This window comes from Diadema antillarum, unplaced genomic scaffold (assembly GCF_040938485.1).
Source record: "Diadema antillarum isolate AM-2024a unplaced genomic scaffold, OU_Dant_1.0 seq00000570_RagTag, whole genome shotgun sequence".
Taxonomy (NCBI): domain Eukaryota; kingdom Metazoa; phylum Echinodermata; class Echinoidea; order Diadematoida; family Diadematidae; genus Diadema; species Diadema antillarum.
The window spans coordinates 41,081-185,259 of NW_027271508.1; the positions used below are offsets into that span (position 1 = coordinate 41,081).

Sequence of the window (144,179 nt, forward strand, 5' to 3'; positions counted from 1 at the left end):
CGTTTGCTTGTACAAAATTATACTTTAGAAATCTTATTTGGTTGCATAAACCATGACAAGTAGACAGTATATTGTAAGCAAATCGTTCTTTGTGATTTCACGCAAAATAAAGACAATAAAAAGATTTATGTACGGGTCTAAGGGAAACTTGGTGTGAGCTTATGAACTCATCACCCCTCCCAATTTAGATAACTGCATTTGGTTATAATTGCGACTTATCATTGTTTCCTATAAAATGATAACGAGACTTTAAATTTCCGTAACTTTCTTATTTTAATCGGATATAGAGTATGCAGTCTTGAAATAAGAAATTTCATCTGCAAAAAAAAAAATAGTCATAACGTGAAATGCACTGTATAAAAAAAAAAACTGTAAAAGATGAAAACGGTAAAGCGAAAAAAAAAATGTCCTAGAGGAGCCAAAGGCATAGACGTACTCGAAGTTAAGCAGTGTGAAGCTTTATGATTGTCTAGAATGAGCCAACTCAAATTGATGAAATTCACATCGGCTTTGAGGTAATCCTTTGGTCTGATATCAAAGTGAGCCTGAGGCAAGCTAATGCAAAGACAGAAAGAAGTATTAGTTTGTCGCACGAGAGAGAGGATGATCGACAGAGAACACGTTTAATGCTTTTGATACCAATATTTCCAACAGTAACTTGACATAAAAATATACAAGCTTAGAGTATCATACATACTATAGATGCTGTACAAACATTTTACTTAGGAATCAGAGTAATAGAATGACATTGAATCAGAATCGATTATACCAATAATGAAATAAAGCAATGTTAAACCGATTATATGGATCTACTTCCATTTATATTAGAAAAAAGAAGAAATGCCTGATAGGAACTAACACGATGTTCCGATCTTCGACATTACATTTAAATAACTTACTGCGTACAATCAACTGTAATCTATAAAGTACTTCCCTTTAATGATTATACTGTACGTTCTCTCCAACAAGGGCGAGCAATATAACAGTTTAGCCATGTTGTTGCCTTTATCATGGCTGAACTGTTATATTGAATGTATATGCTTAGTTTAGAATGAATGATTTGCAATTTTGATTTGACTCTGAGACAAAGCATGAATGTTACACCTCTACAATAAAAGATTGTCAAATCACGGAGGAAAATTCACAAAAAGAAAATTCGTATTAATTATTTTTTGTGTGTATTTCTCAGCGAAAGCAGAGAAGATAGAAGTTCATAAGGTCATAGATAGACAAAAATATTTCGAATTATCATATAATGCACATTTTCGTCATCAACTATAACCCTTGCGACTATTATCTATATGTACACCACCATAATATCAGAAAAGTCACTAAATTACACAAGTTACAGCTATTGAGATTACATACCTGACAGTTTGCAAGGACATCGTGTTATATGCATTACAAATTTTACTATAGGTCTAATACACGACTTTGCTGTGAATGACTGCATGCAAAGCGCTTCCATACAAGCGATAGAGAAACAAACGATAATGCTGGGGCGAAATCGTGACGTATATATATACCCTATAGTCAATATTGGGCCATGCTAATGCTACTGACCTCCTGACTTTCTCATAAAGGTGCAAATACTTTTTTTTTCGAATCTTGTTTTTTATTCTTCTTCTTCTTGTTCTTTTCCATCTTCTCCTTCTCCCCCTCGTCCTCTTCTTTGTCTTCTTCATCTTTCTATTCTACTTTACAGAGTTTTTTGTTATCATCATCCTAAAGATCAGCTTAACATTTCCTGCAAGGAATAGATCAGACAATCGGACCGTCAAGTTTTCAGACAGGAGTGCATTTTTCAAGGTAATGAATAATATGAGCAGCACGACACACACGACACGCACAAAACAAAATAATGCTCACATAAATACATTCGTTTGACACATCAAAGAAAAAAAAGAAGAAAAACTGTCATTAAATCGAAATTAATAGTCAAAGCCTCAATGTCACGAGGAAAATTATGCGGAGGCTGCGGCTTGTGGCGCTTCTGTTGATGAAGTTGCTGGCACCAGCACTGACATCTGCCCATTTTCTGCCTGTGTTGTTTGTGATTTGCTCGACTCAAACCACGACCCTGTAGTGCGGCGTGATCGGTCACGATAGGGTTGCAGCCCCATGGCAGGCACGGACCTTGATCCCATTCGACCTGTGGAAAAGGGTGCTTGCCAGCCGTTACGCCTTTCTGGGTAAGCCTGGAATCGTGGCGGCCTGGGATCGAAGTGACCACGCCCAGGGTGGATAGCAGCGGGCCCTTTGGCAAAGCCGCGCTCCCTCAGAAGATCTTCAACTCGACCCATCTCGTGAAAGTACTGCCTCAGCATTACTTCCGTCTCCTTTTTGAAAGGCTGTGAGAATTGAATAGGAGGTGGAGGAGGAGACTTCGGAAATGGATGAGAGTGGGGCGGCGGACAGGAACGACTCCACAGAGGACGGGGTGGGCCACGGAAATGTCCATGCCAACGCCAGTTACCATGGTAACCCCCTCGCCATGGGCGCTGAGCGTAGGGGGTGCGTCTCCCGAATGGGTGGCGGTTACTACGTCTCCGAGGAGGGTGAGGTTGCGGGAAGTCCCTGCGCCGGCCTGGAGGACCCCACCATCGAGATGTGTGACTGGAACCTCTGGAACGTTGGGAGGTGAACGGCACTTCAAGAGATGAAGCGGAGCCGGAGTTATGCCTCATCCATCGAGGTTGCGGCCCTACCTCCGTAGGCTCTTCATACGTGCTGCTCTCGTCCTGCTGCAAGATGTCGCTGCTACCTTTATGTAAATTAAGAATCATATCAGTTATTAATATTGGTCATAGATAAATTAATTGGATATGATGTTAATGTACTCAGAAATAACATACTAGTTTCTGGATTGACCAATTCGCTGAGAAGTCTCAACTATACTACTACTTATTCGAGGGCATGTACTTGCTATAATATGTACTTGCTTCAGCCGATGCCAACTCGGGTTCCATAAACAAAGTTGCCAGCTGGATTGTCTTGGAGCGGATTGTCTTGGAGCGGATTGTCCAGCTGGATTGTCTTGTGTTGCCAGCTGGTTTTCTTGGAGTCTCCATCTCAACTATATATCAGAGATTTGATCTTTGTAACACCCTCTCAGTATTCAAATTTCAACGGCAGTTTCTCGGCAGCTGGTATCGCGATAATGTTATTCATCTCAATGTGATAAATACAGAGAATCCAACCCCAAGCACCTTCTGATCTGGAGATTCTCCCGCCTGAAACCCCCAGCAAACGGGAGACTCCAACTTGATGTGCACGAAGCGCACATCACGAGCGCGAAGTTCCTTGCGGCACGGGGTCCAGGGCCCGCTAAAGGGCCCTGGAAGCTCTAGGGTTCTAGATGCTCTCTCGTGCTATCTTAATAAGGCTTATTTTTCAAAATACGATGGCAATAAGCAAGTAATCCTTTCCAACGGGACAGACACAGAGCAAGGGCGGGAGAAATTAAATTTGAAGCGGAAGAACGGGAGATTTTGCAAAAATGGGCTTTCGGCGGGAGATCTCCCGTCGAAAGTAGGAGAGTTGGAGTCTCTGTTAAAATGATGTGAAAATGCTCCACTTTTATTCTATTTGCATTGAGATAGCAGTTATTGCCTTCCGCGCGTTAATGAAATCCATAGAAATACTGTCACAGCCTTCACGTCCTAAACGGCGGACCCTACTATTAGTATAAAACGGCAAAAAAACATCGTCATTGACTTTTCAGCCAAGGGCAAACGATGATATACCAGCATATTTTTGTTTTGTTTACTAAACCTGAAGTAAACACTGGTAAACTTAACAGATCTCTTTTTGTTTTTGCCCCATAATATACTTCACGACTTCACTAAGTTTCATCTGATTGAGTCATTATTTTAACAATGCAAGCAATGAGAAATGCGTTGGTGACTGCAAGTATTTACAAGACAGTGAACTCTTTAAATAGGGGACTTCAGAACAATTAATAAAACTGTGGAGTATTATTACTATATAATATGTCTTTCAATGAAAGCAGTCTTATGGTCTCACTCTTTCGAAACAGCCGTTCGCTGTCGCGCTCTGCCGCTTCCTTCGCCCGTCGCTCGTCGGTGAGGGCTTGCTGCAGCTGCTGCTGACGGGTCTGCAGTTCGACAAGTTCCTGAGTCAGACTCGAGGTATTATGCTGCAGTCCAGCAAACGTCTGCTCCAACTGCCTCGTCTGACCTCTCAGAGCCTGTTCCTAGAACAGTAGAATGTAGATCACACTTTCTTGAAAATGAATCGTAATTCATATAAAAAGAGGGCGATATTTGTGGTTGAATATATTTCTGTTTGTTCGAAGTTTTATTCCGTTATGGAGAACTATCTATCATGCTTGTGGAAACGCCCAATTCCTGCAATTGTCTACCAGTCCTTTTCCCATTGTTCAGGCATGTGGTGATATCTACAAATGAAGGTCGCTATCATAGCCTTGATACCCAAGGGATGGTGGAAGAACCGGCTCGCACTTGTCGAGAACAATGATATTTTAGATGACCATTAGGCAGCCGAACTTCTGTATACCTGAAGAGGAGGCCGGCTTTTGGGCCAAGTATATTGTGATATCACGTTTTAAAGTCTTACATTTCCAATAACTATAGGCTACGCTTCTGCGTCAACTACTGCATCATCATAAATGAAATGTTAATTATTGTTTAGAAATATTATGACACTATATAGATCTTAATACAATTTTGTGAGCTCGTCGCTAAGGTGTATGACCAAGTTGTCAAACATTTTTCTTTATTCTTTCTACTAAACTGAAATTAAGCAGCAATACCTGGGAGCTGTATAAAGGATACATTGCATAATTTTTATTATACAAGTTGGTTTCCCAACGCAGAAATGGAAAACTTCTGTTATTCTTGGTCCAATTTATGCATGACTATTATGTTTACACTACTCTATTACATTCTTCGCACCGTTGTTATCAAAATTATAGCTTCTCCTGATACTATTTTAGATCTTGAATTACATCATAATCATCTTGATGTGAAACCCAGGTGGTCAAACATGGACCAAACAGCTAAACAACAACCTATCATACTTGCAGCGTGGCGTGTGTCACGGCGGTCCTCATGTCTTCGTTGGCTCCACTGAAGTTCCGTATTTGGTCTTGGTAGATTTCCTTCTGGATTTGAGCCAGTGGTTTGTCCATCATAGACTTCTCGCCAGACCCATCAGGAGTCTCTGTGGGAGAAGGCAGAGCAAGTCCAACGGAACTCTTTGTTCAGACAAATTTATCAGTGTTTATATAGAACGTTTAGAGTGCAGAGAGTTTATAGTTTAAAGGGATGATACAACTTTTTTTTAATAATCTTTTTTATAATGAGAAAGCTCTTATGAAATATGAAAGAGCATTATAACTCTATGAGGAATTGAAAGTTTATTTGATGAAAATCTGTTTTGAAATGGCTGAGATATCCGGAACAAAACGATTCTTATTAAGTTGTTAATGGGGCCCACCTTTTATTAGGATCGCTTTGTTTTACTTTGAATTGCTTTTGGATAGCTCGGCCATTTTAAAGCCGATTTTCATCAAATAAACTTTAGATTCCTCGTAAAATTGTATGCTCTTAAACATTTTATATAGTAGTGTTCAAGTGCCACGCAAAAAGTTAGAAGCTGACTCCTCACCTCAACGTATATCATCCCTTTAAGCAAGATGAATTCTATCCATCGAATTCAAACAATGATAGTATACAACGTTATACCTTCCTGTGGGTTAGAGCTGTATCTTTCCATTCATATGATTGTCGCTATAAATCTATATCAGTATTTTGGAAACACAGAGTGAATTTATCACGTAGTTGAGCCACTCGTTGTTCATAAATGTACAATTACTTGTCTTGGCTGCAGTATGGATGAATAAACGGGTTCCTAATCTTTCTCCAGTATATTAGATATGCATGATACGCAGTAAAATTCAGAGGTGCCAATAATGATGACAACGTGATAACGATACATCTTGCAGTAAAGTCCAGGATTTGATGGGCTTAATACAACACTGTCATTTCAATTCGCAAAATAAGCAATTGTTGTCATAAATTTTGCGAAACAACTATTAACAGAAAGGAACCGGACGATTAGTTTTTTTTTTTTCACTCTACTAAATAAAAAGAAAGAAAACATCCAAAAACACAAAAAGGAAATGGTGCAATCAACATCTTCATGATTGAGGATCATTAAGACGGGTGTAATGGTAGACTTTGTAAAATGCATATAATCCCATATAAACTACAAGGCTTGTCTCGCTTCAGTTTGTTTTTAAAATCATCTTGCTGAGATTTCATGACTTTCTATTACGGCTTTTCTTATGCTTGATATTTACCGATCGACGTATATTCTTTAAGAATGCCTTTCGCCTTTTCCCACGCTCGAAGGAGATGGCCTGTCCTGGACTTTCGAAGCTGGTCTTTGAGAAACACCTGCAAATGAAAACACGATACCAAAATCCAAAGCATACTAGAAACTGTATCTGCCACATTCTTTCAGAAGATACTAACTTAGGTTATGGTGTAAAATAGACAATTTTATTTCGTTGTGACTATTTCCCTGTAAATCAACGTAAATGGTACTTCAGTGTGTCCTGCCATGTCCATAAAGGTTTGTACCTTGATTTGGTAACGAAATACAATGTTTTCTGAATGAATACATTTTGATAAATTTTCCTCGTTTCATTTCCATCTGAGAAGATGGCTGGATAGCCAATCCATTCAGCTGCACCAACAGTTCTAGCGAGAATTCCGTGAGGTCCATTTGGATTTGATCAGGCCAGGGAGGTGAGAGTCTCACCTCCCTGACCAGGCGGACCACTTCACCAGCTTACGCATCCTTTTGCGATGAATGATTGAAGTGGAATCCTTCACCATGCACGAGTTGCGACTCTCTCACACATGGGACCTCAATTTTATTATATCCTGTAAGAGGGATAGAGGGTTTTGCCTCTTACTATAGGGAACAGCACATAACAACACACAACGTACATTGCTCAGCTAGATTCGGGAATCGAACCCAGGTCATTTGGATTAGGAGGCAGACGGGCTACCGACTGACACCCCCCCCCCCCCCCCCCCCCACCCGAAGAAAGAAGATAAATATAATTCGAGAAAATCGCGAAGTTAGCCTCTTCATAAAACACACACACAAGTCAAAAGATCCTTCATAACAGTTGATGTTATGAAGAGAAATAAACGAATCTTTGGAAATGTTCGTACCACACTTCCATCTGGCATGACTGCCTCATTCAGCGACATCCGATCAAGGGTCACCTCCAAACAGTTCAAACTATTCTCCAGGAAATCCGCCTGTGCCTCCAACTGGTTTCTCCCGATCTCTGCTTCTTGGCACGCCACCTCGATTCCGGATGTGGCGGGAACATTGTGATAGGTTAGTTCCCGCGCTTCAGGCAGAATGATGACGATATCTGGAAGGGTTAGTCGGATGTTAGATCTCGATATGGGATTACCCCGTCAGTTAGAAGAAGCGTATTGATACATGTATTACAGCGTGAACACAAACATCCATTATTGGTCACACAAGAGATCGTTAGACGGAAAAAGAGGATTGTTGTCTTTTCGATTCTCCAGCACGTACGCCCCTATAAAAGGTAATTATCATTTCAAACTCTTTAAAAAAATGCGAAGAAGGGGAACATGGAGGGTAGAAGTGGCAGGAATGTATATCCTGTCATGAAAAAGGAACCGCGGAAAATATGTTTTGGTTTAATGCAATGTATAATTTATTATCTTCATCCTTTCTTTAAAAATGGGAAACTAACAAGCACAATATGGATTATCCCTGTGATACATGGAAAGAACACAGTGTCCTATAATATAAAACACGGCCGTGTGTATAACGGTTAACACAATGCGCAACAAAATGTGAAATACATTACTAGTACCGTCTGCACTGTCCTCGAGGTCATCTTTGTCAGCCGTCTTCAATGACATCATCATCACACTGTCACTCTTGTCACGTGGTCCATTCGTTTCTTCCTCCAAAAGCTTCGATTCTATGATAAAGACAGCATATTGATAAATAATAAATGTTAACTTCGAGAATCGATAGAGCAATGGAATGATGCAGGAAGTCTACGTGATTTTCAACAGTTGTTCTGTTGTTGTTGTTGTTGTTGTTGTTGATTAGGCCTATAATGCCTATAATGTATGGTTTCCAGAGGGTTTTTTTATATATTTATGCGCTGTGGTGGAGCCATAATGATAGTCAGTGTATATAGTATTTCCATTTTAGTATTGATTTCCCAATAAGCGGTTTTGTTTGATGCTGCGACCCAAAATGATGATGATTATTCCAATTTTAGTATTGCATGGTCCATTTATGTGTGACATAATTTTCTCAAGCAACTTTAACCAAGGTACATTATAGTTATCATTTTGTAGAGTATTATAAACATGATTAACGTCAGAATAAATCTAGTAAGACATACATAATGCGATGGGCATACTAAGATACATTCAGCAACATCAAGACGCCTACCATAATCGAGTTCTTCAAGGGCTGCGTCCAGAGCTGCTGACGACAATGCCTTGGAAAGCTCAGTGGCATAATCATTCTCACAGTCACCCAAGGCGATATCGACCATGTTTGTCGCATCTCCAGCCCCGCAATCGACGTCGTTGTCCTGATCGTCTTCGATACCCACGGACCAGTTTTGCAGATACTCGCGCACGTCGCATTCCTCGACCACCGGACTGAGGGTCGGACGCCTCGATCCACTCTTCTTCGAATTCAAAGGAGGAGGTGTCGAGATCTCGCCGACAGACCCCGCTTCTTGGTCGCTTGTGAGAGAGTCGTCACTGTCCCCTTTGTTTGCAGCCATCTCTTGAATTTCTAAAAGCACAACCAAGCGAGCGGTGTAGATCCCATTTCATAAAAAGTTGCTATGATAGCAACTCTTATTGCTGGAATGACAACTTCATGGTAACGATAAGAATCCAGAGGTAAGTTGCCATTCCAGCAAGAGTTGCTATTCTAACATCTTCTTCTTCTTCTTCTTCTTCTTCTTGAAATGGGGCCCTATAGTATATCATGCAGTACGCTGTACTTTAAAAGATATAATCATCGGTTCAGCATTTGAAGGGAATAATAATGAATGTGGTGGTTATCTCTTTTATTTCAGTCTCCTCGCTGACATGATAAGCAGTGTTTTCGACGGTTGCGACTGCCGTGTCATTATCAACAGCAATTTATAATGTTCGTGTTAACCGTAACAGGATGAACTGCCTCTAGGGAAATTTCTATTAAAGAAGCGTTTTCCCCATGCAGTCGCCCTTTTACTTATTAATATATTCCAAAGTAATGACGACGCTGGTGATAGTGACTAAGTAAACATTTGCCAAAGAAGGATGACGACAAAGAAAGAACCATGCATTATCGGATAGTATAATCATGCACGTGATTGGATGGAATGATATTATTCGAGATTTGTCATTATCATGTATTTCAATGAAAAACATTGTCGATGAATAGAGTAATGGCTGTAGATTTTGGGCAGAATCAGCGTTTCGATAATACATTTTGAGCAATATTACGGACAAAAATGACATGATTTTTTTTTCGCGGACAAAAATCACATGATATTAATTAGCCCAGCATCGAACAGTCTATATGCACCATACATTGTAGCTATAATTTGCATCCTTTCACATTTTCAATATAGCTAGGCCCCTACCTAGATCACGTCAGAGGACGGAATTCATTTTGAGGACAAACAAAAAATAACAATAATGGTTTCGAACGCTGAATTCAGCTGTCATACCTTTTTTGCCAACAAGAAATGAACAAGTCTCTGAGGCGTCAGTACTTATGGCGGTGACATCGCGGGGTGGAGTATGAAGTCTCACACGCTGCCCGACCACCACCAATTTCGACGGATCCTCACAAACGTAGTCCCCGGGGCCTGTATCCCCTCCGCAGTTTCCGATGACATTGTCATCGTTGTCAGCATAGTCGACATTTTCACTTTCTTCATCAACTGTCTGGCCATCTAATGATGATAATAATAATGATGATGATAATGATAATAATAATAATCATCATCATCATCACCACCACCACCACCACCATCATCATCATCATCATCATGCCAAACCAAAGAACATGCCTTTATTCAATAATATTAGATTCTACTGTGCACTATTGGTTTACATAGAGTCTAGAGTTAGACACTATAGTATAATAAAGCCCAAAAACCTGTTATGACAACCTTATGAATTATCATAATTATATTATCATTATCATAATTATAATCATTATAATTACAATTATTATATTACTTTGATGAACATCACTTCCAATTATCACTTCCTCTCTGTGACTTACCAGCGTCAAACTTTTCGGGTTCGTCCTTTGGGTCACTGGCGGCAAGCCATGAAAATATATCGCTCGACCGAACGACACATTCAGATCCGATTTCAAGCGCGTCCGATAGGTCTGGGACTTTCCTAGTAACAGCGATATCGATATCTGCGATTGTAGGAATATCTTGAGCTGCTTTGAGTTGGTCCCCAGCTGCAGTGGGTTCAGATGGATCTAGAGTGCTGTCTCCAAGGGCTGGTATTTCCAACGGGTCTTCTGCCACACTGGCCGACAGTGCATCGTCGGTGACCGATGCTCCATTCCCACAAGCCGCTGTAATCGCTGCTTCAATTTTGACGGCCTCATCGGACATGGTATATTCACAAAGATAATTGGACTTTGCAAATATTTGGATTTTTACAGTTTCCAAATGAAATGAATTCCCCGAAATGCGTCTATCTTACAATGTCAATGCCATTCATATCATGAATAGCGCTAATGCTAAACGGATAGGTTCTGAATAGAACAAAAAATGCAAAGAAATGTTTTGAAGCGCGCGCAAACTGTGAGTAGGCAAAGCGCATGCGCGCATAGTCCTGCGCGTTTGTTTATTGCTGGGTCGACGGTCACTGCTGCCCCCTCCACCCATCCCCGGCGTGTTTTTTTTCGACGGCGCAGATTGGGGACCCTAAAAATCTATTGGGGACCCTATCCCTAAACCTAACCCTAATCCTAATCCTAACTCTAACCATCAAACCCTAACCCTAACCCTAACCCTAACCCTAACCCTAACCCTAACCCTAACCCTAACCCCAACCCCAACCCTAACCCTAACCCTAACCCTAACCAAAAACCCTAACCCAACGTTTTTCCCATAGGTTTAACACGCGCCATTCCCCAATCTGTGCCGTCTTAAAAAAAGCCCCCCGCCCCCCCCCCCCCCGCCCCGCCCCCCGCCAGCTGGCTCTCCTATGAACGAATGTTTGATGTGACAAAATCATAATTTTGATGTGACGTTGATTGATGATCATCAAAATCGAGTGTGCCCATTGTGATTGTCCCTGGAAAATTGGCGGAAATGGTATTTTTTCATCAAAGAAGAAAAAAACAAACTCACATCTTTTATAATCACTATCATTAGAATTGTGGAATCAATAACCTATTCAGTTAAGGCAACTGTTATCTACAGAAACATTCAAATCCAAACTTAAAACGTATATCTGTTCCTCTCACACTGAGGACTATAATCTTGATAATTGCTGTTTATAATTTTCGGAAAATTGTATTCTTTATCTGCAATGTGTTTGTTTGTTGTTTGCCATTTTCGTCTCTGTTGTCATGTTTGAACACATGGATAATCATCTATCTTTTCATTTTTGAAATGCCATGCATGAGCACTAAAAGGTGGACCTGTGCGCTATACAAGTAGCCACTATCATTATTATCATTATTATTATTATCATTATTATTATTATTATTGTTATGAAAATAGCCAAAGTTAGTCCTATTCATAAAAAAAGATGATCCTTATGAAATTAGCAATTATCGTCCCATTTTTTGTTGCCTAGTATATCCAAAATTTTAGAAAAAGTTGTTTATGATATGATATAGACTTCTTGAATTTATCAATAAGTATGATATACTTATTCCAAATCAATATGGTTTCAGATAGAATTATTCTACTGACTTAGCATTAATACAAATTTATGATAAAATTACGAGTGCTTTTGCGAATAAAGAACATTTTGTAGGTATATTTTGTGATTTGAGTAAGGCATTCGACACTCTTGACCATTCTATGCTATACTCTCCAAACTTAGTCATTATGGTATTCGGGGTCAAGCACTTTTATGGTTTAAAGGTTTAAAGTTCTAACTAATAGAAGACAATATGTTACTTTTAATGCTTTTGAATGTTATCCCCTTTTGATTAAAATAATGTGGCGTTCTTCATGCTCAATTCTGGGCCCACTATTATTCCTCCTTTATGTCAATGATATCATTAATACATCCTCTCCTCTCTCTTTTATTCTCATAAAGATCTTAAGATTTAAAATTAGTAAAGTATCAAATTGGTTTAAGTCTAATAAACTTTCTTTGAATATATTGAAGACTCATTGCATATTCTAAACTTCATTCTCATATGAAATGCAGATACACTGATACACAACATTGATGATAACCCATTAGAAAAGAAAACAAAATCTAAATTTCTGGGAGTATACATAGATGAAATTTTGACTTGGAATGAGCATTGCATCATGTTACAACGTGTATTTATAAAAATATAGGGATCATTTCCAAGTTGAAGTTCTTTCTTCCTCGTTCAACTTTATCTTTATTATATAATTCCTTAATCCTCCCATATATAAGTTATTGTAATGTTGTATGGGGATCTTGCGGCTCTACCAAAATAAATTCTATTTTCAAATTACAAAAGAGAGTTATACATATTTGTACTGGATCGCATTTCCTGGCTCATACTGATTCTTTATTTCATGAACTTAAAACATTGAAGGTTTTTTATTTGAATATTATTCAAGTAGCAGTAATTATGTGTAGATATATTAATGATCAACTTCGATCATCGTTTAATAACATGTTTAGGTTTAATAATTCCGTCCATTCCTACCCTATTCGTATTATGTAGAAATTTCCATCTTTTGAATCCCAAATTATTATAGTGACACATAAATCTATAAGACATTCGGGTCCGGACATTATTTTTTTGAATAATCTCCCGGACAATATAAAGTCTTGCTCAAGTATTTATTCTTTGAAAGTTTCACTAAAACGATATTTGATACAATCATATTCTCCCCACTCATCAAGATAACAAATATTTATGGTAAATGATTGGTTTGTTTTTTTCAATCTCTATTTTCTTCCTTCAAATGCATCTTGCACTCACACCTGCAACTGCACTGCACCCACCTGATCACTTTCCTCCAAGAGAGTTGTGTCGTTGGATAGTCCTTTTATGAGGCCCCCGTCTATTTCAAGCTTAATCGCTTACGATGGTGGTCTGCTGCATTCAATGATCTCTGTTATTTACTGAAAAATACTGTATATTTTATTTTATGTTTTTATGTATGTACACTGCTCAATGCAATCACCTATGTGTATTTATTTGTGTACTGTTATCGATTTATTTCACTGCACTTGCTATTCTTTGTCTTTGTACTTTTGAAATTTGTATTTAAATTGTATCTGATTGAATGCAGAAATAAAACAAATCAAATCAAAATCAAATCAATTATTACAATGTATTGTCATTATCAATTTGCGACTCAACTGCCTGATCGCCGATGACCGGTGCGGACGCACGACGACGGTTCCCCCTACGCAAGAGACATTCACGCACGGAAGCTGCGACAGCACTATAATTTTTTTTTTTTTAATATTCTGGATGATAAAGAAAAGAATGCAAGAAAGGGAGAGGAACACCATTGTTCTCGAATAAAGTAGTATATAGGATTGAGTCGTTCAACTTTAACCAATCGAGCAAGACGTTACATTAGGTCCTATAATGATATCGAAAGTTGGCATGCATGATCTCATTCGATCACCGAACTAAACTGTATAGGTTCCTATGTCATCATCTTCATTTCCAGGTTTCGGTGGTTTCTTTTAAATATGGAGAATACGGTGCATTGGGTAAAGTCCTTGAAATATGTTTGTTTGTTTGTTTGGGTTTTTTTTTACATTACGACCTTTCGGTTCAATTAGGAAATGTGTTCCTGTTGCAGAGATAATACAACTCTAAAGACAAATCGAAAATGTTTCATAATTCACTTTATAATGTTTGTAGATTTCAAGGTTTGCATAACAAAGAAGTTTAAAATCGAGTCCATGTCCGACGCAGGCCAAAATTTAATCCCGTTTAGGTGGAATAACAGAAAGAATAAAACAAATGGAATAGAAATCTGAATAGCAAACATCTAAGAGACATAGTGAACGGCGTGTGCAGCACGAATCTTTGTTTTTTTATTATTATCATTATTTTATACAGGCAACTCGGGTTTTGAATTTTGCAGAAATGCTGCACATTATAGCAGAGACTTATAGAAAAAAATTCTTGATGAGGCAAGGCTAGTTGGCGGCATTATATAGACCCTATCGTTAGAATGCAAACATGGCAACTTATAGGATCTAAATACCAAAGAATACAAATCTTTCCACACAATTTAAAGGGGCACCAAGAGGCTTGCTAACAGATTAACTATAGTACTGTATCTTCTCTTACATGGAATGTAAAATACGAGCACAAAGATGGCGCTGTTAACGAAAATGTCACTGATTTCCAAGTTTTCAGTCGTCGATATATCAATGTATATTATATATAAACTGCACTGTAATGATTAGATTTTCGAAATGTCTTACAGGTTTTCAACTTCACCGTTAGTTACACTCTTCCCTAGGAATACAGAATTATACTTTCATAGAAAAGAAAAGAATACAAAAACAATATGGAAAAATGCAATTATCACGTCATTAACACGTTTCAGACGTTGAATATAGAAAATGTATAATACGAAGATTTCATCTATAATTCTATCATGCATATATACCTTATACTCTATTTTCTTTGCGTTTTCCTCTCTCTTTTATCTCCCCCCTCTCTCCCTCTCTCCCATTTGAATACCGCCGTGGGTATAGGATGAGACTAGATGTTTATGCACTTATCACTGTTGCGGATGATCTGCTGGAAAGTCATATTGATAGCACCGGCAATTTCTGTCTGTTCCGTCCCTGCATTTCTTCTTGTCCTTGTCATAGTCTTTTTTTTTTTTTGATTTTCTGATTACTCCGCCTGACATCAGGATATAAAAATTTTGTATATCGTATGGAGTCCTTGACAGATTTTGAGATGCCCTCACCTTCTCGAGTAAATCACAAATTTTACAGGCTATGATGCTTTTCTTGTGAATTCCTCTTTTCCATGTAGAGTTATAAATTAGGATTGTATTGCTTACTTGTTTATTTATCCAAACCAGAGTTGATATCATTACAATAGTTGTATTCATGTTTTGTTGAAACTTACGGTATTATCTTCTCATGCAAGCGTTATGTATATTACTTTGTATTACTTTATGTGGAAATAAAATCATTTTGAATTGAATTGAATTGAATTGAAGTTACTTGAGAGTTGATACTCTACGATTTATAGAGGGATGGTATAGTTTTGATTGAGATAGGGATTCGGATTTGAACATTTTTTTTTTTGCGAGATATAGTTAGAAACCATTTATGAAATATCAAGGAGCATACGATTTTTAGATGTATTCAAGATTTGGTGAAAATTGGTTTTGAAATGGCTGAGACCGGAGGACCCGAGAACGAAGTAAAAACAAAGCGTTCCTAGAGGCGTTTCCCACTTTTTACTATAGGACATCTTTGTTTCTGGCTATCTCGGGGGGGGGGGGGGGTCCGCGGAACCCCCAGAACCCCCCCCCCCTCCCCGTTTGCCAGCAGTCAAAAAACAAACTGATGAAATAAAATAAATAAAAAGAAAAAAAATGAGTCGCGGAACCTCCCCCCCCCCCCCCCCCGTTGCTTGTCAGCCGATGAAACCAGGAAGTGGCAAGAGAAACGAAAAAAAAAAATGCACGGGGAGCCTTTTTTTTTTCTTCTTGTCAGCTGATTAAACCCGGAAGTTGTCCACTTTTTCTAATTCTGAACTCCCCCCCCCATAAAAAGAGTTCTCATTATTTACATCTCACAATGAAGTGCGAAACCTAAAGCCCCATCTAAATCAGAATAAGACCTACATCCATTTAATCCATGAAGAGATTTTACCTCAACACAATGCGACCATCAACACTATCTGATTGTAATCATTGTATCAATATTCTGCAGGGCCAAACGCGCAGGAACACTTGGTTGGGGGCAAAATCTCGACGGGGGCACATCATTATTGTGACGGTGTGACATCCTCAGCGAGGGAGCGAAGCGACCGAGCGGATATATAGTAGGAACTTGAATTACATGTTAAGAGTATTAAATTAATCAAAAATTCAGACCAATACTATAAGAATCAATTTGGTTGATCGATTAGCTGATTAGTTGATCTGTTTGAATATGTCTTTCAAGTTACATTTTACTTGCTATAAATAGCTGATGAAACCTGGACGTGGCACCAGGAATATAAAGTGCATGTCTCCCCCCCCCCCCCCACTTTTAATTGGTGCAAGGAATATCACCATCCAACAACTTTATGTAAAGAAAACTTTCAAAACTTGTACGTTACATTGTAAACTACTATTGCATAGCAAAGTCATGGGTTTTGTTGTGATTTTTTTTGTTTTCATTATCGTGATTTCCGTCACCAATACTTCATTCATTACCATTCATTTCGTCTGTGCTGGTGTGAACTTTCCACCTGCCATGCACCTAGTCTTTGCAGCAAACATTGAAGACGTATGATGAGCATAAACCATGATTTTCCCCGATGATGATGATGATGATGATTATTATTATAATTATTATTATTATTACATATTGTTATTATTATAATAATAATAATTATTATTATTATTATTATTATTATTATTATCATTATCATCATTATCATTATAATTATTATCATTATCATTATTTTTATTATTATTATTGTTGTTATTATTGCAAAGACAGCCAAACGCGGCAGCCCCCACTGTCTCTCCCCCCCCCCCCCCCCCCCCCCCCCCCCACGTGGTATGCCGTAGGTTACTGTACGAAGTATACTCACATTATACCCGCACGCTCGTGGATTTGTTTACGTTTCGTCGCCGTATCGCGAATGACCAAGAAGCTCATAAATTTTGTACCCGACAGAGTCTACACCACTGGAAGTGCCGAAGTGGAACAGACCTAACGTTGTTAGTCGTATACTTCTGTGAAAATACTGGTGAGTCCTTGTTGCATTTAATTGCGAAACACTTTCATGACAAATTCACGATAATACCGAAATGAGTCCTGAAATCTTCAGCGGGATCCTCTATGTTTTTTTAGCCCTGCCTGGATACCGATACCGTGTAGGGTAGCCCCACATGTTTACCATGCCGTTGTGTACGTTACGGCAGTACGGTCACGTCAGTTGCTGGCTGCTAATCCCCCACAACCTCCGCGTGACGGGCGTGACATGTGGCTGAGCTGAGTGCCTCACGTCACCCGCGGTGCTACAGCACCGAGCTTCACGGTTAGATGTTTCGTTATGCATGTGGTATACCAGGCTTTGAGGATCAGGAGGCGCCGAGGCGGGACTTCTACAGCATAGTCATATTATATAATATTAATACCATAAAAAATCTTTTATATAGGTTAAAACCCTAAATTGTAGAGCTAGTAAGATGGTAACCCCACCCCAAGCCCTCAGCCCGCCCCGCCGGCGCAGGGCGCTGTAACCGACTCGGGGCTTGGTACGGGTTGGGGTCGCTGGTGCGGTTTATAGGTTGGGTGCAGTTTCAAGTTTCTGGGTATGGCAGACCCTAGACAGAAAGATCCGTCTGTCCGGAGGACTCTTTTATATTTTGCCATTAACGCTGTCCTCCGTAGACAGACGGAAGGTTGCAGTACCCATTGCTGTGTGGATGTTCTTAACCACTGTCTCTATGGAAAATTGGGTGAGGTAATTTAAGCTTGTATGGTGAAATTATTTTTTTAAGAATACGTTACACTCACCAGATTAATGAATAATCCAACATTTTAGTAGAATTTTCAACGTAAAACACAGCCTGTCGCGTCGTCACATTCAAACTGCAGAAACATACACTATGAATCTATAAGCCAATCACATGCGAGGTAGTTTCTACGTGTTTGTTTTACTAAAACAGGTACCTCGCATGTGATTGGCTTAGCAATTGTTACAGATTCAAAATGGCGACTTACTGCTCGCGAACGGCGATGTTGCGATATCGATCAAATTTCTGCATTATAACCGAGGTTATGTGAGTATTTCGATTGCACAATGTGAGAAATTTATCCCAAATATTGCTGCATAATGTGTCATGTCATGTCATACTTGTTTGAAGGTAAAAAAGCTGTCTGAAATTTGGTTTATCGTAACGTTTGATCTGTGCGCGACTGCTCCACACAGGAGCCGCAATCATTGACTTCGGTCTGTATACGGAGGGCAGACCCAGGCATGGCCCCCTTGGGGCATGGACCAAATTTGGTACTAGTTTTCACATTTTGATCTTTATTTAATTGAAAACTAATCGTCAGATTTTTCTATAAACTTGGCAGGCACAGTGTATTATTGTCAGTGTGATATGATTTTTAAATCTACATCATACCCCTGAAGGTCCCCCATAAAGCCCCCTCCCAAAGTTTGCCATGCTCTCTTTAGGACATAGCTAGGTGCTTATCTCTAGAGAAGAATGCTTCAAAGTTGACTTGCAATAGTGAATACTGAGGCAAGTACTAGGCCCACTGAGTTTCTTGGTTTAGATTTTGTTTTGTTTAAAGGGGCATAGTCCCGGTAGTGTAGATGGCGCTGTTGATGCTACTGCCGATCACCGTTAGCATTGATAGTAGTACATACGAAGATTGCCGAAATCGAGCTGTCATCAAGGGTAAAGCGCGTAGGTGTTGCTAAGTAACGTTGCCTTCGTTGTCTTCTCTGCGCATCACGCAGTCTGTAGCAATGTCAGGATGCGTGCATATGTGCTTCTTATTATGACATCACAAAAGAAATTTGCTAAAGCTGTCATCCCCCTGAGCCGAATCATGAGCCGAACTGTGATCGGACCACTGACACAGTGGATCGGACTTCTTCGGACTCGGGAAAGTGGGCCAAAGTGTAAGCGCCCAAGAGAAGTCGATAGCATAGGTCTCTATAGGAAACTTGCGCCGTGCGCCCGCGTACGCATTTGACTAAAACACCGGGACCATGCACCTTTAAACATCTGGGGTGGTATTCTGAGGCCGTAATTAAGTATGTGATTAACTTCGTAATTAAGTCGAGAAGTTAGTAGGCCCTTAATCATGGGCAGAATCGGTATTCTGAGGACGTAATTCAGGTATGATTAAGTCCCTTATAATCATCTTAGGTTCCTCCCATCTAATTGTTATTCCATCCAATCAGACGCGTTGTAAGAAGCCAAAATGATCATTACACGTGCAAATATGCCCTCAATGCGCGCTCCTCCACGCCCCCTGTAATTACAACCCAAGTGCTCCGTGCGCACACTCCGGTATTTGATTACACCCCTCACCTACGCATGCGAAGATCCCAACCTCTTTGCTCACATAAAATGACAAAATTCATTGAAGATTGGTTATATATCTTTTTTCTCTGAATTATACGGATACCATGATAACAAGATTCAACCGCTCCTCGGTTTACCGAAGACGGTAAGCATCGTTGTGGCAGAGAAAACACGCTGTAATGCGTGGTATCGGAGTAGTTAATGACACTCTTTGGTATCATTAAGTTTTCCATTAACTTTCATACTTAATTACACCCTCAGAATACCGATTTGTAATTAACTCTGTGATTATATAGTCCTTTCAGAGGTGCACGCGCATTGATACGCGCAAACGCATAAGTCTTTCATGCCAAAACGTTTATTACTTTGGTAGTTAATATACCCCCTATTTAATCATGCTCTCAGAATACCAATTCGGTAATTAAGTGCTAATCAGACACTTAATAAGCCCTCAGAATACGGCCCCTGTTTGTGTATTTGTGTGTATGAACATCAGCGATTAGGGCCTATAGCCTATATCAGTGTGAGAGTCTGTTAGTGAAAGTGTGAGGATTTGGTAAAATGCATGAGCCTCATGCTCAGTGATTTGGCAACCCTGATGTGAATTCCAAATGTCTTTGTCATAATTACATTATCATGACCTCTCTGTTTAGGCAAACTCTTCCATGTTACCCAGATACAGTTCAAGTACAATGTACAATGGACATCCGATGTGTGGGGAAGTGCACACGTGAAAGCATGAAAAGATCTCACTGTGTTTTTCAGGAAGTGTTCAAGCAAAGTAGACTGTTCACTCCTGTTGTGACTTGTAACTGGATCATGAGTGATCTCTTGTAATTTAACATGAATCAGGTGACTGTAATGCCAAGTGATGTAGTTTAATTATCAGTCATAAGAAGCTATCACACTGTAAAAAGAGAGCAAAATTTGTCACAAAAGTCTTATGTGCTTGGAGACTAGGTGGTGACCTGGTGAAAACTTGAGTCTCACTGGTGCGGAGATGTCTGTATGACGTCTCCTGGAAACTAGCCTGGTATCCGGGGAGTCGCAAGAGAATCAAACATGTTTAACTTTTTCAGAGACTTTTCCTGGTCTCTCTCAACAATGTCTGCGTAGTTGAGTCATGTCGCAGAAACTGATTTTGTCTTCGATGTTTCTGAGATTTCTCCATGACCTTGCGGAGACCCATGGCAACTTAGCGGCAATGACAAAGAGATGTCGCAAAGACGTCTCCTCAACTAAGAAGACATCGCTGAGATATAGCGGCGACGTCCCATATACAGCAGTAGCAACTTCTGGATGAATACCTTGTTACCTTATTTGGAAACGTCTCAGGTGTCAGCCTGGAGTGGCACTTCTTGGTGAAAGCACAAGCCATTTTTTGTTCTTTTGAGTTCCATAAGTTGTGGCAACTGATCAGTCATGGCAGTCACAGAGACATCTCCTCCAGTGAGATAGGCCCTCTAGGCACTAGATAATAAAGTCTGTACACATATAACAGAATTGTAACATTGTGACATTCACCTGCAATAGTTCCAGCTATGAGTGATAAGTTTCATGCACTTTAACCTTGGGGTAACCACCAATCCTGACCTTATTCTTTGGTCTTGTGAGTACTGTTTTTTTTTGTTTTTTTTTTATTATTATGTAAAGAAAAATCACAGAAACTTTGTTATTTTGACAAAGAAAAAATATTTTAAAAATGAAAGGTCTAGCCATACCTGACTAACATTAAAGTTTTGGGCATTTCAGGGAGGTATGAGAGAACCAAGAATTGTGCTGTTAATGTTTTGCCACTCTGGAAATTTCATTTGATTTCTCTTGTGAAAACAATATTTTCGTATGATTGACTTGAATAGTTGTTGGGTTTTTTGTAAGTAGTCACTGACTGTAAAACTTCCTACAATTCTCATTGTGAGTATGTGAAATTTGTTCTATTGCATTTTCAAGCACAAAATTGCTCATTTTAGATCTGTTTAGAACCTGGACAAGTAAGTCATCCTTTCAAGTACCAAACTATTGTCAAGTTGAATAGCAGCACAATATAACATTATTGAGGGGCTGTTCAAAGGTTTCCAAGTTAGGTACTGGATGAATCATGGACATCTGTCAATCTTCTTTTCTTTTCTTTCTTTCTTTTTTTTTTGGGGGGGGGGGGTTATTGTGAGAAACTTTGTCTGTATAAATACTGGACAAGCTCACTGGCAAATTGACCTGAATTGATGTGAGGGGGAAAACAGTAAACAACATTGCAATGACTAATGCAAAAATGTATTATCGATGCGTTGCATGATGCCCAGATTTGACCTCTAAAGGCATTGTTTACCATTTGCAGGTAAAACAAAAACCCAGCTTTAGTGCTTCAAAAGAGTTCTAATGTGTGAGGTAGGGATAGAAACAACCAGTGTATAAATTTGAATCAGTATGATTAATGTTAAGTACTGTTAAATATCAAAATGTGGACAATAGTTATGGTAAAAATATCTCTAGACTTAACCATCTACAGTTATGGTTTAATGGGAGAAATTGTGATTCATCTCCTTTTATTTTAGGCTTTATTGTGACATTTTTACATAGGATGTTTTGTGATAACTGACCTATGATGCATCAAAAGTGATATCTTGAACATATTTGAAATCACTGCTCCTTATGGTAAACAGTACCTTTAACTCCTGTCTTACTCCCATCTTGTGATTCACCAGGCAGAAACAAAATCAACCTCTGTACGCACTTCAGGGACTAAAAATGGTGGATTCCGTGCCAGTGATTGACTTTACGGCCTACAGTCTGGAGCGGGACTCTCCTGACCCGGAGCGGATCCAGCGGCTCGTGGACGATGTCCACACTGCCCTAACGACGATTGGATTCATGTATCTGAAGAATTTTGGAATTTCTCAGCAGAAGGTAACTTTGTTTTTGTCTGGAATATAAAACTTATGATGTAACGAAAGTAGTTCATTTCCAAAGCAGTCCTCTCTGCAGTTGCAGCTAATATCATGTGTAAACAATAATTGTTTTGTCTTTTAAAATGTATCTTAAAATGTATATAAAATCTCAAATGGAAGCCCAGCCATAGAAAGGCCAATGGCCTCTGCTGGATACTCCATATTATTCTCTCCCAGAGTTCCATTTTTAGCTCACCTGAGCCAAAGGCTCAAGTGAGCTATTGCGATCGCCCTTCGTGCGTCGTGCGTCGTCCGTCGTCCGTCGTCCGTCGTGCGTCGTCCGTCGTCCGTCGTGCGTCGTGCGTAAACTTTTTACATTTTCATCTTCTTCTTGAAAACCCCAAGACCGATTTTCATCAAACTTGGCAGGTAGCATCCCTAGGGGGTTAGGAACTCAATTTATTAAAATGGGCACCATGCCCCACCCAGGGGGCCCCCAGGGGGGCCCAAACCCCCCAAAATTAAGGAATCTGTAAAAATCTTCTTCTCTAGAACCAGAAGTGATAGAGCTAAGTTAATACTATGAGTTAGTACATTGATGACTGTAGTTTCAAGTTTGTTCATGGCAGAATCAGGGGTGCCCCCCTTGGGACCCAGGGGAGGGGGGTGGGGAAGGGTTCTAATGGGGCCTAAATTGTACATTTTCATCTTCTTCTTGAGAACCCCATGACCCATTTTCACCAAACTTGGCAGGTAGCATCCCTAGGGGGTTAGGAACTCAATTTGTTAAAATGGGCACCATGCCCCACCTAGGGGGCCCCCAGGGGGCCCAAACCCCCCAAAATTAAGGAATCCGCAAAAATCTTCTTCTCTAGAACCAGAAGTGATAGAGCTAAGTTAATACTATGAGTTAGTACATTGATGACTGTAGTTTCAAGTTTGTTCATGGCAGAATCAGGGGTGCCCCCCTTGGGACCCAGGGGAGGGGGTGAGGAGGGGTCCTAATGGGGCCTAAATTGTACATTTTTATCTTATTCTTGAAAACCCCATGACCCATTTTCACCAAACTTGGCAGGTAGCATCCCTAGGGGGTTAGGATCTCAATTTGTTAAAATGGGCACCATGCCCAACCCAGGGGGCCCCCAGGGGTCCCAAACCCCCCAAATGAAGGAATCTTTATAAATCTTCTCTAGAATCAGAAGTTATAGAGCTGAGATAATATTATGAGTGAGTACATTAATGACTGTAGTTTGAAGTTTGTTCATAGGAGATCCAGGGGTGCCCCTCTTGGGTGGGGGGGGGGGGGTGGTTGGAAGGGTCCAAATGGGGGCCTGAATTGTACATTTTCATCTTCTTCCTGAAAACCTCATGATGGATTTTTGTCAAACTTGGCAGGTAGCATCCCTAGGGGGTCAGGATCTCAATTTATCAAAATGGGCACCATGCCCCACCCAGAGGGCCCCAGGGGGCCCCAATCCCCCCAAATTAAGGAATCTTTAAAAAATTGGGCCCTTATTGTACATTTTCATCTTCTACTTGAGAATGCCTGGTCAAATTTTAATTTAGATTAGTGACTGCGTGAAAGGTGAACTTGCGATACTCAGGTGAGCGCTAGACCCGCGGGTCTCTTGTTTTTTTCTCTCTCTCTCTCGATTTGTAGTATCTCTTTTCTTTTCTGTTCTTTTTTTTTTGTATATTGTAAGCCATTGTAATATGTTCTCACCATTGTTCTTTGAATTCTAAAGGGAATTTGGAAATAAATGAAATGAGAATGAAATTAATTGTGTGAAAAAGGTCCCAACAAAATCAAAGAAAAAAAAGCAGGTAAAAGGCACAAGATATGGATAGTCAGTGTAATAAACACTGACAAGGCAAAGTCCATGTACTAATAATGACACTTTGACCAATATGGGAGATGGTGAGGTGCACATTATTAGATTTTATAATTCTTTCTTTTCTGTCAAAATCACTAATATGGTTGTTGGCATCATTACATTTGAATAGACATTGTGTGAGCTCTATGTGCCCAGGCAATTACCGTACAACTATAGCTTAAAGGGATGGTATAGTATTAGTCTAGATGAGGATTGGGCTTACAACTTTTTGCGAGATACCAAGAGATCACTAAGTTATTACAAAGCATACCATTGTAAGAGGAATTCAAAGTGTTTTAGATGAAAATGAGTTTTTGAATGGCTGAAACGTCCAAAAACAAAGTAAAACAAAGCGATCCTAATAAAAGGTGGGTCCCACCTTTTATTAGGATTGCTCTGTTTTGGATGTCCCGGCCATTTCAAAACCAATTTTCATCAAATAAACGATGAATCCCTCTTGAAATTAAATGCTCTTTCATATTTCATATGTTTCATATATTTCATTATCTCACGAAAAAAGTTAGAAACCTGAATTTATCTCTCAACCAAAACTATACGATCCCATTAACTTGCCAAGCTTTTTCCGCAGCATTCAGTAAACCCAGATAAACATGACCTACAAATGTAGTTGTAGATAAATATGCATACTTAAGCGAAGCAATATGCGTCAGTCCAACAGGAAGGCCATCGGAAAAAGTGGGATAATATAATCTCTTAGTCATTGACAATATGTGACCGTGCATCACAAATCCAACAAAAAGTCACATGCCCTGATTTCACGTGAGGACTCAATACCTGTAGGTAAAATAGGTCAACCTTGGTCCTGTTTCATAAAACATGTTATCAGTGAGTAACAACTCAGTCAGGTCAGGTCAGTCTTGAGTTCTCCATATACTTCCTGAAAAAGCTTCTTTTTTTTCTACATTACTAAATTTTGGATCATAAAATGAATGGGAAATGGTGTTTTTGGCAGTTAATTCTAGACCACTTCTTTGTAGAATAGTGTGATTTGGTACTGTATATCTCAAAGACCCCTTCTCATTTCTTGAAAACCCTTTACACACTCTTCAATTTCAACTCTGATAAAATTGGAAAGGATGATGCTACTGCTTTGAGAGTTTGCATTAGTCATGAATAGAATGTGTGTACTTGGCATGCCTAATTTCAATATAATATGATCATCCCTTCATTGTTGTTGCTATGGAATTTTACATCCTGTTTTTTGTCCCATTCATTGCACCGAGCACATTTTGGTATGATTAAGTGCGTGAATAGATCCTATACATTAGAACCTGTTTCGCAGAACACATTTTTTCCAGAGTGTGTGTGTGTTTGTTGTTTATATTTACATAGATTAGGAGAGTCCAATGGAATTGAGTTATACATCATTTTAAAGATTAAAGTCTGCTCTTTCAGAATCTGCCCTTAACTAAAAATCTATTGAGGCATTATGGTGTCTTTTTGTTGGTTTTGTGGTGCAGGGTCACGTATAGTTTCCAGACATCTGCCATTGAGAGTGCTCTTCAGTCACACTGTTGCTGTGCTTTTTTATTTTTGTTTTTTTACTCAAGAAAAGCAGAATATGATTACTGTCACTGTGGCCCTGTACAGAAGGAACCAATCTGTTACTGGTGTTAATATTCCACAATGAACAGTCACAACATCTTTGTCTTCCATCTCTACCAATCAGATCAAGGATGCCTTCAGCTACTCCAAAAAATTCTTTGTCTTGACTGTCAAGGAGAAGCTCCAATATGCCAAGCCTGATGATGAGAATCATGGCTACTTTCAAATGGAGAGGGAAGGGTAAGACTTTCATGTGTTGGCTTCTGCTTTGAGCGAAGAACTGAGAAGAAACCTCTTTTAACATAGATGATGATGCAATTTGTCAGCCTTGCAGTAGTTGTAGAGTAGTTCTAAGCTCACATTTGCATTGGGATTTTATTGTAAAATTGGTGATAAACTTTTGATCTCAATACACACTATTAACAATGTACCTCCAGAATTTTCAGCTGTCAGTGCTACAGCCTTCATCAGCAGAGTGACCTGTGTAAACCATGATCATTGATTGATAGGAGGGTCAAAGGCTTTCAGAAGTTTGTAGTGCCCCTCATCTTTGTTGAGAAGGGTGATAGGCCCTGATTTGAATGGCTTCTCTAGTTCCCATTTGGAAGCATCAAGATTCCCAGTCCAAGGCCCCGTTTTATCAAAAGACATAATCAATTATAAATTTCCTTACCAGACAGGCTGCCATACACTTCTGATAGAAATCAACTATATAATCCAATAATAACTATTCATAAAACGTGGCCCAGAACTTCACCTCATCGCAGGTCCACATAGTGGCCTTGAGATTAATGTGGATATGCTGGGAAATTTCAGAGGGGGTGGAGTTGGGACAGCTGTGTTCCAGGAATCTGGTTGTAAGTGTGCATTCCGTTCCTCCAATGTGTTATATGATTCCTGGCAAGCAATTTTAAATCACAAATTTGTTTGTTTTGTTTTCTTTTTTACCAGTTTGAATCCAGACAGGCCATTCAAAGATCTGAAAGAAGGGTTCAACTATGCCCCCTCAGCATTCAATAAGGTAAAAGCCAGCTTGTATTAATTTTAGTATTTTTTTTTATACAAAGCACATATTTCTGTCGATACTTATTGAGATGAAGGTATGGTGATTATGATGTTGGGAGTTCATCCATTTATGACCCGTAGCCATCTTACTTTAATTTAATAGGAAATCTGTTTGAAATACATGTAAAAGAACTCTCCTTTTGTTCAAAAGCCTAAGATTAGATGTCTTGAGTACCTTATTTTGATAACCATCCTCCTATGGTATTTTGAGATGTGCACTTTGTTTTCATATCTAAATGCATAATCTCATTTAATATTTTATAACATTAAAACTTCTAAGAGCTTATTTTCTCAAATCCGTATGTTACAAAATTAGTTTCTGGTGACTTTATCTAGTATTTGGGGGTTACATATTCACATGTAGACTTGCATTGTGTTATGTAGTGAGATGAAAGCATCTTTAGACTTCTCCACGGTCTTGTTGCATAAAGAGACGCTATCAAACATAAGTCAGAAAGTCAAACTCAAGTCAGTTATCAGCCAATCAGCATTGAATATTTGTAGTGACTTATGCTTGATCTCAACTTTTATGCAACAGGACCCAGTTGTCTTGCACAATAATGTATGTGATGCATATTCTGATCTTCAAGGAAAATGAGTCTCAAGAAGTTGATACAATGGTTATTGATGGGTTCACTTTATGTTTAGGTATGTGTGTGCATGTGTGTGTGTGTGTGTGTTTGTATGTGCATATATATTTGTAATTCTTGCCTGTTGTGCTAGACAATTGAAAACAACAAGACTAGATCTCGTGATGAAAATTGTACTGGTATTGAAAGAACAATTGACTTCAGAGAACAATTATTAAGGTCACAAGCTCTGGGACACATCTTCACAAACACTTTTTATGACTGCCATATAGGTCAGAGTCTTATCATAGGAGATGAAGGCTTTCAGATAATGACTCTCATCAGGTGGCAGTAATTCCCTATTGCCCCTCCTACAGCATGACTCCCACAAATTAAATAGCAGTGTCAAAAGTTCATCCTTGTTAAATCCTGCTGGTGTTTTTACTGATTATCCCCTCCAGACTGATTTGTGTGTGTGTGTGTGTTATCCATTCTAGACTTGAGTAGTTACAGAAATGTAGAAATACGCTTTCTTTCTTTCTTTCTTTCTTTCTTTCTTTCTTTTTTTTTGGGGGGATGGACTTGCACCTGACTTGACCCCAACTTTGCCCAAACCAAGTGTGTCATGATAGTAACTCTATGATCGATAGCAATATCTCAAAGACAACAAGTTATTGAAACTCAACATTTGTGATAATGACATGTGTGTACTCTGCTGGTTAGTAATCAGAAGAATATTTCTTGGTCCCAGGGTTTTGGTTACTTTGCTGTTCTCTGAAACTAGTTATAAAAAAAAAAGTACACACACACACAACAGACATCAACTTAAACTGATGAAACTGATTAGACAAATATCTTTCATCTGTTCAAGATAAGAGAAAATGCATCATAGATCATGTAAATGAAGGTTACATTTACACAAACAATGATTATACTGATTGAAGGGATGAAAGATGTTTACTGTACATTATGTAACAGACATGGGGGGGGGGGGGCAGCACTTGAGCACTAAGATTTTGAGCTCAACTGTTGGCCAGACATAGGAAGCATGAGAGTCGGGTCGAATTGTTGTAGAGTATGAAGGAATTAGTAGCATTTAACACGTTTCATGCTGAATTCTAAAATCCCCATACACTTAATACACAGGCTGCCAGGTTCCTGTAGTGAATGGGTTAACATATGATCCCTATGGTATGATATGTCAAAGGGCACATGATATAAAGTGGAGAAAAGGCATGACACAAGTTGACTGTGTGGAATGGAAGATGAAGCATAAGAAGATGTCAAAGGGGAAAAAGTTGTAGTTGTACATGTAGATCCTTGGAGAGAAGAAGCAGCGTAGTTACAGGGATCAAGTCAAGGAAATTATGGGCTTGCAAGACATGGAAGATTGAGAAGTGTCACATGATAACATAGAGAGGGCAATCACTACAATCAAGCTATGATATGAAACTTAGATTTCACAATTCACATGGCAGTATCTCTAGTATTGTTCATTAACTCTTAACGTGCCATGGTCGCCAAACGGCGACCTTAGTCCTGACGTGCCATGGTCACCGATCGGCGACTAAGAAGAGCAAGAAAAGCATTGATCATTTATGTTCTTGTTGTACCGTAATGTGTTACACCAAGCAACTGCCAATGATATGTTCTGGTAGCTGATTAGTATAGCCATCGTTTCCATCAAAAATATGAACATGCTTACATTGGAAAATTTTGGGTAAATACACGATTTTTTAGCTAAATGTATTTTTTTCGCGTCGGGGAAAATCCGCAGCGGGCGCACCCTCTGCGAGATGTGTATGGATCAAAAGTCTCATAGGTACAGTACCGCTCAGCCCCGAGTGTTTACACGTTTACCTGTTTGGGTTGTATTCACGCATATCCGGCTTCTGAAACGTGTAGAATAGAATCTACACGCAAGCGCGGTTACCCGGCCATGACCCAATGAAACGTGTAAATCGGAGATGCCACTCTTCGGAAACAATCGAAGTCTCCGAAGTATTGAAACGTGTAAACGTGTAAATGGACAGTATGCCAATGTCTGTGCGCGCGCGAGCGACGGGAGCACTCACGCATGCAGCGTGCACGCGCACATAGTTCCCCCATGCCCACCTCCCTTGCTTGGTTGGGGCCGTGATTGTCACGACTTCCGTGCAAGTGCCGTCAACACACACAACGCACACATTTGTCATGCAGCATGCAGCAGCATGCACGACTGTGTGCACCGCGCATATCATGGAACACGAAGTGAACGGTTCACCGTAAAACACGCTCGCTCCACGCTGTGCCGAGTACCACACCAACTTGTTCAGGACAAGTTCGTAATGCAAATACGGTCCATGTACTTGTATGTTCCGTTCGCATTGGCCCCGGCTGCCACCATGGGCAAGAAAATGCGCTGATCGAAATTGCACTATCGTTTTCATTCAAAGCACAGCTGACTTCATGTAGTAATGCACACTTACCGTTCGCTTCGCCGTTTGTCTGTGCAGCTGTTGAAGATGCTAAATTGAACCATATCAGAGAGTTTTCATGGAATTAGAAAGCCCAAAAGGGAAGAAAATGTGAAATCGGAGTTTTAATGAGAAGTACGTCGGTCGTGAACATACACGTACTACATTACATGTGTAGTAAATACTAAAATACTATCACTATAGTGTAGCTTCTATACTCATTCATAAATACTGTCGTGCATTGAAATGGCAGAGAACGATGTCGACGATTTAATCGATTCTGATAGTCGCTAATTAGCCGCTCACCGGTACTAACAATATTGAACACAACTCGTGCAATGCGTGTAGCCCCTACTTTCTTTTTCGTATTTTTTCCGTTTTCATTGACACTACCATGATTATCACTATTTAAAATATTGATACAAATTGTTCATTCCAGGATTTAGACATCCTGTCTTTAAAATTGTGGCAAGTATTTAAGTTGTCATGATTTGATAATTTAATTTGAATAGTTTTGAAGGGAATATAATGAGGTTGAAGGAAAAGTGGAAGAAAAAGGTAAGGCTATTAGAAGGAGGGAGAGAGAAAGAGGAAGAAAAGAAAATGAGAAGGAAGTTGAAGTCTACGTAGATTTGTTTCTTGTAATATAATACATATAGTTCTAATAATGATAACTGAATGATAATAGCGTTAGAAAAAGTGTACAATCATGTATTAATATAATGGACTTCTTTATAGAAAGTGTTCATTCTACCTAAAAAGATACTCATGGCACTGTGGAAACATGTTTGATTTCATAGTACGTGTACAAATAATTTGTACTAGTACTACATTGTAGTATTTATATTTGATTTCATTTTTTTTTCATTGTGTATACACATAAAAGAACTGCAACCCCAATATTTGCTTCTGTTTTGTAGTAAAGGTCCATTTTTGTGCAGGATTAATGATGGATACTTCTTTTTTTTTTTCGTAAACAACTTTTACTGTTTTCTACACATAGGCCTATTATCCTTCCATCATTTAGTCAGCAAAAAAAAAATGTGTTGACAGATATACAGTCACACGTAAAAGAAAATAAGTAAAATGATAAAAAACAGACGCATCAAGATCAGTTTCTTTCTTCCATTTTTTACTGTCGAGCTGACGTAATTACTTTTGTCAAACACCAAACAAGCGGTAACACATTAATATTTTCATAACCTCCCCTCCCCAAAGAAAACAATAACAAAGAAACATACGTCTATATACAATGAGTTCGCCGCGTCCTCCAGTTTTATGTGTAAACATCGCTAATTAATCTCTTAACTCCCATTCACAACTTTGCACAGATTAAGATTTTTAAGTCGTAAACCCTTTTGTTCCAACCCATAATAGAATGTCATATAATGATAATTGTCATTCTATCTTTCTCTTCAGTATGTTTCTTGCCACTGTAATCAATGCTTTCGCTTTTTTAGTATCTCAATTTGGATTTTTTTTTTCACTGTAAACGTTTTCGTTTTCTAATCATTTGTGTTGATTATGATTAAATGTTTTGTTTATCGAAAACAATACTAAAATATGCCTGGTCCGTGTAACTCCATCCACCTTGCATGCCTGTAGTTAATACTTTATTCTCTTCAGTATGTTGCTTGTCACTGTTATAATATTTTTCTGTTTCATTTTTTAATGTGCTTTTGATTATCTTCATGTATTGTCTTTTTATTATTATTATTTTTTTTTTTGGTCACTGTAAGTGTTTTAATATGATTTTGATTATCGGTCATTGTTTGCATCGAATACATTTGTAGATGTCTGCTCCCGTCTACCTCCATCCACAATGCACGCAAACACACAAACACACACACACACACACAATCACACACACAATGGCATACACAATTACACATTGATTTATCATAGTACTCACACTCACAATAAGTTTGCGTTTAACTGAAGGAAAAAGAAAAGTTGAGGCGAAAGAAATACGCTTTTGCTAAGTTGTCGAATATCATTCTCATTTAATTTTTGTAACATAAAGTAAATTTTGCAAGTATAAGATCGACAACAATGTAATATGAATATACATATTTACAAGTAACATAAGAAGAATACAAATAAAGTAATTGGACTATTGTACGTGAAATGCTGTTGAACGCTATAAACTTTGCAGTTCGTGAAATGAAGAGGAATAATGAATAGTAAACTTGATCATGAAGATCAGAAAATACATTCGCATTTCGATTACAGAATAGCGTTGGAAGACAGTAAATGTGCATGTAACAATCTTCAGTCTCGTTCCGTCGTCTAGAATCCTGTTGCTCTCCCCTCGCACTCGATGACCTTGGGCAAAGCTTTGCCGAGGTTCCTGATGTATGTGCAGCACTTCTCCGGCGTCATTCGCTCGCTCCAGAACAGCTTAATCCCTGCAACAAGTTCTGCTTTCGTCCTGGGCTTGTGTACCTGCAAGAAAAAATGAATGAATGAAAAAAAAAAATTGACATTAGTTGGTCATGTAAGTTTCATCCAAATAGCTACAAGAATTTCAATTTCAATTTTGAAATTAATTTTGCTAATTTATACAACTTCATTCAAAATCAACGAAAAATGCTGTTACTCTTTCTTTTTGTTTGTATTTTTTACAAGGCCTGGCAGGGGCTTCAAAACTTCTACAAAGAAATGTGATAGTATTCATAACAGTATATTATGCAATGTTTGCGAATTTGTCCTTAATGAATAAGAAAAAACAACTTATCTAATTTGCAGCTGATAACGATTTTATGTAGCTCACCAAAGCCAACGGCGCGAGTGAGCTTATCGCAACCGCATTTTGATCTGCTTGTATATACATTCGCACTTTCGGTGGGGATTGACGCACTGAGTATAAGTTATTAACTAACCGCTTATGCTTGTTTGTTTGTTTTCTCCTTTGTATCATCAACAGAAAGCATCAATGATCGGCGCGGAGCGGCCGCTTCTTCAAGGAACCGCTGAAGGCCCAATCACGTACGCACTCCCATCATCTCTAGACGATGTGATGGAGAAGGCAAGGCAAAGTCTTCGGGACCTTCGGTCTTCTCTCCCTCCACCAGCGGCATCCGCTCTGCCACCAGCTACCGCGACTCCTCCTCCTCTGGCCCCACTCCCTCCTCAACTAGCGTCCGCCACTCCAGCCCCATCGACCCCACCAGCCCCGCCGACACCACCAGCCCCACCGACCCCACCAGCCCCATCGACTCCTCCTCTGGCCCCACTCCCTCCTCAACTAGCGTCCGCCACTCCAGCTCCATCGACCCCACCAGCCCCGCCGACACCACCAGCCCCACCGACCCCACCAGCCCCATCGACTCCTCCTCGTCTGGCCCCACTCCCTCCTCAACTAGCGCCTGCCACTCCAGCACCACCGACCCCACCAGCCCCGCCGACACCACCAGCCCCACCGACCCCACCAGCCCCGCCGACTCCACCGACCCCTGACATGGTAACAGTTCTTGCGCGACTCGATGCGCTCGAGCGAGAAGTGAGAGAGCTTCGTGCATGGAAAGAGACGGAACTGAAGAGGAGGGAGAACAAGATGAAGAGAGCGAAGTCGAGAGCAGAGATCGGAAGTCGTCTGGAGCACGTCACTGTGGCAGGAGAGCGAGTGTTGAAAGTTCAACAGCACGTCGTGGACAGCATGCTGCCATTCGCTCCCTGCCACAGAGATGTGGCCAGACGACTAACGAACATGCTGTTTCTCGACGAGGAGCGTGTGGGGAGTAACGTCTCTGGGAGAAAGAACCCCGCTATGGACAGGGAGCGCATCAACGCGATCAAGGCAGCCGTCTTCGCCATCTGTCCGACAGCCGGCGAAACAGAGGAGGACGTGTGGAAAAGATGCGTGAAGGCTATCGACACTCAGAATCGCAACCTGAGACGCAAGTAAAACACTGTATTAGTGCAATGAGCCCGAAGTTCCACCGTGTGACACCCCCTATCATTAGTATCAAGATTGTTTACACTTGCATAAAGCCTTCCACAAAAAGTACAAAATTTACCAGTACATTTTTTTTTTTTGCGATTTTGCGATTTTGAGTCGATCGCCTTCACCCGTTTCATCTACATCCTTATGTTACTTTCGTAGATTTCTGTTAAGCTGGACATACGGTGTATTAGTTCGCAAAGTTTTGCAGAAAATATCAAGCTTTGCTATGTATATTGTATGGAAAATCTAAGGTTATATCTTTTTGATTTTGCGAATGTGTGAGTCAATTGCCTTCACACGTTCCACCTATACATGCGAACGTGCACAGAGTTCGTTCCACTGCCTGTGACTGACAGGTTCAAAGTCACTGTTTATTTGTTTTATACTTTGTACTTTCTATGTTCTAGTTGGATGTTCTTATGTACTGTCAAAGTCACTGTTTATTTGTTTTACTTTGTACTTTCTATGTATGTGCTTATGTAAAATGTACTTTCTATTTTGCGAATTTGTGAGTCAATTGCTTTCACACGTTCCATCTATACATGCGAACGTGCACAGAGTTCGTTCCACCAGCATGTGACTGACAGGTTTAAAGTCACTGTTTATTTGTTTTACTTTGTACTTTCTATGTTCCGTTTTGTTTTATTTGATTAAAATTATTGATTTCTTGTATTTTGTTAAAGTGCAAATGGCATATTATGTACACATTTTATATAGGCAACTGTCAATAAAAAGGCGGTTTTTTTTTTTTATTTGCTGAAGAATAAAATAACAACGTTGTTATACATGAACACGAATGTTTCGACAGTGTCTTTTATTTTTAGTCTTGTATGAAATGGTATGTTTGTTACTAACTTTGGTGTGGCGATGTTACAAGCATTTTTGATCTATTGAAATGTTAATCCTTCCCCCCCCCCCCCATCAAAAAAACAAAAACAAAACAAAAACATGGTGTTGACGATATTAAAGATTAAGGTTACATGTATTTGGATTTGAAGACGGTATCATAAAAGTTTCATTCTATTGCTGCAACACACATACACTCACACACATACATACAAGGTATACACGATAAATTCGTTGGATTGAAAAATAATCTAATAGACCATGAGGGACAAATCCAAATAAGATTATTAATTTCAAATCTAATTGATTTCATTTCTAAATCAATTAGACTAAAAATTGTAATCTTATTTGGATTTGTCCATCCTCATGGTTTTATTAGATTACTTTTAAATCCAACGATTTTAGAGTGCACTCACACTGTAAAAAGTCCGGTGTTAAATATGAAACACCAAGCTAGTGTTCAATTTTTGGTGCTCGAACACCTCCGGGTGTCATTTCAAAATGTTTACTCTTTTAATACACGTAAATCACCGAACAGAAAAAAAAAAAAGCTTGTCAACGTAATTTACTCATGCGACGTAACCCGTCTCCAGGACATCGAAATAAAATGTACAATGCTGTAACACTGACTGTACTTGCGGAAACTATTAACTCGCAAGCCGGGTTTAATATTAGCCCGGTAAGACTGTTCCAAAAAGGCATCCTCGATAAAGCAGAGGCTCCGTCAAAACGTTAGTTACGAGAGGGGATTGTTGCAAAAGTTTGAAATATACTTAGTTTAGATGAACATAAAAGCAATTTACGAGTAAGTATTTTTTTTTTTTTTTGGTCGAGAAGAAGCGAGCAAGAAAGAAAGAAAAGAAAGTTGCTACTGTAAACAGTCTATTTAGCCCGATCGCCAATATTTAGGCCTACACCTTAACAACACAGCATGAACGAATATACTACATGTACAAATGTATTGTGCATACACGTACGTATCTAAAATGGACAGTCTTTCTGAACATTTATGGCACCAGCCACGAGCCAGGACCCTTTTGCTTGGATTAAATCTTCCTTCGAACGTACGGTACTACTACTAGTACACGCTGTAATTCCCAAATAACTGTAGTCAAACGTAGTATTAAGTATAGGCCCTGATGCATGTTATGATGTACTATTACCGATACTGTATAGACTCCGCTGGTTTTTTAACAGAGCACCGAGTGTGAAGATCATGAGCGCATTAAAAAACAACAACGAACCAAAAAACAGTAGCCTAGCTAGAATGCTGGGCGCTAGTGTACTTTCGCACCTGTTTGTCAAATACTTGCATCTGAGTGAGATTCAAGTCCAGCAGAAATGGATTTTTCACCATTTTGTCACTTATGTTACTCGTTATAATCTCGATCACAGCTAACAATGTTACTCGCGCGCTCGGCGCTAATGCATTTGCACAGCTAGCTGTCTAGTCTGTACGTACGTGTAGGATGAACGGACAGTTCTTCTATGGTGTCCTTAAAAAGAAAATACTTTTTCCACCTTTCTCTTGTTTTCTACCGAGTCGCGGTATACAACCTATTGTGGCGATTTCAGTATTGGGGTTGGTCATACAGTGTATTTTGTGTGTGTTTGTTTGTGTGTTTTGTTTTATAGGGCCTATACAAAATTCTTGATTTACGTTAGTTTACCGTAATGTTGAATCAAGGTAAGTCAAGAATTGTGTACTTGATATTGACAAATGTAGAATATGTTGCTATAATTAAAAAATTGTGTTATTTTGCAATGAATTAATTTGTTTGTTTCTATGAAGAAGAAAGAAAAATAAAAGATTGACAAAGACAAAAAAGTGTGTGTGTGTGTGTTAATTGGTGTGAATGAAAGAGGATTGTGCAAACGTGGTGATAAGACAAGGGTGAAGAATATAAGGAAAGGGCTTGGAAAAGGGGGAAAGGAAATAAAAGGTACACTGTATCAAAAAAATTAAACCCTCAAAAAAAGTAAACAAAAGGTTAATGAAATAGAGAGTTCACTAAAAAATGATGGAAAGAAAGAAAGAAGAGAAACTTGCATCATAAAGGAAAGCAAGGGAGAGATGGATAAGTTTGAAAGAAAAGAGGAATGCAAAGAATTTATGAACAAAAAAGATGAATCAAACCTGGATGAAAGCAAAGATGAATGTGAAGGTAAGAAAGAATTAAATACAGATTGAATGAGAAATAAAGGGAAAAAGAGTGGAAAATCATTAGAATGACATGTAAGAAAACTATATTGGAGAGGATAGAAAAAACCCTTGTGATTGGAGGGAAAAACAACCCATGGCTGAAACAAAAAGTAGGCAGAAAGTAGATCTACGGTTAAAAAGGAACACCTTCGAGAAAGAGAGAAGTCTAGGAGTAGGAAAATCACAAAGAAATGATTGCTAGGAAGGAAGGGGAATAGATTCTACCTGAAAATAAAAGAAGAAAGAAAAGAAAGAGAAAGATATAAGTGGCAGCCAGCATACACTCGCTCACACGTTAAACCGCTGCCATGAAGCTACAACCGCTAACGGAAAACTTGGCCGAGGGCAAGGAAAAAACAATTTTTAGCCTTTCAACGACACCATAGAAAAAGCCGCTGTATCGCTACTTGCTACATTTATTCAGACCAATTTGTAACTGTGCTTGCTCTCAGAGCAGCAATACCAGCGAATAGCGATCAAGATTTTCCAACGATTTTCAGACACTTGTTAACGCTAAAAAAGTGTAAAAATTTCGGCCAAAATTTCACTTATATTCGACTTTGGAGACTCAGATGGAAGTATTTTTGGTTACTAAATAAACAGGGTGAGTTTGTGCTTGTTTGGAGGTCGTTGGACAAACAGGTGCGAAAGTACAACTGTACACTAACTAACGTTAGCGCCTAAGAGGCTACGGGGTACGGTATACAGGGGAAGAAGGTACTGTACAGTGTACAAGCCTCGTGAGGACCGTTATAAAATGTCATAACAATATTAATACCGATGCATGTATGTAACGATATCTAACATTAGTAGGGCCCAGACTAGTAGTACATGTAGTAGCACATGAGACAGTGCTGACAGTAGGCGTACATGTACAAGGGAGTACTCAGTACATGTACTAACGTTTCGGAGCTACAAACAGAAACATCGGGCTTCACTTCCCTGTATATCAACCGCTGCATTACGGTGCGTGTGTTTTGTGTACACGTTTACTCGTTTGGACCTCCACTACGAATGCACCACTTCGTACTGTATCGCCGCATTTACGGCGCGTGTGATTTGTATACACGTTTACTCGTTTACTGCCGCCACGGTACGGTACCCGCAGTTACGTGTGTGGTGGTGATTATCTAGATCTCCGCTCGCTCGCTCGCGCTTGAGTGACTTTGCACTACAAACATGCAAAAAAGAGATGTGAGTGCTCGTTCGACGCGCGCGTCGCACATTACGGCGCGTGTGATTTGTGTACACGTTTACACGTTTACACGCAGTAGTGCCGACAACTCCGCTTCCCTTCGGGGACACTCGAAACGTGTAAGAGGAAGAAAACGCGGTTCTCCTTGAGCGCACAGAGTCTGAGCGCCGGCTGAATAAGGGAACTGAGAGAATTACACGTTTCGCTCCGACCATTCAATGAAACAATGAAACAGGTAAACGTGTAAACACTCAGGGCCGAGCGGTACTGTAAACCACGCGTGTGTATGCTCTTGAATCTGCGTGTATTGTCTATGCGGTTCCACTCGCATTGTTCCACTTGGATAATGTCCTGCGGGAAGCTGCTTTGATTTTGTCCCTCAAAGAGGGTCAGCTTTCGTTCGTCGGTCAAGTCTTTCATCCTTTTGTTTTGGTGAACGTCACTAATCGTCCCCACACTAGCATAGGAATTGCGTGTGGACAAAGGCCTGCCGATTTCAATAGAGTACGCCCGCCCGCAGTCCGCTCAGACAAAAGGAGGATTAGCAGGTTCTTCCTTCTCAGGTGGACAAAAGACACTATTCCAGGGCCCGGGACAATTACTTTAGTTTCAAATACAGGATCTGGGACTAAAGGACTCAGATCTGGGAATGAATTACTGAGGCAGAAAGAGAAATTGCCAAGACAAAATAAACTGCTAGTATCTTTGGAATCGTATAATTCTAGAAGGCAATTTTGTTATCATTTGAAAGAGGAGATGTTGCTCTAAAACTTTCTCACAGAGTCAAAGGAGCGTTCCATTGAAGAAAAAACACGACTGACTCTTTTTTTCCATACTACACAAAAAATTCTGATAATTTTTTTGATGTATCAATTATTTCTGCAATATTTCAGGTTCAGATAGATATTGTGGCAAACTGACTGCATGACACGAAAGAACAAATATTTCTTGATATATGTTGTTTAGAACTCAATTCAGAACAGTCAATAGTTTCAGAGATATGACAGTTTTAAATTTCATTGTCAGTCCAGTTTCGAAACGCTCTGGCGTTAGGTAAAAACCTCTGGCACGTTAGGGGTTTTGGGCCTGGCACATTAAGAGTTAAAGCCCGAACACAGTTCTTGTGTGCTTGCATAACTGTTGATTTTTGCTCTAATCTATACACATACTGTATGTATACTGGTAAGAAATCTGTAAAAGAACGCTATGAGTGCTATTGGGTAATGATGAAAAAATGGGAAATTTTAACCAAAGAGGTTTAACTACAAGTGTACAATTTTAGAGCTTACCTCATCACGGTTGCTACGGAATGTTTTACATTCGATACCATCAACTACAATATATCAGGCCATTGCGGTATCCATCACTCGCAAGAGAGTGAGTTGCATGCAGTTTGTTCTATGTGCAATTCAATATACATTGTACTACTGCTAGGACAGGATTCAATCATACGAGCAGCGTTTTACACACTCACAACTGAAGGGGGGGGCAGTTCTGGAATAAAAGTAGGTATACGAACTTTTATCATTTCATACTCTTTGGTCTAAAAACACTACAAAACAACTTGATATCCTGGCATATCATCCCAGCCAGACAAGGTTCTTAGTAGGTCCTTCCGATATATTGCAAGCAAATTCCAAGTGATGGAAGATGAATTGTAAGGTCCTGCCGAGTACAATGTTTTAGCTTTAAAGGGTACACGTACAATCATATTCAGAGACAAGTACAGCTGTAGATCTGATTTGTCATGTACATTTGTATTCATTTTTGCTGAGCATAAATCATGACCACTGTCTTCCAGATAGGTTTCATGGAATTCTATTTTGAAAGAATGTGGCATGCCCATCTGTTACCCTTGCACCAGGAAATAATCACCACTTAACATTGAGCAAGACACTTGAGATGCCCTTTTCACCAGAGGTGACAATGGTGTCGTACACTATTACAGGTATGATTTATAATCCCGAGTGAGGAGTACAGTATTAAGTCTGCATGTTACTTTTTTCTTCTTTTGTTTTGTATGGGCAAACCTTCTCTCTACTGCATGTACTTTAGTTGGGGTTGTCAAGCTCTGAATTTCAAATGAAAATATTTTGGTGCAAAAGATATCTTATCTTGTTTGGTGCCTCTTTGAGGATTTTTTAGTGCAGGGTCCACCTCTATAGATACAGGCAGCAGGGTCTGCAGAACATCTTTTAACTCTTAATGTGCCAGGCCCAAAACCCCTAACGTGCCAGAGGTTTTTACCTAACGCCAGAATGTTTCGATACTGCACTGACAATGCAATTTAAAACCGCCATATCTCTGAAACTATTGACTGTTTTGAATTGAGTTCTACACAATATATATCAAGAAATGTTTGTTCTTTCGTGTCATGTAGTCAGTTTGGCATGATATCTATCTGAACCTGAAATATTGCAGAAATAATTGATACATCAGAAAAATTATTAGAAATTTATGTGTAGTATGGAAAAAAAGAGTCAGTCATGTTTTTTCTTCAATAGAACGCTCCCTTGACTCTGTGAGAAAGTTTTAGAGCAACATCTCCTCTTTCAAATGATAACAAAATTGCGTTCTAGAAGTGTATGATTCCAAAGATACTAGCAGTTTATTTTGTCTTAGCAATTTCTCTTTCTGCCTCAGTAATTCATTCCCAAATCTGAGTCCTTTAGTCCCAGATCCTGTATTTGAAACTAAAGTGATTGTCCCGGGCCCAGGAAGAGTGTCTTTTGTCCACTTGAGAAGGAAGAGCCTACTAATCCTTCTTTTGTCTAAGCGGACCACTGGAGCGGGTACTCTATTGAAATCGGCAGGTCTTTGTCCGCGCGCAATTCCTATGCTAGCTTGGGGACAATTAGAGACGTTCACCAAAACAAAAGGATGAAAGACTTGACCGACGACCCTCTTTGAGGGACAAAATCAAAAGAGCTTCCCGCAGGACAGCATCCAAGCGGAACAATGCGACTGGAACCGCATAGACAATACACGCAGAATCATACACACATGTGGTTTACCAATGAGACTTTTGATCCATACACATCTCGCAGAGGGTGCGCTCGCTGCGGATTTTCCCGATGCGAAAAAAATACATATAGCTGAAAAATCGTGTAATTACTCAAATTTTTTTAATGTAAGCATGCTCACATTTTTATTGGAAACGATGGCTATGCTAATCAGCTACCACTACATATCATGGCAGTTTCTTGGTGTAACGCATTACGGTACCAGAAGAACATAAATGATCAATGCTTTTCTCGCTCTTCTTAGTTGCCGATCGGCGACCATGGCACGTCAGGACTAAGGTCGCCGTTCGGCGACCATGGCACGTTAAGAGTTAAAGTGGGTGGTGGGGGGGGGGGGGAGGAGGTTGTGCTGCAGGATTGGGCAGGAGGTCAAGGGTCAATGGTACCCCCCCCCCCCCCCTTAGTTGATGAGTTGGGTCTATACTCATCACAGTACTTGCTGGACATGTACTGAGAAACTACATTGTATGCCAGCCAGTTTGCCCATCAGCAAGCAAACCCCATTAAGGGTCAAGGCAGAAATATTTACGTATCTCCAAACTTTTTTGTTTTCATAGATGTTCCCCGACAAGGACGTGCCTGAGTTCCGTCGTGCCGTCACTGACCTTTTTGAGGCTGTGATTCCCTTGCACCAAAGGATTCTTGAAGTCATGGCCATGGGGCTTGGATTGGTAAGCCATTTCTTGCATATAATTCTGTGTTTTCTCGTGCTTTCACTAACTTTCTGAAGAGTAGATACAGATGTATAAGCCTTTATTGGTCGTACCTTTTTAGCTCACCTGAGCCGAAGGCTCAAGTGAGCTATTGCGATTGCTCTTCGTCCGGCGTCCGTCATCCGTGGTGCATTGTCCGTGGTGCGTAAACTCTTTACATTTTCATCTTCTTCTTGAGAACCCCTTGACCGATTTTTACCAAACTTGGCAGGTAGCATCCCTAGGGGTATAGGATCTTAATTTGTTCAAGTGGGCACCATACCCCACCTGGGGGGGGGGGGGGGGGCCCAGAGGGGCCCAAACCCCCAAACTTAAGGAATCTTCAAAAATCTTCTTCTCTAGAACCAGAAGTGATAGAGCTAAGTTAATACTATGAATTAGTACATTGATTACTGTAGTTTCAAGTGTGTTCATGGTGAATTCAGGGGTGCCCCCCTTGGGACCCAGGGGAGGGGGTGGGGAGGGGTCCTAATGGGGCCCAAATTGTACATTTTCATCTTTTTCTTGAAAATGCCAATATGAATTTTCACCAAAGTTGGCAGGTAGCATCCCTTGGGGGAAAGAATCTCATTCCCATCGAATGGGCACCATGCCCCACCTGGGGGGTCCCAGGGGGCCTAAATTTGGACGGAAATCGTAAATTTTCATCTTTTTCTTGAACACCCTATCACAATTTTTTACTAAACTTGGCAGGTAGCATCCCTAGGAGGATAGAATCTCAATTACATCAAATGGGCACCATGCCCCACCCCCACCCCTCTCCTGTAAGGAATATTTACAGATTTTCTCTGGAACCAGAAGTGATTGAGCTAAGTTGATACAATGAGTCAGTATATTGATGACTGTTGTTTCAAGTTTGTTCATGGGAAAATCAGGGGTGCCCTCCCCCCCCCCCCCCCCCCAACCCCTTGGAACCCAAGGAAGCGGGATGGGATGGGGGTCCAAACGGGGGCCTAAATTTTCATCTTCTTGCCGAAAACAACATAATGGATTTTCACCAAACTTGGCAAGTAGCATTCCCATGGGGATAAGATCTCAAAGTGTTTGAATGGGCACCATGCTTTCCTTGGGGGCCCCAGGGGGTCCAAGCCTACTAAATTAATGAATATTCAATAATATCTTTCTCTAGTTCTAATCAAAAGTGATAGGGCTTTAAGTCCTTTTTTCCCCCCAAGCTGCATAATCCAACATTCTAAAAGTACAGTGTACTTGGCAGGTATTTTTACCAGTGTGATGGAATATGTAAATGGACTCCATGCCCCCACTCTCAAAGCTACCCCCACCATAAGTTTCCATTGTTCTCAGGTAAGAGTCTGCAAGAATGCATGGAAGGTGAACTTGCGATACTCAGGTGAGCACGTGACCCCCGGTTCTCTTGTCTCTTTCCTGTTATAGCTTATGCAGTGATTAACTCTTTATGTGCCATGGTGGAAACCCCCTGTGTGCCACGTTATTCTAAGACACGAAGGTAGTCATGCTTTGAGAAAGAATTCTGTATTTCCAATTTGTATAACTTCTACAAATTTCTGTTAAGATGGGCATAATAGTAGGCAAAGTTAAAGAGGAATGCCAAGCTTTGTTTCGATATAAATTGTATGACGACTCTATTTTCAAATTTTCTTTTGAATGACCAGTTGCTACATTACTGTAAAGGCATGACTTTTGCACATAAAACCGTGACAGAAACTTAGAATGTACGAGCAAATCTAGTTAGGAACATCGCTTGATAGTCGATCACCACATAGAATGCAAGCCGTATATGAGAGGAACAAAAGCTCGAGAAACGATTTCATTGTGCCGCGGGATTAGCAGTAATTAGCGGTTTATCGATCGGTCTTGGCGGCTTTGTTTGTTGAGCAGAATATGCGAAGTTGGCATGCCGTCGACTGAGTAGGAAGTGCAAACATGGCACATAAAGAGTTAATTAGCCACCCTTAATAAAGAAAGCGATGAAGCAAAGTTCACATTTGTTGTGAAAGCCTTTTCAATCAATTATAAATAGACGATGTATGACAAGTCTTTTGGCGGAAATGGTATTTGGCCAATGGTATCATCCAATTTGAAGAGAATTCTAATATTAACAAGGTCTGTTGCTTCACAGAAACTTTTAGTCGTTGTCTTTGGACAATCATTAAGCTTTCCATGTTTATACATTGATAAAAATCTGACAAAGATCTGCTCACTTCAGTTTAAAAAAAAACAACACACACTTGAGAGGTTACACATCTATTCAAGGTTACTTAAAGTATATAGACATAGTCTACTCGCAGCCATGATCTACTTTTTAGCCTCTTAGCAGGCAGAGAGATTCAATTAAAGGTAGAATATCCTCATGATTCTTTTTTTTTCTGGGGGGGGGGGGGATTGAGGTCTCAAACTGAAATAAACATTTTGCATCTAACCCTTCATCCAATGCAGCATTGTATGAAAAATCTCAACAAAATTTAATCACCTTTGAGATAATAATTATCATGACTTGTGAGGTACAATGTATTTTAGAATAATGAGCAGGATATGAGTTTTATGATTGACAGTCTTACTGCCTGTGACATCCCTTGCAGTTGGACTACTACTCATGTGCTTTTGCACATATTGACACCTCCCTGCCCCCATAAAGTGTCTGAGTTGCAGAATTATTAAAGGAAGGAGAATTTTGGGACCTAAATGTGAAAATAGTATGCCAAAGCTATACAGCTGTGTACCTTTCCCCCTCATTTCTTGTGGAAAAAAAGTCCAAAAGAGGAGGGAAAAATCTACAATAATGATGTTACCACTATGTGCGTGTTCCTTCCCTTCCACGAAAAAAAAAAGGATCGCCATTACCTCACCGAACGACATAAATACATGGGAACTGCTAAGAATACAGCCACACTGCGCACGCTCTACTATCCGCCCTTGACCAACGTAGAGGTCAAGAAAGACCAGGTGCGATGCGGAGAGCACTCTGACTACGGCGGCATCACTCTTCTCTTCCAGGACACTCAGGCAGGCTTAGAGGTGACATTTTTTTTTTTTTTTTTTTTTTTACCAGAACCATTGCTCTATTTGATACTGAGTTGAATTACCCACCAAACTCTTGTTATGGTTTGACTTGCCTGGTGTAATTAATTCTAATTAGATATTTGCTAATTGAAAAAAAAAAACAGATATGAGTGTCACTCCAATGATTAACCTTGCTGCATTTGAGTTTCACTATCACAGAGTATTAGAGCTGATGCAGTTTGTTGGTAAGCTATACATGCATACAGTAGAGATGCTACCATGAAGAAATTAAAAACTGGAGGTTGTTTTGGGTTGTGTTTTTTTTTTCTTCTTTTTTTTTTTGTCATGGCACATTTATGATTGTACATAGTTTGCTTTCAGATAATTTCCAGAAGTTTGAGCTTGTGGTCACACTACAAACAACAGTGCATGGGTACACCACACAACACAGTGCAAAGTTTTATTAGAAGTGAGGAACTTCCCGAACGCATACAGGAACATTTGCTTGTTATTTCAAGCTTGCCATCACACTGCGCTAACTACATGACACAAGCTTTTGGGTAGTGAAACAGTTTCACATGATGTGACCAAGCTAACGTTTCATATTACCATGCTGTACTTTTAAAGGTGAGGAACATCCACGACAAGTGGATCCCTGCCGATCCAGTAGAGGGCACTGTTGTCGTCAACATTGGAGATCTTATGCAGAGATGGACATCTGACAAGCTCATAGCCTCTGTGAGTGAGAGAGTGTCTTTTGCTATCCTATCCTGTTATGTAGGATGTTAGCAAAGTTGGTTTCTGTTTACCACTCGAGTATGATGTCAAAGCCGTCCATTGCTGTGGAAACTGGTTTAAAACAATCTCAACAAAAAAGAATAATGATAAAATCTGATAATTGGAGACAGGGCTATAACCTTTGATCTTCCAAACCATACTGCCAATTTTAGGATTTAGTTTGAATGTAGCAAATCAGATGCTATTAATAATTCTGCAGCCAAACTAAACAATGGCACATCATAAAAATAGGGCTCAAATTAAAGCTAACCTTTTTTTTAATGCTACTTTGTGAAACATAAGTTGTGAATACTTGAAAGGCATTATTACCATTTCAGATGATGCAAAACCCCAGGTTTAGTGCTTCAAAATAGTTCTAAAATGTGAGTTAGGGATAGAAACAACCAATGTGAAAATTTGAATTGATATAATCAATGTTAAGTATTGTTCAACAATCTACAGTAATGGTACATTGAGAAAAATAGTGATATCTCGTTATATATTAGGCTTTATTGTCGAATTTTTTATATGGTAGGATGTGTTATGATACAACTGACCTGCCAATATCAAATGTGATATCTCGAACGTTTTTTAAATCACTGCTCCCAAAGGTAAACAGTACCTTTGAGATTAGCGTGAACAGATACAGCAATAAACTGCACAAATTTTGGTCAATGGAAGGGTTAGATTAAAAAAGAGAACCACTGACATTTGGCTTTGGAGGATTTTGATTCCAATTGTTTGTTGTTGTTTTTCTGCCCATTATTGTGATAACAGAAACATCGTGTGATGCTTCCGGTTGAGCAGATTCAGCTGCAGAAGGAGCGTCAGTCCATCGCATTCTTTGGCCACCCCGACAACGGGGTCATCATCGAGTGCATCGACAAGTCCAACAAGTACCCACCCATTGAGAGCGTGGCCTACCTGGATGAGAGGTTCAGTGTGACGTATGCAAGCAGCTCAAAGTTGAAGACGTATTGAGAAGGTTGCTGAAACACACTCCAAAGAAGGCCTTGCACCACTGAGACTGGTGTAAATCTATATCGGTGCCTGCCTGGCAGAAGGGCAAGAGCATGACATTCCAACCATTAAAATTTGATATCGGTTTTTTGACATAATTTGACAGAGTCTTGGGGGCTCTTTTGTATGATGTAACTATCATTCTTTTTTTTTCAATTTTGTTGAGCCCACAAGCTGTAGGGCCCTTCTACCAGGCAGGAGACATGCATTATTTGTGTCGTTCTGTACATTCCTGCCGCCTGTTCTTTACTCCCCCCCCCCCCCCCCCCCATTCATTTCTAATTTCTGATTTCACTGTTTTTAGATGAGGAGGGTCTGTTTGAAGGCTTTGGACCAGCGTGTGGTAAAGCGTCTTTTGTCCTATTAAGAGAACTGGATATGTACCTCTGCATTAAAGGTTACTGCCAGGCAATTACTTTGTCTGTGCTATATGGCAGATGCACCACTCATAAGCATGTATCTCAAGTAACGGTATTTGCATCTCATAAATTCCTACTGATTGCACAAAAGGACAGCATTTGTGCCATCTTTTGCTGTATCTTGTAATGATACATCACTTAATGCAAGTGATAAAACTTTGAGCAATATGTTATTGGCCCTAGCATGCATCCTGTTGCAACCACCATGCAGGCATGCATGATAACATAGCTAGTCTATTCCTACTGTATGTGTATGCATGTGGCCAATGCTTCAATACTTTTATTGATACAGTGGACTGGATAATTCAGAAGCAATAAGCACTGAACGCACATATATCATAAAGATGCACAAACATAAAATGGTTGCACATTGATTGTATACTCCATTAAGTCCATAAATGCATAGACTACTGCATGATTTTTTTTTCTTCTCATAACTGGCAGCCATACGATGTTTTATTGGTGTGTGCTTTTAAAGCGAAACAAATAAGCAAAAGTATTCATTATCCCTTCAAGTACAGTCTGAACATTGATGAATCTTAATATTACAATCAGCGTCCATAATATTGACCAAAAAATATGTCACTGATTCAATTACTAAACTTAGGGTATACTTTTTTCACTGTTAATGACCATGTTTATGTAATCATGAAAGAAAAATGGAGGCCTGGAATGATTTGTGTTTGAGTTTCACAGTAGGAACAATTCTCTGCGTAAGGAATGATTATCCTTACAAGCAAGCAACAACTCAGAGTTCTCTCTGAAGGACCAGGCAAAGAAACTTTGTAAATGTCTTGTTTAGGGGTGCTACTGTCACTGCCATGAGACTTGAACTGATAACCTCTTGACACTGCATCTGGATTCAAACCCACTGAGCCACTAAAGGTCCTCAAATGAGAAGGTATGTGTGTGGACTTTTATAGATAGATAGGTAGATGTTCTCATATTTTCTTGGAAACTTCAGTGTTTTGAAGTAGGCTTTAACAAGGCTTGATTCCTTCTTCGAATGATGATAATAAGAAAATGTGCTAAGTGGGGTACCAGGCATACTACGTTCCAGAGATTTTTGTGCCAAGAGTCTGGTATTATGTTATTTTATTCATATCATTTTACCTGCGTGTAAAATGTGTGGCTCTTATAAATTTCTTGCCAATCATGAATTGTCTGTAATCATAGCTCAGTCTTTATCTGTCATAAGTTTTACTCTAGTGATGGTGTGTATCTTGCCATTATGAAATTTTCTTACGCAGAAAAGAAATAATTAAAAGTCATTGTATTGTAATCATTTGTTGAACTGAAATGGCAATCAATTGTGACCAAATATTTACGAGTACAGTATAGTGTATAAGTTTGAATATGATATTGCTTGTACATACAGTAGTGACTATGGGGTAGTTTCTGATAAAATAAAAAACTAAAACTAAAAACAAAAACAAAACAGACAAACCTTCTGTTCCTTCATCATTTACAAGAGGCTAGCTGCTTGGTCAGTGTACTCCTATTATAATGAACACAGATATAACAAAGCTGTTGTCTTTGATGAAATAAAGAAATCAGGTCCCACAATTATGTCTACTTATTTTTATATACACATGTAATTCATTATTCAGCCATGACAAAATTTCTGTACGTCATGAAAGAAAACTGCCAGATCGGAGGACTTCGTAATAACTGGAGTTGCCTGCATACAGTACATTGTGTGCATTACAAAATATGCCACAATGAGAGAAGTTGGTTTTGGTCAGCTGCTCTGTCCTATGTATGCACATGTTTCTGGAGGGCAGCATATTGTCATAATTATTGTTTAACACCAAGTACCTGTTGAAGCTGATGAGAGTTGGAAATTGAGTCATCAAGAGTAAAGCGCGTAGGTGTTGCTGTAACGTTGCCTTCGTTGTCTTCTCTGCGAAAAAAAAAATAGAGAGAGTCACACCATACCCATGATGTTCATCTATTAAAGAACAATAGTAAAATTCCCCTTTGTTTTTGTGGGGAAAGGTCTTTCTATTCCCATTTGGTGCTAGTTTGATAGGAAAGAAGCAGAATGTGTAGGGATGGAGGGTATCCCTATTAGAGGAGAGAGAGAGAGAGAGAGAGAGAGGGAGAGGGAGTGGACAGAGGATAGAGAGGGATAGTCTCCCTGCCAGTTGTTACTACACTGTATTTCGACTTGCCTACCTTCTATTGTATAGTGTTCACGCTTTAGATACTCCACGCTTTCAAGGTAGTTGGTCCAAACAATCTCTAATAAAGAAATTGTCACCTGCTATTCAGTGTCGAGTAGTGTGGAACATTCTTATCTATTGACTAATATCTGGGTACTATTTACAGTTCATCTATCACATTTGGTGTACTTCATCGTTATTGTACAATACTCAAATACCGTGTCTTTGTCTAAAATTATCCTAATTAACTTAATTGTAAGTAAACCATAACCCACGGAACCATGATTATTTCATGTTACTCCTATTCATAATCATTGTTTTAAGCTCCATCTTTTTTATCATTGTTTTATATATGTATATATATGCACATGTATGCAATGTATTATGTACCTTTAAAACAATGCTCAAAGGACAAGGTGACCGAAAATTTGTGATTCCAAAATAAACCTTTTTTGGCATAAAAAATGAACAGTTTTCAAGAGTAAGTCCTTTTTATGTTCTCCTGCTCTTAGTATTGTCGTGATTGTTAAAAATATGCATTAAATATACATATATATATATATATATACTTAAAGAAATTAGACTGAGGCGGACGTTGCTCTCGATCTTGAGTCTCCCTTTTTTTGTCAAGCTTTTGGCCAGTCATATCAGGCCTTCCTCAGGATCTACCAACAGAATAGTTATTATATGAATGTGTCATATAATATGTCATGCAATTTCGTATATTACCAATCTTCTAAACATTTCCTTTATATACACAAATCAATCATTCAATTCAATACAAATATCCAATCTAACCTCATCTCATTATCAAAATAACATCATATATCCAGAAAAATATATAAGAAGATTCTTATGTCATAATGCTGCCATATAATAATCATATTTTCTCATAATTCTTAGCATAATAATCAAAAAAAGAATCATATACATATATAATGTTCATATGTCTGTTTGCATTGCGTATATGTATACATACACATACACACACACATGTATATGTTTTTCTGGATATATGATGTTATTTTGATGATGAGATGAGGTTAGATTGGATATTTGTATTGAATTGAATGATTGATTTGTGTATATAAAGGAAATGATTTGGAAGATAGGTAATATATGAAATTGCATTACATAATATGACACATCAGGTTATTCATATAATAACTATTCTGTTGATAGATCCTGAGGAAGGCCTGATGACTGGCCGAAAGCTTGACAAATAAAGGGAGACTCAAGGTCGAGAGCAACGTCCTCCTCAGTCTAATTTCTTTCAGTATACAATGTATATGCAACCAACAATGAGGCACCGCGCACGTTTGGGACCCAGGGAACTATCTCTCGCACTATATATATATATATATATATATATATATATATATATATATATATATATATATATATATATTTATATATATATATGTGTGTGTGTGTGTGTGTATGTGTGTGTGATATATATTACATCATGTTACAGTAGTATTCGTGATGACCGTTTAAATGATAGACGACATGAAATCTCTTGTGATTTTACAACCCTTCGAATACAAGCGAAGTCAGGATATTTTATCATGGAGTGGGCTTTAATTTACTTGAACCTGTTACATTTTCAAAGCAAGCTGTAAAATAATGATATTGCATACACAAATAGTCCGAAGTACATGAAGTGCGTCTCTTGTCAGTTTATATCGCTTTTGTCTGCATACTCAAATGAAATGTATAAGAGGGGCAATATTGCCATATAGATGATTCAAAGTAGCGATCCAAACAATTAGGAGCCCTGTAAAACACGTATCTCCCATAATTGTTGTACAATTATATCAAAATGATTGTCTTATGACAAGATGTCAAATGTGACTGAATTACAGTTGTATTTCCAAGCGGAGCAAGTGCAGAGATTGTGCTGATCTTTCCATGTCTTGGCCAGAGGTTACATGAAACATGTAATTTAATTTTAAGCATTTTGACGCATACATCAGAGAATCAGGCATGTTTAACATCAGCTAGAATACCCTCTATAGACGTAAAGGAATATCAAAATAAAAGGAGAAAACTAGATGACGTTGGCATAGCCTTGACCGTTGGCGTCCAGGGCAACCTATCACAGTGCCCTCCATACGAACCAATGCCAGAGACGTTAATATATGGCGGGTATAGTGTACACCCTACTTCGAAGTTTGAGGACACCAGTTCAGTTCGGTGAACACTGAATTGTATTCATAGAGGGCAAGGTTATATTTCCTCGAGTCGGTGTTCCTTAAATATAGACTGTGTCAACAATCACAAGTTTGTCGGAGGTTGAAATCACACCGCGCCGATTCGTGCTGTATTTTACGTGTAGTCAAATTCCCCTCTGGAATTGAGTTGATCGAACAGATGCATTGTTCGATGTGCAGACGGTGTGAAATTGTGTTGTAGCATAATTATAGCGAGAATGGAGGAATCGGTGCCGGTGGTCGATTTTTCCGCCTACAGCCTTGAGAAATATTCTCCAGACCCAGAACGCATCCATCGCCTAGTGGACGATGTCTTCACTGCCCTGACGACGATTGGATTCATGTATTTGAAAAATCATGGGATATCGCAGGAAAAGGTGAGAGACCGCTTTGATTTTATGTAGAAGAATTAAGCTGTATAATTTTGTTTACTCAGAGACAGTTATTCGGTTGTTTGTTACTTATGAATTACACAATATTTGGCGGGTGCTTGATGATTTTGTACATTTGTAAGTTCGCTGTTGTTGATCTTGACATCTTGATATTTGAACTCGTGAAATTGTTATTTTATGACTGCCGGAAGTGTTGGGTTATCAAAAGTAATGTTTTGATCCCTTGAAATTATTCCCGGCCTCAAGGAAGCATAACTCCCTGCCGGAATATGCGATAGTGATATGCTTGCTTCTTTGTATGGCGTTATTTCTGTGCATAGCTTTTGTGACATTTTAAGAGAGTATAGAATAGTCGAATCTCTCTTTTCAGATAAGCGGTCTGAAGAATCCGTTATCGGTGAAATGATAATCACAGGGGTTTTTCAAAAGTACTAAGACTGCTTATTGGCTCGTCTCTATATATGGTCACTTGTAATAACTGGTCTAGTTCTCAGATGTACTGATCATTGACGCATTGCACTTAACTATTCTTCCCTTACAATTGCCTTAACATATCGCTTTGAACAGGTCAACGATGTCTTTAAGTATTCCGGGCAGTTATTTTCTCTGCCGAATGATGTCAAGCTAAAATGTGGCAAGTCTAAGGAAGGATATTTTGGATACCTGCCCATCGAGCACCACAAGTGAGTTCTTTGGTTTCCTCTATTTTGTTGCATTGATTTTATTCAAACTCTCTTACTCTGTTGATGATGAATACGATAACTAGTCAAGTGAATGTGGGACAAAGGTTAAACACTTGCACTCTAGTCATCAAGCCAGTTCGTAGTTAGCTCATGTACACCTTGGTACAAATGACCTTTATTTTTTCTCATTTGGTTAGGCACATCACTCGTTTTCAAAGCTGTATAATGCATAAGCCGCCCAACATAACAATTTATGGAATTCGTGTTCAAACAAAGTATGAACTTGTGTTTAGACCAGGTGACCAGAATAGTCCGTCAGTTGACACTTTAGCAGGCATCTAATTCATTGTTTCGTATTGAATGCAATAACAGCCTTTTTCTTTTGATATTGCCAAATACCAGGCCTGCTGTCAGGTGGATGTGCTGGCAAGCACTATTTAGATAAGGATCACATGAATAATCATCACATTACAGATGCTTAACTCAGTGAATTAATAAACCAAAGTGCCTGTTGGTACAAATGACCTTTTTCTGCTCATGCGCAAAGTAGAATTACGAACTGGTCTATTGAATTCTGGCAACCTTTTTTAGCCATGCTCATCTTTTTATATTTCAGCCGCAGTTTATTGACAGGCAGAGTAATGAGATGTAAAAGTACTAGTTAAAGTTTGGTTCTCTTTTTAGTTTCTTCGAAACCTGAAATATATTGTTATTGTTGTTGTCGAGCCAAACTGTAATTCGACTTCTTTGACGTGTTTGAGAGCGGCATTATTAGCTTACGAGGTTTAAGCCTACCAACTACGACTATACTGACAACATCCCTGCTAGGGTCAGAGTATTTAAGACACTTGCTGCCATGGTCACCACGTAATGACATTGATACTTAAGTGGTAAGTGTCCATATAGATAGATCAATATACTTCTCATCTGATGCACTGAAGAGGCCTTATCGACTGCTGCTTTAGTTGATAAATTGTTGCCTGTATACTCGGTTTGCTATTTCATTTGGAACTGTATGCATGACAACAGCAAAATGTATTGTTTTTGTACGAAATTTTCCTGCCATATCTTGACTGGCCTCATGCTGCATGTTGGAATTATAATTGACAATTAATGTGAGGATTGATTGCATATTGTATGGTTATACTACAAATAGGGTCTGTAACTTCATTCTTGCCACTCAGATTAGACCCAAGCTGTGAGTTCTTCGATATGAAGGAGTCACTGGTTTTTCGCCCTGCAGCTGACGATGTGGTAAGCCTTTGAACGAAATTTTACTTCCGTCTCACATAAAACACAAACAAAGCAATTACAACATAATGACATATATGCTTCCTTCAGGCTGCATGGAGACACGTTTGATCCAATGCCGTGCAACTTATTGTCATGATCATGACGATATTTACTATTCCCACAGTAACTTAATGCCCACTATCATTGCCATGTTTCCTGGTGAAAAAGATCACAATTATGACATTAACCTCGAAGTGTATATTTGCAGCTAGATTATAATGGCGTAAACCTTGAATAGATACACGTTAATTATGATACAACAATTATCGATCATTGTATCGATAGCAGACAAAATGAACTTCAGGAAACGTTTTGTCCTAGTGTCAGCAGAACAAGGTCTATCAACAAGGATCAGCATTAGGTCAAAGCAATGATTTCAAATCAATCATACATCTAATTTAAGACTTTTATTAATTTACAGTATTTATTTTTTTTTTTTTGGGTGGCGCTAAAATAGTTACAATCATCCCTATTCGCCAAATATTGCTTCTGCAATTAATCAAAATTATTGATGGTAAGTTTCGTACCAATTATGTTTGTTTAAAGACACCATGATGGTGAAAATGTAAATTGCAATGATCATCTTCATTATTGCTTCAGCGAATGAGAAGTTACTTAAGTAATAAACACTTCATAACGGTTTCCTTGGCAATGTCGACAGAGGTGGATTTTAAGCAATACTTTTCTAATAAAACATTGCCTTAATATTAAATGGGTTAGTCAAATACCGGTTAGAGATTGGCTAAACACAGTCACGTGATGGAAGCACATTCGTTATGTTCGCCCATGGGCGAACATTCTTTGTAATGTTCTCCCATGGGAAATCATTTTCATGTAACAAATGACAGAAGGTCTAGGACCTCGCGCGCACAGTGATTTGGCTATAGCCGGCTCTGAACACGCGATGGCGCGAGCGAGCGATCGAGTGCGTTGTGCTGGTGGTTGACGACGTTGACGTACAGTGTATTTGACGTATTTGACTAACCCATATAATGTAACAGATGATGACTTTTGTTGTCGGGAACATGTACCAAACGTTCCACCCTCAGGGTTTGAAATGCTACTTCGGGAGGCTATAAGTCCCGAGACGAAGTCGAGGGACTTATAACCACCCTCAATAGCATTTCAGACCCTTCGGGTGGAACATTCGGTATGTTCCCTCCCCCGCCAGTCATCATCTATATAATATTGTACCCTAGACTCCTGCTTTCCACACTATTTCCCATGAAATGACTTTATCTCTATGCCAGGTGTTGCCGGAGCAAGAGGTACCCGAGCTCGAAGGGGCACTCTCCGCTCTTTTTGAGGCTTCGATCAGTCTTCACAACAGAGTATTGGAAGTTATGGCCATGGCACTAAGACTGGTCAGTTTTGTCTTTTTTTTTTGAATAATTTGTTGTCTCGCCATTTATTTAAAAAAAAAACGCTTTGTTCGGCATGGACACTTATATTAAAAGTCTATAGTTATTTGAAGCTACTGTCGCGACATACAGCGCACAGCGTTAAAGGGACGGTAGAATTTTGGCTGAGATGCAAGATAATTGGAAACCACATATGAAATATTAAAGAGCATACAATTCTAAGAGGAATTAAAAGTTTATTTGATGAAGATCAGATTTGAAGGGGCTGAGATGTCCACACACAAAAAAGCAAAACAGAGTAGTCCTATAAAGGTGGGTCCCGCCTTTATTGGTACCTGATTGTTTTTGGATATCTCAGCCATTTCAAACTAATTTTCATCAAAAAAAAAAAATGATTTCTTCTAGGAATTTGATGCTCTTTCATATTTCATAGAAGTGGTTTCTAATTATCCCCAACTCAAACATAACTATACCATCCATTTGATAATGATTGAGGATAATGTAGGTTTCAGTGTTGCTGTGCACCATCTTATCAAAATCATAAGAAAATCAACGCACCCTTGCATTACTGACAGACATATCACGTTCTTATTATCTATTCCTCTCACAACCTCCCCCGCTAAGTCCACCGCCATGCAAAATTCGTACGCATTTTTTTTTTTGTATACAGTTTTTCAAATACATTGTATTCCACTGGAAATGGGCATCAGATTTGAATTTTAGTTCTGAAAATGCAAAAACTCCCTCATGTGGGAATGGCATAGCCCCTCCCATAGCGCCCCCCCCCCTTTCCCGGCTCTTTCGTAGGATCTAGATATTCTCCAACTTTTACTCCCACCCCTCCCCCCGCACCCCCCCCAAAAAAAAAACAAAACAAAACAAAACAAAACAAAACAAAACAAAACAAAACAAAAAACGGATCGACACTGTAATCGTTTTCTGGTCCAGCTGAAGGTCTGTCATGTATTTTCACAACCATGTTCTATAACAGGACCCCCAGTTCTTCAGAGAGATGTATACCTTGGCAGGCAAAGAAGGAAATATAACCTCTCTTTGCTCCTGAGCTACCCACCACTAACCAGCATCGCAGTCAAAGAAGGCCAGATGCGATGTGGAGAGCACTCGGACTACGGTGGCATCACCCTCTTATACCAAGATGACCGAGGGGGACTAGAGGTATAGGAGGAGTTAGAAGGGGGGTAATGGTGGTGTTCAAAGGGGTGATCAGTGTTCGGGGATAAAATACTGGCGGTTATGGGTAGGGAATAACAGTAACAATAGAAGTTATCTATCAGAATGGAAGTCAGTTATGGGAAGTCTAAAGAGTAGCGGTAGAGGCTGTGAATTTTCGACAAGAGTAGGAGTTCCCAATTACGAAGTCGAGGACTATCCAGGAAAAATCAGGCCACAGAAACATAAATCATAATGTAAATTAAATTTATTGTGTGTGAATCGTATGGTTTGTGTCGATGAGTCAGTGCATTGGCATAATGCTGCTTATAGTACAGGCATCACTAACGGAATTACAGTGTCTGAAAGTTTGTGAAAGGATATAATTTTGTGTACGTGTGTGGGTATGTATGTTTGTGTTTATTAGGAAAAATGTCAAGAGCTTTCAGTGAATTGATTCTTCACGTCGTTTTAGATACAGAATAATTATCATACAAGAAAACTATGAATAGAACAATTATTTCAGTGTAAGTACCCACTCAAAAAATCATATTAATTCTCCTCTTACCTCCAATCGCCCAGTGTGAAGAATCGTCGAGATGAGTGGATCCAGGCTCCACCTATAGAGGGCACTGTTCTGGTCAATATTGGTGACCTAATGCAAAGATGGACGTCGGATAGGTTCATTGCCTGCGTAAGTTAGAGACGTTTTGATCTCAGCGAACAGGCACCAGCAAAATATGAACACTGTTGTATAAGAATATTGTGATGACTGAAACAAGCCTTGTTCCTGATATCCGATGCTGCATACTAGTATACTGAGTAGTTTATGCAATTGTTACTATGGTTACGTGCGCCCGACATGCATGTTTGGGCATTCATAGTGACTGTAGCTTATTGTTATAGGTGCTTTTCAAATACATTAATTTTCAGCGTCATTTGTTGGTTTTCGTGTCGTTGTTCCCACTCAGAAACACAGGGTCAAAGCCCCGGATGATCCAATCAAACGACATCAGGAGCGGAAGTCGATTGCATTTTTCGGAAATCCCGACAGCGATGCCATCGTCGAGTGCGTGGACGGGTCCAACAAATACCCGGCGGTCAGAGCGATTGACTACCTGAATATGAAACTACGTGAGGGGAAGATATTAAGTGATGCTCGTGCGTAGAACTATCATCCCAGAGCGCTGCCGATTAGACGTTAAAGGGGAAATTCAATGCAGTTGAAAGTTGATTTTAAAAAGGCCGGGGGGTAAAATTTTCTTGGCACAACAATGAAAAATTGATGAAAATCGGATGAAAAATAAGGAAGTTATGAAATTGTGAATTTTGTTAAAGTTTCTGGAAACACTTCTTGGACAGTCGATGTGAATATGCAATTATGTCATCCCGTCACAACTTTCCATAAAATTTGTAAATATAAATTTTGAAATATCCCGCTTTTCATTCAAATCATACGCCAAGTCTCAAATCCTGATATATCTAACTGATCATTATTTCATTTCATTTCATTTATTAGGTATCCACACAAATCATACAGTGTTGTGTTTAAAACATCCTTCAATGACAATGTAAAGTGACACATACATTATAGGTTATAAGTTCAGTATTATACAAACACATTTACATACCACAAAATCAATTGAAATTATTCTCAAGGGTGCATTCATGACGGATGAATAAAATTGAGTGTGGAGGGAACCTACACAGAAGCAGATGCTTGTAGGAGTAGGTTCCCCGAAAGAAAATCAACACAGGCTGTTACACTCTCACACACACTCACTCTGCACGCACGCAAGTACACCTGTATATGGACAAGCGTGCGTGCACACACACACACACACACACACACGCAACGAGAGAAGAGAATGAGAAAGAGGAAGAGGAGAAATCACCAACTAGACCGTCATAGAGACATAAATGACGGTACCAGCAGCTGCATGATGAAAGAATGATGAAAGAAAAGAATAAAATAAAACCATGTTTAGACCTATTCTGCAATCACGCCGAATGATCTATATCAGTATCTATCATTTCAAATCATCTGCTAAGTCAAATTAATTCATCTATCACCAGAATATTGCGAAAGAGTTTACGTTTGAAATTCACCAACCGGGAGTTCGTCGTATTTCACTATCTAAAGAATTCCATAATTTGGGGCCATTGTAAATAAAAGTATTCTGTAATATTCGTAATTGCCGAGATTTTTAACTTATACTTTTCAAAGATAGGTTCAAACTTAGCACAAACTATTACTCTAAGTGATAAATCATTTTACGAATTTCTTTCCTCACCTAACGACCACTCAATTTTTTTCAAGCCAATTGACAGGCAAGAATTGATCAAAACTGTACTTCAGCTCAAAGCAAACAAAGCCCCTGGCTATGATGACATTGGCAATGTCCTTATCAAAGACATTATACATTGTATAGCAGATCCTATATTGTTTTTATATAACCTTTCACTACAATCTGGTCAAGTACCATCTAAAATGAAACTCGCAAAGGTGACTCCAATATTCAAGAAAGGAGACAAATTATGTATCAGCAACTATCGCCCAATATCTTTGTTAACTTCGTTATCAAAAATCTTAGAGAAAATTGTTCATTCAAGGACAACTACCTTCCTTGAATCTCACAACATCATATCTGACTCCCAATTTGGCTTTAGAGAAAAACATAACACAACTCATGCCATTCTAAGTTTAATAAATACCATATCAGCTTCAATCGAAAAATCCTGTCATACTATCGGTTTGTTCCTAGATTTTTCTAAAGCATTCGATACTATAAATCACGACATTCTGTTATACAAACTTGCGCACTATGGTATTAGAGGTAAGGCTCTGGAATGGTTCGAAAGTTATCTTTCTGGAAGAAAGCAATTTGTTACCATTGATGGATATAATTCGTCTACGGTACCAATCACGTGTGGAGTTCCCCAAGGAAGCCTTCTTGGTCCACTGCTATTCTCTATTTATGTAAATGACATTCGATGTTCTTCGAGTGTTCTCTCTTTTATCCTTTTTGCTGATGATTCAAACGTATTCTATACTCACAGTGATCCTAATAAGTTAGTAGAAGTTTTAAATGTAGATCTTACACATGTAACAAATTGGATAAAAGCAAATAGATTATCTTTAAATAAACAAAAAACCAATTACATGTTATTCAGTAACTCTGTTAAACAACTTCCTGACCAAGTGGTATTTGATAATTCTGTCATTAAAGAAGTCAAGACTACAAAATTTCTCGGTATTACAATTGACAATAAGCTAACTTGGAATTGTCATATTGATAATATTTGTAAGATAGTTTCAAGAAATATTGGTATCATTAATCACGTTAAACGGATTCTCCCCAAGTCAGTGCTTCTTATGTTATATTCAACTCTTATTCTTCCTTACCTTAATTATGGCGTAATGGCATGGGGAAATGCAATACAAACTAAAATGGACAGGGTGCTTCTCTTGCAGAAAAGAGCGATGCGTTTGATATGCAGTACCGCTTATAGATCACACACTGATGTTTTGTTTAAAGAAAACCGTATTCTTAAGATTACTGATTTATATCGTCTTCAGCTGGGTTGTTTTATGTACAATGTAGAAATTAACGCTATTCCTGTTGTATTTAAGGAAATGTTTCGAAAAAATAATGTTATACATAATTACTCAACAAGGTATGCGAATGATTATCATCTTCCTAAAAATAGAACTAGTTTTGCAAACAGAAATTTCATGTTTACTGGTCCTAAGCTTTGGAATTCCTTTGATCGTTCACTAAAACAAGCTCAGAGCTTGAATAGTTTTAAGTATAAGCTAAAAAATGTGTTTCTTGATAAGTATTAATAAACAGTTTTATGGTAACAAAACGTATGTATATTTAAATCAATGTTTTCTAGAAGTACTTTCATTACGTATACTCGGAAGGTTATCTTCTGTTTCATTCGTTATTCTAATGGTACACTGTATTGATGTACACTGTCAACACTTTATACATAAACTTGTGCTTTGTAACATATACATGACTTGTTTGTATATCCATAGTACAGTTCATGTGCCCTTGTAAATAGCGTATATATGGTGTTTTTGTTATTTCACTCAGCCTTATCTTTGATATTATTTTGTCTATAATCTGTAGGGGGACTACATTTAACAAGCAGTGCTTCTAAGTAGTCCCCTCCACATTTGTATAATTATGGTGTTATTCTATCTCAGAATATCACTATATTTTGTACATGTAATATACTCTGTATAGCTTTGATATAATGTCCACTATGTGTTATACCATGTATATTTTATCATATAATGTCTACCATGTGGAATATGAATAAATTTCATTTCATTTCATTTCATTTCATCTAGTTTTCGGTATATGAAACATCACTCTGTCGTGTTATTCTGAAGTTGTTCAACCAGGGCACCGTTTTGTGTTATAAGCTACTGAAATCCTTGCATCTGATTGTATGAGAGCAAACTTGTCATGGAAATGTGGCAGTTGTTACTGCTAACAAGTTTCATGAAACTTGACTCAGGAATAACATCACGTTTTACGCTTAAAGGCCGTCTCACACCGTTCCGGGCAAGCCTTGCGTGCGACTTGCGAAGAACACTTTTTGCTACCCGGAGATACCTGCAGATGACCCGCACATGACATTACCTAGCACGTACCTCACATTTAGTTACCCGGAGTTGCGCACGCAAATCCTCTGTACCCGCAGCCAAGTTTTGGCCCTGTCACATCTTTCCGGACAAGATACGCGTGTGGGGATTTTCGATCACGGAGGACAATTTTTGCAGGCGGACAAGGATTTGGGCGAGTTTCGCATGTGTCGAACCTGCTGGACACGTGCTAATACTTACTTTCTACTTACGTTCATTCGGTTTGACCTGCGTGTAGCCGCGTGGGTGGCGAGTGAGGGCTGACAACTCGGTGAAGGAATTCCTCTGAAGGAATTTGATATGGCAGATGTCCCACAGAATGTCATGCAGATGACATGCGTTTCCGGCGCAAAAGCATAGATCCACGGGCAACTTACGTACTTCCCCACAAGCGGGTCAACATGCCTGTGGCTTGCGGCAGCTACGGGCCTCCTGCTGGTGTTCTGCTTGGACCTCTGCAGTCAATCCCCGCGACTCACCCGGAAATGTTTTGGTCATGCTCAAAACTTGGCTGCGGATAAATCGGACTTGCGTGCGCACCTCCGGGCAACTGCGGGCGAGATAAGCACTATATGTACTGTCAGGTGCGGGCCAACTGCTGGGAGGTCCGGGTAGCAAAGTTTTTTCCTCTTAAATCAATGCTTTCCCAGGCAATGCCTTGAGCATGCTCAAAACTCGTTCCGGGTGAGTCGCGGGGGTTTTCCCCGCAGAAATACACGTACAACGCCAGTAGGAGGCCCTCAGTGGCAGCACCTTGCAGGCAACTCATACGAGGGTACTTCGCAGCTGAAACGCAGGTACTTCGCAGCCCCCGTATGTCGCTCGTAACTGAAAATGGATCGATTTGAAGCTCTCACGTAGGTCACACGGAATACACGCAAGTAACAGGTAAGTAGCACGCGTCTAGCAGGTAAGACGCAAGTACGGAACTCGCCAACATCCCTTGAAAAATTGAGAGGAATGACATTATCAACTCATTCATTTGCATATTCATTTCAACTGTACGAAAACTGTTCTGCAGAATTCCTCAATTTCAGAACTTCCTTATTTTTCATTCAATTTTGATCCAATTTTCACTGTTGTACTCATAATATTCTACTCTGTATAGCTGGACTGGAATTCCTCTTTAATGACTGGTCCCAAACCCAGTAACTGGAAAAACAGTCCAGGATTAAGGAGTCCAGGGCTCCGTGAAGAAACTTACCTGCATTAAGATAACTTTTCAGGTAAAGGTACATGCCAATGTTATTGTAGATTTTGTAATTATGTGATTGTGATGATTAGCAGATGATTAGTACATAGAGGAAATTAAACAGGATCTAATCTTCCTTTCGAAGACTACCATCTCTAAAGTTAGCAACGAAATTGTACTCGGTGATATTATCCAGGCACTTCTAGGTACTCGTTATGTGTAAACCTCGGCAAAGAGAGACATTGTTTTATACATGTACAGTGTACTATTTTTGTCAAACATCCTGTCTACGGATGTTCCTTCTGCGAGAGTCTATAGTTGTGCGGTCTGTTGTCCTTTACAGGCCTAAAGCCTATTGGCCCTACTAAGAGCTTACTATGACGCCCTTGATACAGAATGGAATGATTTGACTGAACAGGAAGCACATTTTATTTGTAGTTCAAATTGTTTCACGAGTCTGACGTCTGATGTTGGTCTATTGTGTCTTCAAAGGCACAGCAACAGCAGAAACAGCAACAAAATCAGTATTGCTTTGAAATGCAGCACAACTCTTTTTAGATTTAAATGCTTATTGAAAGGCTTTTTTGTTGAATAGTTTGTTCATGACTTTGTAGGCAATGTTCTATTTTATGTATCCTGTAAGTGTCTTCTATCCTTATGTATACTGCATGAGTGTGTATATGTGTGCGTTGTGTGTTTGTGAGTGTATGTAATAAGTGTACATGTATCACTGTGATGATGTCTAGTTTATCTACTTGACTTCACACACAATTATTTGTAATCCATATTATTTTATCGTAAAGACTAGTACTTCGTGCATAAGCATCGTAATACAAGCTCAAGATGCTTTCAAGGCTGCCTGCTCTTATTGTATAAACGCCACTACGACAAGTGTAATTTGTGTTTTATTTTGCCGAATAAATTACCTACATTGGCCTCAATTAATTAATCAATCAATCAATCAATCAATCAATCAATCAATCGATTACGATAGTGATACCATCTCCCCATAACTCTCATCATTGGTTTGTACATTGTCGCAGTGACGTGCCAAATCATTTCAGATAATAATTTAGCAGCATGCTGCCTCTTTTGAAATAGACACCGTTCGTGTTTTATTATCGCAGCTCTACAAAATTAGATGTTCAAGATCAATGTTTTTCATGCTAATTCATGATAAACAAGGATGTTGGTGTAGATATGAGTGTTTAATGGCAGACGAGAGGGGTCATGAAGAATTAAGATCGTTGTGCATGTACGACACGTGATATTAAGATGTGACTAAGAATATCGGTGTTGTTTGAAAACGCGTTAATTTCTGATACACGTGTATTCCATAAACTATCGTACTCTGTGTGTGTTTGCAAAGAGACTAGGCCCTATAACTTTGTTTTTCCCGTTGTATAATCTTTCGATATCGATAAAGAAGAGTCATTGGTACATTGTCTGATATTGATACTTGTAATCTGCTGAGATATTTTTGAACAATAAATTCATTCCTTGAAGTAATGCACCTGTTGTAAATCATGCTTATAGATCTTGTGTATTTTTGCTCTCTTGTAGGCAAGTCAAATCCAGAGGTAGACGGTGGTAATAAGAGAAGAAAAAAAAATCCTCGATCGTTTGGCTCTCCGTAAGAATATTGATAGTATTGATCGCGGACCCAACAGTGGTGCTTACAAACCAAACACAATGGATGAAACCGTCTTGTATATTTCCGAACACACCATGTGTATAAGCACTAGATACACAGGGAAAGCACACGTTCCATGTGCCAGCTATCAGTATCATAATATGAAACCGGAGTGCTTTATTTCACTCTCCAGATATTAACTTTCGGTTACCCCAACCACTCATCCTTCGATCAATCATCCTAAAATACAATTAACCTGATCGAACCGAGTGTACACGTTTTGTATGTTCGCTTGGTGTTCTTTGATTTTTGTTTTCCAGTCATTCACCCAATTAAAACAGAGGAAAGCGTAAACACCAGATGGTGGGAAGGAGACTCGTTTTCTTCCACGTATACGAGGCACCTATATTAGTTCCTGGGTACCGAACTCCTCTCTAATCCTACACTATTCGCAGTCGTCCAACTGTATGCCTGGTAACACAATACATCATGTGCTAGGTTTTAGCACACGAAGTTTTATGTACTGTCTGAACACGTAGCTGAGATATCAAATCACGTCGTTCTTGACCTCTGGTATGAGCTGGCTCGAATAGACCAAGTTCATTGACATCACTTCTAGACGTTGCTGAAGACCTTTAGTAAACAAAACTTCACGACTGCATGCAGCAGCTGTCCTCTCTATTTACAATAACATTGGGGTACCTTGATCAGCACGCACGTGTGAGCGTGTCAAAATGGCGGATTCTGTACCAGTGATCGACTTTTCAGCATACAGCATTGACCGGGAATCTCCTGACCCTGCTCGGATCCAAGAACTCGTGGACGACGTCTACTCAGCCCTGACTACCATTGGATTCATGTATTTGAAAAATCATGGAATACCGCAGAAAAAGGTTGGCAACATATTGAAATTGGAGAGAGAAAGAGAGGGGGCTGGGGCTTGAAAAAGAGGGAATGAGAGAACGCATTGTGCCGCACGACATAATTTATGTACATGTACTATGGACGTATTGTACTTGTATATATTTGAGGTATAAAGGGTTTCGAAGATTGACAATGAAATATTTTGCTTACAATAAACCTGATATAAAAGGCTCATAGCTGAGCATTACAGTCATGATTTACGACATGCACACAGCTATTGCCGCCACATAGTACGATATGTAAAGCAGTCATGCTAAACAACGTGGACTTTGGAACTAAGTTTAGGGTATATCATTATGATCATGTGGAAAAGAACTCGGAAACGAGAGCTGATTAAATTCATGTGCAACGATCATGGTAGAGTCACTTGTGACGCTCTACGCTGCCAAATCCACCACTCCTGCTAGAGCATCACGTACTTATGATATTACCGTATTTATCGGTTTGTGGAATCTGTGAAAAACATAACAAAACAAAACAAAACAAAACAAAATACAGAGACAAGAAGCAATGTTCGCCCTCGTGACACCTGCAATAACAGCTGCAGGACTCGTCATCTCACTCAGTTTCTCAAGTTGAGGGCATGTTTTCGGCTATTAAATTGAGTGCACCAGATCACAGCGCTATTTTATTCTATAGAATTTTGAAAAGACTTGCCCTTGACTCGTAAATCTCAAAACTTCAGATATTTACCACTTAGCATATCCAACCGTCCCTCTTAAGTGTTACTGTTGTTTGCCCGAACAAATTTTTGTCATTAATCGCCGAGATTATTTCTACTTTAATAATCTCTGGCAATAAATTTGCGAAATTACATCGAGTGCAATGATGGCATTCGTCAACCTCCTGAAGCGGGTTTATGTGCGTCTTCTCCGTTATATTATTATTATTATTATTATTATTATTATTATTATTATTATTATTGTTATTATTATGATGATGATTATTATTATTATCATTATTATTACTTTGTTATCTCAGTCAAATTAATTAATTTCGATCTGTCAGATAGACGATGTCTTCCATACTGCCAAACAATTTCTGTCACTATCGGCGGAGGCCAAGCGAGCGTACGTGCGACCAGCGGATGACAAGTATGGCTATTTCGAGATGGAGCGAGAACGGTATGTTGTGGATCACAGCTTTCAGGCCTGTCCTGGATAATTTTCCCTCAACACTCTGAAAGCTATATTGTTTACCAGCGGGAGCAATGATTTGAAGAAAAAAAAAATTTGTTCGAGTTTTCACATTTGATGCATATGCGTGTAGGTCAGTTGTATCACGAAGCATCCTACGGAACCGTATAGGAAATTCACAATAGAGCCTAAAATATAAGGAGATATCACTTCCTCAATATTTTCTCTGAATGAACTGTGTAGACGGTTTATTCTAGAAATAATTTTCTTGTATGAATTGTTCACATTTTGTATATTATGCAATACTTAACATTGATTGCTGATTAACATTTTACATTAGTTGCTTCTATCCCTAGTGTCAATTTTAGAACTATTTTGAGGCACAAAAGCTGGGTTTTTGTTTCATCTGCTAATGGTAAATAATGTTTTTAATCCATCAACCAACTATAGTGTTTCTTTTCTTTTCATTTTCTTTGTTTGTTTGGACTTTCATGGAAAAACTTTTCATGGACATTTTTCGCGTTTCTAGATTGATTGATTTTCTGGATGAGAAATAACCAGAGAATATTGATCTAACGTTGACAAGTAGCCATAGTAGGAAAATTGTGATAGATATACGAGCTGGTGTAGACCAGTGACATTGCTTTTCTTTATTTCTTTATTTTTGCGTCATTACTGTTGTGATAACATTTCTGCTCTATAGTTACTGATTTCGACGAACCAAACAAAAGAGAGATTAATAGATAAAAAGACATCTATCACGATACGAATTCCTGCACTGATTCCAGCAATTCTAGAATCAGTATGTGTATGGTCCTTTGCTGATGCTTTGATAATGAGTTTGTTGTTTTGTGAGTGCACTGTGTGCTATTGCTTCACAGGGCACTGCCCTACAGACAAACAAACAAACACAAACTTCTGATGATATCAACGTACTAGTTGGGATGGCGCTTTCGTGAAGTTGTTTCAAAAGTCAAAACCACTCGCATGTTAGATTTATATACCTGTTTGTTTGTTGGGTTTTTTTTGGGGGGGTGCAATTGAAATAAATACCTTATTTATGTCAGGAAGAAATTTATATCAAACTGTTAGCGTTTTCGTCACAAAATTGAAATGTCAGCTGCATGAATAATAATTTGTAACAAAATTAATGCTTGACAAACAGTGACTCGAATTATTTGACGAGCGCTTCCCTTCAACGCAGAGGGCGCTGAGCCATAAAACATTAAAGGACAAGTCCACCTTCATATACATAAGGATTGAGAGAATGCAGCAATATTAGTAGAACACATCAGTGAAAGTTTGAGGAAAATTGGACAATCCGTTCAAAAGTTACAAATATTTTAAGTATCTGCGCAGTCACTGCTGGAAGAGAAGACTACTACAGTGTATGATGTCACATGCGTACAACTATACAAGGAAAATAAAAAGAGAATTTCACAAAACTTTACTTTTTTAATAAAGTGCACATTTCTTTGACTTGCTACTGACGTATGTTAAGGGTAATATTATTCCCCCTGCCTTCTGAAAGAGAGAAGTCGAGTGTTCTTTTGTTATGCGAGAAAAATGGAAATATGTTGAATTTTCTTTATTCTTTCTTTATATCGTTGTACTCATGTGACATCACAAGCTATAGTAGTCTTTTCATCCAGCCGTGACTGAGCAGAAACTTTAAAAATTCATAACTTTTCAACGGATTGTCCGATTTTGCTCAAACTCTCACTGATGTGTTCTACTAATATTGCTGCATTCACTCAACCCACATGTCTATGAAGGTGAACTTGTCCTTTAATCATGAAATGGTGCACTGCTTCAATTTTGGTATGAACGTGAATACTGCACATGACTGTGATAATGTAAGTCTGAAAGCGTTTCGAGCACTTTGAAGTTTGAAATTCCTGTATGGAAAAGAGATGACTTTCTTGTATCTGCAGTGATTGAGAAATTTTGATATGTTAATTGCACTACGCAAATGAAGTTTGTTTAATTTTATTCATTTGCTTTCCATCCAACATTTGATATCAAACTATCAAAGTGTTTCTTTCATCTTGGCACCAGACTTAATCCAGCCAGACCTTTCAACGACCTGAAAGAGACATTCAACTACTGCCCTTCAACTTCCAGTGATGTAAGCCATAATGACAGTCGTTTGCGTTTTGTAGAGCTGGGAGATGATGAGGGTGGTGAATACGATACCCGTATTTGACTTCAAATGCCTATAACAGTATCTATGCGAGGACCCCCTTTCATATGCTATTGTTGCCATTACCAAACATAATTGCAAAAATTCAACGACTGCAGTTAGTCACAAAGGAAAGTGTAATTGTATTTTTACTTATGATGTTTTGATAATAATGTTTTGTTAAACTTCTGTCACACTTTTTGTCCATGGGTTCATTACGATTTAATGCTAATATTGAGATTGGTGCTAATGATTATTCAGATAATCCATGATGATCTACAGTACGCGAGTTGGAGAGTTAATGGCACTGGCATTGACTCTCTTTCTATATTTATTTTCTACATTTCTACAGTTCGATAAGATGGAGTTTTAATTCTAAAAATCATTTATTCCATTCTAATTTCACTTGATCGAGGAGAAAGCAATAACTTTAAAGAAAGTGAAGACGATTCCACGCACTACTGTCTCTTTCCCTCAACTCATGTTCCGTTTTTGACACCAGGTGTTAACAACACAGTCCCATTTCCTCTCTTGGCTGATGCTAGATATTTCCCGACGAAGAAGTGCCAGAGTTCCGAGGGGCAATGCTGAGTCTGTTTGATGCTTCGAAACTACTTCATAACCGAACCTTGGAGATCATTGCCATGGGTCTTGGACTGGTCAGTGATGCTTTTTTGTTTCATACCTCAAAATTTTCAAGCTATTTCATTCATTCATGTCTGTTTGTTTGTCTTCTTCTTTTTTTTTGTACATATAGACTAAAAAATCTTTTGAGAAACTAAGCAGAAATGAATAATATGGATGAAAATGAGCAAAGAAAATGTTATTCCAACACCGTACTCGGCCTCGGTCGGTAAGAGTGCCGCGGCCATGAGCGTGCCGGTCTAGCAATCCGAAGGTTTCGGGTTCGTATCCCGACACCTGCCCGATGTAATCTGATTTTCATTCTTTTTTTTTTAAAGACATTCTATCGAAATACACCGGTAATTGTCAGAGAAAAACTTCAAGGGGAAAATCATATTCCCTTCACATTATGTCACATTATCTCGTTTTTCATGCCTTTTAGCCTGAAACAGAAAGTATTAAAGCGTCATAACATATACGATTCGAAATTCTACTTTTCCAGAATAATGAAATATTATGACAAGCAGTGATTTTTTTAATTTTATGGTTGAGATAATAATTTTTATGTGATAGAATACGAAAAGAGAATGAATATCTTTATTAGTCATACTTCATTTTCTACTCGAATCAAATCATATTGTTATCCACATTTTATTGAATTATCAAAGGAGGCAGATATTGTTAATGTCAGCAAGATGTTAAGCAAACTATTTGTATGCTACAGAAATTTTTATCAATTACGGGACAGTCGCATGGGAAGATGAATAACTACACATTGTGTACTTAACCCTGGAACTTGATTTTAAAAAAGAATTGACAGCAAGGTACAGTGACCAGCGTTATAATTCCGATTAGCAACACAGTGACATAACCATGATAATTATATCTGCCTCTCTAGCTGTTCAATGAATAACGTTCTGATGTGTGCATACACAGTAATAAAGCAATGATTGTCCAGTTTGGGTCAATCTATTGTCCCTGCCTTAAGCTAACCGCTCCTCTATGGCACCCTTTCTAACTGATTTGTTTATCTAATTGCTAATTAATATCTTCATTCATTTATGCATTCTTTGATTCATTTTTCTGTTATGTATTTCATGTGCTTGCAAGTTCATCTTTATTCATCCATTTCCTCGATGTTCACATTTAGGACCAAATGTTTTTCGTTAACATGCATTCATCAATCGGCACACCGGAAAATCTATCGTGCATGCGCGCTCTTTACTACCCTTCGCTGACTAATGTGGAAGTCAAACGAGACCAAGTTCGATGTGGGGAACACTCGGACTACGGTGGCATCACCCTATTGTTTCAAGACGATCAAGGTGGGCTGGAGGTAAGGGTTATTCATTGGCTATCAGAGAACACGCTCGAGCTAATGCACGCACACACACAGACACACACATAAACCTACGTATACATGCAGCCACATAATTTACATGAACGAACATTCACTCCTCACATGACACACATATTCATAATATGCAAGCACTGTGAACCAGTTACTGTAATACACAAATTTATTAACTTACCCCGTAAACCGTTGTCATATTAAGTTAGTCTACCAGTAGTTATTCCGTTTCAGATCCCTACCAAAGAAAATGCAGTGGATAACGCGTTGGTGGTGATAAGTTGTTCGACAGTGAGACAATGCTGGCTGTCTTTTTGCTTGTGTGTTTGTTTGATATCATTCTGCCTGTGTAGACAGACACCTGCCATTTCTGAAAACCGACCTAGTAAACGGGTTAATTCGCCAAAATTTTATCCAGGATAGTCTACGATTTCTGGTTGCAGGTGAAAAATTGCCATGACTGCTGGATTCCTGCCCCGCCGATAGAGGGCACTGTACTCGTCAACATCGGAGACCTTATGCAAAGATGGACGTCGGACAAGCTTATCGCCTGTGTAGGTTAAAGTACTCTTGGCATGTATACCACAGAAACTACATCTACTGTCTTCTAATAAATTTGATTGATTGTAGTTGCAGTAAGTGTGCCAATAATAAAAACATGCGCTTTCTTCTGAATTGTGTCCCTCTCCGCAACAAATTGACAAAGGCGCAACATCAGTACTTACACAGAAACATTATTGAAATAGTGTAGTAGGGCTTGTAAACCATTTTTTACTGCGTTCTTCCGAAAATGTTTGATCTGGACGTCAATCATCTGTTAACTGTTGAGCATCGAACATGAACCTTTGGCATTTTATTATATTTTTCTTTGACTTGGAGCAATGTGTTTTGTCTATATCTTCTTCATTTTTTATTAGACCACTGTGGACTTGCGTGTATTTGCCAATCATTCGATTCCTCCTCTGACAGAAGAAATCATAATGCCTCTCTACTTTCTGTAAGATTTGAAAAAAAAGGAGACATTGTATGTTATTCCTTCATTTTTTCCCAGAAACACAGGGTGATGATTCCCGACAACCCAGCGCGACGTCGACACGACCGGCAGTCAATCGCCTTTTTCGGCATCCCCGACGAAAGTGTCATCGCCGAGTGCGTTGATGGCTCCAACAAGTATCCGCCTGTCAAGACCTCCGATTACATCAAAATGAAATTCACAGCAGCTACCATAGAGACGAGTAAACCGGAAGTGTAAAATCAGACTGATAAGAGAGAAATAACAGAACAGGTCCAAGAGAGGGGGGGGGGGGGGGGGAGAGCAAGCGACCGTTGATGAAAGGCTTGGTGACGACTCACAAGAATTTGCTTGGATAAACTCTGACCAAAGAAATATTTCTCCTCACCACCACCTACTCAAAAGCTCTTCGACTCTGATGCTTTAACGCTCTGATTTGTGGAATGCTGCCCTCATGCGGTGATTCCGTGCTTTGCCGACGAGGGTCCGAGAATCATTCCCATTTTACATTTCTTAGACAATATCATCTATATTATTATGTATAGTCTTTCTTTCTCTCTCATCATCTCTTTCCACTCATATCAACAGGTTGTATCATGGGACTGATTGTCTCATGTGACATTACATGTTATTAAAGCTACTCGATGTAAAGTGATGTTCTAGTACATTGTATGGGAAGAATCAACACACTCGGGCTTTACCTTTATGGGGTTTTCATATTGATTCTGTATGTCGTGTTATTTCGAGGAATATAGGTATTATAAACAAAGTTAAATTTTATCTTCCCAAAAATGTACTTTTTATGTTATATTCTACTTTGATACTACCTTACTTAAACTATGGGATACTCGCATGGGGAAACACTTTTTCTACTTATACAGAAAGAATATTATTATTACAGAAAAAAGCTCTTCGTATCATTTGTCACGAATCGTGGAGAAGTCATACTAACAATTTATTTCACGAAAATAATATTTTGAAAATGTATGACCTTTATCGTTTGCAGTTAGGACAATTCATATATAAACTCACCAACCATTCTCTCCCCCTTGTGTTTGATTCCATGTTTTTAAAGAATGAAACTGTTCATGCATATCCAACCCGTCAATCCCATGAATATTATTTGCCTTTGACTAGGACGGTTTTTGCAAAATCTTTGTTCTCCTTTTCTGGACCAAAATTCTGGAATTCTCATGATAATAATATAAAAAGAAGCTTTAAGTTTTAATACATTTTCTTTAAAGTTAAAGAATTACTTGAAAACTTCGTATGCAGCAAAATAATTCATTCTTTTTTTACTTTTGATTTTCAAAATCGGTGTTACGTCGGTAACCTCACTACTCTTTGTTTATCAGCGAGCCCGTGCTTCTGTGCCTCCAGTGCCCTGGTTATAACCCACTATTTCCCTCTTCTCTCTCCCCCCCCCCCCCCTGTCCACCTCGGACTTCCTACTTTCCTTACTATCTTTCTATCCTCTCATCAATCTTTCCTCATAAGAGAGCCGCTTTGTGTTTGTTAATGTGCGTTGGTATTTGTGCATGTATGTGTGTATTACTCTTTCTGTCTTTTTTTTACTACCGTTTAGGGAAATTGTTGTTATTGTTGTTGTTTTGTTGGTTTTTTTTTTTGCAATTTACTTTTTCTGTATGAGGGGACTGCATTCTACAAGCCCTGCTTTTTAGCAGTCCCCTCCATTTCCAGCAATATTGTTTTTGCATTCACCACAGTGTCGTAACTGTTCTTTGTATCTCTGTTGATAATTTACCTGTGTCTCTTTTACAATGTTATTCTGTTCATCGCATTGTGGTACTGATTTCCTGACATCTGTGTATTCGAGTGTTTCATTGTATTTCTAATTATTTGTTTGTTGGAAATGAAATAAATCAACTTGAACTTGAATGTCAAGAAACTGGTTGTGTCGTACATCCTTCTGTAGTCGTTATAGCCGAACGATAGGCCTACAGTTAGTGTAGATCATGAGTTATTAACTAAGCCAATGCATGATTGAAACATTTCACTATTGATGTAAACCAAAATCGTTTATTTTTTGTTTGTTTTTTGTGTTTTGTTTGTTATTTTGTTTTAAGGATTGTTTGTAAAGCAGATGACCGGACAGATACATGAGACGTATGGCTGCATCATGTTTCCAGTATAACCATTCTGACATGACGTGTGTGAAGTATCTCCTGCTTCTTTTGTCATTATTATGATCACATAACAATGTATTTGCAATAAAAGTATACAACCATCGGTTCAGGCAGAATAACAATGTTATTCTTGTTTTTATACATAATTGCTCAAATATTACACACACATGCACACACACACACACACACACACACACACACACACACACATATATATCTATATGTATATATATATATATATATATGTACAATGTATCTATCTGTCTATCTATCTATATATATATATATATATATATATATATATATATATATATATTACACATGGTAATAAAGTAAACATGAAAAAAAAGATGAAAGGAAGAGATTGCAATGCATTACTAGCGTCAAAAAGCAACGGATGGAATCTCTTCATTTACCTTTCGTGTACTGGAAGTAACACGTGGACATGTATTCTCACTATGTTTGTGTGTGGGTGTGCGTGTGTTATATACATATTTGTGTGTATATGTACAACACAAATTAACTCTTCTCTCTTTCTTTCTCTCGTTAATGATCGTGGCTTGAATCTGTGGATGGGGATTTTGTTAGCAAAATTTGTTTAATCTGCTGCTACTCTCATCATCTTATATATTTTGAAAGTATTACAACGTACATAAAGTGGTAAGCTTTATTCGTCACTGATTTCAGGTGAAATATACACGTATAGAGTCCTCCAAAGTTTCTTAAATTTAACATGGAATTCATCGATTAATGTTTATTGCAGAAATGGTGTGATATAGCGGGTTTTTTTTTTCTCTCTCACTCTCTCTTTGGGGTTACCCCATTAAGCTGTTAAGTGACTTACATCAGCAAAATGTTTTCTTGATGATCTTAAACGAAGAGTCGATTGAGACCAGGAATGCTGGTAGACCCTCTTCGGGTATACATAATTATTACTGCTACACTCAATCTCAAAACTCTCTGACGCCCTAGAAAGTCAACGAGTAATGAGCTGTTCTGATAGTACAAATCAATGCCCTCCTCCCCCCCCCCCAAAAAAAAGAGAAATATGGAGAAGCAAAATATATGAGGGCTATTTCATTCCAACTGAAAAATCACAGCGCACTATAGAGTCAGGGTTCAACTTCACAATGCATGACACACCTCTACATTTCTGTACATTGCTTTACCAAAATGGGTGTGATCAACAAAAAAAAATCTCATTCAAAAATATTACATACAGCTGTACATGCGACACTCGACCCCGAAAATCTAGGTGCCTAACCACGGCGAGGAGGTTGGTTTGGGTTGATGGGTTGGTTTGGATTGATGGGTTGATTTGGGTTTATGGGTTGGTTTGGGTTCATGGGTCGGTTTGGGTTCATGGGTTGGTTTGGGTTCATGGGTCGGTTTGGGTTCATGGGTTGGTTTGGGTTCATGGGTCGGTTTGGGTTCATGGGTTGGTTTGGGTTCATGGGTCGGTTTGGGTTCATGGGTTGGTTTGGGTTCATGGGTCGGTTTGGGTTCATGGGTCGGTTTGGGTTCATGGGTCGGTTTGGGTTCATGGGTCGGTTTGGGTTCATGGGTTGGTTTGGGTTCATGGGTTGGTTTGGGTTAAAGGGTTGGTTTGGGTTCATGGGTTGGTTTGGGTTGAAGGGTTGGTTTGGGCGTACAGGCCGGCCACCAGGGGTGTTCGGGCGACCAGGGTTATTCGGGCGACCAGGGGGAATCGGGCGACCAGGGGGATTCGGACGTCGAGGAGGCCGAGTTTGTCGGAAAGAAGGCCGAGGCGTGGTGGGTGACTGGGTGGTCGTCACAAAGCCGACAGGGGGACCGAAGCGGAGCTCGCAGATGTAAGACATCTGAGTTCGCCAGTTGCCCGATACCCATGTCTGAAGAGGGCGGTTGTCGAAGAGGTAGGCTGCCTGACGGTGCCAATTTCGCTGGGGTTGGTCAACTTTCCAGTTGGTGTAGAGCACAGGGGTGCTATCAATCCACTCATACCTTCCAAGAGAAAATATATTTTTAAAAAATAATTGGGGCGCTTGATAGTCATCACTCATAAAGAAAGTGCTTTATCGCCCTCATGCTTATAATCGAGGTGATGATCCGACAAAATTACCACATCCTTGGCAAGTTTGAAGTCATCAATATAATGAGTGAAAAGGCTTACAAGCTTGACTATTACCAAACAAACTCACAGCACATATCTATAAAGATATGCCACTTATAACATGGCCAGCTTCTGCTGTGATACAGAAAATTATGTATACCTTCTGAGATGTATGAAAATTAACAAAACTTACAAATTCTGTACCCGCTCTACCAGTCCGGTCCAGACTTTGTTCTGCGAGGCCCCAGTATTATAGAGCCAATTGTAGAGGTAGCGGTCTTCTGCGGGTGACTCTATGGAAACCAAATCGGCAACGGTGAGGTTTCCGTCGGGCCCGTTGACTCGGGTCTGCATGCAGCTGCGATGCGCGTTCATCCAGGTCTTGCGAGGGGCATGAAACCTACGGATGGACATCCGGAAATATGTTTAGATTTGCTCCGACATTAACTATGGTAGCGCATGAAAATATTTATGGTCTGCTGCACTTCACATCCACGTTATAATGTTATGATAACTGGTTAAGTAACATTATGTTTTGATAATTAAGATGTTGATTGATAGTTGTGTTAGTGTTAGTGATATCTTTCTCATTAGAATTATGCAAGTAGGCTTGCAGGAAAGTAACACAATAAACCGCTTATACACTGTAAAGGAATAAAATGGTCTGATGATAATAATTGATTAAGTTTATAATCTTTTATAGAAAACCCAGTTTATGTAAACGCCATTCTTCAATGCTTACAATGCACGTGTGAAAAGAAAGGGGTTTTACCCATCTCTAAATGTAGGTGTAGGTTTATCTACCATCATTACCAACATGCATGTTGTGGATTGGCAAAGTGAAGTAAAGACAGGTCCATGATAATCAGTGGACTGCATGTGAAAGCACATACTAGCTGTGAACTGAAAACGACCAAATCAGCTTCTTATAACCTCGACAAGAGAGATTTTCCAGATAAATTCAATCTCATGAGAGGCAGGAAATCGGCGAAAGTCGGTAAAAGACGCAGTGAGCCATTGCACCTATTGTCTTGGTCAGGACGCCATGGAAAGTACAAAGCTGGTTTAGAAATGTGTTGTTGTTCTGGATGGTATGTTGTTGCTTAGAGATCCTTTACCGTAACCTTTCGATATGAGCGACACAAACTTCTCGACATCCGATTGCTCTAAGAACCAGGTGTGCCATCGATTGTAGCTTTCCTTCTGTTTATGTCTAAAAACTGAACGGATGATACGAATGACTAATTCAAATCGTTCCAATGTATATGGTCGTCCAGGCAACACATATCGGCTAACATCAACATTTTGACGTAGGCCACACTTCAGAGGTAGCCTGAGAACTATACGTCTGGTTGTCAAAACTAGTACTGTGTTATTGGTACTTAGTATTGCTGATTCGCCAGAAAGAATTTTCTTCTGCATCCGTTATAATATTTGTGCGTTCATACATGTGTGTGTATATGTGCATGCGCTGTGTATGTGTGTGTGTCCAAATAATGCGATTATTTTGTTATTTTGAACAGAAATATTATATCCTTATATCATTTGAATAGAAATGATTAAGTATACCATCGAGAAAAAATACGCACGTGTGTGTGAGTGTGTACAATTTTTCCACTTCAACTCAGAATGGAACTACAGTGCATTTGCTTACTGAACATCACTAAACTGCAGCTGCCAGCCAAGGCTAGGTGTATTAAATGCTTGTGTGCAATCGGGATTTTGCAACAGAAAAGAAAGACAGGTTTAAAGTTAATGAATTGCACGTATTTCGTCGGGGCTGAACTGAATTTGAACAGCCTTTCTTAATGAGTCACATCAGCAGTTCGGTTTTGATGAAAAACCTGTGTCTTCCCGATACACACGAGGAGTGAAGTGAAGGCCCTGTAAGCCCTACCCTCTGCCTGTACCCTTTACCCCGCCTGATCCTACGTCCGGTAAGGGGAACCGAGAGACCCTCAGCGGAACTACCCCCTGACGTCAGCCATCCTGAAGGCGAAGCTATATTTGGAAGCAAGGAGCTTGGTAACCTTCTCCCTCTGTGCCTGTGTTAACCGAGCCTTGTGAGGGGGAAGAGGCGGTTCTCTGTACACCGCATGCATTAGAGATCGAAAGGGCAGAATGACGCTCAATAGTGGGGTAAAACCTGATAAATATGACGAGAAAACATCATGCTGTAAGGTACATAATTCGATCCGCCGTCTTACGTTTCAATCCGTACCCCTCATAATTTGTCAAGTGTTTCACTGTAGCATGCTTAAAAGATATGGAGTAGTACTTCCTGCTGTCAGGCAAATAGAGGCCATCAAGGTCAATTCATGTTTAAACATTTGTGTGTGTGTGTGTGTGTGTGCATGTGTTTTGATTAGATACCAATGGACAATATCCCATTAATATGAAATCACTTTGAAGATTTGGAGGATCATTTCGAAACTACTTTTATCCACGAGTTTAGATTCGTTTTGCTCTACAGAAAGTTACAGTTAAAAAACAGACCTTCGAAAAAGGAAAGGGTATGTCCTTGGAAACGATATATCAAGTACTTGAAACACTGTGCGTGATGAAATCATATGTGTGTAATAAAATCAAAGTGAATAAATCTATCCGTCCGTTGAATCACACTTCCTGCTTCAGGGCTCAGAGCATCACTCAACTTTTTGACTTCTTAAACATTGATTTTAACAGTATAAATCCCACCAAACGTGTCAAAAAAAAATATGGCTGGTTTGGGGTGGGTTTTTTCAAACTCCATAACCAATCAACAACGTCTTTCCCAGTCATTCTCAAATCAAATCCTGCCCTCATGTGGCTGAACCCAAGATGTGGAGAAGAAGTGTCTGGGCAGGAAACGCCAGAGTTCCCGTCGAGAATCAGGTGAAAGCAGTCAAGGTTGAATTACTCATTTCAGGATCATCGTTTTCTCCTGTTTTTTTTTTTACTCCACATACTTTGTTTTTTAGTTCTTTTAATCATTGCACGCACTGCTCTTATATTGCGTTCACGAGTACTTGCCGTAAGTAAATTTTCAGGGTGTCAGGACCATAAAATTCTTTCATGCTCAAAACCGTCTATAGGATCCTACCTAACGCACAAGATTATCCAGAATAACGGATTTGGTCACACTCCCGTATGCACGCGCAGGTACGCGCGCACAAGTCATGTACCTAACATGTATACGTACGCTCACAAATTACACTCACACGCCCACAAAAGATTTACTCAGAGTTTCGGAAATGCATGATTTTTTTTTTCACGACTTCGTTTCTTGCCTCTTGTTGAACTGGAAAGTTTATAAAACGGAGTAACAAACACATCTACAACCCTCAGTTTCATAACTGAAGTATGTAAACGTTTATATTTTGTAAGCTCAGCAAGGCAACGCAGCACCACAAATTGCCACCATGGATTTAACCAGTCCTCACTTGATTAGCAGAGTGTTCACCGTGAAATCAACGTTTACAAAGTGTACTTTGTTATTTTGAAATACGCTCCCTCTGCTGATTTGTTTTTTGGGGTGTTTTTTTTTTTCCAATCCTCGTGGAAACCACCGATTTATCCGGCTATTTACATGCAAAAATTGTTTTGAAAGTTGCATGAAACCCTTAATTCCAGTAAAGACCTTGAAACGGTATCGTTCTAATTCCCCGTCTTCCACCCCTCAACCAACCCCACCCCTTACAGACAGACAGATACTAGTACACACGCACAAACACACACACACACACACACACACACACACACACACACACGCAAACTCTCGCGCAAACATCCCGATTCTCGTAATACACATGGGCGTTGGCGAACTATCTAATTAACCGACTTGTTCTCAAATTAGTTCAGGTGGTTGCTATGAGTTTTCGATGTTACGTACTTCCACGACTTTTTGTTTTGCTCTTTCATCTTTCCGTGCTAGGTGCCGTGCCCCTTTTGGAAAGGACGAACATAATTAGTCACAAGTATGGCATATTTCAAGCTTTTCAAGGTAAGATTACGTCGATTCGCTAATCGAATCAAAGAGGTTGACTCACTCTGTGAGGGGATTTTGTTTAAAAAAAAGCAACAACACACAGATCACTGATAATTACCGCAGCTACCATAGTAAGGTCATATTATACTAGGGAAGCTTCTAAACAATGACCGAGAAGACAGGATAGTTCCTCGCCTCCTCGACCTTTTCGGGTTGGATAGGGCGAGAAAGTGGGGATATGTAAAATCTCGTCTTCTAGACCTCTCTGCCTCTTGGCGCTTGGACTCCGAGAAGGAGAGAGGGCGAATTGTGAGATCTTGTCTTCTCGATATCTCGGGTCCGAGAAGGCAGGAAGACGAGATCTCAAAATCTTGCCTCTTGGACTCAAAAAGGGCGAGAAGGCGACGAAATGTCTCGTCTTTTCGGTAACACTTGTAATCTTCCAGATGTTACCAATCGACAGGAAATCGACTTCAAGCGTCGTTTCGGCAGAGTAAATGAACTACTGCTATAAAACAGAAATGGTCTACATATGAGACAATCTGCACTGAGTTCAGATAGTTCGCAAGTCACTAAGATATCATACAGCTATGGTAGCCTACAATCAGACCGCACTTTTTCTATCGATGATCTCCAAATGAAAGGTATATAAATTTCGTTGTCTAGCATTAAACATTAACCATTAAAAACTAGGAGGCATTTGGAAAGAGTATCCAGTTTTTCCATTCATTTTTAAAGAGAAATTAACTCCGAATATTTATGTGGGTTAAGTGAATGTAGCGTTACCGAGGTACATTGTATTAGTAAAACAAATCAAATTCAAGTTCAAGGAAAATAGGATAATCCTTTCAATACTACAGTAGCTATGAATCTTTGGAGTTTCGGTGCCGACGTTGCTGGATAAGAAGACTACAGTAGTTTTAAATGTTCGGTTTCGTTCAGTTCAGTTCAGTTCAGTATAGTTTTATTTCAGCATTCCATTTTTAATACAGTACACAAAAATTGAACAAAGTGTCAGCATAATTGTAAAAATCATTCTTTTTTTGCATCAATGTATAGTAACACCATAGGAAAAATGTATAGAGACATAAAGAAATGTCAAATTGAAGGTACACCAATAAAGGGAACACTCTTAACAAAGTTTTGAAGGAGAAAAAAAAATAATTGAAATGCAGGGGACCGTCTTCATCGGATTGGGAAGATGGCCCCAGGTAAACTTACGACATAAAAGTAAATCATCATAAATTACCTTAGAAATGTCGCCACTCACTGTGACACAGTAGTACAATGTCACCGAGCATGTTACAATTGAACAACGATGTAAAGAAAATATAAAGAAAAATTGACAATATTTATTTGATTTACTGATTAATGAAACGTACACATTCCTTCCTAGGTCAAGTGCTCTTTCGCTATGCAAGAAAAATGAAAATGAAATTTTGCTACATTTATTTTTTCATGGTTTGACCAAGTGGGACATCACGACTGTTGTTAAGTCTTCTGTCTTATTCAGCAATTATGACACACAATTTTAACCAAAACTCTAAAACCTCATACATTTTGAACAGACCTTCTCATTTTGCTCAAACTACCAATAGGTGTGCTTCGACTTGCTTTAATTCTCCTTAGAATGAATGCAAGCATTATCTTAGTTACTCTAGCCACGTGTTTTTTTTTAATTTCTATTTTTGATACCATTGTTATCAAGGAAAATTTGAAAGAAAAGTAGGCAAAATACATTCTTTTTTTATCCCATGAGAAAAAAGTCATCTTGTTAACGTCCTAGAATAAAGGCAGAATTTGGATTTTTACCCCAAGAGAGAATTCCTTCGGCAAACGGGAAACAATACCAACGAATCGAGGGCAATCAACCAAGTTAACAAAGAATCAAACAAACATTAATTTACAAAGGCATATCTTGGGCATGATGGCAAACATAATAAATGATGCGTGAAAAAAAAAACTACTCCTTCAGTCACTATCGACTTTCCTCTCTTTTCCCCGACTCTTTCTGCACAGAGATTGAAATGTCGAGTTTACATGCTTGCACGCTCGCAAAAATAAACGGATCTTATTGGATATTGTTCATCCAACTGTAACACAAGTTTACACGGACGGAATCAGATCAGGACTTGTCCATTATTTGGTTCACTTACAAAAAAAAAACACAAACAAACAAAAAACAGCACAATTACAACAACCAAAAATTAAAAAAGTCCTCCCCCGCCCCTTAAAATATCACCTTTTTTTATCACATAGACATACCCCGCTTTTCTTATTTGGTACCATTAACTCGCCTGGTCTTATCTTCTATCCGTTCTCCGTTTGTTTTCACAAACACTGATTACTCGGGGCTTACAGCCAAACAAGCTTGCTTTCATGTATTTCCCGTCATACTTCTCTTTGTTCAACCCCATTCGATTTCGACCAGTCATTATTACAATTGATGTTTTATTACCATGTATATTTTTTGTTTTTGCACATCGTTTACAAGGTAAAAAAGAACCTGTATTATTATTTCTGATGTAATATTCATATACGAGAAGTCTGAAAAAAAATAAATGAATTGAAATATGACTCATGATTGTAGGTGAGAAATCGTGATTCCAATTTGTGGTTTACGTGGCACGTCTGGTCGCCGTAAACAGTGCGTTAGTTAATGTCGCGACATTTAACTCGTGCTCTCCAAAAATCTGTACTATAATGCATGCCCGTCGTATTCAAGTTTACACGATTTTTTTTTTTTTGGGGGGGGGGGAATCAGTGTTAATAGGGATGTAATTTTTGATGATTTTTTAATGATTTGGCTAAAAGAAGATAAAGTCACACCACTCCTGTTATCAAAGCCGTCCCCCTTCCTCATATCGTAAGGCCCTCGATCTTCCTTGGATATAGGAACAATGAAGAAATCAATGCCTTACAGATAATATCTTACCGTTTCCATTATTAATATAGGAATCACATTTTTAATCGTCATACAGCTTCTGTTCTAATCCGACTTAATTGAAGTAATATCTATCTCACATAATCGCAGCGCCCTTGATATTAGTTTGGACTTATAGGCTTAGACTAGCTGTGACTGTCTTTCATATAGTTAGCCATGGGTATGGATATAATTATCGTGACTATAGGGTTTATGCATTCGTAACATCCCGCTTTGGTTAGATAGATAATGAAAATTTTATCTTGATTAGATGGTAAACAATTAGCCGTTAGTAAGAGTCAAGAATAAGAGACTAAATATGGTGCATGAGACAGAAGAAAAAGGACCAGAGTCAGGTGAATATCATCGTTTCATACTCACTGGTAGCAGGATGTACCAAAGTTGGACCAACCGGGGGGACAGAAGCCCGCTGAGAATTGGGCCAGGGCTGTCCCCTCTAAGACGCACACGAACACAGACAACACAAGGAGCTTCATCTTCCCGTGTGCAAGTTCCACCAAACTATACATTCGATAGAAGAACAACGGTGTCTATTATAAGCAGATTGGTATATGCCGAACCGGAAGTGTTTTTGTAGGTCATCGAAGGTGACTGGGAAATCGGAGATGAACGTTTCTACCAGGCTTTGAGACTCCAAGGTCAGTAGGAAGGTAAAAAGTTTGTCGAGAGACAAAGACCTTCGAAAAATGAATAGACTTTTGGAACACCGATTGTAGTGAGCATTCCTGGCAAAATGTGAAAAACTGCTCGTTAGCCGTAGAACGAAAACTCGGACGGAATTAAGAAATGTTAGCAAAGCGAGGGCTTCATAAAAATTGCTTTGTGTGAAGACATGGGAGGCTTACGTTGGATTAGGAATGTTCCATCACTGCGGTCACTTTTAATGGAGATTATATCTTGATTATATCATAACACACCCAGTCATACTGTGTCGTCGCTTGGGAAGAGTTTTGATGGCAAAACGCATAACTCTTTTATATCTGTTTAACAATACTGAATTCAGGACCTTTATCTGGCCAGGGATTTTTGTGCTGTTTGTAGAAGTTGTGGAACTCTCTACGAGAACCATGCAATGACCGTAGTTCATATCGTTTGTCTCCTCGATAAAATCATTCAACCTATCAGATGTCAGACTATCTTGATGAGATCAGGGGGTATCGTCGATGTACTGAGTGCTATATGTAATCGACACACGATAGATACCGCTCTACAGACACGATGTTGGTTATGTGACACCTTATTTTGGTAATTCGACGACTTCAGTAATTTAACTTCGGAATCTGAGTTGCCAACAGGAAATCCGGATATAGTGAGATAAAAATATACAATTTCCTTTTTTGTTGTTATTCCTCTAACACGGCGAATTAGGGCAAAAAAAAAATACACTGAGAAACAATTATGAAACAGAGATGATAAAGAGATATCAAAAGGATTGCTTTTCAGGTTTTATATGATCCTTCTCGTGGAATTCTTATTCTTCCTTCAGAGGACCATGTTACATAATGTTATTAGTGTAAACGCAAGGTCTATACATCGTGATTAATGATTAATCTTATCGATGTTACGCATCTTTCTATAACCTGATGCAACTCCACGGAAACAACTATGGCAGTATGGCACTATAGTCACCGTTGAAGAAGTTTCAGCCATTATTTGTTAACTCCTGTGTCATCAGGGAAAGTGCTCTTTGTGATGCATAATCAAGAAGCTCCTTTAGGAAAATTAAACCATGGAAATAAAAGAGCCTATGGGATCCACTCCAATACTGGTATGTAATTTTAGAAAAAACTGGAACAACAGAGATTTAATTAAACAAAGATGAAGTCAAAACGCGAAAAATTTGAATAACCAACGGGCTCAGTACAAGATGATACGTATGTACATTACCTTTGGGCGGGGAATTTGTCTCCAGCACCTTTCCTTCAAATGCTTGTTCTGTCACCTCGTAAGTCTTATTGGTGAGATCTGGATGTTTTACGGTCCCCTAACCTGCAATTTTGACATTTTCTTGATTGGCAGAACGTCAAATTCAGACGAAATTGCTTACTCCACCGTTTCCATTGCCTTAGGATAATCTATAAGGAATCATTGATCCCCATATTTCAGACTATCGTTGCTTGTAGCTTCCTGAAGAGATATCATGAGGAAACTGCAAGGATTTAGACGGATTCTGTCTTCCATACGTCTCCAGAAACTGCCAACAGTTTCCCTTTCGCAAAATGATATTGATACGTGTCTTTCTCTACAGAGGCTCAAAAAGATAATGTGCATTAGATTTTGTCGACGTACGACACATAGACATGCATACCTACATAACGTACACAAACTTTCGCAGAGTCACTCAAAAGATTGAAAGCGTTGATGTAACCCAATCATCAGAAGGTCTTGAAGAACGTTGTCATGTCAACTGGTAAGGAGAGGCAGGTGACCTCGCGACCTCTAGATGAAGTAATCAAATCTCACATCAACTGACAATTCTGCCATTCCTTACTAATATAATAGATGTTGCAGTGGTATTAAAAACAGTTGATTTACTCTGTAGCGTGAATTTGACGTTTTGTATCTATTTGTTTGTTTGTTTTTGCTTTTGTTTTTGCCATTGCTTTTTCCTTTGTTTGTTGTTGCTCAGTCGAATGAAAAAAAAAGTGATGCAATAAATATTTGTACTCTCAGCTCAGAAACCTTTGGCCATGTGAATGAGGAAAAGGAATGCCACACTATAAAGTTCAAAAGACTTTGTTTTTAATAATGATCTACGGTTTTACAGAATATACAAGAGTCATGTCAAAGAAAAGACCGACACTTTGAATCATGCTATAATAATTGGTTCATAAAAATGCTTCCAGAAAAATAATGTGGATAATTCGACTCAAAATATTAACAGACTCTTGTGATGTTGCTGATACGTATACAACTAGTTGTTCGTGCAACTTAAATGTTTTGATGTTACATAATACTTTCATGTAATATATCCCGTCGTTACGTTATCCGGATAGAGTCACACTATTAAAGCAGCGAAGATATTTCTTATCAGTTCAGAATAGAAAATGTAATAACTGCCTCTTGTCCGAACTCCAAAGTTTTAGAACAGATATTAGAAAATTTAATTTTGGTCTCTATCAAGAATGTAGGCATGTTGCCACGGAGATAGAAAAGAGTTTCTCCTCCATCTCCGTAATGTCATTGTGATCTTTTGAAATCAACCCTTGTTTTAAGACAAGATCTAGGGAATATACGCAGCAGCTTAAAAGCCGATTTTCTCCAAGATGTGTTTTTCTGCAGTGAGCTCTTTTTCTCAGCGTTTCTCCATTATCTTGTTCGTTGTATTTGCTTGCTTGTTATTTTCCACTGATTAGAAAGTGGGACAAATCATATACACGGTCATGTGGCATCAAAACTTTGGCGACAGAGAAAGTCAATGCACAAAAGTCTTAGATTGAAAACCAGAATGTTCAAATTCCTTGGTTAACTGAGGCAAAAGCTACATTGTTTGTGCTACGTAAAGATTGACTGCCGCGAAATGTGTTGAAATTACAACAACGATTACGACGTGTACACGTGCTCGATCTGAACAGACTCTTCCTAAGCTTTGTATTGATATTGACAGATAAATGTCATTTCAGTCTTGTAGAATGAGGTCACCCAGGTATTATCCACCATGTTGTCGAAAGTGTGCACGGCTTGGATGTGGGCGTTAAGCTGGGGCTGGTCCACTTTCCACCTGTTCCAGTGGGTGGGTTCCAGGCGAGTGCCATCAGCCCAGTAGTAGCTGAAAGATGAATCAGATCAGGACGTCATCAAACAAAAACAATGGTTGCAACACAAAAGAAAATCTCTACAGATTTGTAATTATTGTGACTATCCGTTCATGCAGTTTGGAACAAAAGTGTTCAAATGGTGACTTAAAGAGTCATCGCAAATGATTTAGGGCCGCTTATTTTACTACAAATGAAAACACCATTTCCCTTGCATCGTTGTCATGGTTGTTATTAAAGGACAAGTTCACCTTCATAAACATAAGGATTGAGAGAATGTAGCAATATTAGTAGAACACATCAGTGAAAGTTTGAGGAAAATCAGACAATCCGTTCAAAAGTTATGAATTTTTGAAGTTTTTGTGCAGTAACAGCTGGATGAGAAGACTACTGCAGTGTATGAATAACTTAGATGTCACATGCGTACAACAATATAAGGAAGATATAAAGAGAATTTCACAAAATTCCATCTTTTGAAAAAAATACACATTCCCCTGACTCGTTACCGACAAATGTTATGGGTAATATTATTCCCCCTGCCTTTAGAAAGAGGCAAGTCAAGAGCTCCTTTGTTATGCGAGAAAAGTGAAAATATGTTGAATTTTCTTTTACATTTTCTTTATACTTTTGTACGCATATGACTCACAAGCTGTAGTAGTCTCCTCATCCAGCGGTTCCAACACAAAAATTTAAAAAATTCATAACTTTTGCATCGATTGTCCAATTTTCGTCAAACTTTCACTGATGTGTTCTACTATTATTGTTGCATTCTCTCAATCCTAATGTTTATGAAGGTGAACTTGTCCTTTAACATGCCTTGAGAAACGCTGTCGACCGGTGTCATTTTGAATGTCTTCGAGGTTATCTTTATCGGCGGTAAGCGAATGAAACTGACTTAACTGTTACCCACATGCTAGATTAAGCGATTTTTCACCTAATCTTGAATAGTTGTTACCTTATAAAGAGTCATTACAAAATATTCTAGGAGATAATTATGTTGGATTTTTCAAAAACGTGGAACAAACACGTGAGTTTTGAATATTATTGGACTAGTAGGCTCCATGAGCTCTCCAACAATGAAAAGAAAGACTTCAGTTGTCCACCGGTGCAGTTTTGCCTTCAGAGCAAATTTGGTAAACTCCGCTATACGTCCATATTTCCTTTAATATAGATGTTCTGGTATGTGAATTGACTCGTTTTAGTCTCCCAATTCAATGACTGCAATATGCCTTGTGCCGATGGTTGTCCCCTACCCTGTCCTTTTTGTACTTCCTAAAACTGAATGTATGGGTATATTATGTTTACATGCTTGTATAGTTACCAGTAATTCAGCCTCGAAATTTTGGGTTCTATGTTTGCGACATAGGTGGATACCTGTATATGAATACAGATGGGACAATAAGTATATTCGAGGAGTGCATGGCTGGTGAATAGAACAGCACTTCTGAGGGGAAATGACATAATCATGTTTGATTTTATGCAACTATAGTTTACATGGACATCCGAATTAGTAGACGGTTGCAACCTCCGCGCAAAATAATGTACCCATCGGGAATCCATGTAACTCTGTAGTCATTTGGTCATCGTACAATGTACTTACTCGTTGTTAGATCTCTCTGCTAATCCCAGCCACACCTTATTCTGTGCCCCTCCAGTGTACAGTAGCCAGTTGTGCTGAAATCGGTTATGTTGGACATCTTTCGCTGTCATCAGGTAGCCTGGCGGTGTGATGCCGTCGACGGCGCTATAACTCTTGCACTGCGTCTGAGCTTCCAACCAGTTAGTTCTGTTGTTAAAGAATCTGTACAAACAAACAAACAAACAACAACAACAACAATAAAAGTAAAACATAGGTGCAGTGATGATCTGAGATGTTAGTATTAGAGAGAATAAACACACGCAGTATCATCCTGTCGTTTTACAGTCACAGCAAGCTTCCACACTCAGGAGTGACAATAGATTATTTCACATTTCATTTTATTTATCAAGTTCATACACAAATCATACAGTGTTGTGTTTACAACATCCATCCATGACAATGTAGAGTAACACATGAATTATAAGTTATAAGTGCAGTATATACAAATAGCATTTACATTGCACAAAATCATTATTGAAATCATTTTCAATTACATTACATTCATCACTTGTTCATGACGGATAAACAAAATTGTGTGTGGTGGGAACCTACATAGAAGTAGATGCTTGTGGGAGTAGGTTCCCCGAAAGAAAGTCAAACACAGGCTGTTACACTCACACACACACACTCTGCACGCACGCAAGTACACCTCGACAAGCGTGTATGCACACACACACACACACACACACACACACACACACATACACAACAACAACAACAAGAACAACAACAACAACAACAACAACAACAACAAGAAGGAGAAGAGAATGAGAAAGAAGAAGAGGAGAAAACACCAAGACCGTCCGTCATAGGCATCGAATGTAATATCGTATGTGTTTGTGTGTACCTGTGTACGTGTGTGTGCCTTACATTTTTTTTGTAATGTTCTGGTAAGGGAAGTAGCTACGTCATGTCTGATATGTCCCCGGTTTATGAAAACTGACAATGTGCCCGCAATAACTTTCCACAGTCACACATCAAGGAAACTAAAGAGGATGTGACGCATAGTCTATTCTTATGTTCCGCAATTATGTTCCTATGGCAACATTGCACCTTGATCGCTGTTGATTGAATTATTTAGGTGGGTATATTTGCTCAGGTAGTGTTAATCGTGTTTTAATGAGTTTGTGTGCGCGCGCATGGCATACGAATGAATGATCGATTGATGGAAATACAAGCCAATGTAGATGTGTTATTATTTCGAATGCGCAATAAACAAAACCAGCTCCTAGAATTGGGCCAAACAGTGCGCAAAGATATAGAGACGAGAACAAGAGATAAAATAGACAATTTCAGAGGGGGAAAAGTAATTGTTATTAATTTCTATCATTTGATTATTATAATCTACAAACCAGTGGATATGATTATTAAGCATAGCGTGGTACAAGGAGAAGTGTAGACTTCGGGAAAATAACGTGTTGACCGAAGTCTGATCATATTCCACTTGCCTCCAGTTACACACTTTCAAATATCTGGTGTAAAGCGCAACGTCACTTCACCTTTGACGTGACTTATAGATAGATCGAGCACAAGCAATAAACCAAATGACATACGTTTCATACAGACAGGATGTAACATATTTATGAAAGTTTGGGTAGTTTGAAAGTTTTTAATGGTTTTAAGGAAACAGAGGTATCGGTTACAGAGTGAAGTAGGCGATGAGCGACTTTTAAGATTAGTTATTAAAAAGAAACACACTGAAGATAAAAGTTATATTTTAAAAATAGATGATTGAATTATTGACACAAATCATTAGCAGTTATCACATTAGTGATAATAATGATAATGATGATGATGATGATAATAATAATAACAATAATAATGACAATAACATATCTAACTTGTATTGCGCCTAATCTACTCTGCTGCAATAACTTGTCGCGAGGATGCAATGCAAGTTTTTACTTGATTTCAGAATGGGCTATAAGTGGACATGTGTTCAGGTTAGATACCCCAGTGACGTCATCATATCATCTATGATTGTACCAATATAACCGTTTCATGAAAACAAAACACACGAAACCGTAAACGAAATGATTTTCTTTTTTCTTATTGTTTCCAACTTTTAACGGGATTCTTGCAATTCTATTTGTGTAATTTAACTCTATCAATCGATGTCAACTGAAACACAGACTGCAACTTTACGTATGCATGACGCGAGGTTTGTTGTATGTAATGGGTCACGTACACGATATGATTAAAATCTGCTAAAAACATCCCGAAACGGAGTTATATTCTTGGAGTGCCTCCAATGCGGACAGAAGTTAAATGGGAAATCCCTTTTTATCAGATTGAATCCCATGTGATGCGTCACGGAAAACGGGGATCAATCCGGAGCGATAAACAGGGAAAGTTTCGATGTACTATAAAGACTGATATCTATCCCGTCTGTGGACAAAATGTCCATCTAACTCTGTCATGATCATTGGCAACAGTTAGGCAACAATGCCAACGTAGGCAACAATATTGACAACAAAATTGCACGCATATTGGTTACTAAGGATGACTTTAGAGGAGCGATGTAATCATAGTCATAGGTGCCATATTGCTATTTCAAAACTACAAATACCACTTCACTCCAGTGCCTTAATTGTGGCCTGTCACTGGGGACTGTATAATCGTTATTCAGAAACGGCAACCTACAATGTATATGTCTACAAAGTAAGAAATAATTGAAGATGTTGTTGGTGCTGTAACATTAGAAAACGCTTACACTTCGTTATTCCAAGGGCTCGTAATTCCGAGAATAAAGTAAGGTTCGTTATTCCGCAGAATTGTTAATCAGAAAGTGAAATATGGTTTGCAATTCAAAAGTTCGTTAATCCGAAAATGAATGAAAGGTTTGTCACCCCGAAGGATCATTAATCCGAAAAAGAAATATGGTTCGTAATTCCGAAGGTTCGCTTGTACGCTTTAACGAGCGGACTAACGAACCTTCGTAATAACGCCACAAATGCTCGGATTAACGAACCCCTTTTTGCTTTCGGATTAACGAACATCTAGGTATACGGAATTTGTAGGTTTTGTAATGACGAACCTTATTTCTTTTTCGGATTTACGAACCTTCGGTATAACGATCACCAACCTTACAAAGCCTATGACGGAATGGTGACGGAATTGAAATTGTGTTCCACAATAGATACATGTATTCTACTTCTCGAGGAGTTCCAATTTTATCTTGTATTCCTCCCAGGAGCACCATGTAACAATCGCGGTTGTGTGAACTTGTCATTTCGATATCAGAATGTTATCGTGATAACAGCAAATATTTTCATGCAATGTTGTTAATAGATAACATCTAGTGGTTATCCATGATACGTTGTATGTTGTGATAACTTGTGATAACAAGTAGGAAATCAAATTATGTTACCCTTCCTTTAACGCTCACATCATTGAAAAAAGTTTGGGTTGTTGCATCCTCGGTGAAAGGGCTGTTCGGTATGGATTGACAGAATTTTAGCCTTTCCCTCGCTGTATTATTCTCTTTCCTGAATCGATAGACTGACTTGGCTCCTTTTCATAAAATATGTTAGGATAGTAACTCTTGCTAGAATAGCAACTTCCCGTGGCAACAGCCAATCAGGAAGCTGGATTCTTGTCGTTACCATGACAACTGCCATTACTGCAAGAGTTGCTATCATAGCAACTTTTTATGAAATGGATGCATATGAGCACAGTGTTTGTTGACCTGTATACACCAAAACACTTTTTACTCATATCTGCGGCAGTTCATAATATTCAGCAAGGAATCTAATGATAATAATAATAATAATAATAATAATGATAATGATAATGATAATAATGATAATGATAATAATAATAATAATAATAATAATGATAATTATAATTATAATAATGATAATGATAATGATAATGACAATGATAATAACAATAATAATGATAATGATAAAGATAAAACTATAATTCTACATATCTGCCACGGGGGAGAGGGACAAACAGAAAACTGATAATCTTAACTTCCTTTCTCATCCATTGTCGCTCCATAACAAGCTCGTTTCGTGTTCAAATAAGGTTAGATGTTTGCAGACTTTGAGGCAACTTGCGCACCACAAGAATAAGGGCAAAGAAACCTTGACACACAAACTAAAAGATATATGTGTGTGTGTATATATATATATATAGGCGGGGAGGTGGTTTCGTCTCACCTCCCTGAGCATAAAATAGTTCATGTTGTTACTCCCCTGGTTTGAGTGAGGTGGGAGGGCGTCTTTTTATTCCCAAGACAACTTTCAAAAGTAAAGTTTACATACAACATGAGGTATAGGAATAAGATTGATCAATGTTGAGCTTGGAAAAGAAAATCCAAACTGAATTTTCTAACAGAATGGTTACTCTGTATTTTTGCTCACTCGGACGTGTTGGACGTCTTCTTTTATGAGAATTCTGTTCGTGCTATCTTTTTTTTTTCTTAATTCCGTATGATCACATCACAGAATCACAATCGCAATTTTTGTTTTTTTTAAAAGAAATTGTCTAGTTTCCTGGGAATCGTTCTGGATAATGCCCGTTGATTGTCACTATTTCCTATGCAACAGACTATAGATAAAGTCATTACCAACTATAATTCCATTCGTCTTAAAAGACTTCAAATCTTTAGATCACCGCGGTGACTTGGTCAGCCTTCTTGAAGGATCACAGATACTGACCTGAATGAGTGATGATAAGAACAATTCATCGAACGACGAATGGTCGTTATTGACTATAATCTGCCTGAGCTTTTGCAAGCCCTTCACACCCTAAAACCTGTATGCAGACGCCAGGAGATTTGATTATATTCTTGCCCATAGTCAACCCAGATTGTCTCCGAGGACATAAGCAGGCCACAAATGGGCTGAGTTGAAGCCCCTCACGGACACGGACATGTACACTCATACAAACAAAAACCATCAACTAAAGTAATAATAGTGTAGAAAAAAAAACACCTTCATTCAATGAAAGTATTTAAAGATATGTTGTTGACGAAATGTTCTTGGGTAGTTCACCGTTAACTCTGAACCAATTAGCAGTTTACTTCGCCTTCGCCTTCGACGATTTGAACAGGAGGGCCATTACGTTAAAGAAGCGCGTTATCTGTAACAACGATATCATGTAAGGACAGGATGTTAGGATGTTCAGACAAACGCCGAACACCAATACTTTGATCTGAAGGTAACATTAATAAAATTTCAGAATTTGAATGCTTACCGCATCTCAGTCTGGCAGATTTCGTTATTATGTACTTAATTTGCCTAACGAAGGTATTTATTTCATCCTGTTTCATGGTTTTCGCGGCGTTGGAATTCTTGGGAATTGACCGTTACGTCTCCGGCACTACTTACCAACGGGGCCTTATCTACTCCTCTTACTGCTCTTCGTCATGAAACAAGTAAACAAACAAACAAACAAGCAAACACACACACACCCACATACACACACACACAAGCGGGCAAACCGTCTTTATCCATCTGGTAGCGATCTTCTTGGCATATATAGGAGGTGGGAAACGTTAGATATAACATTGTCCAGGTCTCGAATCCCAAGGACAGTGACAGCATCAGAACCAGCTTTCATTTGCTTGTCCTCAAACGTTTGATTCTGGTTACACACAGCTCGTTATTCTGAAGGGTCCTAGTTCCGAAGGTTCGTTAATCCAGAAACGAAATCAGGTTCGTTATATATTAAGCAGGTTCGTTTATCCGAAAACGAAATAAGGTTCATAACTCCAAAAGTTCGTAAGCACGCATTTTCTTTTCATTTTTGGATTAACGAATCTTCGAAATAACGAAACTTAAATCATTTTCGGATAAACGAACCGTTGGAATAACAAACAGTATTTCATCTTTGAAATGATGAACCTTTGGCATAACGCAACAAATGCTCGAATCAACAAACCTACTTCATTTTCGGACTAACGACATCTAGGTGCAGGGATATTGTGTGTTTCGAAATAACGAACCTCATTCCATTCTCGGATTAACGAACCTTCGGAATAACGAACATCACCGGAAATTCTAAGGCGCTATCAAAAGACACGTACCTGTAGCAGAACTTGCCGAAGTTGGTCCATCCCGGCTTACAACCTTGAGAAGGGTAAGGGCTTAAAGATGTTCCCTGGCAGAAGACCGCAACCACTGTCGCCAGGAGAATGGTACATAGCAAAAGGTTCCTCATGATGACAGGAGACAGTCGCTGTACAGTTCAGAACTCTTGGGATGGTCTTCAGATGTTTGAGCAACCGACTATACTTTTAAATCCAATTTCTCTCTAATGAAAGGAGTTTACCGATGATGATAAGCTTTTATTCTATTCTAAACTTGATGTTGACCTTGTGTGTGTAAAGGTCCTGTGATAGCGTCCTCGTCTCTATTGCATCTTCTGGTTTGTCACCAGCGCATTGCGAAACTTAGAGAAGATTAAAAGTGTAGTATGTGTATGGCATCAAAATATTTTGAATTGAGAACCAGGATGACACAAATTGATAATTTTTCAGAAGGCATTGATGAAGTAAATCACTGAAAGTTGACAGACACGCCTGGAGATAGGGAGAATGTCAATCAAAGTTCGACCGGAGAGGACAACAAGTCAAACAGTGTGTGTGCTGCTCCCCTATTCCCTGTGGAACCAAACTTTTCCCTCGGTTATTAAGTTTCTCTCGCCTCGCTTGGGGAGCTATCTTTCTTTTTCGGAGTTACGGAGATGCTTTATTCAACGGTGCTCTGTTTTTGTCAGTCGGCATCTAGTGTGAGGCCGCGAGCGGGCGGAAGATGCATTTTGTTGACTAGGAATTAACTAATTATCTGCCTCCTTCGCTCGTCGCAGCTTCCACAAAATCGTGCCTGTCTTTTGTCGCCTATCGACGACTCAAGATGGCGTGCTACAACTTTTTGTCGTTATTTCTCGGAAAGACTTGAAAGAGGATTTTATGATCATTTTACTCTGCTGAAAAATCTCATGTGTTCGAGTTCTTTCATTGTTTCACCACCTCCCAGGTTTCACACGTCACATTGGGCGTATAGTACCGATTATTCGTGTGTGATATACCGTTTTACTTTGTGTTCCTGTGCAGTTTCAAAATATGCAAAGGTGATTCGCCTGCTTATGTCGATACCCAAATGAACTGTAATTAGACCTGGAAAACTGGATTTCCTTGTCCATCGGTACAACTTCCCGTAAACCTAAGAAACTCAGCACGAGCGCTCCGAAACTGTTTGTGAGGTTACAACGACTGCATTGCCCTTAGACATATCTAACGCACAATATAGTGATTTTTTTTGTAACTATTCTAAAAGCATGTTAAAAATAATGTTTCTCTAATCATACTTTGGTTCCTGCCGGTCAAAGTCGAGGAACTATTTCATTTGGAATAAAATAAAATGATTGAGGATTTTATATTTCATCAAAAATTTGTATGAGACAACTATTTCAAAGATTAGTGGAGATTTTTTTTTAATAAGATATTACATGTGTTAGACAAAAGGCTTATACTAAAGATTTGAAATATTCAGTTGTTGGCAAACCATAAAGCCACAAAGCAGAACATTTAGCGATGACAGTAAGTATGTACAATTTAATGATTAAGCTTCATTTTGTGTGTGTGTGTAATCATTTACGCGGTATATAGAAAGTTTATCTTTACAAATTACACGAATAGCCTGGAAATCCTTACTAACTCATCCATAGAGTGCATGAACATTAAATACAAATTCATACTTGCGTAAATGCATTAAATATGAGATATTAATGACCAGATAAGTAGAGATTTTTTTTTTTTTTTTAAAATAAGATATCACATGTGGTAGACAAAAGGCTTATACTAAATTTTAAAGAGAAGAATGTTTTCACATGTAGATGTCGGGACTTCAACACGAATTTACTCATCTGCTGCCCATACTATTCCTCAGAATATGTAGTCTTGTGAAGAAGCGAGGAGACCTTGTAAATCATGCATGTCATGTATGTCCTATATAGCCCTTTTTACACTTGTGTTTCTTAACCCCGGACTTTCTCTGACCCAGGACTATCGTTAGTCCCGTACCAATTTTTTTCAGCTTTTCACACTGTCCAATTAGTCCCGTACTATCTCTTGTCCGGGGCTAAGGAGAAAACTGACCTTTTTACACTCGTATTTCTTAGCCCCGGACTTTCCAAACCACATGAATATTCATGATTACGCTGTGTACTGTACACGTACACGCACGCACCGGCAGCACTTGATTACCTCGTTTCTGATTGGTCAGTGAGGGTCGGACTTCGTCTCCGTCGCTTAGCCCAGGGTTATTTTTTCGTTCTGTTTACACTCACTAGCTTGGCACCGCAATTGCGGTGCTAACCCTGCTATTTTGCAGGGCCAGATAGTACCGGACTATCGGTGGGGCAAAACGAGTGTTAACAGAAAGTGGGCTAAGGATAGTCCCGTACCAACGGTGGGGCTAAGCCCCCCCCCCCCCCCTTAGCCCCACCGTTGGTACGGGACTAAAGCAAAAATGTACAAGTGTGAAAAGCCCTTATGAGTTGTATCTGTGTATCTCTTTATATGTGGGTTGTTTTTGGAAGGCAGTAGAAGAGAGGGGGCTCATGATATGAGCTAAAAATAATTCGTCCAAAACCACCTGTTACCCTGGTGACGGGAGTATTAGCATGCACATGATTGGATATCCGATTGGATCAGTCAGTGATTCAACAACTAAATCCACCCTGGCTGCCGTAGGCTTTGGTTTGTTGTACGTAGTGAAAAAGTGATATTTCCTATAATTCGAAAATATGTACTGTTAGATATATGGTGGGGTATGACGTGGCGATGGCATTTAAGGTGTTCAGGCTAAAACAGGCGAATAAGCAATGAATTTAAACTCCCATACTTCTGACACATTCACACACAAAAGACAAAAGCACACATACACACACACAGACACACACACACACACACACGCACACACATTCACACACATATCTAAACACGTTTACTGTCGTGGAACAAACCGCCTCAACAATGACTCAGCATCAATTTTTGTCTTTTTGTCGAAATGAAAATGATTTCTTTTCACTATATAAGAGCCGATCGGTTTTCAATTTTGTCTCTTCATGGAGTGTGCAATTTTCACCAATTCTTGTTCTACGTATCTCTTCCACGGCCCTGCATTGCTGATGTTTTATCTCGATACTCGTGTATTCAGCATTTGATATAGATTGTTAGATGTAAAATAGCTAGATGTATCATAATAATTGATATTAAAAAGCCATAGAATCACGACCTTCGGCACTTATTGATCAATGGCCAACATTGGGGTTGATTTCTGTATATTTTGTACTTACCGCTAATGTGGCTACTATAATAGGGGCATTAAGTTAACGACGGGAACAGATACGTATCTCTGCTATACAATCATGACAATCAGTGTCCAGTAAGAGTCCATTGGCCTAGCTAGATTGAGAGGAAAACAGGAGATGATTACATATTAATTTTTATCACTGGCTGATTTTATGTGATTAAACTCCACGTTTATCGATAAGTCTTGTGAAATGATCGCAAATTATACATGATATCTCGGGTGTGCAGTGGACGCAGGAAGAAGGGAACACACAACATCGGTATACATTTCAACATCGTTTCCATTTATTACCAAAATGCAATGCACCGATAATTATTTTGCTGATTAATCCGTTACAAAAATTTATTTCACATACCATTTATTTACATCGATATAGACATACCCATATGCGTAAAGTGCGTAATGCGTAAAGTTGTCCAAAGTAGCTAGAGAAACTTTTGAATAAATGTTTGTATGAAGAAACCACGAGTTATAAGTGGTTCTATCAAGGATCTTTATTCCAAACGAATCCAGATTAACTTCATTTCTAAAGATCAGGGGTTTTTTATTTCGGTTTTGAACTGAACGTTATTTTTCCAGCATTTTGAGTTGCAGATATGCATTTATGAAAATTCCTTTTTTGGATATTGCACATCTTGCCTGATTTCAAACACTCACTGACTGGTTACCTGCAAATGGTCACAAATGCAGAATTCAAAAAAAAAGGAGTAGAAAAAAAATGCTTGCGTCGAATAGATTTTGCCGGGTAGAGCAACACAGACACAAGGGGCTCCTGAACGAGTGTCCTTCCAAACTCGCAACCAACCACGAGCAAAACTGCAGAAGTTCACAGAATTGGATTCAAAAGCAGTAATGGTGGAAATGAGCCTTCAGTGCGGTTGACAAAGATTTTCGGTGTGCCACATCCCGGTTGATCAACAGAAGAATGTCTTTCTTTTTTCCTCCCTGTGTCTAATTAGATATTTTCATTGCATATTTCGATAGAAAGACAGTTCGATAGTAGCTGATGGCGGCACGGGGTGTTCCAGTTAGACTTTGTATTGATATTGGCAGATGAAAGACACCTCGGTTTCTACACTCGTCGTCACCCAAGTGTTGTCTGGCCGGTTGTTAAAGCTATGCACTCCCTGTCGGTGTGCGTTCTGCTGCGGTTGGTCGGGCTTGAAGCGGCTGAAAATTGGGTACCCGCGTGTGTAGAAAAACTCCGTTCCGTCAGCCCAGAAATAGCTGCAGAGGAGATGCAGAAAGTAACGCCAAATCGTTTAGGCCTGCTTTACATGATAGAATACAACAGTTATCTTTTCCAACAGAATTGAGATATCATGATTCCGTGCATCAAGTGAGATATGCATAAGCTTTATTGTAATGTTTGCTGTAAAAACAAAAACTTAGAAATGTTAGCTACCGTAAATTGTAGTTTGAGCTTAGAAGTTATCGATAGAGTCTTCATATTAAAACTTGCTATTATTTTCTGTGGTGTAAGAAAAGGTAATGTGGGAAGCATTTATGTACATCATAACTACAGAATTATGTAAAGCTCCATTGCCTTATACAATCTGGGACTTTTAATCAACCAAATAAAACTGTACAGTGATGTACAACTGCTGAAAACCAGAGACTATTAATGTTTGTTTAGTGAAATACAGACATACGATGTATTGTCTCATATCTTATCTAATTGATTTGCGGTGTTCAGAGTGCATTATCATTATTATGCACTATATATTACTCGTTCTGCGGAACGCGAAGTAATGTTTCAAATTGACTTTTTTTGGTAAATACGAAATTTCCAAGATTGACTGTATAATGATGATTGTAGTTGCTTTATCTCAAACCTGTGTTTATTAGCTAACAGGCCTTCTTGTTTCTGTGGTTCAAATCAAGTGAGATGAATCAGTATGGAAGGCTTGGAGTATGGAGACTTTATGGTCATTACCAAAGCAGAAAATCTGTATTGATTTGCAACTTTATCAACATTTCGTGATTATGGAGTCACAAATTTGAACCCTTCCCCTTCTTCTTCTTCTTCTTCTCCTCCTCCTCCTCCTTCTTCTTCGTCGTCTTCTCCTTCTTCTTCTTCTTCTTCTTCTTCTTCTTCTTCTTCTTCTTCTTCATAATCTTCTTTAATTCATGACGGTGATTACAATTAAAAATGATTGAGTAAGATTAATGGCAATCATTTGGAGTCATGGGGATGGAGTAATCGTAGAACTACTAGTAATAGCGTGAAGGAATGAAGCATGTGTATAGAAGGACTGGATGTCAGCAATGGTGACGAAATATTACGCCTAATGACGATTGAGTATGAATAATGGAGACGAATTCTGAGTAATGGTGACGAAGGGGTAACAGCAGAGAAGGATATTGTATGAGCAATGACTATGACGTAAGTGAAATGAAGTTGATGTTATGGGTAGTGGTGCTGATTTAAGAGTAATGGGTGTAAAATAAGAACAATAGCAATGGATAGCTGTGAGTCATTCGAATTTAGAGTCTGATGGACGGTGATGAATTGCGATTCGTGTACACGAGTATACTGACGAATATGACGAGTCGCGTCGATTGGATAAGACATCACGAGAAATTACAACCAGGTTCAAGACAAGACAATGAAGCACATGAACCACATGTTACGGCAACAGTGATCAGCTTTCCTGATAAAATCGAGATCCTAGATGCGGCTTACCGGTTGCTCTCCGGGTCAGATGGCAGCTCTGCTAGACCCATCCAAATTTTATTGTTGCCACCGCCGGTGTACCGGAGCCAGTTGTGTTGGAATTTGTTATGCTGGATATCCTTGCTAACGATGAGGTGACCCGGGGGTGGCCGAATGTGACTGCCCTGGACTGCTGTAGCTGAGAATCTTTGGCAAACCCTGTTGGCCTGATCGTAGGGAAGTCTCTGCCAGAAGTACCTGAGACAGACATACAGAAGGACGGACAGACAGACAGATAGATAGATAGATAAATTGAGAGAGAAGGAGAGAGAGAAAGAACAAGGAACTCGTCATTTCACGTAACACAACACAAACCATAACTAGTTCGTTTTCAACGCCTAAATATTTCGCTCAGTAAATAGCAAAAATGTATCTGGTAAGAAGTTTGTCCAAATTTGTAACATAGGTCTGAACACTTCTCTTGCTTATACCTTCTTATAGAAAAGCATCTATCATAACTATTTTTTTTTAACCCGGATCACACTATCGAATGAGCAATAACCATTAAAACGAAAATAAACCCTTCAAAGGGAACTGTTAGTATCATAAAATCAAGGTTTAAGATGTAACATCTCATAACAGACTCCAACTTGCGTTCTTTGCGTACGTTCCCTACTTTGCAGGGCTTAATGCGGATGTCAGAATTTTCCGAAGGCAAGGTAAATGATCCCGACCTGCAGAGGGCGCTATAATATAGGAAGTCGCGCTATTGATCGGGGGAGTTGTTCTTTGCGTCAAAGACATAATGATGCTATATTCATTAACAAAAATCGATTTTAAAAATATCAAAAGACATAGAATTCGCTGCAATGGAGATGGTTGTAAGAGAAATAGGAAGCGGACATCCATTGGCATTTGTAGAAAAGACTACGAAAAGTTGGTATAAGAGGGGAAATTAGGACCGAGATTTCGAGGACGAATTCACGGAGATCGCAAATATCTCTGTCTTTCCATTTAATGATGAAGATCCCTGTATCATTTTGCATCGACACAAAGATTAATCACCTGCAGCAGTTCTTGACTTGTTTTTTTTTCTCAACTAAAGAGCACAGACTGCATTCTGGTCTACGTTACTTTTGTACATAAACAATAATGCAATGAACCAGTGGGGTCCCTTTTCGGGAATTCTTCACCAGATCTTCATAATTTTTGTAGATGTGTGACATCGGAAAAAGAAACACAAACACATGTATAAACTAAGCGAAGGGTTAGTTACAAGACTGCCGGTGGTCAATTGACTACAATTAAGAATACAAATCAACAACTGCCTCTTGAAAACACAAAACCGTTGGAAGCATCGACCGTTTTACTGACAAGTCATATGTGAAGAGCGCCATCTACGTTCGTCAACCCGATGGCTGCGTCGAAACTTTCAAGAACATACATCAGACGTGATTACAAGAAAACAATAGTGTTCAACAGAGACAGAAGGTTAATCGCAGAGTAAAAACTTAAGAAATGATTCAGTGGCAAGTCTTATAACAACACAATGGCTTCTCTAGCGACTGAATGTTTCAAATTACGATGTTGGCATTATTCTTAAACTTAAATGTGAAGTTCAGAAGTTTACGGTAGAAAATAGAACATTTGGTGCGACTTCTTTTTGTTATTATTTCATTTATATTATTGGCCTTTATTTTTATCTCAATCTTTATCTTTATCTCTTTTTTTTCAATGATGACGGCATAATGTTCTCTTGTGTTTTTTCTTTGCATCACAATATCGTCAAGTTTACATGAAGTGTTTGGTTAATAAATCGTCTAATTTCTGACATTTTTTAAGATACCAGTGAATATTCTGATTAAGTCATTAACAATCGTGGGGAAATTTTGATACAAGTGGGCTGGAGGGATTCTGTCATCTGTAGAACATGAGGCAGACGAGTAATCTTAATCATCTCTGAATTCGTTTTTAAACACACGATACGCAACTTCTTCAGCAGCCAGCATGATCAGACACGCAAATATTATTCCCAACACTGGTAACCATGCAGTAATTACCTTTCATAATATGTATTTATTTTGACAGGATCAGTGTCAGAATGATAACCAGTTGCGTTTTTTGCCGGAAATAGGTGAAGTCGTGAAGACATTTAAAAAAAAGAAATATCGGGAGAGAATTTATCATTCATGCATGGATGCAGTAGCAGACAAGAAGGTTGCACCATTCACACTGGATAAAGTCGACTCTGACTACAGATCCAGGGTGTAAACCTATCAATTCCTAGATCACTGCACCTTTAATTCATTTATGTTTAAATCTTGTCTACAAAAAGTGCGCTATGGCGCCAGGCTTGGTTCGCATGAGTCACGCACGCCTAAGTTTCCTAATAATCCCCGAAGGTTTGTATGATCATGATGATACGCGTTGATAATATGTGAACGCCGGCATGTGTTTGATTTGGTCGAAAGTAAGAGGCGGTTCAAGATATCACACAAGGTGAAACTTTCACATTTATCATAACATTTGGTGCAGAAGACTAAGTGGTCAGCTAATTTTCATGGGCAAATCTTTTCATCTTTCTTTAAAGAATAGTAAACGCCACAGCAGATTCAGGCGAACCAGACGAGTCCGGCTGCTTTTGACCACGTGTGTGTAGCTGGACTATCCTGATTATATAACTATTATATTACTATTTGCTACATCATGAAGAACGCCATACCGTCGAAACAATAACTTTACGTTGTGTAACAAAAAGCAGGGTGCGAAAGAGTCAGTTAACAAATAGTGACTTGCATAGATGACTGCATAATGGCACTTTCTTATTAGGTCCTGTGAGTTTTTTTTTTTTTCACATTTATTTTCTTATTCTTGTAGCACTTAGTGTGACGATCTACGCTTTGTCGCATGCCATAATGTACACCGCCTGTGAAATTCATCGTAGAGGGGGTGATTCCTACTCTCGATCCTCCCGCCTTGAATGTAAGAGTGTTCCAACGTCCCTGATATAATCACAATTTTGCTTGCTTAGAATGAAACAGACTGAATTTTAATCTGATATAGCCTTACCCCTCTCCCTCCATTTCTATGGTCAACCCTTGTTATCTGTTTCAGATTGAGAAAGTAATTCATGTCCACTTCTTTCGGAGACGAATTCCTTGAAAATTTAGTCACGTGGCTTCATGTCATCATCAATCAGTAATCAACGAAAACCTGTGTTATGCTAAGCAATACTGAGCATAAGGAATGTAGAGACACAAGTTCAAGTTTAACATTACAGCTTCCTCACTATGTGTATATCTAATTAAGTTGAAAAGCAGTTGATTTATGTCACACAATAGATGAACGGAGAGCGTAGTTAGCAACATGGTATTACAGCCAGACGTTTTCCTCAATCAGAAGACTATCAAATCGTTCTTTCATTTCAGCAGAATTGATTTCAATTTTCTTTACTTTACAAATCTGGACTCGGTTTTCTTCTATCATATCGCACCTCGAGATGACGCATGTTGGCGCTTTTCATGTGTACTTCAAAACATTTTCCAATATCGTATTCTTCGACTTATGGAGTCGTACATAGTTGTCTTAACCTAAGTGCATTTCATTTATTATGATGTATCACATTCTTCGATTTTTGTTTTCTTTGGATTATTCTCCATTAGTGACGCCTGAGTGTCTAGTGGCCTTTGCCTTTCATCGATGCTTTCAGCAGCGTAATCGGAATGTGCGAATGAGATGTGTTAGCAGCAAAAAGATCAGAAAATTATGGAAACTGGGGTGATACGATCGCAAAGAGAGAGGTCGGAAGACTGTGTCTAAACCTGCTATCAACCATCTCTGAGATTACAGGGATGTGATTCTTATCGCTGACGAAAGGAGAATAATGAAAGACTTGTCACTGTAGGCATGGCAGAACCCTTCAAAGGTGCAACCATTTGCTTGTCTCCTGTACACCGCCACGCGAACCTGTTTCCTATAATTTTTCGACAGCTAAGGATAGGTCGCGAAGATGAACCCCTCGTATGTCATTCAAAGTTCCACAAATACGTCCTGCAAAATGAAATATTTTAGGCACCGCTGTAGGATGCTGTGTCCCATGTTTTCGCGTCTTCATCATCATCACGCGCCGTGAAGGAAGTAATAAGCATCGTTGGAATTTATGACCTCGGATGTGGCTGATTTAGGGGGAAAACATAAAAATGCCTTTCTTAGATTATAGATTGTGAAAGATACCTGTTCAAGACGCTGTGTGTCCACTGAGTAGACCTAACGAAAATTTACGCTAAAAATCTAGGCATCGTCACCATTATCCCATTTTCTTCTTTTCTTCTTTTCTTCTTCTTCTTCTTCTTCTTCTTCTTCTTCTTCTTCTTCTTCTTCTTCATTTTCTTTAAGTCTTTGTAAGTCTCTGTTTGCCTAAATGAGTGCCTAATCAAAATCATGACCTCAGGATAAATGAAAACATGACACGTGGTAAGTACTGAGGTCTATGACGTCCCCTTTATTACTTTAGTTCTATGATTGTATGGAATGTTATATAATCATTAGGTTACATTGCCCTTGTAGAGGAGATATCTGGTGACACTATCGCGCTACTTTCTCTCTGGGAGGAATTACAAATAACATAACCTTCCTCCTATAATAGAAATGACGTCTTAAAATCACCTCACAAAGTTGGGAATGGAAAATTCGAAGGAAACAGTTACTATTTTGGCAAGTCAAATCAGGAACTGCTCTCACAGTGTGTTTCCCTTGATTCTTGGTGAAAGATGTTTACCCTTGGGCTCTAAATAGCAATATCTCGGCATAAATCTTTGTATGACATCATGCTTTTGTACATGTATCTTTTGCAAGCACTGTGGTATGGCTGAACTATGTGTAGCGTGTATAAGTGCAAACTAGAGTAATATGAACGTTTTTTTTTTTTGATTCGCATAATAGTTCTGTGCATGGTAATGAACATTGAACAAACATTATCATCGTGAATGCAAATTGTTACTCTGCCTTGTTCATTCCTCGTAATGATAGAACTTAACGGGTAATATAGTACTGAAATGCAAGAACTGATGACCCTCTTGTATCACACAAGTGGGCTGCTACTAGGTTGTTCTTACAGAACATTACAGCAAGAACTTTGTCATGTTCTCACGTACTCCCGCCACCCTCGCTCCAGAAAACGAGACCTTATCGACGTCAACCGGGGGCTCGCCGCCTCGCGGAGCTGCCTTCATTGCATTGTGCCTTCTCTTCTAATCAACATCATGACTCAGGCACACTTGTCAGGGGTAAAGGGGCCGCGGAGTTCGGGAGGTGAATTTTAGTGGTTAGAACTTTGGGCAAGTGACAAATATTTCATTGAAAGCCATTGCATAACTTTAAGCTTCAAAATCCTCCAAGAAGCTCTGATAGGCACAAGTAGTGATTGACTGAAATCAGCAAATTTGAAGACTTGGAAAAACAACAGGGTAAAAAAACAAAAGAACTCTGGTAAATTTGTTTGTAAGAAAAAACAGCCCAAGAAAAGAAAAAAAAACAGCTCAAAGAGTGGAGAAAGATCAGACTGATTTCAACGTTGAAAGAGGGAGAATGATAAGACAACGGATAGGAGCTGCGTCATTGGCCTTGAATTAGTCATATTTTTGATGCACCTTTGGCCTCTATATTACTGTTTCAAACTGAAACCGCATGCTGTGATTATACGTATAAGGCAGGGGCCAATGTCACTATATTTGTCTCCTTCAATCCTTGGGTCCAGTTACCCCATGTTGGTGTAGTTAGTGACGCAGGCCCTCTGCATTCCTGCCCCATCACACTTCACATACCAAAGATATTAATCCGCTTAATGTACCATACATCGGGTTCAATAGCAAAGCTAGCAACGGCATTCCAGTCTATTACATTATGAAATACAACACCGTGACAAAAAACAAGAGCATTGACAGATTTTCTGAACTCGGTGTGTTATCTTTATCGTCATTTAAAATCGTTGTTTTGCAGCGTGTAGTATGATTTGCGTGTAGTGTTTACAATATGGCAGCGACATTTCAATAATTAAACCGTCAAAACGGGTGCTGTTCGTTATTCCGAAGGTTCGCTATTCCGAAGGGTCGTTATTCCGAAGGGTCGTTAATCCGAAACACGCAAATTTCCTATACCTACAGGTTCGTTAATCCGAAAATGAAAAAGGGTTCGTTAATCCGACAATTTGTGGCGTTATTCCGAAGGTTCGTTATTCCGAAGATTGGTTAATCCGAAAATGAAATTCGGAACAATGAACCTTCGGAATAACGAATCTTAGGAATAAAGAGCCTTCGGAATAACGAACCTTCGGAATAACGAGCTGTAACTGTCAAAACTGTCTATCTGCAATCAGAAATTTCGATGACTCGAAATGTTTGGCCAATGTCATTTTCTTGACTCATCTATGTCATCTAATTTATGCAAAGGACAGGATACGGATGTCGTGCACTTCTCTTTTTGGCGAAGGTTGTTGTATGTCAATCTGGACAGGGAGTTGTCAGCCATTCGTGCAATTTTCATGGGTTAATGGCTTAATCATAATTAACATTGGTGGTAATGAGTTTCAATGATTTACCCGTGCTCTCGCATGCAGTTCAAGAATATTTCCCTTCCACAATTACTTAAGATATTGCATGTACATCGGAAAGAGAGAAGAGTAGAAAATCAGAGATGGACAGACAGACCGGTAGACAATTAAGAGGAGAGAAGAGTGTAAGAGGGAGCTTTGCGTTCTTTTACTTACATCATGGAGGTTTTATTCGAAAGATCTACTCAATTAAGTGTAAATCCTCTTCAAGGAAACACTACGCAATTCTTCCAACCCGGGTATTAGAAGTGATCTTAGCACCTACGCTATTTCATGGACACTTGTTGAAGAGAGATTAACAAGCAAATGCTGTACGTGACTCAAACTATCTTAGCACAGAATATCAAGGTAAGGGTAAAACAAACTTTTCCAAGAATGATAATGTTCAATTCATTTTTCATAACAGTAATAATAACTGTAACTTTAAGATTGATAATAATAATAATAAGTTCAGAAAGTTGTTTTATCTATGTGTTTGAATGGACTTTCTAGCTTACAACAACAACAACAGGAACTGATTATTCACTACGTATTAAAAAAAATCGATTATGGTAAAAACTACAGAAAGAATCTTGATCTAGCGCAGAAACTCACAAATTAAACTAAATTTTCACTCAAGCCTTGCAGGCTCTGGACGATATCCAAAGGTTATTAAACTGAATTCTGGACAATATGAGGCACGCGCTGATGTCCTATTACCCAACAGTCGCCTCAAAACCTTGTGAGTCAGCGGAACAATGCAATGGTCTTGGATATTGCAAAGTCTGCTTGTGGCTAACCAACCCTATACGTCTTGATCTCTACAGCAGTAGACTGACACAACGAGGGTAAGCTAAAGGTAGTCTTCTAATCCCTCTTCCTCTACCGCAAAAAGAAAAGAAAATGTCTTAGCTAAAGCTGACTCTAAACAGCTGAGTGTTGCCATAATGGGATGTCGGTAGCGCGTCTTCCTCCAGATCCAATGGACCCGGGCTCGATACTCAAGTCTAACTGAGCAAGATTGTGTATAATCCCCTCTAGTAAGAGGCAAAACACTTTGTCCCTCGGATAGGACATAAAATTGAGGTCCCGCCTCTGAAAGATCGAGTCACAACTCGAGCACGTAAAAGATCCCGCTTCATTCAGAAATGGCGAAGAGCAGGGTACATAACCTGATAAAGTTGTCCCACCTGACATCCAGCTGTACCCCATGTAAGAAAAGTTATTGCACCTAAATATGGGCTATCCAGCCATCTTCTCAGATGAAAAATGAAACCAACAATGACGGCTACAGCTTCTATCTTGCTCCTTCTGTCGTTTCTCTAATTCATATCATTTACATAATATCATCATACAATACCGTAAGAAACAGTTGAGTTTTATACTTCTAAACGGTCCCAAATAAACCCTGACAGATTGCACCTGGCTTATGGGAAATGCGGACAAGACAAACAACTATCCAGTTTCATTCACCAGAAATTTTAAGAAACATAATGCCGTGAAACGTTAATTTGTCGAACCCTTCTCGGTGTATCAATACAAGATTATGGCAATGCTGCAATACCTACAATGTACTCTTGCAGAATTCATTTATGATATTGCGTGTAAAGTTCATGAGTTGTCACATGGAATCGATTTGTTGTTGTTGTTGGTGGTTGGTCTTTTTTAAGATAAAACGCGTACAATTTCTGTTTGGTATATAATGCGAAGGCAGGGTGGAGAATAATCAGTCATTGCATTTACATTCAGTAAGTCATCCGTTGTAGTATTAAATACGTCACACTCATTTTCATTACTGATGATGTTACAGCATCAGTGTAACGATCTCAGGTATGCCGTAAGGAGAAACAACACGTGTTTGATATTTTCTTGTCACTTAACTTTCCCAAATGTATATATTTCTTTTTTTTCAGGGGATCAAAACTATTTAGTCCACGTACTATCACTATCAGGGCAAGGAAGTGAAATGACGAGAAATGATGAAAGTTTTTATACAGTTAAGAATGTTGAGATTGTTGAGAATGTTGTCATAGTTCAAATTAATGAGCGCTTTTGCAGTGAGTGCCAGAATCGTCCACACAGACATAAGGTTATCATAAAAAAATGCTGTTCCCTTTGCGGAATTCCCCCAATCACAATGAAAATCCAAGTGAGAATAGCCGAGTAAGACGTGAGTGTCTTAAGGTCTTAAGAGGAGTCTTCCTACCACTAATTGGTCTCCCGGAAAGTGTAGTGTGGCATCCCCAGTGATAGAGGAAAGAGTTGCCATCTTCCCGCCGTTCAATCTGGTGTTCGTGTGATTAAACTTGTCTGGCACCCCATATAATGATTAAAGTGAGAACCATGACAGCGACCCACCGCGCCGCGGAGCATGACTCATGAAAAGTGATGATATCACAGACATTTTCTTCTTTCTACCACATGAATGCAAGGGCTCCATTTATTCTGAACATTTCAACATTGTCCATGTTTAGCGATCTGTCCTCCCTATTTACTCCTCGCGCATTTTTTCTTTTGATCTATAGGCCTAAATTTCTTTCATTCAACAATCTGATATCATGGACTTGCTGAAGATGTTAATTTCACAATATGATTCAGGGTTTTCATATTTACTATAGGAGACTGCGGGTATTTTTTTTTTGAGCATCAGATTGGATTTTAAGATGCAAGTGCAAACGTGCATCGTGGAGGGATATTCCCTCCAGTACGGGGATCTGAACAATTAAAATTGTGGGCATGATCTGTTAAATAACCACCTCAGATTATTGCACAAGCAATGTTCTCGCAAGATGGGAGCAGAGTCGGTTCAAGCTCTAATGCGGTCTAATTCACAATTTAAGTTAAAATCGAGTTCCTTATCTTATACTATACGAAACTTTTTATTTTAAGAAATATTTGACATATGAAAATGAAATATATGACAAATGCGCAATTCCCAATCCAATAACAATTATTAGTCATGGCTGCTTCGAGATTTTTTGGTTAGCAACTGCCACGCGATCCCTTCCCTGTAGGCCTAACTACTAAACTTTTTTGCTATTCCTTTCATGGAATTTACGGAGCTATGTCGATAAGACTTTGAACAGGATGTGATGATACGCGTCCAAAGAACTTGAAGATTAGTGCAATATAGACTTACTTGTAGCAGAAATTTCCAAAGTTAGTCCATCCTGGTCTGCAGCCGAGGAGCGGTGGGTTGTTAGGTCCGAAGCCAGGTCCTCCTGGACCGCCGCCTGCTGGGAATCCGGGTGCTCCTGGTCGGGCTCCTGGGAAGTTACCTCCAGGATTACCCTGTCCCGGAAAGTTTGGATTGCCCTGTCCGGGGAAGTTGGGATTGCCCTGTCCAGGGAATCCACCACCTGGGTTTCCTTGCCCTGGGAAGTTACCACCGGGACCACCTTGTCCTGGGAAGTTACCTCCAGGACCACCCTGTCCTGGAAAGTTTGGATTGCCCTGTCCTGGAAAGTTTGGATTGCCCTGTCCCGGGAAGTTGGGATTGCCCTGGCCAGGGAACCCGCCTCCTGGGTTACCAGGAAATCCTTGTCCAAGCACATGACATGCTAAGCTTCCAAGTAATAACGTTAGCACAAGAGTTCCCATGACTTCTGCAGATTGTTCGCAGGGGTATGCCAACTAGTACGTTTGACTGAAGATAGTCACCGTGTCTTCTGAGATACACAAGTCCTGTCTTGGGTCTAGCTCCTTCGGTCTGCTCCTACTCGCGGTAGCGATCCAGACGTTATGAAGTTCGAAGCCTTGTAGCAGAGACGCGAGATGGGGATGGTTGACTCTTCGCGAGCTGGGAGGGGGGACAGTCATGGGGAAACAGGTGCGTCAGAGTGCTGCGCGAGAGTTGAAATTTTCACGACTTATTAGTCTACATGAGTAGACCCTTGTGAATGCAGATGCGCGCACCATTGTTTGATAAATTGTACTTTAAAAAAGTGATGGGTGTAGGAAGAGAGCAACCTCTCTTAGATACTATAGATGACTTTGCGAGGTATGTGCCTGTATATGCCCATATAGAATGCATGATTGCGGTGTATTCTAAACTTTCTTTTCTGAAATCGACTTATTCTAATGCAGCATTCCATTTAAATGTGACACAAAGATTTGTCCCAACTGTAGACCAACATAAGTGACACATTTTATACTGTATGTATATTATGTAATCATATTGGGAGGGAAGTAGATTCCCAGCGTCCAGAATTCAATGTGCCTCTTTCCGAAAAAAATTAACACTGTTCTTGTGGTCGTCGATAGGAGAGCAGTTATGCCTTTAAGGACAAAACCTGTGTAATTCATTTGCAGTGTCTGAACGATCACATACGCCATTTGTAATAGTTCAACAAGCACTGACATTTTAAACTCTTGCTATAAGGACTGTTAACTATAATGGACAAAAATTGAAAAGGCACTTACACGGTCTGCTCTGAGAGACTAGCTGTCCGTTCCCGGGGAGGAGCGTCGGACTCCCTAATTGGTTGACGGAAGGCGTGTTTTGTGAAGGGAATTCGCCAATCATTGCTGCCGATTTTGTATGAATATATGCAGAAAACAAATGAAAACTTTAGACTTACCATCGGTACAGCCCAAATGGCTCGCCATCAATACCCCTCCCCCTTCCTCGAAACCAGCCTAATATTCTGAAGGAGCTAATCCCCGCCATTTCTGCATTTCGATAGATCGCTTTTCTAAGTTTTGGTTACTAAATTTAGCATGGACAGGGCCGCATCATGCACGCGACATATGATGCAGATTATGTAGGTCAGGCTGTGTCCTTTCGTCTCCTTTTCCCTTAAAATCTTCTATCGTCAGATTTTCTTGTCAGAATAGAGACTGTATTCATTTGGACTATCTATCCCAGCACCTGAATTTTAATCTCGCTACGAAGTTTTTGACGTTTTTTGCAACCATTGTTTGCAGCTATGTTTCAGGTAGTAAATTTGTGCAATTTTGCGAAGGTCAAAATAGGAATGAGTTTAGGAACATCTGAGTCATTATTCAGTGTGATACAAATCACCTACTGGATGCAGGTATTGTTCAAAGGACTCTTTAGCACTAAGACACTATATAGGTATCAAACTCAAAGTCATAAAGCAATCAAACTATTTCATAGCCGGAGAATGTACAGAATGATGATTATTAATGTGGGCGAAAATACAGACAAGTTCATAGTAAATATTCTATGACACCACATTGTCTGATCCGGATACTGGTGCTGCTCTGTATATGTGGCACCGAGATTGGTAACAGTTATACTGTTCTTGATGATTTTACTACTGTTATTGCTCTCTCTAAGAATGAAATTTGATTCGGAAATCAACATACTATGGAAATGATTTAGAACTAAACGTTGGGGTGAATGTTATTGATTATACATCAACTTCCCAAACAAATTAATGGAGCTGGCGTTTGAAAACAAAGGACAAACTTATTTTACTCTTACTTTTATTTTGATTGTCATATCCCATTCAACGTGACATCATGGATAAACATAATCGAAAGGGAAACCGGCCTCTCACGTTTGCTAGTAATATGCATTTCTCTGTCCGTAATTGATATTCTGCCTATTAAAAACAGCTTCATGAAGTAGTCATATTCAGAAGTGAAGTTATGAAAAACTCCCATTTTGTCATGGATAATTTCTAGTAACATACAAAATAACTAGTGAAAATATGAAAGAAAACCAAAAATAAATAGATAGGCCGACTAAATACAGTATTTTGGCAACATTGTATATTCTATGATAATTCCATCACGAAATGAAATTTGGAGTGTTGTATGCGTAAATTCACAGTAAAAAAAAAAACGAATGAAAAAACGAAAGTATTCTTACCGTGTTGAATAGAGTAACCATGGTGACGAGGTTCTTGAAATACACACTGCTTAAAGGTCTCGGCAAGGACATCATCCTTGTTATAGAAAACAACTCGATCAAAACACGGGTAGGGATTGGAAGTGCACTTATATAGGTCATTGTGCTCAATTTTAGATGCTCTAGCGACATTAATAGCATCTAACATATAATTCGATGTAACTCAGATACTTCGAAAATTCGATTTCCGGATGCCAGCGATGAGCCAGATTGGGTATAATTGTTATGATACACCCACTGACGATTTGAATGTTTTTCCGCTTAGAGGACTGGACTGGAAAGTGAGTGCACTTTATAAAACACTGCCAGTATGAATACCCCCCCCCCCCCCCAAATATGGATTTCAAAAGTGTTCCTAGCCTGGACCCTTGACTCTATTAAAGGGGCTTTCCTCTGAAGTTTCTACTTCTCACTACCATGCTACTACCAAGACAATGCTTTCGAATCACTTTTTTTTTTCTACTTATCTTTTTGCTTTAATGCGTTCCATATTTTGAAGTAGAACTTGACGCAAATTATCATTTAAAGATGATTAATCAATTGAAGCAAGGTACGGTTGATAACAAATGCCCCTGTTCAGTGTCTTTTTCTCGAATGCACTGTTGCTACCCCTGTTCAAATTAGCACTTTCTTATAGTCATGTTGTACGCATCAAACCCCCTTGAAAGATACACATTGATGCGGCATCATTATTGATGAATTTAAAATTGTCGTTTCTTGTCGGAAAATACAATGAATCGAGTCTACATGTTACGAATATAACTTATTGCAATTCATCTTTGCGCATTGGGAAGGCGAAGGGGGGGGGGACAATGGGATAGGTCTTGAAATGAGTAAGTGTAGTTCTCATATTGTGCTGTATCCTACATAGATTCCCTCATGACATCACAAACACCTTGAGTCGTTCGTAAGCTCTGACTCACATAGAGACTGTCTTATTGCTACCCTGGCTGAATATGGGATTACTCAATCCAACAGCTATGCTTTAACCTACGTGACCGCCACCAAGTCAAAAGAAAAAAAAAATGTTAGGAAACACAAAGTTTTGTTCCTGCGTTTTCTTCTCCTCTCTTGGGTGTGTCTGAGTAAGTTCTGCTTTCTCTTCCTGGGCCCGATGATATTCATGACATGGTGATGGAAATGCACTGATCAGCCTATCTTCCATGCTCACACTCACCATACAAGCGTCATTCAACAACGATTCGACTGACTTTACGGAGGGAACTCAGCTTATAGCAATCGAAGTACAGCGTTTATAGACCCTGCTTCTTCTGTTTTTTTAATGCTATTCCTTATCTCTTGTAACGAACTTGACAATGGCGTGTGGAAGACAATTCTCATAAACATTCACAAAGCCTGGATAGCCCGTGGGGTTGGCAATATCAAGTGAGAAAAGAATCAATATTCTTCAGCCCTCGTTGAGTTTATAGTATACGGTGCTGAAACATCAAATGAGAAAAGGGGCTAGGGGCTTTAGTCCACAGAATTAAGACAAATCAAAAGAGAACAGGGATCAAAACTACGGCTGATGTTTAATCATTCAAAGTAATGAATAAGGAAATGTATACATGAACACATTTGAAGATGGTATACATGGATAAATGGATATGAACAAAACCTACCTCGGATAGAATACGTAATGAAATATTTTCCTCCAACAGACAGACTCTTGCCAATCATTCTTGCCCATACAATTCCAGACACTGTTATGCCCATACTCCGTGATCAAGATGGACATACTGGGGAAACCATTTTGCCAGAGTTTTCTCTGTTCCTCCCACCCCTACCCCCTCTGTCTTTATATCGTCTCTTAGACTGCCTACACGATTAATATTTTATCCTAAAAGCCAATTGCCTATATGAAAGCAACGTGTCATGTACAAACGCTATGGGAAACTACAGTTCGAGTCTCAAAAGTGTTTATTTTAGAATGACACACGTTATAAACTCACACACACATACACAAGCTCCTATATAATAAATATGTATGTGCTTGTTATTGCTTGTTTGTGTTGTGTGTGTTTGTTTGTTTCATTACGTCACTGATACGAATATGTGCTTTTCAGAATACATGGGTGCAGCACTGGGGAAGATCAGCTACAAAGGTGTATTTTCATTTTGTTTTGCTTTAACCAAAATGCACTTTGCAGGGGAAAACAAGGGACTCCCCCTATACAGTCTGAAAACCCCAAATAGGTTGCCTCACTACACTAATATCCATGGTTTTATGGTAACCCTTTTTTGTCATTAGCTGGTATCCTAGTCTGTTAACCCACGAACGCCTTAATCCCCTCATTAACACTTGTCGCTTAGTGTGCGATTAGTGTTACATCCTGTAAAATTCTGTCAACCTGCTTTGCTTTGGAGGGGAGGGGGGAGGGGAGGGGATGTTACACAGGCAGCGGTCACTATCACTTCAGGAAATGACGTCATCCTTGTTGTCTGTAGTGTTATTACTGACTTTCAGTTTGCAACATCTAAATTGACTTCTCTAGACGCCGATATAATCTCACTTCAATAAATTCGAATTAACTTTGACTGATAACTTCCTAACTATGCGAATACGATTGCCGGTCAATTATTAGTCTCGATTTGAAGATCTCAGAAGTACCTCAAACCAGACGGATAAGCAAAATGAACAAAGTGCTAACAAAATTTAGAGCAAACCACATGAATCAGATTTAAGTCCCAACGCTGAAAAGGAGAATCCATAACTATTGGAGAAAATCAATGGGATACTGATTACAGCAAATGCATAGATAAATTCTAAGTTATCCATATAAGTATTTAAAAAAAAAATTATCCCCAGAAGAGAATTTGCCATGCATGTGAACCACTGATCACACATCAGCTGCGTGACTAGTTGCAAACCATTTCAAACAGTCGTATCATGATTTTGATCATAAGTTGTTTCTCGCTCCATGAAGAAAATTCCTCTCTTTACGGGGTCGATCTGTACATTTGTGTTCGTGAGATCTCCTCAAACATTCATTTGTGAAAAAAAAAAAACTTATAAAAGAGAATTGATGTTGCAGACCGGTACCACTTGTACTTTTTGCAGAAGAAGAACAGATGGGCCTTTCTTTTCCAATAACACAGGTATTTTGAAAAATTAGTTTCACATGTATATGATACGTATGCATATATAATGTTGTATACGTTGTACTTTTTCCCCTTGAACTTGTATCAACTAAAATGTGCTATTGGAAATAGAGTCTCATTTGAATTGAATTGAATTAAATTTAAAAAGAAGAACAAGCATATTTGTTCTCCCTTTAAGAAGCAGCTCTCCCAGAGTGAGAGACCTTTGATGTTCTTCTATAATAAGCTCATTCTATTACCTTGTCTGATCCTGCCATCGTCCTGTAACACACCATGGAGCTACAAAACAAGTAGCGCCATGAACCCACCATGTTACCCTACGGGACAGTCTTCAGGCCCTGCTGGGAGAGCCGATCCCATCGCTCCAAAGTTCCGTTATCGTGGGGCCAACGTACGCAGTTCCGGGCCAGTCTGAGCTAACTATTGCAAGTTGTGATCAACAGGATAACTTGGTGACCCCGTTTCTTGAGTCTATACGTACATCCCTTTGCTACCTTGACGAACCCTTTGACCAATATAATTTGTTCGTCATTTTTAGGCCCTACATCAATGAACCATTATTGCCTGAAATACACAATACTGTCAACAATACCGATCCATTTTATTGATGGGGCATTCAAATTTTCGGTAAGCATGGAGGAAAACTAAAACCCTAACGTTAAATTACTAGTTACTGTTACTATCTTTAGTGTAAGTTTTGTGAAATTCTAAATTAATGAGAAAGTATTTGTGCAAGATTGGGGAAGATAATTCTAGCAATCACCTGGAGGTGTTCCATCAATTTAGTCAGCGCTGACAATTTGTCAGTCTCTGACAATTTCAGCAAAATCCTTGGTTTTGATGGGCTGAGATGCTCTGGTCACTGACTGTTACTATATGGTTATTGTCAGAGACTGACAACTTGTCAGCGCTGACTAACTTGATGAAACACCCCCAGGAGTCAAAATTTGCGACAAGTTGTTGTTCTACATATGAATATTTTTTCAACACCGTTCAATTCGTGTTTATTTCATTCAAACAGATAAAAAACATTCAGACAAGATATCTGAATAAATTCAAATTGACAATACAAATGTAACAGAATGTGGAGACAGCAAGAAAAACAAAGTTTTATGAGCAGCTGCCACCATAACAAAAAGCATTCATGATAAAAGTCATATTAAGTCGAACATATATATGTGCATAGAAATTAAAACCATATCGATTACTTTTCTCGTCACTAAAGTAATCTCATTTAGAATAAGAATAACACGCGATGTATTCTTCTGTGAAGTTAATTACATTTAAGTATAAACTCAAAAACTCAAAAAATATTTGTTTTCTAAATATACCAGTTAATTCTGTTCAATGAAAAAACCCGTCATGTTTCACTTTTCCTTGAGATTTTGTAGTGTGTCCACAGACCTTTTCCATCCCTCTCCTTTTCCTTCTCTTTTCTTCCCTGCTCCTTTTTCCTCGTTCTTCGTTGTCCAGTATCTGTCTGAGTGCATTTCCTCAAACTCTGTTATTTCTGTATTTTGTGTTATTGTTGTTGTTGTTGTCGTCGTTCTGTTTTTTGTGGCCGATTGCATATCTTCCTTTCCGTTCAATTTTCCTGGCACACCAGGGGTGGTATTCTGAGGTCGTAATTAAGTCTGTAATTAACTTCGTGATTAAGTCGTGAAGTTAATAGGCCCTTAATCATGGGCAAAATCGGTATTCTGAGGACGTAATTAAGGTATGATTAAGTCCCCTGTAATTATCTTAGGTCCCTCCCATCTAATTGTTATTCCATCCAATCAGACGAGTTGTTAGAAGCCAAAATGATGATTACACGCGCAAATATGCCCTCAATGCGCGCTCCTCCACGCCCCTGTAATTACAGCCCAAGAGCTCCGTGCGCACACTCCGGTATTTGATTATAACCCCTCACCTACGCACGCGAAGGTCTCAACCTCTTTGCTCAAATAAAATGACAAAATTCTTCGAAGATCGGCTATATTTCTTTTTTTCTCTGAATTCTACGGAAACCATGATAACAAGATTCAACCGCTCCTCGGTTACCGAAGACGGTAAGCATCGCTGTGGCAGAGAAAACACGATGTAATGCGTGATATCGGAGTAGATAGATAGATAGATAGATACTTTATTTTCTGCAAATCAATATACATTGTACATAAACTGAATAATCGTGAACATGGGAAATATACAAAGTATATTTGAAACAGAGTCGTTTGACTTGCATAAACAATGATATAAAAGGAAATTAATGATATTACAGTATGCATGTCTATGCAGCTGGGATTACAATAACAATATTATATTTAGGAAATGATAATGCAGAGGGCCGCCATTGTAAGCATTGCTTGAAAAGATGGCCGGCCCGAGGAAAAGGTAGGTAGGTAAATTGGTAAACAATACAAATTCTGCTGCGAGGATAGTAGGGGAAAATAAACTCTGATGTGTGAAGGTGGTGAATGTGCGTGCGAGTGCTTGAGAGTGCACAGGGGCAGATAGGCTGGGATTTGGAATGATAAAATTGGTTTGCTGGAAGAGGGAATGACTTACGATGTTGCTACTATCGGGAGACCAACATAAGTCATATAAATTATTCGGGCTTAATTCGTATTTGAAGTATACTGTGATAAAATATGCTTCTTTAAGTTTGCTTTGAATGAAAACAAGGAGGCACACTGTTTCAACTCTTCAGGAAGAGTGTTCCATGTATCCGGACCGTGATGTCTAATCGACTTTTGAGCAAGTAAAAGCTTTGGATTACTTAAATGAAAATCATGGGAACGACGGGTAGGGTATGAGTGAATATGATCATTAGTAACTAGGGCATTATGGAAAAATGGTAATAAATTTCGAATGTGTTTGTACATAAATATAGCAGTTAAATATGAATGTATATCATGGGCCTTTAGGGTTTTTAGGCGATAAAATATGGGATCAGTGTGAGCCAAAAAATTTGAATGTGTGCATATACGAAGAGCCTTTTTCTGAAGAAAAAGAGTAGTTAATAAAGAAGAAAAAGTAGTTAAAAAAGTAGTTAATAAAGAAGAAAAAGAGTAGTTAATAATAAAAAGAGTAGTTAATAACACTCTTTGGTATCATTAAGTTTTTCATTAACTTTCATACTTAATTACACCCTCAGAATACCGATTCGTAATTAAGTCTGTGATTAAGTCCTCTCAGAGGTGCACGCGCATTGATACGCGCAAACGCGTAGGTCCTTCCCGCCAAAACGCTTGTTGCTATGGTAGTTAATATGCCCCCTACTTAATCATGCTCTCAGAATACCAATTCGGTAATTAAGTGCTAATCAGACACTTAATAAGCTCTCAGAATACGGCCCCTGGCCCCATAGTGTCTGTGCCACAAATGTGATATGTTATATAGTTTATATGTTTGCATCCTAAAATCCTAGTAAGTATTGTTCATAGTATCAACATCATTATATCAATGAGTAAAATGTACAATAGTATATAGAAGAATTTAAAATGAATATGTCTTATTGGTATAACAAATTGGTGCTGTTGTTGTTTTGTTCCAGTGTTCCACGTTCTACAAGCGTGGCTTTTTTAGTGGAACACTGTTTTCCATCATTGTGATTATTTACTATTTTTGTTGCCATGACAAAGTGCATTGTTTTTTTTTACGACATCATTCGTGTATAATATACTTTATATTGTATTGAAAAAATCCTTTATCGGACGAGTGTAAGAGAAATGAAAAAAAAATGTATCACTTTGGATTATGTCAACTTTTTCTTTTCTTTTCTTTGTGATGATGGAAATAAATAAACTATTGAATTGAATTGAATTGAATTCTCATGAACAGACAATTGTCACCATGGAAACAAATGGATCAGAAGAAAAGCAAACCTTAAGAAGGTTTTGTGTGCACAGTGGATGAATCTGTCCCCAATTGGAACATTACCCTCTCGCGATCGCTACACAGTTATTAAGCTTTCCCGATATTGTGCAATTTCTAGCTGATTCATTTAAACTTTAAAGCATTTATATAAAAGTAACTCGAAAGTGGAGTTTTGATGTTGACGTATAATTCTTCAGAGCAATTGAAGTACACTGTGATGAACAAAGATCAAACATTCATTGATCTGTTTGTTTCGATTTCTTTGTTTCTTTTTTTCCTAATATAAAAGTAGGCTTATCATGTAGCAATGACGCATGCTGCTGCAGTTGAGTGCATGTTTGCATGTCGTCTTTCGTTTTGGGCTGAAAAACGTTACTTTAACGTCTTTCATAGTCCACTTTGTTTTCAGAAGTGTGTGATTTGTTGTTGTTGTGCCCAGCGTCCTCGTTGCCCAATGTCTCGATTTGAGTGATTTGATTTTAGTATGGGGAAAGTGTTTGGGCAGGTACACATGGACATTTTTCCCGTCTCCACAGGAACCTTCCCATCTGTGTAATAATCTTGTTTTCTCATGTAGTGTACTGTGATATCTCATGTTGTCGTTTTCTGCCTTTTGTCGAAATGTGGAATAAGAGATGATCTATTATTATAGAAATTGATACGATAGAAATATGATGGTGTTTATTGATTGTGTTTGCATTCATTAAAAAGTATTATCATCATTGATATGATAGCACTTCTTCTTGTTAGTATAAGTATTAGTATACATTAGTATTAGTATTAGTATTAGTATTAGTATTAGTATAAGTATTAGTATTAGTATTAGTATTAGTATTAGTATCTCATGTTGTCGTTTTCTGCCTTTTGTCGAAATGTGGAATAAGAGATGATCTATTATTATAGAAATTGATACGATAGAAATATGATGGTGTTTATTGATTGTGTTTGCATTCATTAAAAAGTATTATCATCATTGATATGATAGCACTTCTTCTTGTTAGTATAAGTATTAGTATACATTAGTATTAGTATTAGTATTAGTATTAGTATTAGTATAAGTATTAGTATTAGTATTAGTATTAGTATTAGTATTAGTATTAGTATTAGTATTAGTATTAGTATTAGTATTAGTATTAGTATTAGTATTAGTATTAGTATAAGTATTAGTATTAGTATTAGTATTAGTATTAGTATTAGTATTAGTATTAGTATTAGTATAAGTATTAGTATTAGTATTAGTATTAGTATTAGTATTAGTATTAGTATTAGTATTAGTATTAATATTAGTATTTTGTTTTTGTATTTCATTTGTTCCAATAAGGTATTGTATTCAATTTTCTTATGGTTCCATAATGCATAGTTCATGTTTTTTTTCAATTCAATTCAATCATAGTTTATTTCCAATCAACGAAAATCAAAAACATAGTACAATGTATACATGTCATTAAATGATATTGTTCAAACGCTTGCAAAAGATTCATGTAATATACGAGACAAATTATAGGACAACATATATGTACAATAATAAAGAGGAACACTGTACAAATACTACGTGGGCGAGCGGAAAATAAATTCGATCATGGAAAATAGTGATCCACTAAAAAGCAAAGCTTGTCGGACGTGGATCGCTAGATAAATAATGAGTGAATGATATACAATTCTATAACAATATACATGTAGTTATTTTGAGATACACAGGTCGGGAAAAAATATAGAATACCAATGCTATAGTGCCCGGACACTGTTCATTGAACCACGTGTACCGGGGAAATATGACAAGGACAATACATTCGTACACACATTCAATTACCCACACGCATATACACTGTTGGACGCGAGACAGTACCGAGAGGAGAGAAGACGGTAACAATATACAAGTCTACGAAGAACAATAGACGGGAAAGGAAAAGGAGAGAAGAAAGAAGAGAGGTCTGCACACAGAACACGCGAAGTGCTGCGACATCAGGACAGGTGGTTATGTAAGAGCTCCAAGAGCATCATAATTGATTTTATTTATAAGAGACCACTATTATGATTATTATCATTATTAATATTATCATTATTATTATCATTATAGGTAGTAGTAATAGTACCAGTAGCAGTCGTAGTAATATTAGTATTAGCAGTAGCATATGACATTAACATTAGCATGTGTACTAGTATTAGTATTAGTATCATTATTGCAATTCAGTTTGGCCATGCAAAGTATTCATTCCCCTACCCAAGCAAAGCTTCCATTGATGTGTGTTCACTCACCTTCCACAAGTGCAATATATTAGTTGACAGGTGGTAATCCTGCACATTTAATTTTGCGCTCACAGCTTTCTATTGATTACCTATAGGTGAGAGAGTCTGGTGAAGCTGAAACACGAGTTGGCGCTCGTCTCCAATGTTGCCAGGTATAGATCTATACATGGAACATGGTCTAGAATGCTTTGACAGAACATAATGAGGGGGAGCCTCTTCGTAGTTCCACTTTGCGCATGAGCAGAAAAAAGTCAGTTACCATTATAGTAACAAGCATGATGGTTTTTAAATTCACCGCGATAAGCATCTGTGAAGCGATAATTATTCATGTAATCCTCGTGTATACAGCTTGCAAGCACATACACTAACTAGCAGCAAACAGTAAATGCCATAAATGCCCAGTATTTGGCAATGATAAAAGGAAAAGTTTGTTGATGCACTCAGTGCTAAGCAATGAAATGGATGCTTTCTAAAGTGTTTATTGACCGGCCTTTCTGGTTACTTAGTCTACGAAAGTTCATCGTCTGTTCAAACATGAATGCGACAAATCGTTACGTCGGGCAAGCCTTGGCATTATGTTGCTTTTAAATCGAGTGAAGTGCCAAACCAAAATGAGAAAAAAGGAAGGTCATTTTCCGAAATGAGCACATGAGCTAATTACGAAATGGTCTATCCTTATGCAGGGACGGAAGTCTCTGTTGGAAATTTTGCAGTAAAAAGACAGAGAAAGAGGGAGCTAGGGAGGGAGGGAGAGAGAGAGGGAGGAAGCAGATCACAGAACAGGATGACGAAGATAATAGATAAGAATGGGAGAGGGGGAGAGAGATCTTGGTTTTATATTACATGCTGCCATCTCCGGTGAGTTATCGGTCCATACGCACTTAAAAGAATGAACCACGAAATACATATATTGAGTGAATGCAGGTTTTTTTTTTCACTCATTCTTTTTTTGTTTTTCATTCCCAAGCAACGCACATGTCCATTACAAATGTCAAAATACTAGAAAAGTCCGTGTAACATATAGTATTACATATAGAAAGGTACCTTGTTTCATTAAAGACTGGAAATAAGAAACTAAGGGCTGCTAAACAGAACGTAAATAATGCAGTCCTATTACTTTACTACAATACATAATTCATACAAAGCTTACAAAATAAGTAACCACAAAGTAAATTAAGCATGCAAAAATACACTTGTCATTAAAGCATTTATAATGTGGCACACACACGCAAGAACGTAATGTGTAATTGTGTGGTTCTCAATCCCTGTTGTTAGCTCACGAACATCTTCTAGTTGAAAATTGTGCAGCTTGTTGTGGTTATTGAAACTAAATGAGATGGATACAAAATCAATGAATACAGACTTGCTGTCGACGAATGGAAATAAATCAAACAAATGACTTCACGATATATTTACTCGTACTTAAACAATTAAAATCTAGATTGAATGACAAATAGTTTATTTTCAGTTTATCTTGTCTATACTCTGTCCAACAAGAGAGGATAAAAAGTTAATACTAATTCTTGGGAGGGCTTCCGATATATACTTTAAATGACGGATACGTATTCACACCTGTGCTTGATTCGGTCACAGTTCGCTTAGGTTCGTTATCTGAGGGTTCATAACTCCGAAAATGAAGAAATGTGCGTTATTCGGAAGGTTCGTTAATCCGAGAATGATTATTGTGATTCGTTATTCCGAAGGTTCGTTGATTCGAAGCGAAATAAGGTTCGTTGATCCAAAAACGAAATAAGGTTCGTTATTCCAACGGTTCGTTAATCCGAAGGTTCGTTAATTCTGAATTAGCCTTATTTAGGATTAAATATAGTGTTGTAATTTGAACAAATTGTAGGATAATACGCAATTAAAGTTGAATGAAAACACACACACACACATAATAATATGAACACACATAGTAATATAAACACACACATAGACATGATACGCCTACCCATCACCGAACCGGAATACGATGGCAATCTGTAATTCTATCATTGATGAATAAAAGAAGTATTTTCTCCTCTTCCTCAGTATGTCACAATTCCCCCTTGTCTCTATCATAACCATGATGAGCCATCAGGATGCATGTGACGTAGAAACAATTATTATAAGCAGCTCGAGATTAAGAGACATAAACCAACAACAACACAAAAAACCCACACACACCCGCATGTGTGTACATATACTGATAATCCCCTTTGACAAGATCCTGCGTGCTCCGACAAAACTACTCGACAGAAACGATGAATTCCTCCCTCCCTTCTCCACAGACTGTTCGATCTTCGGTTATTAAACGAACCTTCAGAATAATGAGCCCTATTTCATATACGGACGAATGAATCTTTAGAATACCACAGTAACGAACCCTATTTCATTTTCGGATTAACGAGCCTTCGGAATAATGACCCTTATTTCATTTTCGGATTAAAGAACCTTCGGAATACTAAGCCTTATATTATTTTCGGATTAACGAACCTTTGGTAACGCCACAAAATTGATGTTAGGATTAACAAACCCTTTTTCATTTTTGGATTAACGAACAGAATAACGATTTTCAACGAACCTTCAGAATAACGGACATCAACTGCAACTCTCTTTTCATTTGATGTGTCATTATACAGTCCTGGCCATTAAATTTCTTGTCATCTTCTCCCAACTGACTTTCAATCACGAGACGTGACAAAAGCTTTAGAATACAAACATTACATCAAGATATAGACACTTTTATGGAAATAAAAACAAGCTCTTATAGTACTAATATGTGACTTAATAATTGTTCGCTGGCGAAATTTCAATCCATTACGTATAGATTGTGATAAATCTTGATTCATTTAAAGCCAGGATAATTTTCGGAAAACGTGACCCTACGTCATACATTTTTGTTTCTCTCTCCCAAGTGAGAGAAACATGGAATCTCTGTAGATCAACTTGAACTCAGTGCTATGAATAAACCAGTTCTTCCTGTGGCAGACCAGGGTTGGCACAAAGGAAGTCTACGCGGGAAAATCCGTCCCTCCAAACGGCTGCCAGTGACGATAACAGCTCGCCATCAAGTATATACAGTTGATGAAATCATTTCGCTAGATGGGTATACAGCAGTCTGGATGGAAGACATTCAACCAACCGTTATGATACATCTCATTTGAAAGACATAACGATACTACGACCTTTTCAAACATCTTTGCATTGTCCCTGTAGTATTTGTAGTATTTAGAACAAAAATCAGTTTGCACCAAGAGGATGGAAAACAGTTCGACGCCACAGGGGAAAACTTGACTCAATTTTCCAACATACGAAACTATGAAATTCAACACTGTAATTTACCTTTCATTTCCTCAAATTAAAAGTCAACTATAGAATCTGGAATGAAATATCATTTTATTCCTTCTTATATTTCTTTGTTTCCATCCGGCAGGAATGGGTCGTCTTCAGAAATAAATCAAATGAAGCTAAGTAAAAGAAGTTCATTGTGTAAATTCTTAATGTTTAACTTGATATTAAGGACTGTACGTGTGCCACATGCGCTTGTGTGTGTGTTTTTATCGTGTGTGCGTGTTTTTGCTTTGTTTGTTTGTTAGTTTTTTTGTTTGCTTTTGCATATACGAAATGGTCGAATAAGATTAGTTTCTTATCCAGGATCAGATCAAGATTTGTTTCACTCTCTCTGTTACAACCCTAAAGAGCTACTTATCCATTAGCATTTTGAAGTAAATAGAGGTGTGTGATAATGCTGTAAACTATCGTGACTACTATTCGACAAGGTAAATACTGCAAAGCTGCCAAATCTTACGCATTTCTCACAATCTCACGTTTGACACGAACAGATACAAGAATATCCGATGTAGATAAAGGCCGTGTCACACCATTCCGGGCAAGCTACGCGGGCTTGTGGCGAGGAGGTAGTTTCCAGCACGTAGAAGATTTTCAGCGGGCGAACAAGAATGTTTGCAATTTTCATTCATGCCTTGTCATACCGTACGGGGGAACTTCTGCGGCTTGACTTGCGGGGAAACAAATTTACTCCCCGGAGCTCTCCGCAGTTGGTCCGCACCTGACAGTATCTAGCGCGTAGTTGCCCGGAGGTGCTCACGCAAGTCCGATTTAACCGCAGCCAAGTTTTGAGCATGACCAAAACTTTTTCCGGGTGAGTCGCGGGAATGCCCGTAGAGGTCCACGCAGAACGTCAGTAGGAGACCCTTAGCGGCAGTACTTCCCAGGCAATTCACACGCAGGTACTTCGCAGTCCCGTATGCAGCCAAGATAATGAAATTCTGTGAGATTTCAGCCATTCCATTAGAGGAATTCCTTCACTGAGTTGTCAGCCCCCACGCGACTGGTACAAAGGTCACACAGTATACTCGCAAGTATAACGCGTCCAGCAAGTAAGACATATGCGCTGACTCGCACAAATCCTTTTCCGCCCTCAGGAATGTCCGGTATGCTAGAAAATCCCTACACGTAACAAGCCCGAGTAGCTTGCCCGGAAAGGTGTGACAGGGCCTAAACACGGTTGCGGGTTAAAAAAAATATCCGTGCACACCTCCGGGCGACTACTTTTGAGATACATGCTAGGTACTGTCATGTGCGGATCATCTACGGGGACCGCCGGGTAGTCAAAATTGTTCTTTGCAAGTCGCACGCAAGGCTGGTGTGACACGGCCTAAAGGCCGTGTCACACCATTCCGGGCAAGCTACGCGGGCTTGTGGTGAGGAGGTAGTTTCCAGCACGTAGAAGATTTTCAGCGGGCGAACAAGAATGTTTGCAATTTTCATTCATGCCTTGTCATACCGTACGGGGGAACTTCTGCGGCTTGACTTGCGGGGAAACAAATTTACTCCCCGGAGTTCTCCGCAGTTGGTCCGCACCTGACAGTATCTAGCGCGTAGTTGCCCGGAGGTGCTCACGCAAGTCCGATTTAACCGCAGCCAAGTTTTGAGCATGACCAAAACTTTTTCCGGGTGAGTCGCGGGAATGCCCGTAGAGGTCCACGCAGAACGCCAGTAGGAGACCCTTAGCGGCAGTACTTCCCAGGCAATTCCCACGCAGGTACTTCGCAGTCCCTTATGCAGCCAAGATAATGAAATTCTGTGAGATTTCAGCCATTCCATTAGAGGAATTCCTTCACTGCGTTGTCAGCCCCCACGCGACTGGTACAAAGGTCACACAGTATACTCGCAAGTATAACGCGTCCAGCAAGTAAGACACATGCGCTGACTCGCACAAATCCTTTTCCGCCCTCAGGAATGTCCGGTGTGCTAGAAAATCCCTACACGTAACAAGCCCGAGTAGCTTGCCCGGAAAGGTGTGACAGGGCCTAAACACGGTTGCATGTAAAAACATATGCGTGCGCACCTCCGGGCGACTACTTTTGAGATACATGCTAGGTACTGTCATGTGCGGATCATCTACGGGGACCTCCGGGTAGTCAAAATTGTTCTTTGCAAGTCGCACGCAAGGCTGGTGTGACACGGCCTTTAAAGATACCTAATCAGAGCATGATCTCTCTCTCTCTCTCTCTCTCTCTCTCTCTCTCTGTATGAATTGTTTCGTAGCTCTTTGGACAGTTCTTCTTCAGATAAATTGACTCCCATTTAAAACATGAAGAAGTCTACAAGTATGCGCAACTATAACTAGTCTGGGTGCTAAAGTCAAACTTTGGGCCTAACCTTGTTTTACCGTCTGCCCCATATTTTTTGATGATTTTACCCAATTTTGAGGGTACGAAATCCGAATCTTGATGATGCAACTTCTGCATCCTTGAGGGTTTATGAGATATTCAAAATGGCCTCCAAGATGGCCGCCAAAATCTGAAACTCGTATAATAATCTTTATTTCCTTATTTCATTATAATGGTGAAAAAAGGATATAAAGATTGGGTTTTACCGCATTTCTAAGGTGCTGATTCTTCAAATTCATGAAATTCTTCCGTCAAGATGTTTTCATTGCAACTGATTGACAAATTGCCCTACATCGACGTAAATAAGCACTGAATTGATCAGTGTTTTAGTAGTAGCCATGATAAAAAATCATGGGCGTACATACTCGAGCAGGATTCGAACCCACGACCTCCTGATCACCGGACAGGCGTCATCTCCACTAGACCACCGAGCTTTCGCCCGACAGCAAGTGTTGGTTCTAATCCTTATAGCATGCAGCAGGGAGTGCTTTATTATTCAAATTCATGAAATTCTCCCGTCAAGATTTTTTTTTTAATCATAGCTACTACTAAAACACTGATCAATTATTCAGTGCTTATTTACGTCGATGTAGGGCAATTTGTCAATCAGTTGCAATGAAAACATCTTGACGGAAGAATTTTATGAATTTGAATAATAAAGCAGTACCCGCTGCATGCTACAAGGATTAGAACCAACACTTGCTGTCGGGCGAAAACTCGGTGGTCTAGTGGAGACGACGCCTGTCCGGTGATCAGGAGGTCGTGGGTCCGAATCCTGCTCGAGTATGTACGCCCATGATTTTTTATTATGGCTACTACTAAAACACTGATCAACTGAGTGCTTATTCACGTCGATGTAGGGCAATTTGTCAATCAGTTGCAATGAAAACATCTTGACGGAAGAATTTCACGAATTTGAATAACAAAACAGTACCCGCTGCATGCTATAAGGATTCCCTTATTGAAAGAACACAGTTTTACCACACTATGTAACACAGTGTGCAACACAGTGTGGCACACAGTATCGAACACAGCGTGGAACACAACGTGTAACACAGTGTCGAACACGTGTTTAATATGTGCTTAATATGTGATTTTGGGATGTGTGGTAACACTGTGTATTCACCACAGTGTGAAACACAGCGTCACCACACTGTGCAACATAGCGTTACCACATGGCCCAAAACACATATTAAATACACTGTGAATCAAACCACAGTCTCTCACACACATAGTCCATTACACTCTGGTAGTCACCACATAATCCACCACACTATGGTATTCACTACCCACCACACTATGGTATTCACCGCATAGTCTACCACACTGTGGTAGTCACCACATAGTCCACCACATTGTGGTAATCACCACATAGTCATCAGGTGTATCAATATTTGCAATGCATGAAGGCACGGTTACTGACTAGATAACACTGTTATTGAATATGGAATTACCTTTTCATAACAAAATCTATGATATTGGGTATAACATAACATTATTAGATAATAGTTCAAAGGAAATCCCATCATAAATACTTCGAATTTAGAAGTATTTTATGAATTTTCTAAAATCAAGGTTGCTTTTTATGAATATTCATGAGCTATGCAAAAATCTGTACCACAGGAATACCACAGGAATACCACATGAAGTATCACATGCTGTACCTCAGTACTCCCACTTAAGCGGGGTTCCCACTATCACGATTGGCGCCACGATTGAAATCGTGGTCTTAATCGTGAAGGAATCGTGGTGATCTTATCAAATCTTATATCAGATCTTGAGGTCAGTCGTGGCAATCGCATTAATCGTGGAAAAATTTTGGACGGTTCAAAAATTTTCTACGATTAACACGATTAATTGTTGATCGTGATCATCGCATCAGGTTGTCTTGGATCGTATCAAAACGCAGCAAATCTCATCTAATCGTGCTTCTTAATCGTGTTGATCGGGATCGACTTTTTTACTTCCCTCCTACTTGATGTATATATATATATATATATATATATATATATATATATATTTCTTTTTCTTTTTTATGTTTGCCCTTATTTTAGTCCAAGATCGTACATATTTTTTATTCCGCGAGTATTAGATATTTTTATACATATCATTATTATTACTATACATTGTTTTACCATAACACAGACGCACAAAAACGGAGTTTCCCGTAATCAATTTGGGGTAATTTGTAAACGAAGAAAAAAAATAGCAAAACTAAAATGACTGTGGCAAGTCTGCACGACGTATTGACTAAGGTCAGTATAAAAATGAGAATGATTTCCTGAATCGTGCATGAGTGAGCACACATCAAAGGCAAATTTGATTACTTTTTAGAACTATACAACAGTAATTGTTGTTGTTGGGTTGCTGTTGTTTTTTCGGGGGGGGGGTTAAAGTATTATTTCTTGTGTATTGTATATAATTATCAATCGCTGTTGTTGTTTCTTCATCCATCATTTGACCTCTTCACATCTATTGTAACAATTTTCATGTTTTGTTTTTTGTGGTTGGGTTTTTGGAAGAAAATAGCTTTGTCTACTCTCATTAAACTGCAAAATCCATTTAGTTTAAGATTGTTGTCAGATAATGCAGCCAAGATCTAGCAGCCCATATCAAGTGAGCATAAGAAAGAGTAGTTGTGTCTTCATTGAGTTTGCATGTACACTTTAAAGATGGAGTAAAAACTGCAAAACTGTACTGTTGATATTGAATAGGGGAGGGCTGGCACAATAAATCCTAAAATAATACCACTGAAACATTCACCGGAAGCAGAATGTTTCTCATACCCCACGAAAACTTTTGTGACTTTTGAAAAGTCACCATTGTCACGCATACATGACTATAAAGATCACTGTCATTTTTCACATAGAGGTTAGTTAACAAAACGTAGCCCCTGCGAAATAATTTTGCTTCAAACTTATTTTGTGTTAAAAAGTGACATTATTTTAGGGGAGTTACTTTTTTGTTATGTGTATATCGGTTTTGTTAAACACTGTTGAATAAAACTATTTATCAAGCCAAGCCCACCAAACTTTTAATACCCCATGAGATAACGACATTTTGAAATAAAAAGGCATATATACATACTATGCGAATATGAAATCAAAGACATAAGCAATACTATAAGTTCGGTCAACTTTCTTATACTGAGCCTATAACACATAATAATGTCAGCATTCAAAAAGATCCAATCCTCTTTTTTAGCTTCCATTTCATCATATTTCTTCACGTGTTTCAAAGGAAGGCGAAAACATTTGTCTTTATCCTTTTTTTTTGTGGGGGGGGGGGAGGGGGGAAGAGGGGGGCAATGATTTGATCTTGCGTATGCAGTTTGAGGGGGGTTTTGAGGAGGGTTTTTGAGGGGGGGTGTTTAGGCCGAGCATGTCGATTCAATAATCTTTAGGTTGAATTAGAAGAGGGAATTTCTGACGTTATGGGTGGCCTAGGCGCTGCTTTCTCTCTGATGATAACGTAATCGTCATTCGCAATATTGCAAAGGTCACGTTGTCATCATCCTCAATCAGTCAACCCTTGCCATCATCAATGGTTGTGGATAAATAGGCCTAATCACTCTTCAGAAGTTATAGAAATAATGAAAGACATTGTCAGTCGGACTATATAATTCCCATTCGGGTCCAATCACGCCTTAAATCGAGTCGCTTTTGATCCCGATCGTGAAAGATATCGTCTCTTATCTCAACAGCCCGCATTGCTTCGCAGTATTCGTACTGGAACGTATCAGAACATAGCTGCACGCACCAGATCGGGGATCCCGATCGTAATGATCGTGTTAGATCGAGACCAATCGTAGACTCAATCGGGACAATCCTATCGGGTCATATTTGAATCGGAGACCACATCATGACAGATCGTATTGTTTGAAATAGACCAATCGTGACCATGTCGCATCCCAGCGAACCAACACGTATTGACTCGCATAACCTCGTATCCAAACGTGAAATGTCAGACGAGTTCAACAAATTTTCCACGATCAGTTACGAATGTCCAATCGTGGCGTTCGCAATGAATCGCACGATAGTGGGAACCCCGCTTTAATAGGTAACACTGTGGGAGTATATAGGACAGTTTAAGTACTGTTTAGATCAATTGTCATAATTCACAGCATAACTCAACTATTAATGAGATTCTGGAATATGCGTTTTGTTTTGTTTTTGCTTTGTTTTTTATTCCAGTTGGTATTACTGTGTGATACTGCTGCGTGGTATTGTCCTGTGATAGTCTTGTGGTATAGCATGTCAAGAAAAAAAACAAAACACAAGAATATCCTGTGATATTTTTCTGTAGTAGGCCCTACTGTCTATTGTCTTTTGTGCGGTATTGCTATGTGGTACTGCTGGGCGATATACTGTGTGGTTTTGCTGTGTGGTACAATTTAAGTTGGTCAAGATAAACATGCCCGTTCTCCATATAATTTCACGCTTATAAATTCGGGAACCTACAGTTTTTACAAGCATCATTGCTTTTATGTAGGCCCCGTCATATTTCTGACATTGATTTGTGATATCCTCAGATGATAATGACCATTTATGTTTGTGTTTAATGTTTGTTTGTCTTTTTTTTTCAAACATAAGATATGGTTGTATATATTTTGTACCTTTGTTTTATTGTCAATCATTTTGTAATCCCATCACTGAGAAAGTGGAAATATGAAATAAACTTGAAACTTGGTACTCCTGTGCGGTACTGCTGTTTGGTATTGTCCTGTGGTAGTCCTGTGGTATATGTGACAAACTACCACAGAAATATCCTATGATATTTTCTTTTATCGTGTGGTACTTTTATGTGGTACTGCTGTGCGATACTATGTGGTTTTGCTGTATGGTACTCCTGTGTGGTACTGAAGTGCGGTATATAATTGTCCTGTGATATGTGTCCCAAAATACCACGTAAACATCCCGTGTCCCATGTAAATTGTGAATGAATGTTTTTCCAAGCCATACACTTTATAACGTACATTGCACCCCCTCCCCAATCACTTTTGGGTCGGTCTGCTGTGACAAATCTGCAAAACTACATTCCAACATGCTGCAACATGTGAAAGTTTCTGTGGTTATTTTGTGGTAAGCTGTAGTGTCGAGCCACTGTGTGACTTTTAGGTGAGAAACCACATAATCTAGAATTTCACACTGTTACAATTCAGCAGACACAATTTCCCACATACTGCAATATGTGACACAATTGTGGATTTTGTGTGCCAAGCTGTGGTAGCTGTGATTACTATGTGACTTTCGGTGCTGAACCACATAGATTAGAATTCCACACTGTGGGAACTCTGTGGAAACACAAATTTCACACATTGCAGTTTGTGACACACTGTGGTCATCATATGGTAAGCTGTGGTAACTGTGATTTCTATGAGATTAGCATGTGGTGTACGTCACATAGTCTTTAATAGACACTGTGCACTTACGTGAACACATCTTCCCCACAGACTGAAACATGTAGCACACTGTGACTATTATGTGGTAGCTGTGATAACTGTATACTACTATGTGACTAGTGGGAGATAAACCACATAGTCCATCGTTTCACACTGTGATATCTCTGTGGAGGCACTATTCCCATAGACTGCAATATATTATTATGTGACACACTGTGGCTATTATGTGGTAACTGCATGTCATCATATGATAAGTATGTGGTTAACCACATAGTCTGAAAATTCAAACGATGACAGCTCTATGAACACACCATGCCCACATACTCCAGTATGTGACACACTGTGACCATTATGTGGTAACCTGTGGTAACTGTGTATGACTATATGGGTTGTATGTGGTGAACCACATAGTTTGTAATTTCACACTGTGACAACACTGAACACAGTGTATTTACACATTTTACACATAGTTTACTATGTGAACACAGTGTGGTAACACTGTGTTTGTTCCATAAGGGTTAGAACCAACACTTGCTGTCGGGCCAAAGCTCGGTGGTCTATTGGAGATGACGCCTGTCCGGTGATCGGGAGGTCGTGGGTTCGAATCCTGCTCGAGTATGTACGCCCATGATTTTTTCATCATGGCTACTACTAAAACACTGATCAATTCAGTGCTTATTTACGTCGATGAAGGGCAATTTGTCAGTCAGTTGCAGTGCTCATTCTTGGTGGCCATTTTGGCGGCCATTTTGAAAAGCTAAAAACCCTCATGGATGCAAGAGTTGCATTATCCACATTCGGTTCAGCAACCTAGAAATAGGGTGAAAGCACTTAAAAAAAAAAAAAAAACATTTTGCCGACAGCAAAACAAGGTTAAGCCTCTGTCACCCAACTAAACTGGTAAGTATTCTCATTACTGACCACTGATCACGTGAATATTAACTCGATCGGGCAAGAACAAAGACTCCTTGATGTAGATTATGTGTCTCCGACTTAGAATTCGTGAATTAGCTTATAGTACATCTAACCAGTCAACCTAAGCACTACATTTCATGATAGAAATAAAGTTTGCTCTGTCCGAGTCAAAAAGTTGATATAAGAAGGATCCCGGAAAGGATCACTGTCATACATTTTGACTTGTGAATCATTTATTACGAAATAACGAAGTCTAATGACAAGTCAAGGTTGTTGGTTTTTTTTTCAGATGTCAGGATGATTTGACTAGATATTGTTTCTTTTCAACTTTTGCACTATTTAAAATTCTTTTTTGCTGGGACACTACGTGGAGAAGGAGGAGCTTAGATTATTCTTTACATCTAAGAACAAACGACGGTGAGAAGTAGTCAGACAAAGCAAATGATAGGTATATCATTACAAAAATCAACCTCTTTATTGTTACGAAAAAGACATTAACATCTCAAAATGTCTTGAAAATATTATGTTTCAAAATATGACACAAGAGAAGGCCATCAAAAGGATCATGCAAACATATAAATGTATGTTTATTGTTATTTACATGTATATGTATATATATGTATATGATTATATGCATGAGTATATAGATATATACATATATATATCAAGCACACACACGATTCTTAAAACAACAATAACAATATTTCACTTTTTTCTTCTCCCAAATTTTAATATCTTAAGCTTTCTTTATCAAAGAAACTTATTTGAGAATCTTTTCAACCTCATATCCTAATGATTATCAACAAGGGGTTGGGAGTGCTTTAGTTAATAAAAGCAGTTATTTTTGAATGTGCGGTGAATCAAATTAAGAAGACTGTATTTGACACTTAACCAATTTGCAAAGGTCATTTATAACGTTAATAGAAACAACAACCTTGTTTGTTTTGCCTGAAAAGAATGAGCCTAACCTTTGGATTTCGGCGCCTTTTTTTAACTTATGTAGAAATGTTTACATACGTTTTTCTTTCACAATAATGTGTCAAAGTACGGTAATCCGGTGTGTCGATCATTTTACTGCTGTTTTTGTTCACAACCTCGTTGCGTGGTGCCCGTTAACTCTAATTCACGCAAGATTGTAATTGATTTGAGTAGTTCGTTTACCATCAAGGTATGAAAATAAGATTCGAATGTGCCTTTTAATCTGAATACCAGATAAGACATGTTCATTGTGGCCAAAGTGTCACCATCGTTAATCATCTTCCATTAAATGTCATTAAAAATTTAAGCTAGCTTGTCTTGCTAATGCTACAATAAATTAGGTGATAACATTAAACTTTTGAATCACATTACAAGGTTTGCTTCACCATAGTAGTGACGGCAGCAATTATGATAATAAGTAATATTTTATGACAAGTAGCATTCGATATGTTAGGAGGGCAGAGTTCGTCCAGTAATTATTGTCCAGTAGCCATCGGCATAGCCGTGGATGCAAGATTCTTGTCGACATTTATTGTGACGTTCCCGCTATGGCATGTACTGATACTGACAGATGAAAGAAATTTCTGTTTCGATGCTGGAGGTAACCCACGTGTTGTCCGCCCTGTTGTCAAAGGAGTGTACAGCCTGGATGTGGGCATTTAGCTGAGGTTGGTCCGGCTTGAAGCGGTTCCACGCACGGGGCAGAAAAGGCGTGCCATCAGCCCAGTAGTATCTGCAAGGAATTGATTTGCAAAAAAAAAAAAGTGATAGACCCATAACGACTTGTCTGACACGTGGTTGTCTGTTAGATTTCCTGCAAGCATTGACCTTCGTAGAAGTGTGATGTCATTCCGTTTTCAATTTAACCTAGCAAATATAACATCAGAGAAACAGAACGGTAGAAGTTTATTTCACTGTAATCCGACGTTACACGATGTAGTTATATATTCATATCGGTTGAATATGGTTCGTTTTTCCGGAGGTCCGCAATTTCGAAAATGGAATAAGGTTCGTTATTCCGAAGGTTCATTATTTCGATGATTCGTTAATCCGAAAGCGAAATAAGGTTCGTAATTCCGAAGGTTCGTTATATAGTATGCACCTTCTTATCATTTTTGGATTAACGAACCTTATTTCATTTTTTTTTATTAACGAAACTTGGGAATAACGAACCTTATTGCATTTTCGCTCTAACGAACCTTCCGAACAACGAACATAATTTTCGGATTAACAAACCTTCGGAATAACGAAATTTCGGGATAATGCCACAAACGTTCGCATTAACGAACATCTATATACGGATATGTATACGGATTTTGTGTGTCTCGGAATATTGAACCTTTTGAATAGCGAACCTTATTTCATTTTCGGAATAACGAACCTTATTTTATTTTCGGAATAACGAACCTTTGGGATAACGAACATCACTCGTTGTATCGGTAACAAATACATGCGCAAGTTAAAAGATGTAATGTCATTGCCTCACAAACCCCTGTTGACTTGTGCACAAATCCGTTTCAAATGAGGTAGAGTGTACAATATGTTGTGACTTTTGCATCAGAATATTTTGGTTTTGCAATAACTTGGCGATGACCACTTATGAAAAAGAGAAATTGCTAGATTTTAAGTAGATGTAATGCTTACATTGTCTCTTCATTTTCCCTTATAGGTGACAAAACGGGAAACTTAAACACATTCTTTTATTTCTTCTGTTGTGTTTGTCTATTGAAGAGTAGAAATCAAAGTTGAAAGGTTGTTGTCAAGCATCAGCTGAAAAACTGCATGCAATTAATGTGCACTATCTTTATCTATGAGGCATGGACACTTTAGCACCTTCCGGAGGCATTAATGAGATCAAGTTAGGATAGAAAGCCTATCAAATGTCTCACTCATTGTTTCTCCTCTCTGCAAGGCCCATCCAAACTTTATTGTTGCCACCACCAGTGTATCGCAGCCAGTTGTGCTGAAACCTGTTGTGTTGAATGTCCTTGGTAGTGATGAGATATCCTTTTGGTGCTAATGGGCTAGCCTGGTAACTGAGACATTTTAGCTGAGCCTGCAACCAGGGCAGCCTCTCCCAGAAGTACCTGTAGGAGACACACATAAATAGAATTACAAGTAACCATAGTAGTTATTATGACCAAGTAAACGCTAATCTGAGCAACATTACTTTTATTTTCGTTGGAAGCCTTTTAAGAGAAAGACTGCGAACTTTTATTTTCAGTTGAAGTTTCCAAAATCAGGAATACACTTGGATCCATTTCAATAAGTGCATCCATCTGTTCGTGCCTCCATCTATTTATGCAACTTGTCTGTTCATTGATTTTTGGGGAGACATTTTGTCTCTGTTTGAATGAGTGATTTCCCTGAACCATGTGTCCTGTGTGCCAATGCTACTGTGCCAAATAGCGACTTAGCGGCGTCGAAGCCGCGTAAGTCATAATGATATTATAGCCGAAGAGGCCCACGGATATATGTCCTGAGAAATTTGCTTCCATAGGACACTTTCAAATGAGCAGCGTCCTGGTGCCGCCGCGTCCGCCATGGCGCCACATCGGTGTGCTCTACTATATCATGGAGGTGAAACAGGCTGAACTCTCAACATCTGTAGTTTGGAGTTTAGATTGAATTTGATTTTTGAATAACCGCTCTCTGTCCACCTGGTAAGTCTTTATTTCTGAGACATGGTCATTATACCACCTTCCTGAGACGTTAATGAGATCAGGTTAGGATCTCGTGAGACCTCGTCTTCCTGATTTCTCGGGGTCTGAGAAGACCATGAAGGCAACAGAAAAGACAAAGAGGCGAGAAACGAGTTCTCGTCATCTCAATCTCTAGGTTCCGATAAGACCCGAAGGTTTGTCCGAGATCTCGTCTTCCTGACTTCTCGGGGTCTAAGAGGACAAGGAAGGTACTAGAAAAGACAAGGAGACACGATCAATCGTCATTTTCAGCTTTTGTTGTCTTCGTGACTTCCAGGTCTGAGAAGACGAGAGCCGAGAGCTTGTCATTTTGACATTTTGGGTTCGAGAAGGTGCGATGAGAAGGCGAGTGATGAGATCTCGTCTTCTCGACATCTCGGGTACGAATAGGCACAAAGTCATATTCTCCGACCAGAAAAGTTGAGAACAGGATCGAGATCTCACAACTGTCCTTCTCGTCTTGTCCGACCCGAGAATTCGAGAAGACATTTCATATCTCGCCTTCTAGCCTTCTCTGGCCCAAAAATGTGGCGGAGGCGAAGAAACATCTTTTCCTCTAGGTGGTACTTATTAGCTTCCGTATTCAGGAAGACATTTACATTGCCTTGCATGAAACATTATTTCTAGCTAAGTTAATCGTACACCTTGGGCGAAAATCGATTTCCCTTTTTGATGCATCAAACCATCTGAAAGTTTAACACTCAAGGGGCATGTACGAAAAAAAAAAGCTTGGACTATTACTCACATGAACATAAGAGTCGTGCTTTAATCAGGCACTTTGTCTCTTAATGGTTTCAGTAAGCGCTCTTTTGAATGCCGAAACGTGCAACTACAATAAGTATTGTCTCTATTGTCTTGTTGTAAAGTTGTTCATAATGGCATTATAAACTGACTAAAGATCTGTAATCCTATACAGCGCCTCTCAATTATCTTAACATATTTTGTCCCAGGATGCACCCACCTTACGAGTCCAGGGCCGAAAACAAAACCCTACGACACTCCCAACTTGACCTACCAGATTATGATTCAGCCACTGTGTGAAAGACTACGAAACAGGAGAGCTAAATTTAAATAGAGTCCTGCTCCCAGAAAAAAAAAAAAAGATGTCAGAGCAAGTTTTGAGCAACCTGTTAATTTCACTGCCACTTGAACGTGATTTCAAATAAAACTGTTTGCGTGCTATCAGATTTTATCACAAACAAAGGAAGGTTACTCAGAGTCCCGTCTATATTCATCACCGTCGACGTCAGGAGACAGGAAGTGCCTGTAAACATTCTCTCATTAGCAAAAGGAAAAAGAAAAAAGAGAGAAAATGTATCCCATCCCCGCTACACCTCCCCTCCCTCAAATTATCACCCTCTCCACGAAAATTAAAAAGAAAAACAACACACTGGGGACATAGGGGTTGAGTCGATAGACTCACGGGAATGCTTCGTAACGCGCATGGGGTACGTCATATGCAGATAAGTTGCGTGGCTCACCATTTAGGAAACACACTGACTTTTCAGATTTCGTCAGTGCTTTACAAAAACATCACAATATAATCACACTATCATTCCAGGTGGTATTTTCTTATATCCTTTTGAAAATGTAGTCTAGAAGTAGAGAGATAATCGTCTCGTAAGTAAAGATCTTTCTGGAATGTCTTTGCTGCCGTCACTCAAAACATCTCATGGTCATGCTCTCTTGGACGTTCATTCCAGACTGCAATCGCTCTTCTGTGGAGAAGGGGGTGGTAGATTCGTAGTCGGCAATTAACATTGATGCCAGAATGGTCCAAGATTTGAACCCACAACCTTATAATAGTAAACCCATAACCAACGAACCAATGCACCTGAATCTGTGCGAAACAAAGAATGTCAATATGGAACCCTGCATAGCACTCCAATTTGAGAGTCGAATTTGAATTTCATCTGCAGATAAAAATCTGTAATACAAAGCACAGTTTGTTCCAAGTTCAAGTTTGGCAATATGAATAAGGAGAGATATATCATAGGGCTTCACATGTTGTCTGAATAACTAAGGTACCTTTGCCATTTGTCAAAAAAAAAAAAGGCGTGGCTACTTTATTGTGTACATCTTATATGATGATGGAAAATAGGATGTTGTAGAACTCCAGATCGACTTTTTATGCATAAGGCATGCGAAGTCATCTTTGATCAGGACCACTATGGTGGTTTTGTAGAGAACCCTTGGACGGCTTGGAATGATAGAGCAGAAGTAGCTCATTGGGATGGGACCTCCATTATACGGTGACTAAGATGCAACCGACCGATCCTCCTCGCACGTGACTGTCGGATCCAGTTTCCTGTCACTTAGGGTGTACCTTTGTCATCCTCCCTCGGGATTCCAGATTTAGCTGTCAGTTCCTGTTGCTCTCCAATTATAGAATACTTACATGTCTTGAGATCCATTAAATATTTATTTCTAATAACTTGCCCAATGTTCACATGAAAAAGTTAATGCCGTACGAGTTGATTAAACAAAATAATAGCAGCTATACTGTCTTTCGCGTCGAGACCCGCTTGTGCAGCAATAGCATAAAAGTCATGATTTTCGAAAGCATCCTTGCCAAGGGGTAGAGGATTGATAACAGGGATGATAGAAGGGCGGGTAAAAAGGTAGAAAAACAAATGCAAACAACAAAAAGAAAGGACAGACAAGCGGATGTATATGTAGGTACAACCCCGAAGAATAATGAATCTAGGAGAACTTGGTGTGAGTAGGTGGTGGAGAGTAGCAACAGAATGAGATTAAATCAGTGAAAGTGATGGTTGCAGTAACGACTGAACAGGACTGGTAGTAGCACTACTAAAAGTAGAGCAAGAGTGATAGAAAAAGAGGAAGAGGAAGACGTTTAATTTTAGGTTGGAGATGGAAAAGCAGAGGGGCATTTTGCAGCGTTATTGTAATCTCATCAACAAAAACAGGGTTAGATCGGTTGAAGCAGAAATACTTCTCCTGGTGGTGACACAGGTGATGCAGCGGATGCAGATGTTAAAAAAAAATGTTGAAGTAGTATGAAAAGAAGGGATACGGTGGTATTAAAAGCAATGCTAACAACGATGACTATAGTAATAGAAGTAATAGCTACAATAGAGCAGTTGTAGTGGGTTGGAGATGGAGAAGAAGTTCGACACTTTTTATCCGAGTAGTGTAACTGTAAGCCTATTGGTGTATCATACGTATATGTGATATAAGTACATATCAAAGTATATAAGTAGAAGTACAAATAATACTGCTAGAAGAAGTAGCTTTTGCGCGAGTCGAAGGCGTAGTGGTAGTAGCAGAAGTACTAGTGATATCCATTTGCAGATTGGCAATGGTAACCGGGTTGGAAACCCGCATGATCCATCTGAACCCATCGGAAGCTGGATTGATGATAATTATATTTGTAGGTTCTTCTATTCCTTAGCACAAATTATAATTGATTCATTGCTTTTTCTGTGTCCGACACAATCTTCAATTCTCACCCTCGAAATTTTGCAAACGCAGATTTTAAGCCTAGAATTAATTCCTCACTGCGTTGATTGCTCCTTAGATCCGTGATTACGGTAGAGTTTTCGTAGATGAAGCTTGATGTCATTCTACAGATTAATGAATGAACAGGTCAGGTTCTGTCCACTTTTCTTTGGTGTTGATGTTCTTAAAAATGTAAAAGCACTGATGTGATTGGATGTCACTATACAAAGAGATCTGTCGATTCATCTTTTGTTATAAAATTTGGTGTTTTAATTTCTAGTGCATGTTTACCTCTATAGGGAAATAAACCAACAAAATCCTCAATGATGAAAATATGTGTCACTCTGGTGCCACGGTATTGGGGAAGTCTCTTCTCTGGTGGAACCAGAAAGACATCAGCATGTTGAAGCTAAAGAATATGTCTAGTTATCCACCGACAAAATGGTTGATAACATCCAAACTTACTTGTAGCAGAACTTTCCAAAGTTGGTAAATCCCGGTTGACAGCCCTGCATCGGGTAGATATTTTGTCCCGGTACCGTCTGTCCATACGATTTAACCGCTAAAGCGGACAGTATGAAAACTGGAATCAAAAGGTTCCTCATGGCCCTATAAACGGCTGAGACGAGATGTGCTCAGAATTCTCTTCCGATCTGTTAGTAATATCCTCTCGATCGGTGCACTCTCTTTTCTTCAGTCTGCAGTTTAACGAAGCTTGTTATAGAACGGCGAACAATGTATGCAAATAGTGATGGGCAATGCCTTGACCACGAATCTTGTTCACAAAGTACTTCACGACTCCGAGAGGTTGATTACAAGTAATGATGATAGCACTGGACTTGCCAAGTGGTTAGAATGTGGGAGAGTGGGACGCTCCGCCTTTCGCCTACTCGCACTAGTCACCTTTCATCACCAAAGAGTAAAGCACATCTGCACGTGGTCTCAGCGAGGATCTATTTATAGGGCGCGAAATCTCCTGGTTTAAGCTCAATAGTCTCGGTGAAAGACATAGTGTCTATTTCATTTTCCTCTGCTGCCGCCCCTCATTGCATCTGTCTGAAGATGTACCAATTAGCCGAGGCGGAACTGCTTGAAGGTGGTGAGATTGTCATTAGCATTATAGCAGGGTTAAGACGATGAGCGCCCTACATTGACAATAAACATTATTTGTGTATGTACCAACCCAAAATACGGTGTTCTACAGATGATGATGATGTAATAAAAATGATAATAATAATAATAATAATTATGATAATAATGATCGTTGAGTGATAATGAAGCTATTGATGGAGGTGTACAGTAACATCAAATATCTGTTGACTGTGCATCTGAGCTCTGTACATTATTCGTCTGTTCTTACATGGTGAAAAGAAAATAAATCGCATTCCTTTTGTACAAATGCGATGGTAATTTTGAAATGATTTTAAGCCATCATGATGACTCAATCATATCATTCTACTGCGTATCTTTAACCAAAAAAAAAGAAGATTATTATTACGATATAGGAACTGTAATGACTGTGTTGTTTGAGCGTGTACGGGTTACATACTCTCGTATTTTTGCCATGTACATGGAAAAAAAATGATTTTAAATGCCCGTCATATGCTTTTAGCATCGCGGTTAATTGATTAATTCTATTTGTATTTCTTTTTTTGTTCTTATTTGAGGAATTAGTGTTAGAGTGGGAACGTTCATTCTCTTTTTTTTTTTTTTTTTGTAAATCCAACTCCCTAAATACGAAAAAAAAGTAAAGTCCCAGAAAATTTCTCTGCTTGTATTGGGTGTCACAATGTTTCAGAAAAATGCACTTCAATGTAAACATTAAATGCTCAACCTAAATTGATATAAAAAGAATAGACATTTTCAATTTGTAGAATATAGATTGCTGAATGCGTGTCATGCGCATTAAAATAAAGTTTTAGAATCCTTGCATGTGTAAACAGAATAATGAAAAGACAGTGTCTGTGTGTGTGTGTGTTGTGATTGAGAGAAAATTGCCGATTGATATAAGCAGGTTAGTAGAAAAAAAAAATAGTCTACATAGTTTCTCACACCGTACGCTTGGAGCAGGTGTGTCTAGTGAAAATCGTGAAAGAGAGTGTGTTAATTTCTCTTCCTTCACAGGTTCACTGCCAATCAAATAATCAAATAAATTTATCAAGTTGGCTAACCAATTATTGTACAGAGACTCACAACCCCAAGGTAACGCCTGTAGCGCTGGGAGGTGTTTATTTTTCACAGTAATTAAAGACTACACGTCACAACTCGAGTGCAGAGGAAGGAGAAAATTAAGTTTATAAGCTCTGTTTAGACTGTTAGACGGCTACGTATTTCATCTACGATCCCATGTCGCTTTTGTTGGGCAGACAGCCTATAATGACGCATATAGCTCTTGTTGGGCATGTTGGGCAAAAGGCGACATGACGCACTTTAATGTACAGAAGATGCTTTTCGGAGAATGCGGAGTAATCGTTTATTATTATTATTGTTGTTATCATTATCATTATTATTATTATTATTATTTTAGAAATGTTTCCTCTGCTCTTCCTTAACCGACTCTTTAAAACACCTATGCAAGGCAAATGCGTATTGACTTTTGTTGATTCGTCTACAACTCAATATTACTTATGTATCCAAATGAATACCGTATCTAAATGCGTGTCATATACTTTACTATGATTTTTCTTCTACTTTTCTTCCGATTACTTGGACAAAAACAAAAACCTTCAAAACCAAGATTTTGTCGATGACATTATCTGTCAACCACTGCAAAAATACTGATATGGTTAACAAAATAAATGGCTCACGCTTGATTGATATTCGTGTTGCCACATAGATGAATTTAAACTATTTATAATTCAACACAAGTCAGCATGCATTCACATTGCATAGGTCCTTTAAGTGGAGGAGGAGTAGCGGGCCCTTATCTAGACTTGCTTCTTTTCGACCGCTTCCTGAAATCGCCTGCTCCTGATGAAGTCTTGCCCCCAAGTGTTGCTCCCCCCCCAAAAAAAAACAAACAAACAAACAAACAAACACACACACACACACACACACATGATTTCATAGAACTTGACGTACACTTCCACACCATGTTCAAGTTGAATTTCAAACCACAGAGTAAAATCAGAAGAATATAGGGAATGGTAGACATTCCATCGAAATTGGGACCGAAAAAAACGAATGAATAGATAAACAATAAATAAATGTAAGTTAGAGCTTTCACATGGTGTAATCGAATAGCGCTATTGGGCGCAACCACAACACGCAAATTAAAACAGGTGTCTGATATTACTGTTTCGCGAAACTATATGGAACATCATGATTTCATTTCTATTGCAGGTATTATTCTATTTTAATAACCACCTTTTATGATGGCGTAGAAATGCACTTTATGTAAGACCGAATGCATTGCACTTCCAGGTGTTCCTATCTATAGGAAGAAAGAAAATAGGTAAATATGCGCAAATATGTACCATTTAATGATCCTGGGTACTTACACAATATCATATTTTACAGCTGAGGAGTTAATTAGCAAAATAACCCTGTATCACGAAAATGTGATGGGATGATGTTATTACTGAAAACCCAACGTTGATAGATAACAATTTTGATAAGCATTTTCTTTTTATCATTAAGAAAAGAAAATCTTGATAAAAGTGTTAAACATTCTGACAAAACTTTTTCTCGTATTTTCAGGCACTTTGTGATTTTGACACAATTTTTTTTTCAGCCTACGTTTAGGGATGAAGTGTTTTTTTTTTTCTTGTTTCAAAAATGAAATGAGT

General features: G+C 38.9%; 6 protein-coding genes and 1 pseudogene across 7 annotated transcripts; 3 read left to right on the forward strand and 4 right to left on the reverse strand.

Annotated features, from left to right (window-relative positions):
* The first annotated feature begins 17,148 nt into the window (after positions 1-17,148).
* On the forward strand, positions 17,149-46,606 carry LOC139735332 (uncharacterized). 2 transcript variants are annotated; one of them, XM_071646078.1, is made up of 8 exons: positions 17,149-17,223; positions 22,228-22,429; positions 25,975-26,090; positions 26,802-26,871; positions 41,711-41,824; positions 44,678-44,863; positions 45,476-45,586; positions 46,403-46,606. In XM_071646078.1, the coding sequence occupies exons 2-8, from the start codon at positions 22,271-22,273 to the stop codon at positions 46,604-46,606; spliced, it is 960 nt and encodes a 319-aa protein (XP_071502179.1). In that variant the 5' UTR covers positions 17,149-17,223; positions 22,228-22,270. The 2 variants fall into 2 exon arrangements, with proteins under 2 accessions (XP_071502179.1, XP_071502180.1); XM_071646079.1 differs by having other exon boundaries at positions 17,162-17,223; positions 22,232-22,429.
* Positions 46,607-51,660: 5,054 nt separating this feature from the next.
* On the forward strand, positions 51,661-57,510 carry LOC139735350 (uncharacterized; annotated as a pseudogene).
* Positions 57,511-64,400: 6,890 nt separating this feature from the next.
* Positions 64,401-71,295, forward strand: LOC139735351 (uncharacterized). The gene is made up of 7 exons (XM_071646097.1): positions 64,401-64,719; positions 65,759-65,874; positions 67,945-68,014; positions 68,614-68,727; positions 69,843-70,028; positions 70,487-70,597; positions 71,095-71,295. The coding sequence occupies exons 1-7, from the start codon at positions 64,561-64,563 to the stop codon at positions 71,293-71,295; spliced, it is 957 nt and encodes a 318-aa protein (XP_071502198.1). The 5' UTR covers positions 64,401-64,560.
* A 3,166-nt stretch (positions 71,296-74,461) lies between these two features.
* On the reverse strand, positions 74,462-82,681 carry LOC139735352 (uncharacterized). The gene is made up of 3 exons (XM_071646098.1): positions 82,566-82,681; positions 75,488-75,694; positions 74,462-75,185 (listed from the first exon to the last, which is right to left on the reverse strand). The coding sequence occupies exons 1-3, from the start codon at positions 82,679-82,681 to the stop codon at positions 74,462-74,464; spliced, it is 1,047 nt and encodes a 348-aa protein (XP_071502199.1).
* A 3,106-nt stretch (positions 82,682-85,787) lies between these two features.
* On the reverse strand, positions 85,788-93,770 carry LOC139735353 (snaclec echicetin subunit beta-like). Its single transcript, XM_071646099.1, has 3 exons — positions 93,637-93,770; positions 87,561-87,761; positions 85,788-85,974 (listed from the first exon to the last, which is right to left on the reverse strand). Exons 1-3 carry the CDS (start codon positions 93,768-93,770, stop codon positions 85,788-85,790), a joined length of 522 nt encoding a protein of 173 aa, XP_071502200.1.
* Positions 93,771-97,841: 4,071 nt separating this feature from the next.
* Positions 97,842-109,775, reverse strand: LOC139735333 (uncharacterized). The gene is made up of 3 exons (XM_071646080.1): positions 109,310-109,775; positions 99,615-99,842; positions 97,842-98,155 (listed from the first exon to the last, which is right to left on the reverse strand). Exons 1-3 carry the CDS (start codon positions 109,768-109,770, stop codon positions 97,957-97,959), a joined length of 888 nt encoding a protein of 295 aa, XP_071502181.1. The 5' UTR covers positions 109,771-109,775; the 3' UTR covers positions 97,842-97,956.
* Positions 109,776-134,765: 24,990 nt separating this feature from the next.
* Positions 134,766-140,996, reverse strand: LOC139735334 (lithostathine-like). The gene is made up of 3 exons (XM_071646081.1): positions 140,857-140,996; positions 136,117-136,314; positions 134,766-134,960 (listed from the first exon to the last, which is right to left on the reverse strand). The coding sequence occupies exons 1-3, from the start codon at positions 140,994-140,996 to the stop codon at positions 134,774-134,776; spliced, it is 525 nt and encodes a 174-aa protein (XP_071502182.1). The 3' UTR covers positions 134,766-134,773.
* Between the last annotated feature and the right edge of the window lie 3,183 nt (positions 140,997-144,179).

Bases quoted from the DNA above. Each gene is read 5' to 3' on its own strand.
- LOC139735332 (XM_071646078.1), top strand. From the start codon at position 22,271: ATGGTGGATTCCGTGCCAGTGATTGACTTTACGGCCTACAGTCTGGAG. The intron at 41,825-44,677 runs GTAAGCCATTTC...GAAAAAAAAAAG, and splicing joins TGGCCATGGGGCTTGGATTG to GATCGCCATTACCTCACCGA. The intron at 44,864-45,475 runs GTGACATTTTTT...GTACTTTTAAAG, and splicing joins ACACTCAGGCAGGCTTAGAG to GTGAGGAACATCCACGACAA.
- LOC139735333 (XM_071646080.1), bottom strand. From the start codon at position 109,770: ATGGGAACTCTTGTGCTAACGTTATTACTTGGAAGCTTAGCATGTCAT. The intron at 99,843-109,309 runs GTAAGTCTATAT...TGTCTGTCTCAG, and splicing joins TTTGGAAATTTCTGCTACAA to GTACTTCTGGCAGAGACTTC. The intron at 98,156-99,614 runs GTAAGCCGCATC...TCTCCTCTGCAG, and splicing joins TCTGACCCGGAGAGCAACCG to CTATTTCTGGGCTGACGGAA.
- LOC139735351 (XM_071646097.1), top strand. From the start codon at position 64,561: ATGGCGGATTCTGTACCAGTGATCGACTTTTCAGCATACAGCATTGAC. The intron at 68,015-68,613 runs GTAAGCCATAAT...GGCTGATGCTAG, and splicing joins GCCCTTCAACTTCCAGTGAT to ATATTTCCCGACGAAGAAGT. The intron at 70,598-71,094 runs GTAGGTTAAAGT...ATTTTTTCCCAG, and splicing joins CGGACAAGCTTATCGCCTGT to AAACACAGGGTGATGATTCC.
- LOC139735353 (XM_071646099.1), bottom strand. From the start codon at position 93,770: ATGAGGAACCTTTTGCTATGTACCATTCTCCTGGCGACAGTGGTTGCG. The intron at 87,762-93,636 runs GTACGTGTCTTT...TTGTTTGTACAG, and splicing joins TTCGGCAAGTTCTGCTACAG to ATTCTTTAACAACAGAACTA. The intron at 85,975-87,560 runs GTAAGTACATTG...TTCATCTTTCAG, and splicing joins GCAGAGAGATCTAACAACGA to CTACTACTGGGCTGATGGCA.
- LOC139735334 (XM_071646081.1), bottom strand. From the start codon at position 140,996: ATGAGGAACCTTTTGATTCCAGTTTTCATACTGTCCGCTTTAGCGGTT. The intron at 136,315-140,856 runs GTAAGTTTGGAT...TGTCTCCTACAG, and splicing joins TTTGGAAAGTTCTGCTACAA to GTACTTCTGGGAGAGGCTGC. The intron at 134,961-136,116 runs GTGAGACATTTG...AATTCCTTGCAG, and splicing joins GCAGAGAGGAGAAACAATGA to ATACTACTGGGCTGATGGCA.
- LOC139735352 (XM_071646098.1), bottom strand. From the start codon at position 82,681: ATGAAGCTCCTTGTGTTGTCTGTGTTCGTGTGCGTCTTAGAGGGGACA. The intron at 75,695-82,565 runs GTGAGTATGAAA...GTCCATCCGTAG, and splicing joins TTTGGTACATCCTGCTACCA to GTTTCATGCCCCTCGCAAGA. The intron at 75,186-75,487 runs GTAAGTTTTGTT...TTCTCTTGGAAG, and splicing joins GTAGAGCGGGTACAGAATTT to GTATGAGTGGATTGATAGCA.